Source organism: Silurus meridionalis, chromosome 10, assembly GCF_014805685.1.
Source record: "Silurus meridionalis isolate SWU-2019-XX chromosome 10, ASM1480568v1, whole genome shotgun sequence".
Taxonomy (NCBI): Eukaryota; Metazoa; Chordata; class Actinopteri; order Siluriformes; family Siluridae; genus Silurus; species Silurus meridionalis.
Genome location: NC_060893.1, coordinates 13,423,473 through 13,567,651, shown reverse-complemented (window position 1 = coordinate 13,567,651; position 144,179 = coordinate 13,423,473). Strand labels below are relative to the sequence as shown.

The following is a 144,179-nucleotide window of genomic DNA, read 5'->3' as shown; positions in this document are numbered from 1 at the left end:
GCAAATGTGCAGGAACTGTGGAAATTAATCAGATCATAAAATAGGTAATAAGGTCAGTTATTTTTTTCTTCAAACATCCTCTCTCTCTCTCTCTCTCTCTCTCTCTCTCTCTCCCTTTTGTTTTTCTCTCTCATTGCATAGACAATAAATTGCTAGTTTGTACTGCAAAAGTACTAACTATATATTTTTAGTTATTCACACACCGAAAAACAGCAAACAGCAGCAAATGGATATTGGCTAACTTAGAATATCATAACCACAGTGTAATTATCCTCCAACTACCTTAATTACTTTTCATTATAACTGCAAAACCATACAGGGAGACACCATGATCGGCTTCATAAAATAAAAAATATTATAAAAATAAAAAAATTATAAAAATCAAAAAAAAAAAAAAAAAGAAAAATATTATATATATATATATATATATATATATATATATATATATATATATATAAAGGTTTAAATTGGAATAAAAGGATAGTTTCTTTTCTGTTCTAAAAAAAAAAAAAAAAATATATATATATATATATATATATATATATATATATATATATATATATATAGGCTTTTTATGTGAAAGCTACATTTAACTGTCAGCTGCAGAAAGCCGAACCAACTGTAAAAAAAAAAAAAAAAAAAAAAATCAATCTGCTCATCTACACAGTTCAGCCCCAACTAAGCATTTGGAACACTGAGTACAGAAGATAATCAGGTGTCCTGATGGCAGTAATTGTTACGGAGCTGTCAAAGTATAAAAAAAAGCTTGAAATCATTTATTTGCAAAAGGTTTACTCATAACTGAGATTTCTAGGACGTTGCGAGTTTTGTTCGGTGCATTTCAAATAAAGCCCCATCGATTGTTTTACGGCACAAAACACTAACTTATTAAATGAACATTATATTGAAGTCACTCAGTAGATCTGAGCTGGTGATTCCATATTCGAAAATTAGGCAAGTACATAAATGTCGAACTTAAACGAGATTCTAAGGCGCAAGAAATATTCCTCAGTGCAGTCAAGCAGCAGAGGAATGCGCAAGTCTTCTCTGCCATACTTCAATCTGCCATAACTTGACTGGTATCATAAAAACAGAGAGACTTTCCTTATTGGCACAATGACACGCAGCATTTTATGCTTAGTAGTTGTTTATTAAGTGCACAGACCATATAGTCACGTGCAAAAATGTTATTGACGCATAAAAGAAATTAATGATCTGCACGGGTGTATATAACTTGTTTACTTATAACTGTGGCAATTTCTTTTAATAACTTGGAGAATTATTTTGCTTAACATTTGGTATGTTATTGGTGTTGTGCAGCCTATAGTTGTGTTTTTATAAATGCTGGTTGTAACATTACGAATTCCAAGTGTGTATCATCAATTGTGTTTAGTTTAGAATGACTAAATTGTTCCTACAGAGTAAAGTCATAATCTAATCAAACACTCTTCACGACTGCAGTCTTTGTGTGTGCCATTAAAAAAACCTACTAACAAACATCAGTATAAGGGAGAAGTTTAGAAGTTGGTGAATTTTTTTATTAATATTTATTTGACGCTCATTACTAACCATGAAGTCAGGACCAAATCTATATTGTCCCCATGTCCTAATAGCAGCATAATTTTACTTTCTGTATGTACATACTGACAGTGATTCCAATTCAGTGCTGGATGTTATGTGCCACGTCTCTCTGTCATACATGGTTGGGTCTGGGATGTCATCATTTTTTTTCTCAATGTGTAATAAGTACAGAGAGCAAAGGACAGCCTGACAGTGACACTAGTGCACTGATTCTTCTGGGGAGGGTGAGAAAAGTAATTATCCTTGCTTAATAACTTCATGTCAGACAACACTACATAGACCTAATGACCTACACTCACTTTGTCAGTTTAAGACCTGTGGAGCATGGAGACTAGAGCTATACATACTGAGGCACTGTGATATAACAGTATAATACAAAATGTTCAAGTATATCGTAGAATGCTTTGCTAGAAATATTTTAGTAATATCGATTTTTTTTCCTTTTCTAAATTAATCCTGGTTGGTTTCTCATTAGAAATGAGAACAAATACAAACTCTGTGCATTAAAAAGCCTTAAAATCTCCAAATTTCTAATAGACAGTGCATTCCCTTAGTCCATTAGCATTAGTACTGCATTGCAAGCTGACATAATTCCATCTTTTACAGGTGGCGCCAAGTGATTTTATTTGCATGTTATCAATGGCCCTTATTCATCCATGTTGCATAAAAATGAGCGCAGATTTAAGTGCATGAAAAACTGTCATGAAACTGCCAAATCAATACAAGTGGTGAATGCAATTAATAACTCCACTTTAGCTGTGCAGACATTTGCTCTTGCCCACTGGTTCCTTATTTGTCATATGAATGTGGCACACCACAATTTACCCCAAACCCCTAAGCTAATTTACATGAATTGCTATACATTATGCAAGCATTGCAACAGTGAGCCAATAAAAGAGCCGCTTTCAGCAAGCATTTTAGTGAAGCAGAGTTAGACGTGATTGTGTGTGAGAGTACTTGAAATAAAATGCTGAAAGCCACAAAAAATAATAAAAATTTAAACTATAAAGCATGTCAAGAGAGGAAAGAGGTCTGCTTTTGCAATCTTGTTTTTGCTTAAATTAACGTAATCATAAAGGCTTATAGATAGTTAAGAAAATGTGCCTTGTTTTCCATCCTAACCTACACTTGTAGATCTGTAAAACCTGGAAATTTAATTTAAGCTTTATTTATACATTTATAAAAGTGAGCAATGTTTCCATACTGAACCACAGCTGGTGCAGTTTTAAGGTGTTAGAAAGTCATGCTGTGTCAAGCCTTGTAAAGCAAATGTTCTGACAGAGGAAGGTCTGGTAGAAATATGGTGAATTGAACAGCAGATGACTGATATCAACAGATCATGTGTTGAAAAACAGGGGAAATCAGGTATCTATATCTAAGTCAATACATCCTCAGGTTCTCAGCCTAATGCAGCACCACAAATGTGCTATTAATCAAATGCGCTAATAAGGATCAAATGTCTGTGCGTCTGAATCGCATTAACAAATTACAAGCTGACATTATTCAAACTGCATTCAATATAATATAGTAGGTTCCTGTGATATTAATTATAATTAATGAGATGTATTTTACACGATAGTTATTGCTGCTACTGGTTTTGATTTTGATTATCAGCAAATCAAACATATTGCAAGCTGTTAAAATATTATTACTCAAATTCCTACGACCAGGTTTAAATGTACATAGCTAAATGAATAAATCCCATTGCCTGTGTCTTTCTTCCTGGGAAACCTTCAGCCTTAATTACCTACTGATTTTCTATTACCACCACAGTGCTGTGATGAGTTTAGTCTAATCCAGGCCCTGGTTTTTAGTCTCTCTCTCCGCACATGTTGCCTCTGAGAGAAAAAAAAGTTGGGTGATAAGATTACTGTCTTTATGCCTGAACTGTACTCCTATACCTGCAACTGTCTCTTAAAAACAGGCATTAAAATCATTGACCACAGGTTTCTTTAACAGAAAAACATTTATAATAATAATAATAATAATAATAATAATAATAATAATAATAATAATAACAGTCACTAAACTAGATATCAGCAATACCTCACAGTATCTTTGTTACTTTACTGCATTTACTGCAAATGATTAACTAAAATGGAAGACTCAAAAATAAAATAAAATAAAATAAAGAGAGAAATCATGAGCTATTACTTACTTCTGCCTTCCAAAGAGTAGTCAGATGTTTTTGGTGAAATTGTTGCTTAGGGTAAAATGTCTAAGGTTGGTGTTAAGTTCAGCCAAAAGTAGAACAATGAGCTTAAATCTAATTTACTGCAGCTTGCGGAGAGCTTTTTTTTTTTTCTTTTTTTTTTCTTGCAAGTATTACATTTATTCTGCATAATAACTGTCAACCAAGTAATAGGCTTTGTGGCTCAGCGATTGTCTTTACAGAATTTGAATAGCTTTCTAGTTACATAGTTGAATACTTGATTTACAGTGCTAAATAAGACAGAGCAGACTTTGGCCATGGTGCTGTACATCTCATCTAAGTTTTTCTTCACAACCCTTTGTTTTCTGGAGCTAGATCTGCCCGGTACACATTTACATGAATGGAATTTGAATGGAATTCAGGGCATCAAATTCATCTCATTTTGAGGGCTCAGCAGCAGCAGCTTGGAGCTGCTGGGATTTGAACTCATGACCTTGTTAGACTTTTTTTTTTTTTCACCAGAAGCAACCTTTATGCCATCATTGTATAAGCATCAGTGATCATCACTAACAGTTTCTAACACTAATAGATATAAACATTGACTATGATGAGGGGATATATATATGGTGATATATCATTACAGCATTTGCTCTAAATATCATTTGATTTCATACTCTTTTCAGAGAAATAGACTTTGGCTTGATTTGTCCTTATTAGAAAGTCCACAGCAGTTACAGAGATATTATATATAGAGCTGTATTTTTCAAAGTCTGAAGGAGCTTTCTTTAGACTAACAAGGAAGGGAACTCGCTGGGCAGAGCAATGAAAAATACTATACGGTTAACTACAGTTTGCTCTGTTTTATGGCTGATGGATGGATGGATCATCCTTTATAAGGTCTTTGGGTGGAATTGACCTGAGAGTAATAAAGGGTTGGGAAAAAAACGGTGTGTGTGTGTGGATGTGAAGATTTAAGTACACTAACACACTTTCCCACATTTCTAGCAGTAAAGGTCATTATTCGAGTTTGTCTAATATAGGGTGGTGTGAACAAGTGTTTGCCCCCTTCCACATTTCTTATTTTTGTGCATGTTTGTCACACTTTAAAGTTTCAGATCATCAAACTAATTTAAATATTAGTAAAAGATAACACAAGTGAACACAATATGCAGTTTTTAGATGAAGGTTTTTATTACTGAGGGAAAACAAAATCCAAAACTACTTGGCCACGTGTGAAAAAGTGTTTGCCCCCCTGTTAAAACTGTGGTTTATCACACCTGAGTTCAATTTCTCTAGCCACACCCAGGCCTGATTACTGACACACCTGTTCACAATCAAGAAATCTCTTAAATAGGACCTGCCTGACAAAGTGAAGTAGACCAAAAGATCATCAAAAGCTAGACATCATGCCGAGGTCCAAAGAAATTTAGAGACAAATGAGAAAGAAAGTAATTGAGATATCTTAGTCTGGAAAGGGTTATAAAGCCATTTCTACAGCTTTGGGACTCCAGTGAACCACAGTGAGAGCCATTATTCACAAATGCAAAACCATGGAACATTTAAGAACCTTCCCAGGAGTGGCTGGCCGACCAAAATTACCCCAAGAGCACAGCGACCACTCATCCAAGAGGCCAAAAAACATCCAAAGAACTGCAGGCTTTACTTGCCTCAGTGAAGGTCAGTGTTCATGACTCCACCATAAGAAAGAGACTGGGCAATAATAGTCCAGGACGAAAACCACTGCTGAGCAAAAAGAACATAAAGGCTCTTCTCGGTTTTGCCAGAAAACATCTTGATAATCCCCAAGACATTTGGAAAAATACTCCGTGGACTGACGAGACAAAAGTTGAACTTTTTGGAAGGTGTGTGTCCCATTACGTCTAGCATAAAAGTAACATCGCATATCGGAAAAAGAGCATCATACCAACAGTAAAATATGGTGGTGGTGGTAGTGTGATGGTCTGGGGCTGTTTTGCTTCTTCCAGGTCCTGCTGGTCCTGCCATGATCCAAAACACACCAGAAAGTCCACCTCTGAATGGCTGAAGAAAAACAAAATGAAGACTTTGGAGTGGCCTAGTCAAAGTCCTGACCTGAATCCTATTAAGATGCTGTGGCATGACCTTAAAAAGGCGGTTCATGCTCAAAAAAAACTCTAATGTGAATTACAACAATTCTGCATAGATGAGTGGACCAACATTCCTCCACAGTGCTGTAACAGTCTCAATGCAAGTTATCACAAACACGTTTTCACACAGGGCCAAGCAGTTTTGGATTTTGTTTCCCCCTCAATAATAAAAACCTTCATTTAAAAAACTACATGTTGAGTTCACTTGTGTTATCTTTTACTAATATTTAAATTAGTTTGATGATCTGAAACATTAAAGTGTGACAAACATAAAAACAAATAAGAAATCAGGACACTTTTTCACACCACTGTAGACTGATCACATACTGTACAGTTTTTCTGTTATTTCTGAAAGATGTGACAAGAAAACCTTTTTGGTTTTGAGTAATAGATAAACACAATTATTACCAATTATCATGAAAACCTGGTTTAATTTATGTTTTATGCAAAGTATTGATTATGTTTATTTGATGCTTATATCAAACAGAGAGAAATGGATTGCAAAGTTCTTAAAAATCCTATATACACACTAAAATCAAAAAAATGTTTAATGTCTATGGTGTTTTGGCCCCTCAGTCAGTCCCAGATCAATTTGACCCACTGAATACCCTATTGAACCAAAAAGTGAGAGCTGCACAGGAGCTGATAAGCTAACAGGCCATTCACAGACCAGTAGTTTTGCATTGTGATGAAAAACAAAAAAAAAGTGTTTTAAACACATATTTGTTTGTTTCTTTTAAGTATTTTTATTTATTTTAGAATAATCAGACATAGTTACAGCAGATAAGTTTCTATTTTTTCAATCCTATATTTTTATTTATAATATAATCTTTCCTGCCAGCAGGAAATAATAAATATTACAGAATAGTGTTTAATATGGCTGTTGCAATGGGCTGGTCCACTAACTGTAATTACCAAAACAATTATCCCACAAACTGATCCAATCAGGTTCAGCACATATAATAAAAAAACTTTCTTTCGGCTTCTCCCATTAGGGGTCGCCACAGCAGATCATCCACATGTTTGATTTGGCACGTTTTTATGCAGTATGCCCTTCCTAACGCAACCCTCCCCATTTATCCGGGCTTGGGACCGGCACTAAGAGTGGCTGGGGGTGGTTCCCTGAACGGGTTCAGCACATATAATGAGTAACCTAATATTCCAACATACCACAATAACATGACTTAGTATATTAGAATATTTTCAACAAAATATTCATTTCACAGTAGCTCCATGAAATCAAATTGCTGTTCTGCCAAACTTATACAAAATGTACAGTTAATATTGTACCTCAACAAGATATAGTATGTAGTGTACAAACAGAGTTGACTACAGAATGCAAGGTTTTCAACTTTTCCTTTGTAAGCTTTTTGTGGAAAAATATGAATAACTTGTGCTGATCTACACTCAACATTTTTTCCTCAGGCTGAGTCCCATATCATATACCACACTAACTAGAGTGCCTAAACAGTAATGATACCAATGGTGTCATGAAATAATATTTGGTACAGTATTAGGCAAGTAGTTGTGATTGTTCTTAATTAGAGAGAGTAACTTTATTGTGCACATCAGTGTGACTGTAACAGTGAATGAGCACCAGATGGGAGAATAAGAGCTTGTTTCTTATCTAATACCAGCTGGTTAATGCTTCCTGTGGCTTGCCTGATCAAACAGCAGGGCCTATGCATCACTGATGCTGCACTGTAACTGTATCATAAACTACGCATAACCAGCCAAACAAACAAGTCACACTTGGGCCCAGATGACTGAGTGTTTATGTTTTGCCAGTAACATTAAACTATGATTTGTTATTTAAATTTTTTACTCCATGTATTTTCTTAGATATAATTGACTTTAAATACAAATAAACTCCCCAACACTGCCATGTAGTATCATGATGGGCTTCTAGCACCTAGCTGGGTAACAAAACAGACTCTACAACAAAATAAAATCAGCATCGATATATGAACGCCTTACCTATAATAAATGACAATTGAATTCCTTACTTTTAATTTTAAAAAGTACCTTATCTGTTCTCCAAGGAAAACACAAACTTTTTCATCTAAAAATCTTTTACTCTTACTCCCATTTGATATGTTTGCGCTCTCTCTCTCTCTCTCTCTCTCTCTCTCTCTCTCTCTCTTTTATTTTATTTTAACCACTGTATGGGTGCAGGCTCTTCATTTACAGCCAGTTCCGACCCTGACATCCTTGACACAGCACTGATTGTAAATTTCTATTACAGGATTGACAGCTCTGGAACATCATTTTGTAAAGTATTCTTTCGCTCCTGCCTCAGTAATCATGTTTTTTTTTTCCCCCCAGACAAAAAAAAAAAAAAAATCAGCTGATTGTTGTCAATAACGAACACTAAATGTTAATGAAAAAGTGATGCTTGTGTTCTTTGTTCTCTTGCACCAGCCACAGCACTGTTTTACTGCAGTACAATACACTTCAAATGCTCGGCGTTTGCCAAGTATAAGGCACTTACACACATCTGTTTTGTGCAATGGCCAAATATTACTCATGTATTATAAATGTGTAAAATATGTATGTGATTTTATTTCACCTATAAGGACTGACTTCTTTGTTCATGAGCAGTAACATGACAGCAAAAATAAATGTACCAGCATCAACAACATTAACAACAACTGATGCATTAACAACATTCAGCAATAACATAATAATAATAATAAAAAACTCCTTCCTAATTTTGTTTATGTCCCTCTTGTGCCACCAAAACAGCTCTGAGGCATAGAGTCCTAAAGACTTCTGAAGGTGTGCTGTGGTATCTGGCACCAAGATGTTAGCAGCAGGTCCTTTAAGTCCTGTAAATCGTGAGGAGGGGCCCTAACGGATTGGACTTGTTTGTCCGGTAAATTCCACAGATGCTTGATTGGATTGAGCTTGGAGACTTTGAAGGCCAAGTCAACACCTCAAACTCAGTGTGAAACCATTCCTCTGTGATTTTTTGCAAGTGTGGCTGATGCATAATCCTGCTGAAAGAGGCTATTGCCCCTTTGGGAATGCTTTTGCCATGAAGTAGTGGAATGGGTCTGCAACAATGTTTAGGTTGATGGTATTATGACTCAAGCTTTCCCAGCTGAACACTGCCCATAGCATCTCACAAACTCTGCCCAACCAAGCCGCCATCTTCCATTGTCATTTCTGATGCTCACACAATCACTGAACACAGTGGCTTTCTATCAGAGCCAGCACTAATAATAATATTAATAAACAGCAATGATAAAATGTACTTTAGTGTAAATAATGCAGGTGATGTCTTACTAGTAAGTTTGCCAGAAATCATCTCCGCAATAACACTTTATCAAATATTATGCTTTAACACTATAGTTAGTAGTGCTTATGTTTTTCTAAAATTCACACATTTTCAGACAGAATTGTAAAAAAAAAAAAAAAGTTTTTTGTGGGTATGTAAAGCTTTTGAGGTGACAGCTGCTATTATGTGCTTTGATTAGAGCGAGAAGATGAGGGTCACTGAAGCGAAATCCCAGGGCAGCATAGTGACACAGTACATAATAATCAAAATGATGATGCAGTAAATTCAGTCTCCAGAATACACGATGTGACTAGAGATGGAGAACAACACATACTGCCAGAATTGCTGGAAAATGAAAAAAAGCTTTCTCTGTACATTTTAACACAATTGTCAAAAATGCTGAAGTTTTTGTTAATTAATGGAGATTTGTATCATTAGCGTTAAACCTTTTGCGCTCATTAGGGAATGTTGCGACAGTAGCATTCCTGACTGAGCCATTCTTCTGCTGTAAAATTGTTTACAATCAATTTATGGTATATTGGGTGTATTGCATCCCTCATGCCCAGTGTTATAGGGTAAGCACCGGATCCAGTGTGACCCTGACCAGGAAAAATGAAATGAAAGAGTGAACTGACACTGAAGTATGCCCTACTCAAATTCACAACCAAAAACAGAAGCAAAACTTTAGAAAAATGGTTTTCATGCTTGTGACCTTTGACATTGATTTAAATATTCTCAATGATATTGTGATGTGAGATTCACGTTTCCATTCCACTCGTATTTCCACATGGATGTCCTGTGCAGTCCAACAGGATGCAGTTCCAAACTGTTAAAAAAAAGCTTAAACGATTCCAATTCATAATATGCTCAAATTGAACATATCTCACCATCAGGTTTAACAATTTTTTTTCCCCAACCTCTTAATGTTTCTTCTTTCCACTATCTCCCTTCTCTACTCTGTTCATTTTAATAATCAGAGATCGAGCTCTAGGAGTGGATTTCTGTAAAGCTCCACTGTGCAACATCTATTATTAGAAGTGTCTGGATTAATTGCATGTTTCCCTCGAAGGAATAATGGTGGTCATTAAGATCCAATTTGTACCTTAATTATTTTCCTCTAAACATATCTTCGAGGGTACCACTTTAGAGACATGCATTTGTACCTTAAAATCCTAGTCTTGTACCTTTTTTCCTTCTGAGAATACATTTAAAGTAAATGCATTGAAGTCTCCGAACCATGTCTGACAGTTCACATTAACTGCAAGCTGAACACAATTAAAATTATGTTAATGCAGTAAATGGACCAGAGCTGCCTAATAAGAATCCGATGCACACTGCAGGGTTTATTTTTTTAAAGGTGTAAATAAACCCTCTGCTTTTCGGACTTCTAGAGTTGTTGCTTTGAAACCTGCCATTATGCCTTTAACACAGCTCGCTTATTAGTGGTACAGTTGTACTAAGGATGATCATTATCTTTTGCCCTCGAGCGTTTCCTGAATGCACTGTAGGAGCGAGCTGGGCTTTTAACTATTGTTGTCCCCCTGTTCTCTGTGTTCTGTAAACAAAAAAAAGATTATACAGCAACATAAGCACTCTCATCATCAAACACCTGTCACATTTAATGCCCAGGAGGTCCAGTGACAGCTATATACAATATCTAGGGTTTTTATATGCGAAAAAAAGGTGTTAAAAATAATGTTTTCATGGGGACCAGGTGCTACAAACAAACAAATCTGATTTCATTTGGGGTACATGCTGATTAGGTGCATTAATAATTATGTCAAGGAAAAGTCTTTCACAAGGAGGAATGTAATACAAATGTGTGTGTGTGTGTGTGTGTGTGTGTGTGTGGTTGACAGTTTAAACTACAGTAGCAAAACAAACACAGGGTGTGTGTTAAGAATAGAACAAGAAGGATCGTGGCTACAAACTCACCCGTTGCGTCTCCCATATAAGTCAAAAACATGTCCGAGTCCAATTTCCCCCTGTTTAACAAAAAAAATGTCAAAATAAATGAAGAAACTGAGAAAGTCAGTGAGCCAGTGCAGCGTGCATTCTGAGCTTCAATCTCTGGTGGAAGAACAATGCCGTTATCGGAACAACAGTATAACAAAGTAACCCGGGGCGTGTTGATCAACCCACACCGACCAACTTCTTCTACACCAGCGGTCGCACATTCCCTGGCACGCGCCGCGTTACATTACTCACTGGCGTGTGTCCACGCGCCTCAAAGAAACGCTGCTCCTCCTACAGACGCGTCCGGCATAATGAAGCTGTCATCCCGCTTTCCGCCGTGGAAATGTCCTGCTCTCACAACTCGTAATTCTCCCGATTCCGTGCACGCGCTGCTCCGCCGGAGCATCCTCATTGTGACACGTCAAACCGAAGCGCGCTCGTGAATCTCAAGCGGAACCGGGGGAAACCTCCACGCACGCACGCACACACACGCGCGCGCTTTACGAGCCGTCCACGCGAGCCCGAACCCAGCATCGCGTTCCATTAAAATAATAATACATATTAAATAACCCACAAGCCCCGAAGACCAAAGTTTCACTACTGCTTTGTTCCCTCTAGTCCTCTGGAGCAGCTCCTTGGTTTGGATCACGCCACGCCATGCCCCTCATGATGCTTCATTTTCATAAGTGTATCAGGGATGCTCACGTTACAGATGTCAGTGTGAACGCTACCAGTGCAGGATCAGCGACCAATCCACACATTCTTTTGTCACTAGACCTGGCCTACAAATCTCAGGAAATACGTCATGGAGCGAATGTGGGTGTAACTTGCTGGCTTTTACCGCCATCTACCGGCAGACTAAAGAAAGCAGATCAACGCGTTCGGCTGCTGTTACTCTAGTGATTAGTTTTGCGATGCGACTCACAAATAGTTGTTTGTGTTTTCGTGCACATGAAAAGAATCTAGTTAATACGCTTTTTTTTCATTATATGTGGTGGTGTGTGTGGTGTGAGGGGGTATTTGGTCACATGACAAGAGCCATGATTTGAGCTGATGTCTGTTGAACTCTATATGAAGTTAATTATTACTATACTCCAGCATGTTCCTTACATATGATCATAAATAAGGATTTAAATAAAATTCTGAAATAATAAATAATAATGCTGTAGGGTACTTGCACATTTTGGCTACATCCATCCAGTACACGTAAAAATGTGATATCAATAGCTGTTGGTCACCCTAGCTGTCTACTGTACACACACGCACACACACACGCAGTATATATATACACACACACACACGCAGTATACACAGTATATATATATATATATATATATATATATACTTTACATTAATTTTAAGTTCATATCTCTAGCATTGTATTCCTAACAAGCAATCCAGAGGAGCATGATTATAAATGATGTCCTTCTTTATATGTCCTTCTTCATAATCCTATATAATGAATAAAGTGCAATTGTGTAACTGAGAAATTAATTAAACATATTATTTATATTAAACATAAAGTCTAATATAAAGATATCAAGTGTCACTAATGAAGACTTGTTTGTGGCCTATCCAAGCCTATCCATTTCAGGCCTAAGCCATTTTCATGGTTTCCAAGAAACACTATTCACAGTAATCTCGTGTATTTTGGGCTGTTCAGATTTGCACATGCTCAGCAGGAGTAAGTGGTTTCCAATTGAAGAGAACTCCAGCAAGAAGTATGGCTCAGGCAGGACCAGAAGGGTGCAGAAGAGGTCAGGATGTCAAGATTACTGTCCAGATTGTTTTAATACAATATTATCTTACATCTTACAAAAAATAATACACAGTGTGATAAAAAAAGAAAGAAACAGTGGTCTCAAAGCTCCAGTGTCCTCAAAAGCTCAGGGTCGTTTATTTTTGTTGAAGGCACATTAAGATTTCAATATTGTTTGACTTATTTGAGATTAATATAGAACATAAGGCTTATACCTCAGACATTTCCTAGTATTTATTCATTCTCCGTGTATTCCCTGTTCATAACTGGTGAACCATGAAATTCTTGCAATCAACATATATATGATGATGATTGACAGATCCTAACAGAAATGCTTTCTACTGATGAAATTCTGATATACATGTCATTTACATCACCAGCTGAAAACATTTCAGCATCATATCTTTCCATTTAGCAGATAGGCTCAGTACAGTGCATGAATCTAATGAAAAACAGAAGCTGTGCTATTTTTGATTAAAATGGCAGCACACACATTATAGGCTACTAGTAGGCTATGTACACCTCTGGAAATACCTACATGAACGCAATCTTCCTCTACAGGACTTTGCAGATGCCCTTATAAGATATTTCCATTGCACATTGCGCACATTATACATGCACATACTTCTGTTCTTGCATTTGCACTATAACTGCATCATAACTGCACATGCATATTTATATCTTGTGTCTTTTTTTGTTTCCCTTATGTCCCTCATTTATGTCAGGCTACTTGGAGGATTCACAAAGTATGAATTTCATTAAATGGGGTAACAGACTATTTCTTCTACAAATGACAAATCATTCTTGGATCTCTAAGTGACAAATATAGAGTTTAATAGGACAATAACACAGTGACACCTAGACTACACAATATATTTCCATTTATAGTTGCATAGCATCTCATAAAAACTTTCAGTGCAGCAATTACCATCATTTAGCCTCAGTTGATTTGAAGTTCATTATTCAGCAGTGACAAAAAAAAAGAATCAGATGTAGAAAACCTCACTTCAGCCACGCCTCAGGCAGTTGAGCAATAGAGGGTGCTATCGGGTCAAAACCCCCAAACTGTGGCTAAATCTTAATGGCCTTTCAACTGACCACTTTGTTCACTACATAGGGTATACGGCAATGACTGTGATGCCCTTTGTAGTGCACTACGTAGGGAAGTATCGTGTATTACGGACCCGTCCTTTATATCTGGCTTCAGGTCTGCTACTGAATAGCTCTGTTCTGTTTTAGCACGGGCCAAAGTTATCCCGGAATAAAGGCAGCACGCATGTGCCGTAAACCCGGATGTAAAATTTTCTAAAGCACTAGCTGATAAACAACAAATGGGTTAGCTGGAACACGCTATTTATATCTATTCAGTGCTCCTTTAAAATACACACAATGTGGGTTAAGAAAATGGTCCAGACTGGAGATTAACTGCTGTGTGTATAATAATATTGATGTTTAATCAAACAGGTGCAAAAAAACCCATATTAGAATGTTTTGTATTTAATCGTGTTTATTAGACAGTGGGAATTGAAATGGATTTTCCAACTAAAAAGTATGAACGGGGGAGCAATTGGTCCGAGCCCGAGGTGGTGGAGCTTCTGCAGCTCTGGTCGGATGAAGAGGTCCAACTGGAGCTTGAGAGCTGCCTCCGCAACCAGCACGTCTTTAACCGCCTGGCCGTGGCGCTGCATGACCGGGGCATCTACCGCACCGCGGACCAGTGCCGGGAGAAGATCAAGAAGCTGAAAATCGATTACCGGCGCATGAAGGAGAACCAGCAGACGCCGCGGGGTGCGAGAGCGCGCAGGTTTTACGACGTGATAGACCGCGTGCTGAGCAGCCGCCCCGCCGCTTCCTCCTCCTCTTCCTCATACACTTCTCTGTGGGGGAATGCTGGCGGCCACCACCAGGCGGGCCCGGGATCCTCCAGCTCCGCCTTCACGTTCAGCTGTCCGCCCAAAGCGGGAGAGCTCATGGAGATAAAGCTCGAGGAGCTGAACGCGGACGATGAGGAGGAGCTGCTGAGTGCTGAGGAGCCGCTGTGCTCGGAGGAAGAGGCAGAGGCGGACTGTAAGTCAGCTGGAGAGGACACAGAGGAACCCGGAGAGCGGAGAGGAGAGTGTGCTGCTCCCGCATTCTGGTCTCCTTCAGGTACATTACAGCAGTGCAGAACAACAAGCGTACGGGTTTCAACCAGTCAACTCAAAGCCACGTCCAAGTCTACACATTTCTCCTCTTCTTTTAACCCCAAAGTCTTCTTCTTCTTCTTCTTCTTCTTCTTCTTCTTCTACCACCCAACTCCTTCTCCTCCTTCTTCTCTTCATCTTCTTCTTCTTCTTCATTTTTTATTTCTTTTACTCCCTCTTCTTCTTCTTCTTCTTCATTTTTATTTCTTTTACTCCCAACTGATCCTCCTCTACTTCCTCCTCTTTCTTCTTTTTTTCCCCCTTTCTACTTCTTCTTCTTCTTCTTCTTCTTCTTCTTCTTCTTCTTCTTATTGCTATTCTACTTGCAACTCCCTTTCCTGCTTTTACTTTCATTTTTTTAGGAAATCACTCTTAAACAACAACAACAATAATAAATACCTTTATATAATATAAACATTATTATTATTATTATGATTATTATGATTATTATTACTATTATTATTATTATTATTATTGTTATTATGAGTAGCAGTATTGCTGTTATTGATTGTTAGACTTATTAAGTAGGTCACTAGATATAAGAGTTTGAAACGATGCCAGGCCATGTTTCTTATTTTATATGAAGTTTTTCGTTAACAAACCTGAAGCTTAACTTAATACAAAACCAGTGTCAAAATAAACCTAACTGCAGTTTTAATACAAATAGGTCATAAGTGCTGCAGTTGTGATTTTATTTAATACACTGTGGATCACAGTGCAGTGTGTTTCGTGAGAGAAACAGTCAGGAAGGAAAAAGGCTTCAATAAATAGAAACGTTGTTAGAACTGTGCCTAATATTTGAATAGTGGGTTTACGGTCCTAAAATAAATATATGATTTAATCATAAGTGGGTTTATGAAAGATTTTCTTTCAAACTAAAACAAGTCTCTTACATTGACCACAGTTGTAATATAACAGATCTGTCCAGTGGTGAATGAATAACCAAAGATAAACACCCAGTCTCAAAATATATCACTTATGTAGTTACACATTTATATTTCACATATAGTGAACATTGACCATTAATCAAAACACGTGTCTTAAACACAATATAATCATACATTCAATAGCAGGTTATTATCAAACTGTCAAGAGCTTTGATGGTTCCCCAAGCAGTATCATTATCCCTTTTTAAACACGAACTCAGCATTATGTCTCAGCTGAAATATCAATCTAAATGTACAAAATTATAATATTCTAAATGATATTATAAATACTCAGATACCATGTACTATATGGACAAACATACTGGGACACCTAGATAACTGACTCCAGCCATATTTGGTTCTTCCCCAAACTGTTACCACAAAGTTGGAAGCACACAATTGTATAGAATTTCTCTGGATGCAGTAGAATAACATTTACTAGAAGACCCAGACTCATTCCAGCATGACAATGCTTTTGTGCAGTAATTGAGATCCATGAAGATGCATTTTACATAGAGTGGAAGAGAGTGGGTTATAGAGTATAAAGTACATAGAGGAATAGATTGGGTTAGAGTGGAAGATCTTGAGTGGCCTGTTATAGAGCTCTGACCTCAACCACAATGAACACATTTGGGATGAATTGGGATGCTGACTGCACCCCAGGCCTCATCATGCAGGTTATTATAACAGCAATGGGGGACTAAATGTGGAATGGGATGTTCAAAAAGCACACACGAAACTTATGATAAGAAGATCACAAATGTTTGTCCTTATAGTGTATTTCAGCTAAAATGAAAACTGCATCACATGATTCTCTCAGATTGAACCAGAACTAAAATGATCACTTTAGATGTAGTTAAACGTTCAGAGCCAGAAAAGAATTTTTCCACACTGTTTTCTTGCAAAAAAAACCCGTGAGAAATACGACAGCCACATACTTTAAACCACTCAGGGTACGAGAACCTCTTTTTTTTTATCAAGGAATGAAACTCAGGGCAAACCGATCAAAGGTTCAGTGTTTGAGTGAATTCCAGGTAACTGGAATAGTGTACTTTTGAGGAAAACATGAAATGAAACGTATAACACATTTTCATAATGTGACATGTTTTCAAGCAATCTTAGTTGTTTTGCTTGATGATGCCTGTGAGTAATATTTTTGAAGGTGAAACATATGTTTAGAACTGCAGTATACATAAACTTGGAATTATGTGTGAAATACAAATATGTATAACAATATAAAATGTGTAGTTTGAGACTGGGTATTTATCTCTTGATATTTTTTCTCTTTCACCTCTGATCTGCTCAGATCTGCTCTATTAGCAGTATGTTCTCAGGTCCTGCAGGGTCAGCATCTTCTAAAAGTGTTCTGTGTTCCCTGCTAACACTGTCAAGTATCTTCTAATACACTACTATGTACAGGTTAATAACTCTCTCAGAGCTCCATAGAGTTGTTGTATGAGTGTTGGGCGTTAAGGTACTTACCTTTTATTTTCTGAGTGCCTGTGGCACTTCAGCTGACTTAGAGTTCTTGAAGCATTTTTAATAGTTTTTAAAGGCATGCTCATTTCATTAGTCTCTACTAGTTTAGTGAATGTAGCTGAATCAAAGCCAGAGATATTTTCTTTATTTCTTTAAAAGGTATTACTCATATATTCTATTTAAACTCTTAAACGTAAAAGACGCAAAAGGCATTGACTTTTCGAGCTGTTGTTGTAGAAAAGCAGCAATAAATACGTTCTTTAATTTTCTCCAGACTACAAAGACAGTCTTAATAGTCACTGCTTGCAGTGCTAGAATCTAGCGTAGAAGGTATATAACATCAGCAGGCAAACATTGCTAATAGCATAGTTTTTGATCCTGGTCTTAGGTAATATCTTGACAGACAATATGATAATATTGCGCTATTCAATTTTCTATTTTTCATTAACCAAAAACAGTAAATGAAAAGACAGAACAGCTCGATTAGCTAGTGTGATGCACCAGAGCTGAGATTATATTAACATAAGGTAACAACTCGCTATTTTCCGCCCATTTTTGAGGTAATCGGAAACTACAACCAATAAATAAGCAGAAACTTATGGTTTCTTGTAATGCTACTAATTTCTTGTGATACACTGAAATCGACCATTCGCGAAACAAAATAGTTATGTGCCACATTGAAAATCGCGATAAAGTGGGACCGCGAGATTCGAACCGCGATAAATTGAGGGACGTCTGTTTTTAGGAGACAGGGACCTCTAGTGGAGAGCAGTGAAATTTCTGCGTATACTACTGTGAAATCAGCCTCGCCATTTTAAAAGGTGCAGCTTTGGGCACAGGCTATGAAGTCATTACTGTTAAGTATTAGGGATTTCACCTTCTAGGACATGTACAATGTATAATAGCAGAAGTAACCTTTGTATGTCACATATACAGTACAGTGCAGTACAGTGAAATTATTTTCTTCACATATTCCAGTTTGTTAGGAAGGCAGGGTCAGAGTGCAGGGTCAGTTGTGATTCGGCTCTCCACAGGGAGGAATAAGGGCCTCAAATCTGTCAGCATGGTGGGGTTTGAACCCTGGACCCTACGCTCTGACCTCAACTTCGATGAGATATGCGAAGAAAGAATGTAAATTTGCATGACCAGTATAAAGCACGCTTTACACAATCAGTAAAAAGGACCTTTGACCTCAGAAACAGTATACAAGTGATTTCAACTTGGACTCCTTTTCTACTTAAAAAAAAAACTGGATAATCTTTAACCACTCTGATCTGAAACCGTTGCATTAGTGTGCCATGTGCCATGACATAGCCTGTGTAATGGTCCTCAATCATAATTCTTTTTTTTTTATAGGCTTTAGTGATCATAACGTGGCTGGATCATCAGGTGCTTGTGTTTCACCAGTGTCAGATCCTGTGGCCAGTGTGGATAGATGCACCCAGGCAGACCTTAAAGAGCCTAAATATCCCAGCAGGTTCCGTCAGAGGAAGCGGCGAAGGGCAGTACGTGCAGGCGGTGGTGGAAGGTTGCTAGAGAAGGCTTTGGCAAGTTTCATGAACTGGCAGCGAGTTATGGAGGAGAGATACGTGTCATTGGAGGAAATGAGGTTGCATCAGGAGGCCCGGGCCGAGAGGCAGAGGGAGCAGCAGGAAGAGAGACGGGTTCAACAGGAAAGGGAGCATGAGCTGCGTCTTGTTTCCTTACTCGCAGGGGCCTTCAGTGCAGCCAGTGGAGCAGCACAGCGAGGAAGCAGCAACACAGAAACATCTGACCCCAGTGCAACAGTGTCAGAGCTGACATTGCTCTCTGGGCCTCCTGCTTTTCCACCTGACCCTACCACCCTCCCCACTGTACCCAGAATGCAACAGGAAGATCACACTGTTTATCAGGGAAGAAGCAATTCCAGGCTCCTTGAGCCTTTCCAATCCTCATTTGTACCCAGAATCCTAAATGAGAATCAGAAAGCTGATGAGGGAAAGACCAATACCACAACAATGTCTATCTGCAGTATGACAACATCTGATCAAAAAACTCTCTCTGTGCCTCTCAGCTCTTCAGGTCCAGACCCAGGTCCTAGTCTTTCCACACTTCCTTACATACCAAAAAAGTTACGGGGGGATCAGACACCCCAGCACAGTCATTTTTTGTCCCGCAGGGGTAACAGGATCCGGCAGCACCAGGGAATTCTGCAAGAAGGCTACGTTCAGTACTATGCCAACAAGTATGATGAGAACAGTAACCCTGAAGTTAGTAACATACAATTTACACAGATTCATGCACTTTACTTACCCATTTGTAAAGTTGATTAAGGACTATTTTTGTAAAAGCTCACTTGTAAATATATAATTAATCAAAAAATATAAAACAATAATATATAATTATACTTTTTGTATAGAATTATTATATAGAATTTAGGGCTGAAACGATTCATTAAGTAAAAATCACAGCGGTATAAATACTGGCGCATCACCCGCTAAACTCTCGAACGCTCTGGACAGGTAAAGACAGAAGATGAAAAAAATGGAGGAACAGGGGAAAAAAAAGAGCGAGGGGCGAGGAGAAGATTTATATGGAAGTTTTTTTCCTCACATCTCCGAGTTTATTTCTCACAATTCCAACTTTATTTCTCGCAAATCTGACTTTGTCACCCCCTCTGTAGTGCCAGAAAGCTTTACACATTGAAAAATAAATGGGCTACAATCAGTAGAATCGCATGGTATCAAACTACGCCTCTGATCCCTGGAGAGAACTATGTCTAACAATCAGCTCTGGAGGAGAGTGACAAGACAAAAGAAGCAAAGGAGCCTCATTCACACACCAACAGCTTCAAACTTCAATCTGACAACATGGTTACAGGTGGATGCCACTGAAATGTTGGATGAGAAAAAAGTCAGAATTGTGAGGAATGAAGTCGGAATTTGGACAACTTTATGTGATGTAAAGGGGCTGCCATAGGATTCAGGCCAAAGAAAATGACAGAAAGATTCCAAAAATTGGGATAATTTCAAATTAAAACATAAAGAAAACACCGTACAGTGCGTTTACATTTATTGTTATATTTTTATTTATATATTAAAAGTTTCATTTTGATGTAATAAGGCAGTTTAATGCACTGAATGGGTTTAGTTTTCACAGATTGCAATTTCAGCAGTAAAAATGTAAATTTTTCCAAAAAGAAAACAAATTATTGTCTTATTTTCTCTTGTATATTTATTATCGCTCTTTAAGGAAAAAAAAAAGAACGTCTTATTGTGGAGTGGAATAATTGGTATGCAGCCCTAATAGAATGATTATAGAATTTAAATCTATCTAATGTAATTTAACTACATTTAATAAACTGTAACGATTGATTTAAGATTACAGTATAGTCATATACAGTAAAACTATACAACTAGAAAAACAACTGAATCAAACAAACAAATTCTTTATTGTCTTTCTTTTCTCTCTTTTAGGGAATTTTAAATTTGGGAACAAGCGAGAACAAGCTATGCTCTGACCTTCTGCAGAAACGTGTAAGGCATTTCTGACTACAACTCACCAAGACAATAATGTTACCTCCATTAAAAGCTATGTTACATATTAATGCTAACAAATTGAAACTTGGTTAAAACATACTGATGGGTGACAAATGAAGGGGAAAGTGTAGGACTTTTAGTAAGGTGTTAAACCACCACAAGATACCAAAGACACGTCAAGGCATCAGAGGTTCTGTAATGGAGGAATGAACATCATTATTCGACACAATATTGTCCAAAAATTGATGTTATGATGATGATAATGATTATTATAAAGATGATAATGATGGAAAGCACTGTCTAACACATTCCAAAATTCTCAATACATTTTTTAATGATTTTGAGATCGGATGACTGTGAAGGCCATAACACAATATTTTTTTCATCCTCATCAAACCATTCATTGAACCCTCATGCACTTTGGAAGGGGACAGAATCTATAAAGATAAAAATGTCACCTGAGCAGTGTGAAAAACTTTGTATTGATAACATACCAAAAAATATTGCAAATAGTAATAACAGCATAGTAACATTCCTGTCTTTATGTTCACCACTCACCAGAATCTTTACATGATGCACTGATGTTTTAGTGATTTTTTTGCCACAGTATGTCAACAGTTCTAATCCGTTTTCTGGTCTTTCCTTTAGCTGATACAGCCTGACATGCACTATATAGATTCCTGTTTGCTGCAGTACCCAGACTGGAAAGGCCATCGCTTGTATGAATCCTATCAGTCTTTCTAGTTAAAATGTGTATTAAATTAAACACAATCAACCACATGGTTTTGCTGATTGAATGAAAAGCATGAATAGTTAAACTACCTTATCAGCAAAGAGCTATCATCCCTTTCATTTCATCAGATCATCATTTAGTAGACTGAACAAATTCTCATTTCCACAGCTTAAGAGAAGAAGTAGCGACGTTCCTGTCAGTACATTGTCAAGCTCCGAGGCCTCTGAAAGCCGACAATGTGAGTTTATTTTTATGATTTTAGCAGCATCAGCAAACTGTGCTGTAATGGATATACTTTCCCAGAAAAAATTATAGAATGCTGTGTGTGTGTGTGTGTGTGTGTGTGTGTGTGTGTGTGTGTCCTACTAGGTGGTTGTAATAAATGGCTGTGGCTCGCTTTTTTCTGCTATAGCTGCTGTGCTTTGCGATCCTGGTGGTGAGTCCATATGGGCAGTGTTTTTTCTCAGTATACATTCCCTAAATATATACAGGCACATCGCATACACACAAGCATGTTCTTATTGAGTTGATTCAGTCTTAGTAAGTCTTAGTGAGCCTGCCATTTGAATGCTTGTGTTTTTTAGTTTTAACATCCTATAGAATACTGAGTGGCAGGTGTTCATTCTTTTTACATATATTTGTGACATTTGTAGGCTTGATCAGCAACTTATCATTGTGAATAAGTGAACATGTTTGAAGAGCACACAGTGTGGGTGAAACTGGAAGGGATTTAGTGCTCAAGAACCCTGATGAAAGTTCTGGCCTTACATCATCTTGAATGTGGCAGTGAAAATCTCCTCTGCCTACTGTGATTGTGAGAGGGCTGATCCTTAGGCAAAAACTAAAAAGCATGAACTGCCAGTTTCATTATAGTTTGCACTGAATTTCAATTTCGGTAGAAACATTCCATTTAATATCCATTAGTTGCTCATAAAACTCGACCTCCCTGCAAGCCCCAGTGACAGAATGATGAATCTGATCCCTAAACTCGATGTTTAAATAGACTTATATAAACAGACATTAACTTACTTCTGTTCAATAATGTTTCCATTTGCTTTCCTTCAACAATTTCTCACTCACAACCATTTCCCTCATTATCTTATACAAATGAATAACCATTATGTTGCAATTGAACATTTTAATTATTCAAAAGCGAATTATTATATAGTCATGTAATAATAGTATAAGTGTATTATACTAATACCATTCAGTTATGATTTAAAAAGTGTCCAAAGACAGTGTAATACTCGCTGGTGTCCCAGTCTGCTTAATAATGAGCAATATACTACAACGTGGTGTGATTATCTTCTTATATAACCACATTCTGACGTGATTTACTCCACGTATACTCCCATTCCTAGTATGTTTCTTTATTATAATTTTGCCCATTCCAAATTATATTTAAGGTTTTGAAACCTCTGCAATAGAAATGGTAGTTCCTATTTTCATTTTATAAATGGTTGTTCCCTCACTATGGTTTCTTTATTGTTTCTCTTAAAGTTTCTAAGAAAAAAACATGCATGAAACAAAGCCGTCTGTCATAAAGTCTTTCTCATATCAACTTAACCAAATTACCTTCAACTCGTATGAAGTGATACCAAAAAAGATCAAGAATGCGTTTAAAAATGCAAATGCAAACTTGAAAAAATGTCATCAAATGATACATTTCTATCCCATTTTGTAAGTGTTTTCATATATGAGAATGGGTTCCCCTTTTGTGTCTGGTTCCTCTTAAGGTTTCTTACTCATAACATCTAAGGGAGTTTTTCCTTGCCACAGTCGCCATGGCGATGCTTATCAGGAATAAATACACATCGTTCACCTTAACTCTTAAATTCTGTAAAGCTGCTTTGAGACAATGTCTTTTGTGAAAAGCGCTATAGAAATAAACTTGACATGACTATGTCAGAAAATAAATCAAAAGATTCTGAAAATTCAGAATCAAGCGCTTGTATAAATTCTGATATTAGGACACATTCTTTGTTTGGTTTTCCCTTTGTGTCAGGACAGAAGCATGCAGGCTTTTAAACATTACACTATCATTAACTTGCATATTTAAATATTTGTACACACTGAACATCATACTCCTTCTTGTATGACATGGAAATAGTCATAGCATAATGTTTAATCTTTACCTGTGATAATTCCTGTGTCTTGCAGACGCAATCCTCATCCCAACCCCTTTTTATGGTGTGATCACAGAAGATGTTGATTTATACAGCAGTGTGAAACTGTACTGTGTTCCTCTTGACAGTGAGGTAATTGTGCCGAAACTTTTTATTTTTGTCTGTATTTCTGTTATTGTTTTTAGAGTGTTCAAGGTTTATGTTGCATCTTTCCCCCTTCAGCCTGGCCAAAATGATGACAGACCATTTCACCTGACTGCTGAAAAACTGGAGCATGCTCTCCAGAAAGCAAAGAAGGAGGTGATTCATAGATCTCAAGTTTTCACCCACATAAATATACATGCAAACTCACATTCAGCAGGAATGATCTCTCTCTCTGTCTTTTTTATTTAGGGAGTGAATATAAGAGCTATCATCCTGGTAAACCCCCACAATCCTTTAGGGGAAATCTACACCAGTGAAGAGATGCTCAGCTTTCTAAACTGTGCCAAGAGGTCATTTTACTAAATGCTCATCCAAAACTGTAAATAAGCATGCCTATTGTTTCCTGTTTACAACAAGTAAATTAAGTAAACACCCAATCTTCTAAATGGAGTACTAAAATTACTCTCTAAACATTCTCTGTGGTGTGCAGTGGGACATTATTGCTATGAGCCCACATTAATTTTTAGTGCAATTAAGCTTTTCATTGCTCAAAGGGGGATTCTGGTGCATTGAGAACTTTCATTAAGACTGTCATTTATCCTGTAATGCATTCTTAAACACTCCATGATGCCTCGCTTTCACGTTACATTTAAATTTTTTCCTTTTTTATTGCTTTGGGGGACACAGGCATGAACTACATGCTATTGTGGACGAGGTCTACATGCTGTCTGTGTTTGACGGCTCTTTTAACAGCGTCCTCAGTCTACAAAGGTAACATACAATGACAATTTACTTCAGAGTTTCAAGGACACACATCCACCAGAGTGTGTATTAATGGCATCACCTCTCATCAGGTTACCGGACCCTCAGAGGACTCATGTGATGTGGGGCGTTAGCAAGGTGAGAGAAAATGAAACTGAGAAGAATGGAGCACTGAACTGCATAAATGATTTCGATGAATATTTGGAACAAAACTTCTTATAAAGATTATGACAATATTTTCAGCTTTGATTATATTATAATGTTTCCATAGTCAGTTGTCTTTTTTTATTCTATTTATTTTTCTTCTTTTTTTTGGTCTAAAAGAGAACACATTGGAAAAGAACTTATCTTGTGATCTGACTGCGTTTTTGCTTGTTCAGGACTTTGCAATGGCTGGCGTTCGTGTGGGTACAGTATACTCTGAGAACAGGGATTTAATTGAGGCCATCGATCAGCTGGGCTATTTTCATGGAGTACCAGGACCAACACAACACCAGGTGTCTCAGCTACTGAAAGATGGAGGTACTAGTGTCTTACTTTCATTTGTGCTAGATATTTAATCAATCGCATGGACTCATCATTAGTGTTTAGAGTACATACAATATTTATCAAGGCTTTGTGTACATTTCGGCAGGCAATATTTAATGTGCTAATGTTTATTGTATAAACTGTACTGAACCTCATTAACCAGAAATACAGCTTTGCCTTTGGATCAATTGATATTTTTAGGTGTCTGATGGAACAGTAATAGCCAAGACATTTGTTGATGTTTTCAGATTGGATAAACAAGGTGTTTCTACCAGAGAACAGACGCCGGCTCCAGGAGGCCCACCAATATATCTCCCATCAGCTAATGAAGTTGAGAATTCCCTACCTGCATAGGGGTGCAGGCTTCTTTATCTGGGCTAACTTTAGCAAGGTGTGGAGCCTGTAGTAGTATTGTACTGTCTATTATGTTGTACACTATAAAAATGCATGATGAAGCTAAAAGATATCAAATTGAACCATAAAAATCAGGATCTTAATGCTAAAGTGTTTCAGAGTGTTTATATATATACAGTACAGACCAAAAGTTTGGACACACCTTCTCATTCAAAGAGTTTTCTTTATGTTCATGACTATGAAAATTGTAGATTCACACTGAAGGCATCAAAACTATGAATTAACACATGTGGAATTATATATGGAATTATATACATAACAAAAAAGTGTGAAACAACTGAAAATATGTCATTCTAGGTTCTTCAAAGTAGCCACCTTTTGCTTTGATTACTGCTTTGCACACTCTTGGAATTCTCTTGATGAGCTTCAAGAGGTAGTCACCTGAAATGGTCTTCCAACAGTCTTTTAGTCTGGTCCTTTTGCCTTTACTCTGTGGTCCAGCTCACCCCTAAACCATCTCGATTGGGTTCAGGTCCGGTGACTGTGGAGGCCAGGTCATCTGGCGCAGCACCCCATCACTCTCCTTCTTGGTCAAATAGCCCTTTATGCCTTCAGTGTGACTCTACAATTTTCATAGTCATGAAAATAAAGAAAACTCTTTGAATGAGAAGGTGTGTCCAAACTTTTGGTCTGTACTGTATATATATATATATATATATATATATATATATATATATATATATATATATATATATATATATATATATAATGTGTGTGGGTGTGGGTGTGTGTGGGTGCTTTATCTGTGCATATAAAAAAAACAAAATTTTTTATAGGAAGTGCACAGCAACAACCTGCAGCGCATCTAAATGTTTGTCTAGCACTGTAAATGAAATGTTATAATCATATAAACATAAAAAAATATGGATAGATGGAATGGATGGTTAAATGGATGGATGAAATGGAATGGATTGGAAGAATGGATGGACGGTTAATTGGTTGGTTGCGTGGATGGAATTGTTGGTTGGTTGGATGGTTGGTTGTTCTTTTATGATTTCCTAATCTACATGCTGTCCTTATCCACAGTCTTACTGAATTTGAAGTGTACTACATAATCTATGCCTCTTGTCATAAGATCATACAATCATCCTGCCTCAAGGCATCAAGGCAAAGTGGCCATTTTTTAAATTCAAAACTTTAATCCTCCCAGCTCTTCTGTGTGTATTCTCAGTCCTCTGGCCTTTCCCTTTTCTTTAAAGCATAAGAAAGCTAATCCTAATAACTATTCAAAGCTAATACTATAATACTAAATGAGGTGAAACACAGTCTGTACGATGAGAAACAAATCTGAAAATTCTTATCTTGTTCTCCTTTGTGTGCATGTACTGTATATGTCTCTGTGTATGTCTTTGATAGTATCTAAAGGAGCGTACCTTTGCAGAGGAGCTGCATTTATGGAGGTGTTTTCTGAAACACCGGGTGTTGTTGAGCTGTGGTCAGGCCTTTAACTGTTCTTCACCAGGGTGGTTCCGTATCGTCTTCTCTGACCAGCACCAGCGCCTCCAACTTGGTCTGTTCTAAACTCTCTGTCATACCATATCAAATATCTCAGTGGATTTTTAACTTCACTGTGCTCTATATTAGCTGATGCTTTGTGTGTTTGTTTGTGATGAGGCTGTACTGATCTTACCACAGGCCTAGAAAGGATCAGAGAGACTTTAGAGGAACTTCAGTGTTCCAACATCCTGACTGACTGTGAGAACACAAAAGCAGACAAACAAGACAATGACATAAGAGTGGAAGTACAGTGGGGTGGAAAGACCGAGGACCAAAACAACAAGGACGGTTCCAAAGATGCAACAATTGAGGCCTTTACTACAATAACAAAAGGGCTTTTGGAAAGCAGTGATGCTGGGGGCGAAAGCCTGTTATTGGCTGTTGAGGACATCCAGGGTAGCAACTACCAAACTAACTCGGAGAGTCTGGACTCATTAATCGGAGCACTGAGACAACAGATCCACTCCTCTGATTGGTTAGAGAAGAACCGGCCGAAACTGGCTGATGAAGAAGATCCGACACAAGCTGAGGTGTTTAAAGATCTCTTGGACAGAGCCAGGATGTAACAACTGTTAAAGACTGTGTTATTCCCAATCCGAAGGCAAGCATGTATATTTTTTCTTCATATAAGTAAAGAGTAAAATAAGAGTTTATGCAATTTGCGTATATTAAACTTTTCATAGAACAGTTCATAGAACTGACAGTTTTGTTTTCTTTTTATGCATATTAAAATCAGATGATTTTTAGGCTTTAAAGGAAAAACTCATTTTCCTTAATTACAGGTTACAGCATTGCATTACCTGTTGCTGATGTGTTTTTCTGATGAGTTTTTCTGAAGAGATGAGTGAGCTGTCTAAAGTCTAAATGACTGAAATGTTGCTGCATCACTCTTTCGTTAGAGAGAACTAACAACAGCTGTTACTCTGAACAGCATTGCTCTTGGCCGTTGGAGATCACAAATGAATTATACTGCGTATACAAATTATATCAAATCATTCAGGGTGGATTTTTCCTTGTTGTATGTTTTGTACATTTAAAGCCAGTATTTGCAACACACTAATCAATGTAACCTAAACAACTGCTTTAAATAAAGGTAAATATTCTTTAAAAGTGTCTTATGTATTTGCTTGTTTATTTGTTTGTTTGTTTGTTTGTTTGTTTGTTTTAAAGTCAAATGCTTATTTATGGATTATTTACTTCTCCTGAATCCTGAGCAAAATTCTGAATTATTATATAAAAAAGAGTAATGCTTTCTAGTCGAGTGGGAAGGAGAAGCATGGAGGAGGGTTTATTGGTCTTTATGTGAACTTGGTGTGGAGACAGAGAGCAGTGGGCTCTACTTTCCTCTGTAGGTTGCACCATGACATCAGAGCAGCCCCTCTTCTGCCTCTGCACCTAAAAAAAAAGAGAGAGAGAGAGAGACTGATCAGAGATTGATGTGTGAGAAGAATGTAGGTCAAATTACTGGGTGTATCTTTACTCAGTAATGCAACACCCACTTTATATTTACCTTTTTCTCAAACTTAATATTACTTATTTCACTTTACATACAGCAGTTCGGGGTTAGATGGGCTTTTGGGGGAATTTAAACAAAGTTTTTGTTCCCTTGTGTTTTTATGTGTGTTTTGTGGCAGGGGAAGTTTCCACCAGAGGCTGGGTCTCCACTGTAGGCAAAGGGAAATCTCTCGTGTCACTTTACAGTTGTCTAAAACGGAAGTTAGTGGGTGTGTGATGTGTGTGTGATGAATATTCTCTGTTTCACTCTCAGCCTCTTCAGTATTTAGGCTTGAGCTTTCACGAGGGTGACATCTCTCGCTCTAGTATTTGCTCTCTAGTCATTTCACTACAACTCGTTTCACCTGAAGGTAGGACTATTTCTTAAATGTATATTTTGCACATTAAAATGTATTTGTTGAAAGAAGTATCTTTACACTTAGCTGTTATGATTACATTATTGTAAATGCTAGATTAAAAAATCTCATTTTATCTGAATAGTATAAAATATTTATGTAGCAGTATATATGTTGATAAGTGTTCATTACTGATATAGTTTAACATATCATTATTGTTTTCACTTAATAATTTTTGATTTCTTTGTAATACAAAGAATGAAAGGACCGGAGTTAGTAGATTCGACGAGTCGCTTTCGTTTTGCCGAGTCATGCCTGGGTTTAATGGGCTGCTTATGCATCAGTTATGCTGTTTGGACCCCTGAATGGATGGACGGAAAGGGACTGTGGTCCACGGGAAACGAGTCCAATTCACTTGGCAGCTGGACACAAGAGCATGCAATTCAAGGTGAAAGTCGTTTAGTCTCGTCTCATTTCAGAGATCAAGAGTTAAATTGAACAGGATTGTGTTGACATAGAGTTCCATCTTTGATTAGATGTTGCAGTTTGTTGTTCTGCTAGCCTTTAATCACAATGCAGTCTTTAATTGCATTATCAGGTGTGAGTATATGGTGCGAGTAGTTAAGAACGGACTTGTAGGAGAAAATTCCACACGCTCTGTCAGTACAATTTCAGGTTGACATGCGCGGGTGTAGGCTTGTTTACTAGGAATTTACAGAAAAACCATTCTAAGGCTGCAGATTGGTGGTATGTTATTAAAGCAAACTTTAATGCTGTGAAAAAAAACAAGAGAATGTCGACTTTTGGTTTGCCACCACTGTGGCTGATCATCAAATCAATTTAAACTTTAAATCATGTATAGTTGTTTTAACATAAGCTCTAACTGTCATGTTTAGACTTGCACTTTCAGCATTACTGACATTTTTTTTTTACATGTACACCTCGCCTTAGGGATGTCAGGGATGAGTCAAGCTGAAAGACCACTTTTGTTCTGGGATTATTTTAGACATATCCAGGGGGTGTCACTTGCAAAATCATTTCCCAATCTCTTTCTATGGAATTCCCCAGAAAAATTCTACTACCTCTTTCATTTTACATCAAGATCTATGCAAATTTGTTTTGTTTTATGATTTGAGTTACATTGTTAAGATGCCTATGTTTGTCATTGTATCCTAAGAGATTACCTCTGTTACATAGCCTTCTTACAGTGCTTATAGCTATTTTGAAAATCGTACATACATCTTTCATGGTTTTTAAAATATATGAACAAAATGAACTGGTATATTGGGGGAAACTCTGAATAGCAAGTGCAGTCTCTATAATAACAATCAAGGAAATTTGACACAGCTTACATGATTTCTATAACATTGTAAATTGGATGTTTGTCTTATTATTCTTCATGCTAAGAACATATTTAGTAGAACCAACCTGTTATTTTATTAGATTTTTTTATTTATTTCTTTTTACTTTTAACTGAACATTTTGACCCAAAATAATACATGGTCATACCTGAATCTATCATCATTTTTGTAATTTAACAGCTTTTCAGGCAATAACACGTCCTCTGTTGCTGTGAACAGGTCTAGGGCCTGACAGGGTGTTTGCTGCCCTTTCTTTCCTCATGGCTGTAAGCTCGGGAATTCTCTGTCTCCTGTTTGCATTCTGTTGGACGTCAAAGACTGTGCTGTCTTACTCCAACACACGCTCGCTGCTGATGGCAGGCCAGGCACTTTACCCCACCACCCTGCTGCTCATCACACTGCTACCGACAGGTCAGTATTAACATGTCATACTGACAAGCTGGTTTTAATGAATTACCCACTGAAAGTAAAAGTAAGAATTCAACATTATTTAAATCAGCAGTTTTTGTTTACATATAACCTTAAGGGCAGTAAACATAGTGCTGTATATCACCTACATATTCCCCTTTTGACAAGTGATTTAAAGCTACGTTAACATTTATAAAGACTTGTTTTAACAAGCTGATGTCAAGTTGGTAAGTAAACATGAGTCAAGTGATGCGGTTGTGTTTTGACCCTTTTGTAATATAGTGTATGTCTGGTTATGATGTGACATTTCTAACCTGAAAACTACACTTGCCCTAATTTATTATCAAAATAATTTTGTCCTATCTATCTATCTATCTATCTATCTATCTATCTATCTATCTATCTATCTATCTATCTATCTATCTATCTATCTATCTATCTGTCTGTCTGTCTGTCTGTCTGTCTGTCTGTCTGTCTGTCTGTCTGTCTGTCTGTCTGTCTGTCTGTCTGTCTAATTACTGTTTCATGACATTATAAGTTTTGCTTAAGAAAAAATCTTGGTATGATGTATCATGGACATAGCTATTCATCAAATGTTTTCATCTTATAAATAGGATAAATTAGATAAATAGTTCATGAATAGTTCTGCACCTATGCACCTATTACTACACACCCTAACAGTGTAACTACAATGAACATACATTATGTGCCAGATGCTGAGATAGATAGATAGATAGATAGATAGATAGATAGATAGATAGATAGATAGATAGATAGATAGATAGATAGATAGATAGATAGATAGTGTTGACTGTGTTTTAGAGCAGATGTAAATATACAGGAGACAATGCAGGCGCTGCTCTTTGCACTGAGCTATAAAGTCAGTTGTCAGGATATTCTGACATAAATCAGCCCACAATGTGTCTTAACACCAACGCCACTATAACAACACACCAGCATCTTATGGTGACATAAATCTGCATCAGGTCCACCATAATCACACCAGTCTAGCACACTCAGGTGTTACATCAGCATAACCACAAATATATATTTTTTTATTTTTTGACAGTTTATACCTGTGTGAATAAGCCTTTATGTATGGAATAAAACATGTTAATAAGTTGCATTTACAGAAAAATAATCAACAATAGGGTGGTATTATATTTTCCATTAATGGTTTTCATATTTTATTTTCTTATATTTGCAATATGTTGTACAAAATTCAGATTGTAGAACTCACTATCATTTTGGTATGAATATGTTTATGTAGGTGGATGTCAGTTTTCAGTGTGGGTTTATGTAAGTGCCTCATAACCCTATGTGCACTGCCCTCTCCATATAGATTTCTATAGCTTCTATAATTCCTAAATTTATATATATATATATATATATATATATATATATATATATATATATATGTGTGTGTGTATGTGTATATATATATATATATATATATATATATATATATATATATATATATATATATATATGTATATATATATATATATATATATATATATATATATATATATATATATATATGTATATATGTATATATATATATATATATATATATATATATATATATATATATATATATATATATATATATATATATATATATATATATATATATATATATATATATATATATATATATATATATATATATATATATATATATATATATAAATAATCACTTTTGAAAAACAGATTACTGGAATTGTAGCACTGCAATGAATTAAGCAATATTAATTATAGATACAGTGTGCCAACAATCATTTTACACACATCTCCTTCTTTAGGATTTTTCTTTCTCCTAAGCTGGGCGCTCTTCACCAGCAATCATATTGCTGAGATGCGAAATGACCTGACCCGTATGGGCTCCTCTTTTTGGCTGGGTGCTGTGGGCTGGGCTCTGCTGTTGGTTGTTCTCCCAGTGGTGTTCCTGGTGGAGCAGTGTATCGTACCTGACATACTCCCTGAGCTGAAGAAGAAGACTGGGCTCTTGTGGAGGGGATTCGAGGTGCCACACAAACGATCATACAGTGAAAGCTACCAGCACAGGCCAGAACACTATAACCATGAGTACAGGAGATACTTGTCTATGCCCTGAGGGAGACAGCAGCATCAGATATCATTGCTGTTTAAATATCCTCGCTGTCCAGCCACTGAAAGCTTGAGTGTATTTCCAGAACCAGGTAAATAAGAATCTTGTGTCCTTTGCACACAGAAAGCCGCCTAAGGGTTCACTCGGCTTAAAGATACATGGATTATTTTCCAGTCTGGAAGCTTAGAAGGCTGTGGCTGAGTTATTGCACTTTACAGAGGAACTGTCTGATGGAATAGTCTAAATAACACAAAGATTTTGATTCAGTTGGAATCAGTCATTACAAGTTTGTTTGTTTTTAGAGAATTTACTTTCAAATGTAATTGTGTATTTACGTTCAGTGATTACTACATTTTACATACACTACATTAGGAAACCCACCTAACACATTGAGTATGTGTAGATTGAACCATGGTATGTGCTTAGTGTTTTAGCTGAAACCAAAAAACACACTTTTCTCACTGACCATTTCCCACTGGTGATAAATCTAGTGTAGCAGAGACAGAAAACATTGGTCTCTCAGGTCGAGAATACAAGGCAGATAATGATCCTGTTGCACCGAGTTACAGCAGAGACTTTACTTGGTTAGTTAGTGAGCTTTGAGATGACGAGCACTGACTGCAGTATTATCATGAACATCCTTATACTGTTTGTGGAATGAAGGAGGAGCTAAATCCCACCTTTACCACTCACTAGGATGAGAATCAACTGAAAAATTTAAAGTCAACCCTGAGGTAAATTGTTAAATAAAAACATAAATAATATTGCTTAATATCATGGTTGGGAAATGCCATACCAGTGCCAAATTATTTGTGGCTCTAGCCCCCTCACATGGTTTGTCTTTGCTACAACACACAAAATTTCTGGGGGAATGGAAATGTGAACTGTTGTACAGTGCAGTAATCAACTGTTTTATTCATTATTACGATACCATACGATTTTATTGGAATTTATTCTTCTTTAATGGTAATACAGTTTTTTTGTGATTATATAAACACAATAAATAACAAATAAATAGACCCAGTTTGCCCTTGCTTTTATTAAGCTTAATTATAGAAAATGGTGTGTTTAATTGTTGTTTTTTGGGGCGTTTCTTTTTTTTTTTTTGCATTTATTTTTCAGTCATGTTTGATGTACATGCAGGGATTTACAAGACGTTTGAAAATTTTTTTGAGAAATCTCTATGTATTTATTACTTATATTTACTCATACTGAGCTTATTTAAACTGTAACTGGATGTATTTATCTACTGATAATAAAATGCAAAAGCATTGATGAGCTCAACAATTCCCAGTGTATGTGAGATATGAGTAAACAAGTTTTCTTGTGTGTTTTTTTCCAGTACAAATTAATGTGTTGATGGTATTCGCCCACACACTACAGGTGCAGCTGATTATGCTTAAAATGCTGGAATATTTCTGACATACTGCAAGCTTTCCAACAGCCACAGGCAACATGCTGAAGAATGTTGGAACACATTTATTTTTGCAAGTAATTTTCAGATTAGTATTTACTTTCTATGAGGAATATGAATGCAGTGCTGTGGATAGTTTGCCCGAGACTGATATTTGGCCAGATGGAGGGAGGAGGAGTGATACTGTGAGAGACTAAGCCTATGGAGAGAAAGTTGCTGAGCTCTTGTTTACTTTCTGATCCCACTGAAGTAGAGAAGAATAAGCTAAATCTGGGACTGGCTCTGTATATTTGTGCCTTACTCAGGTACAGCACTAATTAAAAGATGGTTCCACCTTGTTAACAATGGCTAATGAGTTTGGTATTCGATTCACAGTCAACACATTTCAATTTAACAACACTAAAACACATAATTGGCATTTGAATGGGAAGTGAATGTCCTTGAAGGTCATGCAACAAGGTACCTTATGTGCACTAATTGGCAAAACAAACCCATTCCAAGTGAGCATTAAACCCACAAACCTTCTCAGCACTGAAACCTCTTTTAATTCTCATGGATTGAGCCTAAATGTTTCCTCTGTAGTTTGTAGCCAAGGATCAGCTGCAGTGAAAACCTTAAATTCCCCAGACACTGTTACAATTAAAGGTGGAGGGGCAAAGGAGGGGATTGTGGGTGGGTTATATACATACGCAGTCAACAAATGTCTGCTTTTGACTGGTATTCTTTCCAAATTCATTCATTTGTATATTTATTATTATTAACTGCTTTATCTTAGTCATGATCTGGAGCCTGGGTGTTCTCATGAAAACTAGGCATGGGGTTCTGATGCACCTTGGATCAGATGCCTGTCGGTGACAGAGCTCCATACTCACACACATCCACAAACTCATTCACATCTAGGGGCAATTAGATTTAAGTGGGAACTGTGGAACCCTGGAGCTGTGACATGCTGGCATGCTATAACCATTTAATTAAAATGAATTATAATAAGTCAAATAACTATGAAAAGCCTTACTGATTTGACAGTAGTAGGGCCCACTTTATAAACCTTAGCACTATGCTCTCAATGGATGCTAAATCCTTTTTGTAGATGTAGGACAGGTTTATGTGCTGGAACTTGGGTTCAATGTGCTTAGTCAAACACAACTTTGATTTACACAGTCAGGATTTCAGGCAATGTAGCGCATTGATTTTCAATCACAGTCTTAGGGATTCATGCAATGCATAATGATGTGCTTTTTCCTGGTCTAAAAACTTAATTGAACTCACAAAGGCTTGATAGTTAGCTGATGAGCTATAGAACAGGAATAATCTTTTCTACAGTGATTACAGCCATTGAGAGTGAATCTAAGACACACTAGCAGATGCACATAACAAGATCCCTTGATTAAAAAAAAACATAAATACATACTAACTTACTTATTTAACTACTTATTAACTTACATAATGATTCATGAGGTGTAATTGACTGACAGCTGGTCCACATCCACTAACCTTGCCTGCCCAGTCAAGCAGGTGTTTCTATGCAGATCTTGGGTCCTGCCACGTTTCTCATTAATTAAAGCCTAATGATGAAGCAGTATAATGTTAATAAACCACTGTTCCCCCCAAAATTAAGCGAACATCTGTTACAGTGGTTATTAAGATAAATAATATTTACATTGACATTTGTTGCCAGGGTGGTGTGAAGCTTCTTTTCTAGTGACTCAAGCTAATAATGTGAATTTTATGTTTTCACCATGTGGTGGTGCTGGAGTAGCTTGGAAGTGAAGATTACTTAAAAAAAGAAACCATCCAGATTTCTTTTTATTTGGCAGATAATGAAATCAGAGTGGATGCTCCATACTAAAGCTGAACGTGTGGTCGTATGCATGCACATGCGTGAATCAGTTCTTCTGTTCAAACATGAACTCAAAATACATTGTAATAAGCAGGATAGAGCAGCATTCAGGAATAAAATTAATTATGCAACTTCCATCATTACCCAAATGTAATTTGACTAAAAATTCTTCTTAGAGTTGCTTGTTATCCCTGGGTGGGTACAATTTTATAGAAATTTAATGACACTTGGGTTTGTGTCCTCCATGTTGCAACAAATGTCTTAGGCAGAGCAAATGTGTTGGAGGACCTTAATTAAAAAATACTATAGCAGAATACAGTCCAAGGTCAGAATGCAGGCAAATAAGCTTTCAAAACCAGAGGGAACACTGCGAATGATAGATATTGGCATTGGTTTTTATACAGTACCTACATTAATTTCACGTGTAATAAAACCTTCTTAGAAACTCCCCAGGAAAATAAAAAACCTCTGGGCATCCAGCAGCAGGTATGACCTACAATGTCATATGATGACGATTCCATTTTGTGCATGATCACATTATCACTATATTTCCCTTTGTTACTGTTTTAGCCCTGCTACTTCTGCTTTTGTGCCATCAGAAATGAATAGTCATGTTTGAATACAATCTTAAGCAGAAAATAGCAAAGTCTAGCTGCCATTTTTTCAGCACAGCTGCTATGATATGCTAGCTAACGCTTTCATGATGGGATAACAACTGAGCTAGGTAATCACTTTTGTTTTCAGAAATCTGAACTAAAAAGATTGACTGAAAATGTCTAAATAAAGCATAGATTATTTATTTATTAGCATAGTTAAACATACCTTATTTGTGAAATCAGTATAATTACAGTATATCATAACATGACAAATCCTTAATGGGCACCAAGGGAAATAAGCATAATTGTAGCAGCGGTGATCAGAAAAAAACAGAGCTACTTAGAAAGTCGATAACGAGGATTAAACTTTTTGCATTAAACAATACCATGTAATGATTTCATTGGAAGGATGTAATTACAGGCCGTACATTTTACAGACTTGGTTGAGGGATTAAGATAAGCGCTGTATTTTTGGCTATACCAACAGGGGTCTCTGGAGTGCTTTTATAAAAGCAGCATGAGCAAAATATATATATATATATATATATATATATATATATATATATATATATATATATATATATATATATATATATATATATATTTGTAAAAATCCTGGAACGTTAATACATAACTTATACAATCAGGTAATGTTTTTTCCCCTTTAATGAAACAAAAGCGTAGGGGTGTGTCTTATGTTTTCCTACGAAAGAACAGCATAATCAAAAAGAAATACACATATACACAATGCTTGGTAACCTTTCTGACACATCTAAGTTGTTGCTACACTCTCTGGCCATTTTATCAAGTAAATCTACCATGTAGATGCACTTCATAGGGTATACAGTTACAGACTGCAGCCCATCTGTTGCTATGCACAATTTGTCAGCCCCCTTCTACCCCATTTATCAGTCGAAAGGGACCGTGCTAGGACCATTACTGACTATATTCGCATGGTTGATTTCAATGTCACTGCTGAGTTGAGAACAGACTGCCAATCAAAAATATTCAGCTAAGAGAAGTGCTGTAGTCAGAGCCTGGCCACTAATGGAGTGCTAGAGGACAATTAACATACTGCACATAGAAAAAAAAAGAAGCAATAAACCTATAAGGTATCTGTAAACCCATATGGCCAAATGTGGGCAGCACGTGTACAGAGTGCTTAAATACCCAAAGTTAGAGTATACATATTCATTAAATTAATTGCATCAAGATGTTGTTTTTAAAGCAAGTGCAATTTGTTTACTTTTAAATCATTTTAAATAAATAGATTCTAATATATTTATATGTAGATTTATGTCATTTCGATAAAAAAAACCCAATACAAATATTTCTGGTACATTTGAATTTAATGTACAATAAAAATGTTTCAATATACCTTCTTTTTTGTTTTAGGATATGTCTGTTTAACAGGAAACATGGAGACAGACTGAGAATCTGACTGAGATTCTGTAGATAGAATGAGAGAACGAGATAGAGAGATGGAGAAAATGTGAGCTGGCACAGAAGAAGGGTGTAAAATAGGATTAAATTCATTCAGGCATGTTATCGGTTTGGTTTGTATGTGACTGGTCCGTGTCATATGCCCTTCAGCCCTCTCTTTTCTTACTGTGCTTTGCTTACACACTTCCTACTCTCAGGCACATTGTATTATTTAACTCTTTCCTCCATTCCCAAATAATTTATCAGTTGATTACCAGAAACTAGGGTTGAGTCGGTGTACTGTTTCTTCCCTTTTAACAATTTCTCTGAAATGAAAAATATAATAACCGTTATTTGTCACATATACATTACAGCACAGTGAAATTCTTTTCAGTGAACTTAGTGCAGAGTAAGCCATGTTATAGTGCCCCTGAATCACAGAGGGTTAAGGGCCTTGCTCAAGGGCCCAAGAGTGGCAGTTTGGTGATACCGGAATGTGAACCCCCAAATCTTCCGATCAGTAACCCAGCACCTTAACTGCTGAGCTACCACTTCCCCAAATGTAGGCCTTCTTAACCAGCTCAGATGTATGTTTTATATGTAAATTGCTTTGGAAAATTCGTGCATGTATAATTTTGTAATTATTATTGTTAATATCAAATTAATATATAAATAGGCCAAAACACATACAGTCTGTAAAATGTATACACTATGCAAATTTTATTTTTCAAAAATAAAATAAGGGATTAGTTTGAACCACCTTAATAAAAGGAAATAAATAAAAAACATTCTATTAATTCTATGTATAAAGTCACTAGGTACCCATTCATTCACAGGTTTTAATATTTTACAGACATTATGCTCAGTAACTAAGAAGAGAAGCCAAATTTCGTCCACATGTACTTGCAATTTACTATTTTTATACACTACATACAGCATGTGACTGATGAGGAAAGGGATACACACCAGAAAAGTTTGACTGCAATAAACCACAAGGTGTTCAAGTGCATTTCAGAGTTCTAGTTTGGGATGTTGCCAAAAGAACCAGATCATCTTCAGTACAAATACCTGGGATGTGTTTTCAAGCCCCATACTAAACTTCTCTCCAGCCTTGGTGTGAAACCAAATTGAATGAAATAGCAAACAAGATACCACATACTCCTGTGGTATCTGCGACAACAAATGTTGAGGCACACAATCACAAAAAATCCTCTAAACACGTGTTGACTGGATTAGTGTACTCCCATGACCTGTCACAAAGCTGTGCAAGAGTGCTTTCTCTCATTCCAATTTCCATTGATGTTTAATGTATTGCAGCTACAATTGGGTCCCAAAATCTGAGATTACTGTTGAAAATGCTTCCATTTTGCATTATTTTCTAATCCATTAGAACAACTTTTCTTACAACTTGTGTTATTAAAACAACTGATTCACATAAAATGACTGACAACTTCTTCTTCTTCTTCTTCTTCTTCTTCTTCTTCTTCTTCTTCTCGTTCTTCTTCTTCTTCTTCTTCTTCTTCTTCTTCTTCTTCTTCTTCTTCTTCTTCTTCTTCTTCTTTCAGTTGCATTAGGGGTCACCACAGTGGATCATTCTTCTCCATACCCCCCCCTGTCCTCTACATCTGCCTCTTTCAAACCAACTACTGCATGTCTTCCCTCACCACATCCATAAACCTCCTCCTTGGTCTTCCTTTTTTCCTTCTTCCTGGTATCTCCATTCTCAGCATTCTCCTTCCGATATACGCCATGTCCCTCTTCTGCATATGTCCAAACCATCTCAATAAACTGACTGTCAACTGAGTTGTGAAAAGTAGAATCCTTAAAACATTAATATGAATTTAAGTTACTTCGTATCTGGTATGTTCTTCTTTCTGTTAATAACAGTCTGTGCTCCAGCTGGCATGAACTCCACAAATTGCAAAACCTTATGATCTATTTGAGATTAAATCCATCTGTCACCTAAACACATGCTTCAAGAAAAATCTGACCTTTTGTACAAAACAGTTAACATTAATATTTCAAATTCAATTATATTTAAATAGGAACCTAAAAATATTGCAAAATATTAAATGAATATTGAACATTAACTTACTTTGTTTTTAATTGATCAAACTTCTTAAACCTCCTGCTTATTTTTCAGTTTTAAGTTTGGTCTCAGATTTTCAGACCCTCATGTATATGATACAGTTATTCAGAGTTATAGTAATGATTTGGCTGAATAAGGTAATAAGTTCACTAATTAAAGGTGATCGATGAGATGCATTCAGAATGCATTCTAAGTCTTTGAAGATAACGTAAATTAAGGCAAGATAAATAGGCAAGTTGTTCAGGATGGATTTTTCCTTTAAGAGAAATCTCTCTGTACTCTGTTCTTACCACTGTAGCACAGCTACATTTTGCAAATATAAATGCAATGCAAATGATGGTTAAATATCCAGAATATATATTTAATCAATGTTTCACAAAGCAGCATCTTCCAAGTAATCGATCAGACTCACAAACATCAATTATTTTCATTTCATTCATTGATTACATGAACTTGTGAACTTTCTGAATAGAAATGTATTCTCAGTATGTCACAAAAAATATATTAACACCTCAGATGTTATATGATACATATAAGAATATCTAACTGTACTATCTGGACAAATTATAGTTACTCTATTTACCTCAGTTGAAGAAGATTCTGAGATAAATGTCTTGTGTTTCACATTAATGGTTTTAAGGATTTTTTACATCTACTCATACTGATTACTCCCTGACTAATACATTTATATAAATGTTTCATTAAAACTGAGACATAGCTTAATTGTTAATAAGCCTGATTCATTCACAGCAAATTTAATATATAAGGCAACTTGCAAATTTTTAGGCAGAGCAGACATACATACACACATACATACATGCATATAAAGTGTTATGTGAACATGATTGTGCTAAGACATAGAATTTTGATTTTGTGTCAGTGACTTTCCCTTTATAGACACAGTCTGTGTTTAAACTACCGTAATTAAATGAAGTCTTTGGCCAATATTTGCTGTTTTAATGATTATACCATAGCACTGTTGTATTATCTGTCCTGCACATTATGATTCAATGATGATTTAAATCACAGATGTTTATTAATGGAATTATTCCCTTATATTATGGTTTGGTTATTGGTATTATGGTTAAAGTAACAGCTGAACCACAGAGTCTTGTATGGAGAATGTAATTCACATAATTGTTGCCTACTAATATTTATTATTTTAAATTTGTTTTTTAAAGGGAATTAAAAGCATATAATTTTTGATATATTATAGCGCAAGTAATACCAGGAACTAACTTTCTGTGGATATTCTACAACATTAAATAAAACAAAAACAAGGTTCTTTAATCATTTTTGGTGTAAAAGGAATAAAATATGTTGAAACTGTTGGAAAATAATTAAGCAGTATTGACATTTCAAGTTTCATGTTTCATGCCTTACATAAACCTCAACATTATATACAGTATATACAGTATATATATATATATATATATATACACACAGTGTATATAAAACTGTATATGACTTTAGTTAGGAATATGATTCAGTTAAACTTTTCCACATGGTTTGTTAAAAAGAAAGTAATACAGCCAGAAGCACACTTTTTGTCCTTCACTATCTCCATTTTATTCGTGGGCTTGGTGCAGCTCTGTGTGCTCTCCTTTGAAATCTTAAATGCGTCTTTGCTCTTTAAAATAGGCTACAGCACTCAGTTCAGACTCCCCCGCTGATTACCTTTTTTTGTCAAGACACACAAAAGCGAGAAAATAACAATGTCTCAAATGATTCAGAATCATGGGTCAGTGTGAGATCTGTGGTCTATAATCAGCCTATACTTATCATTATGAATCATTTTGACATTTCATTTACATAACCGGCTTTAATAAATGATATCTTGTGTTACAAGCATGTCTGTATTTTTGTTGAGGTCCAATTTAATTTGTATGTATTAACTGTGTATAGTCATAAGCTTTAATACACTTATGTGTGCATGTTGTCAGGCATTCTGTCTGTACCCCCCGCCATCCGTTACAGGTTTCTGTCCCTTTCAATAAAGCTATGTGTATCTCATTTTTGCTTCTCTATTCATGCTTGGACACAGACAACCACAGCTGGTCCTCTCTCTTATCTCTCCCTCTTGCGACCAGCAAAATTAAATTACAAATATAATCACTGCAGGCCAGGCTCCATTTTCATCACTAGTTTGCATATAGAGTAGCGTGTCTTTAGAGACGTGCAGTTGTATTGGTAGATAGCTCTGCTCATATGTCCAGCGTGCACAAAAGAGCCGGTTTTACCTGAAGCAAAGGCACTGTGGGTTTTACTGTGACGATGAATAGCAGCAAAAGGGAATGATTGTCGGGGGAGGTGGAGTAGAGACAAAAATACATTAGTGCCAACTCGGTCACAGAGAAACTCAAACTGCATCTAGCCTGTGAATGTGTGTATGTGTGTGTATGCGTGTGCGTGTGTGTGTCAGACTTTACATCTTGTATAGGCTTCCGTGTGGGATTCAGAAATGTGATCAAACTTGATATTTTCTAACCCTCTCTTTATCAATATTATTCTCCATGACTCATAGGGCGAGATGCAGGTGCTGTTTACCTTCTCAAACACACACAGCACATAAACATCTCTCTTTCTTTCTTTCTTTCTTTCTTTCTTTCTTTCTTTCTTTCTTTCTTTCTTTCTTTCTTTCTCTATTCATGTTATAGGATAAAATGTTTGAACCTGTATTAATATTGCTAATGAAGGTGAGCCGGAGACTAAATAATACCTTATTAGTACCTCATGTCAGTACATTTTAATACTTATGCATGCACATAATGTGAAAAATCCAGTGCAGTTGAAATGACTGCAAAAATCACCATTAGGACAGTTACCTTTCTGCATGTTACTGATTATTTTAAATCCACACCTGCTGCACTTTGTAGGGAGGGAGAATGAAAGGCCTAGGTGTGGAATTGGAATGGGCCATTAAGAGGATGCAACATAATTTTACTTTTGTAAGCATTAAATCATTTCTTAATAAACTGTTTTGTGAAAAGAACCAAAAATCTTTATATGAAGACCTTTCTGATATACCATAGAGTTACATTTGTGGCATTTGTCAGACGTCCTTATTTGGGCAAATTATTTTATTTACAGGACTGAGCAAATAAGGGTTAAGGACCTTTTTCTAGAGCCCAGACGATGCAGCTTGGCTTGGATTGGTGGTACAACATCTGAACCACTGAGCTATCACTTCCCATAGTTTTTCCCATTGTCCCTATAGTCTTCATTTAAAATAGGCTGTGCTACACATTCCGATTCATAGGCAATAATGTACTTTCATCTTAAGCATTTTTAATTCAGTAAATTAACAACTTCTGTTTGATTCTGCACAGAATTGAATTGTTTGTTTCAGCATTTTGTACACGTGTATACAGAAGCAATGACAATAAAAATCGACATGACCACTATGCCAGAGTTCTGCTAAAGTCATTGCAGGTGGCCTTTTGTGTTGACCTCCTACCAACTCTCCTTATTTAGATCATTTCTTCTGCCTCAGCCAGTGCTCTGACCGGTGGCCTATTGTATTTGCTGTCCCTGCTCATTGGCTGGTTTTACAGATGCTCCTGAACCCGACAACAATTGCTGTTCTTGTCAGTGGCTGTACATTCAGAACCCAGTTGTGGGAGATCACTGCTCAGCCCTTTCCCCTCCCTCCATTATAATTACAAGATGAACTGATTTAAAGATCAGTCTGCCTAAGCCCAGCCAGAGTCCATATTAGTGTCAGGACTTCTATTGTCCTTGTGGCAGAGGTATGACACATTCACTATTGAAAAGGCCATAACTGCTCTGGCATTTCATATAATGGACTTTTTTAGTCAAAGGACAGAAAAATAATAAGCAGATCTATGCCAGAGACGGGCTACCAATTGTTTCGCAAGGCTACACTGACCATTGGACAATCAAGCCTGTCTATGACAGACATTGCTGCTGCTCTTTTCACCAACAGACAAACAGGGGCATTTTTTTTGTCATCTGTGAAACCACCCACATAGCACCCATACAAAAATATGCAGAAACTGGTGGATGTGGGTGTGATCATGTCTTTTTGATTCTCTCTTTTTCATGCTTTTATTTCTACTTTCTCTGCAACAGATGTCTAAACTAAGACCAATGTACAAAAAATCCCATGATAGAGAAATACAAACCTGATGATTAAACACAACACAAATCCAATGAGGGAACGTTGCAGTGTGCTGTATCTCCTGGCTCTAGCAAGCCTGAGACTCGCTGGGGGGAAACGTCAATTTAATTACTGCAGAATTAAAGTGCATTGTTATTTTGATTAAAGACACACAGCTCCGTTTCCCCTGGATCTGGCATACACTTTTCATTTTGTACAGTTTACTCAGAGTGCATAAGACCCATCTGGAGATCATTTCCCTTCTTTACACACACTTCTTAATGTCTGTTTATTCCAGGAAAGACAAACAAAGCCATTAGGAAGGCTTTTTTTGCAATAAAGACGCCTCTTCTTCTTTGCAGATGCTACATGGGTAATCTATATTGCATATACTGTACATACCATACAATTACATACATGCTTTATCATTTAAATCTACATATAATATGTCAGTCAGTCACATTGGTGTTCAATGGTGTTGAGGTTTGTGCTCTGTTCAGGCCACTCCAAGGTCTTCTAGTCCAAACCTGGCACATCATGTTCTTATGGACCTTGCTTTGTGCATTGCCATAGGCATTGTAATGCTGTAACATATTTGGGATTCTTAGGCCATTTCCACACTAATACATTGTTATTTGAAAACGCATATATTTCACCCCATTTTGGCCTTCCATCAACACTGAGACGGCATTTTCAGTAAGTGAAAATGAAGCTTTTTGAAAGTGCTTTCCAAAGTGGGTAAATAAAAAAAAGCTGTTTTCGCAGTATTGACTATAAAAAATATGATGACACATTTTTGATCTTTGCCGCAACATTTCAATGAGCCGGAAAGTAAATAAACGACAGGCGGAAATGATGCAGGTCGAACTGTCTTACAATTTGCTCATGCACAGTACAGGGACATAAGCGTTTTCTAATGTTTCAGTGTGGAAGAGCAACTTTTGGTAATTAATCAAAAACAAAAGTGTGGACGCGGAGCGTTTTAAGATGAAAACACTTTTTAAATTGATCCAGATTACTGTAAATGTAGCCTTAGTTCCAGTGAAGGGAAATCCTAATGCTACAAAATACAAATACATTCTATACAATTGTGGCAGCAGTTTGGGGAAAACCACATTTGTGCTGGTAATGGTCAGGTGTCCAGAGTCATTCACACTAATCATTTTATTCTGTGAAAAAAATTTTCTATCCTGATGAGAATGGTATTCCAAGATGATCCTATTTGCAAGACATAAGGACTCATTGATTGGTTTGATTAAAACAATGTAAATCACATGTTATTTCAACACAAAAAAAACAGATATCATGTTTGGCTAGTGATTGTGTATTGTGTGTCTTGTGTATTCCTGTATAATGCCAAGTGGTCTGGGGATAAGCTCTGAATCCACTATTACCTGATCAGTATAAAGAAAGATTGGATGGATGGATGGATGGATGGATGGATGGATGGATGGCTAATTAATTTTAACAGTGGTAATTGAATACAATTGGCTAGCTAAATCTTCCCCAGAGTGATTTTCTTGGATGGAAGCAGACAAGACACAAAATAAGAAAATAAGGACATATACAAAGCAGACTTTCTGGCATGTAGCACAAAGGTAATTGAATGTCTGCTGGAAAGGAGGAAGTACAGAATGGAGAAAGTACCTCAGGGCAGAGAGAAGCATAAGCAATAGAGGTAAAAGTACTGTAACATCATGCATCTGTTCTATGGCATTCCCCATCTGTCGAAGACTAGGCAGATCAGCCCCGGACCACATGAGCTAACGCTTCACATTACATCAGTCAGCAGAGCTGTCCTGCAAGAGCAAGAGAGAAACAGAGGAAGCGAGTCAGAGGGAGGATGAAAAACTAGCAGATTATCTCAGGAGAGAAACATGCAGCAGCTGTTGCTGCAAAGTTTCTTACAGTGTGTCATAGCCCGAGGGATGGCAATGTTCTCTTACCTACAATTTTCTTTATAATATTGTGTAAATACCGTGAGTGCCTATTCCCAGTGCAGGTACTCTTAAAAATGTGAATGAAATTCGAAAATAATGATTTTGTAAAGAATAGTTTATTTGCTATTATTTGGTTGTATATTTGTTACCCTTCTCATAATGAAACGCATAAAAATGTAACATCAAAATTCCAATTAAGTGTAAATTAAATAATTAATTCAGGATAAACGCCAGAGAGAAACAGGTTTTTGAATTGTAAATCTGAGTTTTAATTAATCAGGTAGAGTATAATCAGGTCAGGAAGGAGGCTTTTGCATTCACACCAATCGTTCTAGAAAGGCAATCATAGGAAGATATGCACACAGAGAGAGAGAGAGAGAGAGAGAGAGAGAGAGAGAGAGAGAGAGAGAGAGAGAGAGAGATACTGATACAGACAGACAGCGGGTAATGAATCTCCTGCATCCTGATAATGGCATTAATGATTATTAGGCAGGGCCAAAGGGAGGGTGATGTGAGGTAAAGGAAAGTGGGAGTGAGAAAGATAGATGAGCAACCTAAAAGTGGATAGGACAGGCGAAAGAGGCATTCCTGCAGCTACCTTTGACAAATAGCATGGCACAGGGGGCCACAGTTTTGAATGGTAATTTACAAAATAAACTTTGAGTGGAAAGGAAGACCAGAGAGAAAAAATGAGTAAGACAGAGAAAGACAGAGAGAGAGAAAGAGAGAGAGAGAGTGAGTGAGAGAGGCAAGAGACAAGAGCATGCAAAGAATAATGAGGAGCTGAACGTGTTTAACCTGCTAGAGTCTGCCATTCTTTTCCCCAGTAGTACAATTACTCATGATTTAAAATGATGAAAGCTTCATCGATATGCTGTAGCATCATGGGAGATGTGATCCTGTTCCAAACCTACTGATAGGATAAAAGGTACATATGTTAAAACAAGATAGACTACAAGCTATGAGAATAGTTATTAAAAATGCAGAAAAGAGGCAGCAGGCCTATCAATAGTTGAGTTCTTTTGCATAAAAAAAGGTCCTACATTTTTTTTTTTTTAATCATTAGTTTTAATTTTACTCTTTCTAACTGAGAATGATGTAGGATCTTAGATAGATCAATTTAAGGGATCTCCCAGAATGACAACCAAACAACCATTAACAATGCTAGATTTTGCCAATTTTCTAGCACAGTAGTTCTTATGAAAAATGGCTAAATTTTATATTCTGATTGGAGAAGATGTTTAATTATCTGTAACTGCAGTTCTGACAGTTGTTTGAACAGTCATATCTTGTTCTGACTTATAGCTGACACTCAACCTAAACAAATACAAAAGTATATAATTGTTAACATGGTGAAATATTCCAGTCTCTACTGTTTTGTTACTGTTGGATGACTGCCACTTTATTGGTTGATTTCTGTAAAGCTGCTTTAAGTCAATGTCTGTTGTGAAAAGCGCTATAGAAATAAACTTGACTTGACTTGACTTATAACAAGATATTCAATTTTTGTTGTGAGCATCTTATTACAGTTGCTGTAACATAAGTGAATAAGAGCCTTATTGCTTTGGGGTTATACAAGAAACTCTTCTTTTATTGCATGTTCTTGCCCTGGATGAATATATATTCAGTTTTTCTGCAAATACATTTTCTACACGACATTACTATTATGCTATCACGGCAAATGTTCTTTACTATCTCTACCAGTGTTCCCTATTATCTATATACTTTATGTAAGCGAGAAAGAAAAAATGTTTAAGGCAATAGCTTACATCTGATATATCAGATTTTTCTTTCTAGCAGCACTATATTCGTAAAAACAGCATTGAATATCTTGACAAAGCTCATACCATGTGGAAGGCTTATCTCTTAAGACTACCATGTTGATTTACTCAAGATCCCTTTCAATTTCTAGGGAAAATTTACTGCTCTCTGTGCCTGACTCGGGGACACTTGAGTGTAGTTTTGCTCCCAGAAGGTATCAAGTATCATCGCTCATGTCTGTAGATGTCTTTTCCTTTTTGCTTATCTGTGCCTTGGCTGAATCAATTACAAGGAATAAAACACAACCCTGGCCCCAGATCAGTGAAAGAGGGCAATGTCGAGGAGCACTGCTATCATTCAGCAGGTGTGCTGTTCAGTTGGTGATAACTGTAAGAAAGCCACCTAAACAACCGCCCTTCCCACCCTCCCCTCACATCTACATAGAAATTCAACCACTACACAATAACACTGTGCCAGGTGGCTGTCAACACCAGACATGTTTCTTTAAATCAAACTGGCACAGCAGTTATCAATAACAGGCTAATTAGAGAATAGGAATGAGATGAGCAAGTCTCTGGTGGTCACTGCCAATTTGTTTCTGACATCCAAAGCTTTATCCTGTTCAGTACAACATGAAACTTCTCTTTAACTTAAATACTATTTGCTACTGTATCAGTGTTAAAATAATAATGTAATCTATAGGACCAACCATTTCAAACAATGACAAATACATCTCTTAGAAATTCATTAAGTTGTCATTACAGTCTTTCTTTAGATCTTTTAATTATTTACAAGATAAATTGAGATTTAGGATGTGTGGGGAACAAAAATCATAGATACCAAGAATGTGGGAAAAGTTCCCTGTGTTGTACCTCACTTCTACTATACAGTATAGAATTGTGATTAAAACCGACACCCCATAGTATATCCAATACTATTTATATTAATAGTCAATTAGAAGAGTGACAGTAGTGTTAGTTGTGTATGATTAGATAATAACCAGACAACATGTACTGCATATTAGGTGGAAATAGCTAAGATCAAGACATATGATGATTATTGTGTTTTTCTATTAAAGGTTTCCCTTAATCCTTAATATTTTTTAGTACATTTTATAAAAAAATACAAAACACTACAATAGTTGACAATGTTCTAGAAACTAAAACAATTTAAACAAAAAATTTCTAGCTAGGATCTGATGCATATGTTGCGATTTTTGATCTGTTATATTCATCCTCTCAATTTCTCAAAAAAAAATTCTCCTGAGACTCATTTTTATTGGATTTAACATCCATCTCACTCTACAAATATCTCTGAGTCATCTTTTAGATCTCTGACTTGTCATTAATCCTGGCTCCTCACGTACTATAGTAATCATGTGTGGCAGAGGCTGACACTAAAGGAACAAACTGTAGCCACCGACTGTGCATTTAATAAGAGGACTGACAGATCTAGTGCAGCAGAGCATGGTCCTGCAGAGAGAAGACCAGATTAATCCGCTGCTCAAATTCAAACAAGGCTGATTCTTACGCAAATACACTGTCGATCTACAGAGACAAACTATCAAGCCATTCTCATTAGTGCTCATCCCTGCCTCTCACAACACAGACTATTCCACAAGGGGCTGAAACAGAGCCTCTCACGAATGAAATTCTAGTTCAAGAAGCCGATAACAAAAAGCGGACTACGCCAGCTCAATGAGTGCTAAGAGACACTCAAATAATCTGTCAGATGAAAAAAAACAGGTTATTAGAGTGGTGACAGTCTTTTGGGACATAACCCGTCCTTTGTGAACAGTCCTAGAAACCTGACTGCTGTATGTAGGGCAAAGCTGTGTAAATGTAACGGTTGTAATTCAAGCAGTTCTTTCTAGGGCTTGTCTCGCTTGTAGTGCAGCAGTTCTGTTGTTGGTTCTAGATCACGTGCATCAGGTTGGTGCAGTATTGTGCCTCCACATGACAAATAGTACAGAATTAATTTACCAAAAGGTCAAGGCTGCTTAAATGCACTTATGCTCCTGTATATATTTCAGGACCAGACAAATACATGGAAAAGTATTCAGAAAATCAGCACAGTATAATAAGATATATGACATGCACAAATAAATACAGTATAAGGCTAAACATGTTTTTTTTTTATTCCAGGGCTTCTCAAAATTTTATAAAAATTAAACAGTTATTATAACAATTGTTTAATTTTAGGATATAAAGACCTTACTGAAATTCTTTAAAATTATTTTTTTCTTTTAATTTTAGTCAGAGATTATAATTTTTTTTTTATTCCACCAATGACGGATTTAGATTTAGAAAAATATTACAGATCCCCTGGAAATGCATCATGAACTTTTGGAAGTCACCAGGCGCATGGGTATAAAGCATACTTTTTGTTAGTTTGTTCATTAATTAATTAATTAATCAATCAATTCATTAATTCATTTATTCATTCATTCATCTATGGCAAGTGCCTTATACTTACTTCTGGTTTATGGTGGCCCATAAATGATTTAATGTTAGATATAGAAGTCCACCTAAAGGCATGTTTTGTGTTATGTGAGTTAGAGAACCTGAATGAGAACATCAAAATTCTTCCTTAACAATAATCTAAATTCTGAATTGACCCAGGGATTCTGGATCTGTGAAGCAGCATTTTTCCAGTATATTACAAGATAATTTGACATCTGTGAGTGTATAGAAATATGTGCCACGGGTGAAGGGATGTGTGTCTGTGTGTTTGTGTGTTTGTGTGTGTGTGTGTGTGTGTGTGTGTGTGTGTGTGTGTCTGTGTGTGTGTGTGTGTGTGTGTGTGGTTAGCACCATCACTCCTCCCCACAATTCACTCCATATCATTCAGGTGGCAAGGGGTGTCAGTTATGGACTCCCCAGTGTGGTATAAATAGGAGTCTCTCCCTCCTATGGAGAGACACAATCCTCAAAAGGAACACTGAAATCCATACAAACACAGTGAGAGAAGAGACACTCAAAGATCCAAACACACACATACACACTCATCTCTGCATCTGTGCTCCCATGCAGAAAAGACCCCAGGGATACAACGCCAGCTGAGCCTCAAAAACAAGGTAGGAGAACCCAGCTGACTGCAGAGTGAGTCTGTCCAGCTGTTTGCGTGTCTGCCTGTTTTTGTGAGCCAACGTGTGTTAGTGAGAGCTTTAAAGGATACTGACAGTTAAAGAGACACAGGACGCAGACAAAGTCTTTTTAAAGGGGCCAGATTTAATGCCAATATGTGGCCACAGGATTACTATGGTAAGCCCTAGTTAAGTTATTGTTAGATAATTTGATTGATAGTTTTATAATATGTGATAAAAACTTTATGTCAAAGCTGATTTGGAAGACTGCCAGTGTTTGACACCTGTTGGGATTTCTGTGGTTTAATATGGTTGTGGTACTTGATAATTACTATCATTCTGTTTTTGTTTACAAATCCAATATTTACAACTCCAGTCACTTTTCTTAGACTTTTCATCTATACCAGTATGCCTTAAAAACTTTTTTGGTAAACTTCAATCAATAACTATCATAGTTTCACTATTCTCCTGTTTGCTCCTCTTAAAATGCCAGTGTAATGCCCTTAAGGCCCTGAATCCAGTTCCACTTGAAAAAAATGTCTAATATGAGAGATTGATGGATCTTAAAGGATAAAAGTGCCCATTTAGCAAACTTGCCATGCCCAATAAAAAGAGACATGCGAGAAAAAAGACACGCTTATTTTCAGAGCAGAAAGAAGGGATGAGATGAAGTTTTCAGCAGCCAATCGATTTCTGAATGCTTGTCTCATGAATTTTACAGAGAAGCTAAATGCCACTTACAGAATAATGCAGCACTGAGGGTCAGAGCTTAACACCCCACTGTGTGATGGGATTTCAGGACACTCAGTACAAAACATTCTCAAAAACCAAAAAAAGATGCGTAATTTTGAAAGTGTGGGTTGGTTATGGGTGTGAAACATTTTAATAATATGTGAAAGAAAAATCCACAGGAGCCAAGCTGCAGAAAAGCATCCCCACGTAGTTCAAAAAATGAACCTTTTGCATCTACTCCTTCACAGATTCTGAGACTTTGCTGACACTATGGATACCATGGAGACAGAGCTGTATGTTCCACCAGATTCGCCAAGAGCCTCCATGCCAGATGAGTTGTGTCATCCTTATTCCAACTTCTCCAACTGGAAGTTTAAGCTCTTTCGAGTCCGTTCTTTGGAGAAGGCCCCTCTGCCTAATGAACCTCCTCTGGAGAAGGAGGCTGAGCTAAAGGTTAGTGAACAGGCGGATGGCCTGACTGTTCCTAGCAGCATTATGAAGCTCTGTCTTGGGGGCAAAAATAAGGAGAATGTGGAGGGTGCTGGCAGACAAGTGGATCTCAAGCTTCAGGAGATTGACACGCATATGGATCATCTCAGGTAATAATACTAAAGATATTGGAATTATTATTTGACAAATGTATTTTAAGCGTTGAAACCGTTTTAGTAGGGTCTCAAATTAAATCTAGAATATTCATATCAGATAGCATTCAAGAAAAATGTCCCTTACAAAATTATAAATAACCCTCAAAAATTCTTCTTGAATTCTTTTCAGGGCCTTATGCCGCTTATGTGGCATACTTCTGAGAAAATCTAAAGGCCCAGAGCATGAAGTCCAGGGAGACCTGGATGATCACAATAAATATGCTTTGCGGAGGATGGGTTGCAAAGCTTCCAAATGGCCTGATGTCATTCTAAAGGTATTTAAGGTAGATGTAAGTGGAGACATGGAATCTATCCACCCGCCAATGTTCTGCCATCGTTGCTGGAATGTAGCTATGAGAGGAGGGGGAATATGCAGCTTCTCCAGGATCAGGGTCCCTATATGGAAGCCCCACAACTCACAGTGCCCTCACTGCTACCCCAAGAGGCACATACTTCAGCGAAGAGGAAGGAAGAGAAGAAACCACTACAGAGCATTCCCAAAAGAACAAAGAAAGATACCTCTACAGGGGGCAATAGAGTGTGGAGGCAGACCACAGACAACCCACCATCAATGTGCTTGAGAGCATGGGTAAAGCCAGCTGCTCAGAGGAGCCTTTGGGTAAAGAATATAACTCACTGCCAGAAAGACCACCTAACGTCCAACTTACTTCCAGGTGAATTCCCAAAAGACTTTGTGAATGCTCTTGTGTGCCAAGTGTGTGATCACCTCTTGTCTGACCCGGTCCAGTCCCCATGTCAGCACCTCTTCTGCCGCACCTGCATCCAAAAGTACAGTCACATCTTAGGTCCCCAGTGTCCAGCCTGTGGCCTCCAATTTAAACCATGTGACCTAAATAGTCCTGCTGAAGCTTTTCTGTCTATTCTCCACTCTCTTCCTCTGCTCTGCCCAAGAGAAGGTTGTGGCGAGTTGGTCAGATTAGACTCCTTTGCAGACCACTGTTTAAGTCACTGTTTTGAGAAAGATGGCAGGAAGGAAGAGAATATTCCTGAGCAGAACATGGATGGCTACTTACCTGTCAACAAAGGTGGTCGTCCTCGCCAGCACCTGCTCTCACTCACACGAAGGGCGCAGAAGCACAGGCTGAGAGAGCTGAAGAATCAGGTGAAGATGTTTGCTGATAAGGAGGAGGGTGGAGATGTGAAGTCTGTGTGTTTGACACTGTTCCTGCTGGCACTGAGGGCAGGAAATGAACACAAACAGGCTGATGAGCTGGAAGCCATGATGCAAGGTAGGGCCAAGAGGCATATCATCGGTGCTAACGTCACTTTTAATGTCAAGTTTTTTTAAATTAAATATCTGATTGACAATAAGAGAAATGGTATAGCTATTCTTAGTATAGACCGTTTGTATCCAGGAAACCAGACTGTTGAAATAATATGGTAAAAAAAAAGTTGTAAAAAGTTTTTAATAGGGGGAAAATGTATTACTCAATTAAAGTAATATGCATGTACGTTTTGCTAGAAAATCATATAGGGAGGACTAATGAGGTCGTAGAGCAACCCAAGTTCTGAATGTTCAGATTTGTATGGAATTCTCACCATCTAGGGCATGTCTGTCTCTTAGTTACACAGCTTTTTTTGGATGGCATAGCTGGTGTCTGTTTTCGTCACTAACCAATAGATCTTTTTAGTCAACCCAACCCAAATTACCTCTTATCATGATCATTTCAAATATACTTTGGGGATAAGCTTTGCTGTCAAATAACTGACAGCACCTGCAATCTACCTTTAAATCTCTAGTATTACTCCTTTTCTAGCCAAAACTTCTTTATAAATTCATTATTTTGTACCTGCATAAGGTTCACAGTGGGTTAATTTTTTCTTTGTCTACTCTTCTAGGCAGGGGTCTTGGCTTGCACCCAGCTGTGTGTTTGGCAATACGAGTCAATACCTTTCTCAGCTGTAGTCAGTACCACAAGATGTACCGCACTGTCAAAGCTACTAGTGGACGGCAGATCTTCCAGCCTTTGCATGCTCTCCGTAATGCTGAAAAGGAGCTTCTTCCTGGCTTTCATCAATTTGAGTGGCAACCAGCTCTGAAAAACGTTTCCAACTCTTGTAATATTGGGATCATTGATGGGCTTTCTGGATGGACTGCCTCTGTAGAGGATGTTCCCGCAGACACAATTTCTAGAAGATTCCGCTATGATGTCGCATTAGTATCAGCTTTAAAAGACTTAGAAGAAGACATTATGGAGGGACTTAGAGAAAGAGGATTGGATGACAGCACCTGCACCTCAGGTTTTACTGTAGTGATTAAGGAGTCATGTGATGGCATGGGAGATGTCAGTGAGAAGCATGGAGGAGGGCCAGCAATCCCAGAAAAGGCAGTGAGATTTTCTATTACAGTGATGTCTATCACTATTCAACCGGAAGGTGAAGAAGAAGCAGTCACTATTTTCCAGGAGCAAAAGCCTAACTCAGAGCTTTCCTGCAGACCGCTGTGCCTCATGTTTGTGGATGAATCTGATCATGAGATGCTGACAGCCATCTTGGGTCCTGTGGTGGCAGAGCGTAAAGCTATGAAGGAGAGTCGCCTCATTCTCACTGTAGGTGGGCTCCAACGTTCCTTCCGCTTTTATTTTAGGAGCACAGGCTATGATGAAAAGATGGTAAGAGAAATGGAGGGTTTGGAGGCTTCGGGCTCGACTTACATCTGCACCCTGTGTGACTCCACACGAGCTGAAGCCTCTCAGAACATGGTGCTTCACTCCATCACTAGAAGCCATGATGAAAACCTTGAACGTTATGAGATATGGAGAACTAATCCTTTTTCTGAGTCTGCAGAGGAGCTGCGGGATCGAGTAAAAGGGGTCTCAGCCAAACCTTTCATTGAAACACAACCCACGTTAGATGCCTTGCACTGTGACATAGGTAATGCCACAGAATTCTACAAGATTTTCCAGGATGAGATTGCTGAAGTGTACTTAAAAAACAACCCATCTCGAGAAGAGCGGCGACGCTGGAGATCGGCCCTTGACAAGCAGCTGAGGAAGAAACTGAAGTTGAAACCAGTGATGAGAATGAATGGGAACTATGCCCGGCGACTTATGACCCGTGAATCTGTGGAAGTGGTGTGTGAGTTGGTTCCTTCAGAAGAGCGCCGTGAGGCGCTGAAAGAACTAATGGAGCTATACCTCCAGATGAAACCTGTTTGGCGTTCTACTTGTCCAGCTAGAGATTGTCCCGATCAGCTTTGCCGCTACAGCTTCAACTCCCAACGTTTTGCAGAGCTCCTTTCCACAACATTTAAATATCGCTATGATGGCAAAATTACTAACTACCTCCATAAGACTCTAGCCCATGTACCTGAAATTGTTGAGAGAGATGGCTCAATTGGTGCATGGGCCAGCGAAGGGAATGAATCAGGGAACAAACTTTTCAGACGCTTCCGTAAAATGAATGCCAGGCAATCCAAGTCATTTGAGTTAGAAGACATATTAAAACACCACTGGTTGTACACTTCGAAGTATCTGCAGAAGTTCATGGAGGCTCACAAGAACTCAGTAAAAGCACTGCAAGCCACCATAAACCCAGAGGAATGCCCAGATGACACTGATTTATCTCTTGACATAACAGACTTTTAAAAATGGTTTAAATTGAGTAAATTTACTTGAATATACTTGGACATTTGTTTGAAATAACTTTTTTTTAGCATGCTAAATTAGTTTATGGTTAACCATTTTTATATTTTTGATATCTGTCTGCAACTTTAACTTTATGACAGATGAAATTGCGAGGGAATGGCTATACGATTTTCTCTTAGGCTTTTTCTCCTTTTTGCCTGCTGGTGAAATATGGGAGAGTTTATTGTAGGTTTAATTGATAACAGAGTGGAGTTAGCATGTTAGCCAGCTTAGCTACATAACAAACCGACAAGAAAGCCTCCTGTTTTTGTTGGAGTAAATACAGTCTACCGGCGACGCTAGTCTAACTAGACTTTTGTCTAACTTTAATAGGATTTATAAAATATATATTATCCAAATAGTTCGAGAAATGTGTCTAAATGTAAGCTATTGGTCACATTTCCTACAAACGTCCAATAATACATTTGAATCTATGCGCTGAGGCTGGAATTTACTACAGGTCATGTGTTCCTACCTCTGACTGTAATCCTCAAGATCTTTGGGAGAAAGAAATGAGACAAATGGAAATGAAATCTCCACAATATGCCTGTAGCAGTAGTTCGTAAAGTATGCAGTGTATCTATTTCTATGTATCTCAATTGGTGCATGGGCCAGCGAAGTTCATGGAGGCTCACAAGAACTCTAAAAACACTGCAAGCCACCATCAATCCAGAGGAATGCCCAGATGACACTGATTTATCTCTTGACATAACAGACTTTTAAAAATGGTTTGGATTGAGTAAATTTACTTGAATATACTTGGACATTTGTTTGAAATAATTTTTTTAGCATGCTAAATTAGTTTATGGTTAACCTTTTTTTATATTTTTGATATCTGTCTGCAACTTTAACTTTATGACAGATGAAATTGCGAGGGAATGGCTATACGATTTTCTCTTAGGCTTTTTTTTTCCTTTTTGCCTGCTGGTGAAATATGGGAGAGTTTATTGTGTTGCCAGGTTATGACACATTCATGAATTTATACAGAAGGATTATTTATGGAATCAAATGAAAGCACTGTAAGTCACAGAGGGGGAATTACTTTAAAAGAAACCACTTTTATGATCTTTGTATCAATTTATCACGGACAGAGGGCAGAGACAAAATGGAATTAGGGAAACACAAACTGCTTCAGTTTTAGAAGAAATAGCAAAAAAAAAAAAGACTGCTGCTACACACCAGGGACTTCTCTAGAAAATAGCAACAGAAGCACACACGTTTGCACATTTCCAGAAAAAAAAAAAAACGCTATTAACCTTCAATTTTACATCTCAAAACTTTGCACGATGCTACACACTTCACATATGTTTTTGCACCAGACCATACACCTCATTATTTTATTATTATTATTATTTTTTTTTTTACAAAACTTAACAATCTAATCTTGATTTTACAGATCTGTTGTCATATTAATATGACAAGGTTCATTAAATTGTTTGTGTTACCTGTGTCAGAAGGGTCTTATTTCTAAAGATTAATCATTTTGTTTCTGTACTTTTTTATTTGATTGATTGATTGGCTAATTGTTTTTTTGTTCACTGTTTATTTTTCTACTTTAATAGTTTACTTGATTAATAGATTAATTGCATTGTTATGTACTGGAGTCTTTAATTGATTGATTGATACATTAATTATAATATTCTTACAATGTTATTGTCAATTGAAACCAAAAGTAAATAGGTGATACTTTGTACCCTGTTTATTGTTTATTTTTTATGGTATGCTATTGACATTTTACATTATTTGTGTTTTTGTGAAAATGTGAAGATGTAAGGTACCACAAGGCTGATTGCCCATATGGATGCAGAAACTTTCTACCTCCACAAACAGAACTTTGCTGAGTGTTTATAAATAGTTTGTTTCATTTGTGCCTTTGTTTATCTGTACCTAACGTCTCTAATCAATTAAAACTGCAATTATTCATTTGAATAAACACTGATGTAAATTAAGTACAGTGTCAAATTCTTCACTCATGTTAAAGGATAAAATGTTAACTGTTATAACAAAATGACGTCTGCCTCAAACCACATATTGTTTTTCATTGCTGGCAAATTAGTGCCCTTTTACCAAACGAACCATTAACTATAGGAAAATATTTGATTAAAGCTAATTAACATCAATTTAAAACCAATATTCCTAATAATAATATAATAACTAGCTGAATGCTAATAGCAAGCTCTCAAATACAACCTGCCGAGATAAACACGAATCGTACACAGCAGCAGATAAATTGAGTACTAGCCTAAACAATATTTTACTGCTTCTAAATGCTGGATATTGTTACATAAAATCTATTTAGGGTTTAAATAATTCTACCTTTTGTTTGTAATAAAATAAAACAATTTTGTCCACAATTTATACTCATTAAATTCCTAATGGTCCTTAAGATGTAAAAAAAAAAAGCACTTTGAGATATAATTCTCCTATCTTAAACTTGACCAGACTACAAAACATTCAACATGATCTTTTTTTTTATTACAAACAACTTAAGAAACAAATGTTTACATTTGAAATGAAATACATTTATGAAATACATTTAAACTTTTAAAAATGGTGTATCATAATAATATGCTCCAAACAAATCTTTATTCTTATACATTACCAAAGTAGATAAAGTTTTAAAGAAAACGTATTAAGCATCTAGCATAGCTTTCATATAACCAATTAAGTATCAACAGTTCAGTCAAACAGCCTTCTGAAGAAGCTTTTCTTAACAGGAGACATTTTCAGGGTTATGGGGGCTTTGCGGTGCATTGTCTTCATTGGGACTCTTTTCAGAGGATTTATCTTGCGTGGGGGAGTAATTTCCTGCCTGGCAAGGCCTCCATGATCTAGACAAAAATACTTGCTGTTATCTTGAGAAAGACGTAGTAGTAGGCTCTCTGAGAGCTCCATACACTGAGCATGGACCCAGTGTCCACCTTCACCTCTGGAACAGAAGATCATGGCTGGTCTGGTGAGCTCAGTGGAATAGAAGGGCTCCCAGGTGTTGATGTCTACCTGACATGTAAGGCAGCACTTAATCCAGTAACTGGTCTGAGATTCATCCTCTTCATCTTCCTCATTGTAGGTGTCTCCCTCTCCATCACTGCTGTATTCCATCTCATGGGGTTCACGCCCAAAGTACAGTTCTTCTGAATCTTCTAGAGGCGCAGAATCCTCAAAATCAGTGGACTCTTGGCTGCATGTCTGGGTTGGATCCTCTCCATTTCCTTCCTGCTGCAAGCTTAACTGGTAAAAGTAATAAGCATCTGCAGGTGTGGGATTTGTCCCTGACGGTATAACAACTAATGCGCTCCCCTTTTCTAGAGTTCCGCCAAACCAGGTGCGGCTTTGGCTGATTTCATTGCTCCACTCAGGAGTCTCTCTAGGCTCTATGCGTATCCCGACATCATCTAGTCCTATGTAGGTGCACAGCATTCTCTTCTGGGAATCTGACTGGTAACCACCAAGAATAATGTATTCATGAGCAACGCCTATGGGAGTTGCAATGGCACTTGTGATGGAGAGTCCATCATTAAGGATCTCACAAGAGAGTAATGGACTTCCTAAAAGAAGCTCTACACGCAGCCGAAACAGGCGAGGTGGTCGGCAGTCAGTAGAGGCAATGTGTCCACCCAAGAAATAGACACAATCCTCTCGTGCCAGTGCCAGGTGAAATGACTGGCCATCAGTGAGCTCTGGGAGGGTGTGTGATGAACAGCAGCCATACTCGAGATCAATGAGATAAATCTGCGGTGGACAGTCCACCATGCAGTTCCAGGTCTCTGTGGTTCTCTCAGCAGCAGGCATGTAGGATCTGCCACCAAAAAGAACACAGGCAGTTTTTCCTCTGCTGTGGACAACACTAAGGGTGTGGCCATACCGCGCCTCCGGAAGCTCGCCGACCAACTCTTTCTCCTGGCATCTCAATGTGACCTTACGATTACATCCACGATTGTCAACACTAAGTACATACAGGCTCGAGGATAGCTCATTGTTGGGTGTTCGGCCTCCATGAATAAGGTAGCACTCAGGCTTTTCATTGTAAGGCTCTACGTGAACAACTGCTGGGTAACGCAGAGGTGGGAGGTAGCAAGAATTGTTGGAGAATGAGATGGCACGCAACTTGATTTCCCCGCGTTTGATGTGTATACCAAACATGCCTGTGGGGCAGGAACGTTTGGGCCATCCTTTCTGACCAAAAAGATAAGCATCGCCTTCTAGATGCAGTATGGAGCAGCCAGGCTGCAGAAGACTTGCACAGTTTATGGCAGTCAAGTGCTGCAAGGACATTTTTCCTCCAAAAGCTGTAGGATTGAATTAGAATTGAAATGTACAAAGCATTAGTTAATATGTTAAAAGTGTTGGAATAAAAAACAATTAAAATCAAATAAACAATTCGTTAAAATATATAGGAACCTTTGTTTTAACCTGTTTTCCGGGACACTAAAATCGGATGCACCCCCCGCCCCTCAAATGTTGTAGTGCTTTCTACTACTTTTTTACTCGACGCTGCAGTTAGACGCATCACTACCCAGAATGCATTGTGAAACGCGGTTGCTGAGGAACGTGTGGCTGTTGGTAGGTTGTTCTCTCAGCTGCGAAGCGCTTAGTGTTGCGCGAATCCGTTTATTTATGTATCTAGCAATTTTGAAATAATAAAAGAAAAAAACAAACATTTAACACTGATGTAGAATCGAAGGTTTAATTGATAACAGAGTGGAGTTAGCATGTTAGCGAGCGTAGCTACATAACAAACCGACAAGAAAGCCTCCTGTTTTTGTTGGAGTAAATACAGTCTACCGGCGACGCTGGTCTAACTAGCCTTTTGTCTAACTTTAATAGCATTGATAAAATATATATTATCCAAATAGCTCGTTGTATTCCAAGTATTGTGTCTAAATGTAAGCTATTAGTCACATTTTCCTACAAACGTCCAATAATACATTAGAATCTATGCGCTGAGGCTGGAGTTCACTACAGGTCACGTGTTCTTACCTCTGACTGTAATCCTCAAGATCTTTGGGAGAAAGAAATGAGACAAATGGAAATGAAATCTCCACAATATGCCTGTAGCAGTAGTTCGTAAAGTATGCAGTGTATCTATTTGCCTAATTGTTAGTTTTGAGTGATGAAGAGCTGTGCAGCGTGTGAAGCCTGACTGATTCTGATCACAGTTTAATATTGAGGTCAACCGCCTGTGACTGTCAGCTCCTGCAGGTGGCTGCGCAAAACATCATCACATCAGGAGCACGTTTAAATGAAAACAAGCTTGAAAACCCAGTTACACCCATAGAAATGCAAGAGTGCAAATATACTGTAGCTGTGGAGACGGAAACTTATTTCACGGTTAGCCCATGAGTGTATCTTCCGTGAGTTTCAGGATAATCTACACTAAAGCCTGTGATTGAAATGTTCACACACATCAAATCAGATTTGATCTGGTGTGAGACTGGGAAAAGAGTGCTTATTTAATAAATGATTCCGTTTAGCAAAAAAACAACTATTATAGATCCCTCATGGGGAAAGCACAGTGTTAGAGCAGCACGATGATAAATATAACATGCAATATAACAATATAAAGGCTAATAAGCATGCAGAAGGAGTGTCTGAGTGTTTTATGGCAAAAACCCCAAAAACCAGTATGACATGCAAGTATAAAATTGTGTAACAATAGAAAAGTGCTGGTGCAGTTTATCAGAGTGACTGTATGATGAAATAGACCTATAATTATGGATAATAAAAGTACACAACTTAGGGCAGTATATTACACTTTATCACTTATTTTCTGTACGTTTTAAAAGGTAAAATACTAGCAAGGGTGGAGTATTCAATCTGTGTAGAAGGAATTTCCACGAAAAAAGGAAGGTGAGGGTTGAGATCTGGCAACCTTTTTTGCGTTTTGTGTAGCAGCTATTCATTTTAACATAATAGTACGCTGGAATCCACAAAGAGATGTCTTGGGCAGATGAGACAGTTGACGGTTGCGTCTGTAATGATTGACGGTTGTGAAGGCGTTTTCAATTCTCCAATATTCTGCATTCAGAGAATGATTCCACTTTTGACTTGTGTGCATCCAGGCTGCAAAATGGGGAAGAAACATGGACACCTCTGTGTTTATCTTTTGTTGAGCCAGCAGGCTAACTATGATGAGTGAAATCTTTTCAAAACTTGTCAACTGTGGTATAAATGCTATAGATTTAACCAGCAAGGATGTCTACTCAAACCTTTGGATTATTTACGACAGAAAAACTTTTCTTCTGAGCTGATTCCATTTTAAACAAACCACAATCAAGCCAAACAAACAATGTTTTCAAGACAAAACTGGTCCGAGGTTGCCAAAGAATTGGAGACTCACTGATACTTACTGATCTATATGACTTAATAAAACAAGTATACAGTTAACATGCTTATTAGGCATGCTAGTGAAAAAGATTTCAAAAATGGTGCAAATAAAAAAAAAAAATAGGATTCACAAAAAAAGTAATATATTTAAAGCTATAGTGTGACAAAAGCCTACTACTGACTGTACAGTTTTAATATTGAATAAATGCAGAATTGCACACTTTTCATTCCTGAACAAGCAGAAAAGTGGTGAGAGCTTTAAATGATGGCACGATAAAGAGAGATTGAGAAACAGCTGTTTTGAGTTAATTAGCATAATGTTTTTGTGTTTAGGGGCTGTGCGTGCGTGCGTGCGTTTTCGGGAATGATCATGTGCAAAACAAAGTGCTGTAACCACTAGTGCCTGGAAAAGCGTTAGTGCTCAAAAAACACAAACACTTGAGCACCTGCGTCTCGAAGCTGCTGCTGACTCGCAGGGCAAAGAAAAAGAGTGGCTTAATTGACTCCTCAGCGCGAGGCTTTGAAAAACATGATGCCTCTGGCTTCCTAATCAGCTGTGGCAATGGATTTGAAATGAGTTTAATATTCATATACCATCATAACCCAGTCTTGCTGTGTAGTGTGGACCTTCCTTCATCTGTCCTCAAAGCCGGATGGCACACGCTAACCCTGAAGGTGACGAACTCTCAGCGAGTGGGATGTAGAACAGGACGGCGCAGGCCCGAGGCCATGCTGCTGAATTGTATTTATTAATTGATAGCACAAGTTAATTAGAATGTAGTGTGCCACCTGTTTCTGTCCCTTGGAAGGGTACACTAGTCTCCACTGAAAGGACGAGTTTGATAAACGACAGGGTGACAGCTCAGATGTTCCGGTGATCATTTTGCGTGGTCATTCATTACACTTTAACGTCACTGTAATCATCACTTCTTTGTGCTAATTGTAATTGAACTGAACTTCGAAATAATAAGTTCACCTTAATCAGGGCTAATGTGGCTATAATGTGTATTATTATGTGATTAAGTGACCCAACAAGTAGCTCAGTGTAACTCTGATCATCTGTCTCACTTCTTTATTATCTCTGCACTCACATCTGTCTCCCTTCATATAAATTGCATCTGGGTTGGTTTATTGCATGCGGTTTTAAAGATAAGGATTTTTAAGGATTGCGTTCTCATTGGTGTTGTAATTTCCCCTCTCTGTCTGATGTGCTTGTAGGTTTGGTGAGATGCCTGATGATCCAGGTGTCATTCCTCAGTCCATGATGGAAGCTCTTGAGCTGTTCTGCAACTTACCGGAGCAGTCCTACGAGCAGTTCCTGTCCACTTTCACGCACCTGAGCACAGGTTTGTCATTACAGATACCGTCTGTAGGAAAACAACAAACATACGCTACACAAAAAGACATTTTGCACTGATGATTTAGTAGTTTTCTTTTATCTGTTTTTGTTCTCTGTTGTAGAGAAGGTGACTGCTGATTGTCCGATGGTCCCTGAAGAAGAAAATAAAACCTGTCTTGTAAAGTTGAACAACAGAGACGGTGTGAACATGGACAGAAAGGTGAAACGTGAAAACAGCATGCAGAAATCAGGACACTTTCCTAATAAACAATTACATTCATTTAAAAACAGTAAACAATGTTGTCAGACCAGCTACCAGCCTGTAGTTGAGTACCGTAATTTACGGTACCAAGAAAGTCATAGTTCACTGTCTTCCTCCTTCCTTTCACAACTATTTCTCTCAAGAGTTTATTTTTTGTCATCGTCGTGTGTTTAAAAATCACCATCGGTGGAAGCTTTTCTTCCGATGCCGTGCAGCTCAGAACACAGGTGAAGTGCGGTTGTTTTCAGCGTGACGAATGATTAGCATTTCCTGTTGCCAGTCCGAGAGAGCGGCAGGTCAAAGCGTGGGAAAAAAGTAGCGGCTTATAGTCTGGAAAACATGGTACATTCCACAATATACTGAAGTTATTTAGCTTTTCTTTTTTTCTCTTTTTAAAGAATGTCACTTTTTACCCATTTATAGTTACATTTAATGTTGTTGGACATCTGTGAAGCATTTTAGTTTTGTGAGCACTAATGTCATAGCAGCACCAGCCTCTTTGTAACATGTCATAAAGCACTGTGGAGATTATGTACAAAAATTCTAAATACGAAAGAGACACAGAACATGCCGCAGAATTACAAGAATGACATGATAAAAATGATGTTGAGAGTCTGCAGATATATTCTTTTTTATAAAAACAGTACCCTACTCGAACAAGTGCATTAATAGAACCTGCAATAATCAGCTATTGTCAGAGCCTTGTTCCTTTAGAAAATGAATAAGCACCCTCTGACTAATCAGAGTGGAGAATTCAGGTCAGCCTCATCAGATGTTCACTTAGGATGTAGCTAAAAATATGGTAAGTCATGAGGTTAGATGAAAAAGCATTGTGCAAGACTGATATGAAAGCAAATTGTTTACCTTCCCAGAGAACACGAATAACTTTGTGCATGTAATGGGTGCAGTATTGCTTAGCTAGTCTCAGTCTGTAACAGACTTAAACCAGACTGCATACACACTGGTTTAAAGTAATCAAATCCACGTTTATTCATTTGTAAGCATCTAATGGTTGGACATGCATTTAAATGAAGTTATTGGCTGCAGAGTGACTCTTGTGGGTTCACTGATCCCACTGTGTGTAGAACAGAACTAAAGTTGAAGTACCTCAGTGTACAGAGTTAGAAGGGTAATAGACAGTAATTAAACACCATCACACAAAACAGAATGGTGACAAGCAATAGACAGACAGTAGTATGAATCACTTTGAAGTTAAACATTATTTATTTATTTATTTATTTATTTATTTATTCATTAACCTTCATCATATAAACCGGGGGAATGCGCAAAAGGCACGCAGTACACAGACAGTAACCTGAGCTGAGAACTGAACCAGGAACCCTGGAGCTATGAGGTGTAACTATTCATGGTACCTATTAAATATTGAACAGTGCAAATGGCTTGTTGGTTATGTAGAGTGGAGGAGGATTTGTGGTTAGGAAAACTGTCTTGCTGAGCTGATACCATGTGAAGAACCTTCTGATATTCCAGCATTGACACTGTGTGTCTTTTACTGCCATACTAAGGACAATTTCTACTGTAGCTGTAGAAGCGGTGGAAGGTTCAGGAAGACAGATTAGTTTATTGAATCTTTCTAGGGAGTAGTGTATATGGACAAGGTGAGGTGCTTTGAGATATAAATCTGATACTTGAAGTTGGCAGTCCTCTCAGTGGCAGACCTGCAAAAGCAGAGAATAGTCTGTCTGCTTTCTGTGAAAGTCAACAACAAACGAATTGGTTTTCCTGAACATTTAAGGAGAGTCCGTTGTCTGCCTGCCAGAAGGTCAAGTTTGTCCTTGTAAGCTGAATATCAGCACCATGACAGCAGTGTCCTGAGAGAACCTCAGGAATAATGGTAACTCTGTAACAAATTTGAAGTGAGTGACTAGAAAGTACCCGGGAGGTCATGCGGGACAATACAATTGGACATTTGCAGTAGGAGGACTTTGGATCTGATTTGGAGTTTAATAAATTGATAGCTGAATGGACAAAGGAGCAAAGAAAAAGCAAGAGCAAAACCCGGAGAGAACAGTAAGGACTGCAGGACTACACTGGCAGACTGTCAGTCAAATCATCTCCAAAGTCTCATTTTTTCCTGCCCACTCTGTCTTCATGCATACTTGCGCAAACGCACTCCAACACTTTCGAGCAAATGGATCACAAGGCAATTAATGACTTCCCCCTGATGTGTGTGTGGTTTGCCATGTGTCTGAAAGGTACTTAAGACCCCTTGGTGTGTTGTATATTGATCTCTTCAGGGTTCTGGTTAGCAGGACATCAATTGATGTCATTACCCTCCGGTACTTACAGTGCTAGACAAGTCAGTGCAGAGGAGGCCATATTTAGCTGTTAGAACCAAGAAAAAATAAACATGTTTAATGAGACCAACAATCCCAGTGCTGCAGTGCTGTTGAGCTATTTAAACACACAAATAGAGTAAAGAAACGCCATTGGTTGCATGTGGATGTTTAGCTCAAGTCACATTTACTGAGATTTGGATCACAGATGGCTGCATGTAAAGGTGTAATGCGATATTTGAATCGTGCAATGCTGCTGAGTCAACTGTCAATAGCTTCTTTGTTGTGTTTCTATTGGTGTTTTTTTTTCTTGTCAGATTGAATGAATCAAAAGCTTTTCAAAATGCAGCATTTAGATGATATGGTATCTGTCTGCATGCATTTTCATCACTAAATGTTAAATATTTGGCAGTGCCTTCTTAAACTGCAAATCGTTCTTATCTCCTCTAACACACTTTCCACTCCTACAAAACAGGATATGATTTTAATAAAAAAGTTGTTCTTATCTAATCATTTTCACGCACAGCTGACTTGATCTATTCGTAAGTGATTAAAGCAGATATGACTTTCCAAATCCAGTAGGATTTTTAATGGTAAGCTAGCCTGTACACAAAACACTTACACCCTCAATTCGGAGTGTTACTGTGCACAAAATCCACGGTTCTGTACGTACTTCGGTTTTTAAGTTACGGTTCGGTTTAAGTTCGGTGCGGTTAAGGGGAAGAAATGCACAACGTAAAATTGCTTGTTGTTTTTTATTAATGCAGTTTATTATTATTAACATTTGGACAGTTTACATTTTTAAAACCATTTTGAATAGAAGGCCAGTTAAAGAATATATAAAATGTATAAAAATAAAATAAAATACATCAAATTAATGCAATACACTTTTTTAAAATTTTTTGATTAAATTGAGTAATCAATAAAATTGGCACAAATTAAATTGATTGAGTAGCCACAGTGACACTTTGCTAAACTTGAATACATTATGTTTTCAAGTTAAATAATAATAAAAAAAAATTCTCAAAGTGTGAGGTGGACACTAAACATTTACATTTACATTTGTGGCATTTAGCAGACCACGAACTTGTGGAAACTAAGGAAAAAAGCCCCCGTGCCCTTAGAGAAACATGCTCAACAAGAAGCTCTGTATGATATGTTGAATACTCTTTTATATTGCTTTATTTTATGTAACACTGTAGTTCTTACAGTTGGTCTGGCTGCAAGTCCTGTACAGCATATTTAAGCTTCCACAGATTTCAGCCTTAGACTGATCTTGGTTAGCAATGCAAAAGTTGCGACCGTTTAACTATTTTCACTCACACAAAAGGTCATAGCAGAAATCTCACAGCAGATCAACTACATGAAATTAAGCAACAGTAGGTTAGAGAAGACCAGCAAAAGGTGCAGCACTTTTGTGCTTGGAAGGAACAGATATATTAGTACATACTGATAGCATGCTATTTCATTAGAAACAAACTGGACAATTAGCAATGTTTTCATTTCCAAGTTAAGAACAGTTAAGAATGTGTAACGAAATAAATGTTTTAAAAACGTTGTCTTCCTTTCACCAGACAGAGGCAGAGCTAGCGACTGAAGGATTACATAACACGGAAGGTAAATTGTTATTTTTTTTATCACAATCATAAGTTGTTTGCGATACATCACAATATTTTGTATTAAAGAGTATTTATTCAGATGCAACAAATGTGTACATCTTGATGTTTTACTTAGGGCGGGATATCATTAGGTTGTCTAGAGAAAAACACGAGTTTTAATTCGAATATGCTCTTGTATCATTTATTTTTAGTCAAGAAATGTGATTTGTATATTTACAGATATACTGCTTAGCATTGCAATAATTGCATAGGCACTATAGTGTAATTGCATACGCATTAATGTGCACATTAAAAAAAAAAACATTGATACGTTTTACCTTAAATTTAATGTTTTTTTTGAGACTCATACTTTTTTTTTGTTATTAGGACCTCCAGCTATCCAATTTCAATATATTACTATTTATTATGCATATTCAGTCCCTGCATATAACGAGCGACTGGCCTGTTTTTAGGGAAGTGGGTAGCAGCTTTACTGGCATACTTTAGTATGCTCACCATGCAGGTCTATAATGAGAGACAACATGCATCAGCCCTGCTATTCATCTCCATGAGCCTCTACTTTAGTGCTAATGATCTCTAATTAAAGAAAGCTGGGCCACAGAAACTCCATAGAAACCATGCATGTAAAGAGCAAGCTCATAGTGAGGATGATGCTCAGTGCACACTGTTTTAGGTTTCTCTAGGACGTTATGGGAAAAGATACAGATAAGAGTCAGTGAATATTAAAAGATGATATCAATCTGTGTGAGAACCACACAGTGTGGCATTTTGGATGTCAGTCAAAGACAGTGAATGTCATAAAGAATTTGTCTGAACTCCGCACTAATTAGTGTGAGTAATTATGTAGCTACTGTGATATGTAAAATATGAGGGAGAGAGAGAGAGTGAATGCAGAGCTTAGCCTGACACGGAACACTCTGTAATTATCCTTATGGCAGGGTTCAGTGACGCATGGCTGGCATACAGATTCTAAACCAGGTTTGGGAAATAGGTGCCCTGACAAGCTTTTGGGGCAACTGTAGCAATACTCACAGGAGTGCATACGCTACATTTGTTTCCTCCAGCTGTTTATGCGGAAATGAGGACTTACGATACGACCTAACAGCAGCTTTTCTGATTCATTAGTAAAATGAAGATTCCTACTCTGGTGCTTTATTGTGGTTGTTAATATGCAGCATCACAGAAGCAAAGGCATCATCAATACAAGCAGCCCAGAAAAGGGCAGTGTGGATAAAACTGATGTTTAGGTACCCAAGGGTCTCTCTCTCTCTCTCTCTCTCTCTCTCTCTCTCTCTCTCTCTCTCTCTCTCTCTCTCACTCACACAGATGCTTGCTTCTCTCTCAGCAAAATATGACATTCACTGGATGAGTAATTAGCTTTAATTACGCTTTCATTAAGAGCTGCATTGCTTACACTTCTGTCAAGCGTTTTCACACAGCAGTCCACACATACTGTATATACACACACACACACACATATATATATAGATGTGCTAAAAGGGAGTGCAACAAGATGATGGTGACTTGTGCATGATGTGTCGGGGTGAAATTTGTGTTTACAAAGTGTTCATTTAATATTATATATATATATATATATATATATATATATATATATATATATATATAATATTCAATGGGAAAAATAATCATGCCGGATATCTATACTGATATGGACTGGGTAATGTGTTAGGAACAAAAAGATGCCTTATGGTTTGATGGAAATGAAAATGATCAACCTACAGAGGGCTGAATTCAAAGACACCCCGAAAAGCGAAAGAAATTGCTAGACCATTTTGCTAAAATTTTGCAGCAACTCAAAATGGTACTCAGTAAATTGTATGGCTCCCACATGCTCGTATGCATGCCTTAAAACGTCATGCTTGAAAAGCTTTCATTTCTTAACATTTACATTAAGATGTGTTAAGTTAGGTCAATTGGTATGGAGGAACAAAAGTACTGGAATAGATAGACCATTATTCAATAAATAACAGTAATTATTTGTTTGCATTTCCCTTACAATAACTGCATTAACCTGGCAACCCACTGATGTCACCAAACTGTTGCATTCGTCGCTTGCAATGCTTTTCCAAGTTGCTGTTTGCTTTGGAGGTTTTCTTCCTTCAGTCTCCTATTTAGGAGGAGAGCTCCATGCTCAGTGAAATCTAGTGATTGACTTGGCCATTCGGAAACCTTCAGTTGTTTCCTTTGATGAAGTCAGTTAGTAAATGGCTGCAGCAGTTGCTATTTCATAATCGTCTATTAATTACAGGTTTATGTCTATGAATTAGATAAGTTGAACTGGTAGACTAAAAAAATGATGGGGTGCATCTGTTATGACTCTGATACAGCAAGCTCTTCCAATCCATTTTTTTTGTAAATATTTGTTGGTGTTCAAGTTTATTTCTACAGCGCTTTTCACAATAGACATTATCTTCGAACAACTTTACAGAATGTAAGAATAATAGAACTAAAAATCCAATATACAGTTGTGTTCAAAATTATTCAACCCCCACTGAAATTGATTGTTTTGGTCGGTTTGACATTGATTATGATCATTCAGTCATCCTGCTTACAATTAAATCGAAGAGGCACGTGTAGGTCAGACAAATATAACATAACATTTATAATGAAATAACCACAAATGTCTTTTCTGAGCTCACATCATTATCAGTTTTATTCAACCCCCCAAGTGACATTCAATCTTAGTACTTAGTACAACATCCTTTTACAGTTATAACAGCTTTTAAACGTGAAGCATAGCTTGACACAAGTGTCTTGCAGCGATCTACGGGTATCTTCGCCCATTCATCATGGGCAAAAGCCTCCAGTTCAGTCACATTCTTAGGCTTGCGCACTGCAACTGCTTTCTTTAAGTCCCACCAGAGGTTCTCAATCGGATTTAAGTCTGGTGACTGCGATGGCCACTTCAAAATGTTCCAGCCTTTAATCTGCAACCATGCTTTAGTGGACTTGGAGGTATGCTTGGGATCATTGTCCTGTTGAAAGGTCCAACGTCTTCCAAGCCTCAGGTTTGTGACGGACTGCATCACATTGTCATCCAATATCTCCTGGTACTGAAGATAATTCATGGTACCTTGCACACGCTGAAGCTTCCCAGTACCTGCAGAAGCAAAACAGCCCCAAAGCATGATTGACCCCCCGCCATGCTTCACAGTAGGCAAGGTGTTCTTTTCTTCATAGGCCTTGTTCTTCCTCCTCCAAACATAGCGTTGATCCATGGGCCCAAACAGTTCTAATTTTGTTTCATCAGTCCACAGAACACTATCCCAAAACTTCTGTGGTTTGTCCACATGACTTTTGGCATACTGCAGTCGACTCTTCTTATTCTTTGGGGACAGCAAGGTGCGCCTGGGAGTTCTGGCATGGAGGCCTTCATTACGCAGGGTGCGCCGTATTGTCTGAGCAGAAACTTCAGTACCCACATCTGACAAATCTTTTCTCAGTTCCTCAGCAGTCACACGGGACTTTTCTCCACTCTACGCTTCAGGTAGCGCACAGAAGTCAAGTCAGCATCTTCTTTCTGCCACGACCAGGTAGCGTTTCAACAGTGCCCTTTGCCTTGAATTTGCGAATGATGCTTCCTATGGTGTCTCTTGGTATGTTTAACATCTTTGCAATCTTCTTATAGCCATTGCCCTTCCTGTGAAGAGTAATCACCTGTTCTCTTGTCTTCCTGGACCATTCTCTTGACCTCACCATGTTTGTAACCACACCAGTAAATGTCTAGAAGGAGCTGAGTAGCACAGTCATTTTAAAGCTGCCTAATTGGTGCTTATTAGGCTTTATTGCTGCTCCCTGATATCCACAGGTGTTTTCAATACCTGATTGAAAACACTTCATTGAACCTCTGTTCTTCAGAGTGGTAGTCTTTAAGGGGTTGAATAATTATGTCAATGAAGAATTCACAAAAGAAACATTTACTACTGTATTACGAAACTAATTGATGTCATTTTAGTTGCATATGGTTCTTTAAGAAGTCCTTGTAGGATTTCATTCTGAATACAATTACAAATGTACACTAAATTCCCTAAAACCATTTACAGCATTGGGGGTTGAATAATTTTGAACACAACTGTAAGTAAATTGTGTATTTACACTGTGACTGTGGCAAGGAAAAACTCCCTTAGATGGTATGAGGAGGAAACCTTGAGAGGAATCAGACATTAAAGGGGAACCCATCCTTCTTTTGGGTGATATCAAGAGTGTGATAATAAAACATAAACAAAAACGAAAGCCTGAAAAGAGAGAAAAACCATGAGCACCAGAGTTTGATTAGTAGTAATTACTAAAGTCCTTAAAGTAAAGACCTTTCTACTGTTTTATACAGTCAGTGGAAGTTGTGGAAGTTGTGGCGTTGATATTTTTATGGCAAGACGTACTTGATTGCTAATCAGACTAGGATTAAAATAAAGAAATCTGTGGAAGTCTTCACTTTATGATGCCTATCACTCAGTATAACCTCACTGTAGCTAAGTATAGCCAGTCTACAGTACACTGAGCTTCAGCTAAATCATTTGCACAAAGTATGTCAGATAAATTATCAGATAACCTACAGCAGAGAATCTGCCAGAATCCTAAACTAACACCTTTATCATATGTTTATTGACTAATTGTTACATTTCTTCATTTTTATCCACATGGCTTCTTTAACTGAGATACTCTTCATCTGGAACTGTTCAAACTAATGCTAATTGTAGTCTTTTTCAACTTTTCCTAAAAAGACGCATGCCTATGGACATGCGGGTTATTCGTGTTATCTTTTTCCTGTTAGATGTACATGTGCTTCCTGGAGAGGTTGAGGAAGATTTGCCTGCCTACACTCCTGCTTATTGTCACCGCACACAGCTTGAGCTTTCTTCTACTGATATGGACCATTGGACACACACTCCACCAAGCAATACAGAGAGCCAGGTATACACACAATTTATCACTCTTGACTCTCCACTCTCTAAATTCACGTGTTCCTTTAGAGTTGCTAACTTTTGTAAGAGTTACACACACATTTTAGATCAATCCAATAATCATCAGATAGTAAATAGCACTGAAGTGAAATGGCAATTAAACTAAATTGATTCAAACAGCTTGAACTGGGTTCAAGCAATGTAATTTGGTTAATTGCATAAACATGCAGCGAAATTGGAGCAAAGCTTGTGTTTCATGTTCAGATATGCCGAGCTACAACATCATTTACTCTCCCCAGAGCGAAAGCGAGGACGCTGTGCCTTTCAGTCTGGATGACACCTTTGATTATGACAATGTCGCACTGTCTCACAAGTATCCTGTCAAATCCAGCACCGGTGGATCATCATGACCTGTAAGTGCCCACACTTGGACAGAGTTTGGATCGGATGTAACAGCTCTATAGCCGCCAAGCAAATGATTGAAAATGTGCCCGGTGTTGAGATAGGTACCATGCATATTAAAGGAGAACATGCTCTGCCGTGTTTTTGAACACACTAAACTGTGCCCAGACTTTCCTGGATGCCCTTTTTAAAAAAGACCTTCACCAACAACCATTCAGCCCATTAATGGACGCAATGGCGGTTTCACGTGTTGCTGCACTAATCGCGTGTATTAGCACATTTTCAACAAAAACCCATCTGTGCATGAAAGGCCCAGGGCACTGCAAACAACCAGAGTATCACGGCAACGTCACATTTCTGTATGCTGGAAACTGTAGCTGCTTCTTTGGGCGACCCACAGAGTACACTCTTGGGAGAGCAATTAAGTACATGCCGTTACAGGATGCCTCATACTGTGCTTTATTCACTGGAACAAAACGCTTATATTTTTCCTCCTGTTTCCCCTTTGTAAGCATTTGAAAACCAGATTAAAAGCCATGTATTTCAGTCAGTACTCAAAGGTGCCCTTTTATTCCTGGTTTTGCTTTTTGTGACATTTTAAAGAAATTATAAAAATGTCTGTTATTGAGTAGCTTATGTTATTTCCTGCTGTGTTCTGTAATTTATCCAGCCTTACATACGTGGCTTTTCTTTTTTTTCCCCCTCCTTTTAACCTTTTAGAGTGTTTGAGAGGTGTCAGGAATTAAAGTACGGTAGCTGAACTAGGATTGTTCATTTACTTCTCGAAAACATTAAGAAGATTGTGTGAATATTTCAGTTGCCTGCTCTGTCTGTGGCAGTGCATTTTGAATGCCCTTTGCCTTCATCTCGCATTTAATTGGTGGGTGGAAGTGTTGGAACATGCCGGAAAGGAACAAGACCTTTTCAGCACACAGACACTTTTTTTTTTTTTTTTACACAGTTTGAAATCAGTCATGTTAGTAGAAAAATAGCAGAGATGATTCACTAAAACTATGCAATATTATGCTTGTGCAGAAAACTGCTATCATCCCTTAATTTTAAATGACCAATTTGTAAGAATAACATGGTGACCAAAAGTCTTTGCTCATCAGTGTACTGTACACCAACTGCTTTTAAGGCTATACAGTATGAGGTGAAAGCAGTTGATATTCAATATGATGTAGTAGCTGTTGTCAAAACAGGACATTCATTCTATAGATTTCCAACATTCTCTTAATTCATTGCTCATAATTCTTTGTTCACTGCCGCTAAACAAAGAATTAGTCTCTCCAGAGAAATCGTTCATTCTGATCGCAGAAATGCGCTTGACAAAATGACCAGCCACTCTTGGTTTTTCCAAACTGATTGCATCTCTAACAGAGGAGATTATAAACAACTCCACAGTGAAGGATGAAGAGTGCTGGGTCATTGGCCAGCCATTTCATTACAAATAACGTGATCTTAGTGGTCGCTGATCTGCTGGCATTCTCAGTCACACGATCACATTGTTCGATGTGAAAATAAATTGATGCACTGACCTGTTTCTTCATGAATTTCTGCATTGCACTGCTGCTAAATGATAGACTGATAATAATTGAGTTTCCATGTATAAATGCATGAATAAGAAGGCGTAAAGTTGACACATCTTGAACCTTGAGGCAGATGGACTTCACTAGCAGAACAATGCATTGGCTTCGACTGTTATCAAGCAAGAACAGGAACCCGAGGCTACAGTGGGCATAGACTCACCCAATCCGGACAGATGAAGACCAGAAAATGATTGCGTGGTCTGCTTTCTGCCTTGCCTCGCAGGCGGCGGGGTCAGAAATTGCATCACGGCGTATCTGATTATGCTGATCGTGTGCATCCACATCGAGCATAATAAAATACCATTGCATAATGATAATGAGTTATGAGTTCAGTGTACTTCACTGGCCTTCCCAGTCACCACATCTAAATTCAGTAGAACACCTTTTGAGATGTGATCGAAAACGCTTCAATTTTTCATTCATTTCTAATTTGTCAATTTTCCTTACAAATTCTATTATTGACCACCACTTGGGTAAAAAGTTGAATCTTTATAGTATTTACATGAAATTTTTGTTTCCTAGTGTTTGTTATTTCTTTCTTTGCAGTCAGCACTCGAGCTGGCATGGACCGCATAAGTTTGTTGAAAACCTTTTGATTCATTTTTAGATCAAATCCGTCTCGTTTGAACACACCTTTTTTTTTTGTTTTTTTTTTTTTAAACGTTTTGAAGAAAATCTGAACTTTTGTACAAAGCAGTCCATTTTCAAGTTCACTTTACAAGTTTATTTGTCATGTGTACAAAATGTGAGGCTCAAATGCTCAACTTGTGAAACTTAGTTTTGCAATACAAAATGCATACATAAGATAAAGGGGAAGAAGATGAAGAAACTCAGGGAAAGAGATTATCTTCAAATACCACATGTATACAAAATATGTAGAATATATTAAGGAACTGATATGTAGCTGTGTGAAGTACAATGCAGATGACGCAACAGTACGAAAAAAAAAATATGCAGTGTGGATTATATCTATGATCAATATATTGCAGAGATTGGTCTGGGACTTTAGTGGTAGTAAAGTGGTAACAGTGCCCTGTGAAATATTGCCGGCTGCCCAAAAGTGACAGAAACATGTGAAGAGCTTGTCCATGAATGTCTGTGAGCTGACAGTGAGACGACCAGTGAGTGGGAGTAAGGGTGTGGGTGGGCGGCAGTGGAGGCATTGAGTGGTGTGTAAGTGCACTACAAGGAGTAAGGGCTTGATTATAGTTTATTCTTGCAGGTAAAAACCTGATCAATGTTACAAATTTTGCTTACATATAAATAGGGACCTAAAAGTAATGCCTAGAAAATTGAGTTTTCTTATAAAACTTTCTTTTAAATGGAAAGATTAAAAATGAGGGATTTACTTTAATGTAACGAGCAAGCTGTTGTGTGTGTGTGTGTGTGTGTGTGTGTGTGTGTGTGTGTGTGTGTGTGTGTGTGTGTGTGTGTGTGTGTGTGTGTGTGTGTGTGTGTGTGTGTGTGTGTGCACATTTACATTTGACATTTCTTGTGTGTACTAGGGGTGTCCCAGCAGGTGGAGGTAGTTGCTGTTTGCCATGTGGGCAACCTCACTGTTCTTCTGTTAGCCCAGGTGTTCCATAACCACAGCCTTTCAGTTAGAGCGACTCCTTAGAAAGAGATGTAGAGCGAGATAACCAGGGCAACCCTTCTTTCCCTGTATTTAAACACTATGTATGAGAGACATGTTTCCCTGGTTGTGAGCCTTGAAAGATCTTTCTAAAAAAAACATAAAACGTGTCAAATTTTCAGTAAAAAATAATTCTACAACGATTTACTTCTACTAGAGTTCTCAAGTCCTCAATGGTTCTCATGCATTTTCTGACTTTATAGATTCATTGTACCTGAAATTACACAGCAATTCCAGAGTGAGATATAGAGTTAATAGGTGTGACCCCCTTTTTTTTTTTTACTTTTTCTTTTTTTCTCTGCATTCAGAAACAGGTGTGCCCATGTGTATGCCCATGTTCAGGTGCAATACTAACTGTATTTCCCTGCAGATAAAGACGATAGAGCTGGGAAATGTACTACAAATGAAGCATCTATTAATTTGGGCCACTTACACTGCTGATGACAAGGCATATTTAAATAGCTCCCATATGTATTCTGATAGTTTCAGATCTCCATTCTCATCATGCTTGATGGATCCTCAGGCAGCAGTTTCATTTTTGTGAGCATGTCTGGGAGGATTTTTAAACGTGAATGTTCGCTGATAAGCAATTTAAATACTTTTTTAGTTCACCTGCATCTGTATTCACTTTCGAGGTGCAATCTGCCGTATGGTTCTCTTGCCTAATGATTATTCATGGCGTTTGTGTCATCTGTTATGTCTCAGGAAGAGTTGCATTATATTTAACAGGGTGTTTTTTTTTTGTTTCCTGAGGGGGGCACTGTTGCATTGGTGGTCGGATCTCTGGCTTTGTTCATGAACTAAGTGCTTTTATCTGCTGTACCTTGCACACTGTAAGGACAAAAGTATTGGGACACCTGACTTTGCCAGCCATATATGGTACTTCTCGGGGGAAGAATTGTTTTTTCATTAAGTTGGAGGCACACAAGTATATAGGATTTCTTCAAGAATGGTGTCATTACATTTTCATTTTACTTGGGTCTCTACAAACAGACCAAAACCTGTTCCAGGATGACAGTGCCCCTGTGCACAAAGCCAGCTTTAGCAAGATAAAGGTTTACATCGGTTGGAGTGGAAGATCTTGCTATAGACACCTGCTATAGATCTCTGGCCTCAACCCCCTGTTTAAACACCTGTGGGATGAATTGGAACACTGACTGCACCTCAGGCCTCCATCCTATAATATTACCTGACTGCACTAACAGCCTTGTGGCTGAACGAGCACAAATCTCCACAACCATACACTGAAATTGAGTTGAACATTCCCAGTAGAGAAGAGGTTTTTATAGCAGCAAATGGGAACTGGGATGTTCAAAAAATGTGTAATGTGAAAAGCACATATACATTTTATGGTCAGGGGTCCACCAGCTTTTGTCTGTCTGTAAGTGCTTTATTTTTCTGCTTAGTTACTTAAATAGTTACTTAAATAGCTCAAACATGATGGGTCTGATTGACCACAAAAGTAGCACTTGTATCTAGTTGATTGGCAGGTGGTTAGCTTTTTAAAAAATGCCCTTAAATAAGAATTAGTTCCTTGGGTAGCCTTACCATCGAGAAAATCCTTCATTATTCACTACATGTTTAGAAAAACACACATATAACACTAGACATCTGTGCCAGGAAGTTCCCTCAATAGGAACGATTTTGCTGGAAATTCACAGAAAATATCACTTACAGTGGCAATTTTGTACACAAAGAAAATTTGATCATAAAGTTGTCTTCCGCTTGGTATTTTTGTACTTTTTTTTTTATATACAGAACTGAATGGAGTCACTAATAATGAATGACGCTGATGCGAACACATGTGCGAACAATACCGGATTGTAGCATTTTGAAAAGGCTCCATTTTGAATGTTCTGGCATAGAATGTCAGAATGCTGTTCCGAAGTTATGACTTTCAAACTTTAGCTGGTTAACAGCTGCGAACAAATACTCTGATGAGCGACGGTATAAACAAAGCAGGCTTAATCCAAGGTTGTGAGCTGTTTAGCCAAGAGGGCTGAGGACTGTGCATGAGATGTGAATTAACCTTCCCGTTTTGTGTGTGTGTGTGTGTGTGTGTGTGTGTGTGTGTGTGTGTGTCTGTGTTGTGTAACCAGCTCTGTACGGTGTTATTCCAGTAATGGATCTTTATTCCTTAGCCCTTGAAGGATTTCAGAAGGGAGCATGGATTAATGGACTCGTGGTGGATATATTTACATGCACATGCTCTCTGTGTTGTGGAAAACAAGACTTAACAGTGTCTCTGCCTTATTTGATTATAACTCCTTACTTTGCACACGTTTGCATCCCTGTGGACGACACAGAGGTTTCATTGATTTACAAGACAAAATGATGCCGCAATAAAAGTGTGTGATAATAAAGCCTCATGCTGCAGAGAAAGAGGAAGGTACCGAGGGAGAGAGAGAGAGAGAGAGAGAGAGAGAGAGAGAGAGAAAGAGAAAGAGAGGGCTGTTGATCTCTTGTTTATGCAAATACCCCTTTATTCTCCTAAGGGCTTGTCTTCACATTGCCAAAGCTGAGGTCTATAGTGGTACTGCTGCTTCCACTGAGAGAGAGAGGAAGAAAGGAAGGAGAGAGGGTGAAAGATAGAAGGACATACAGTAACAAGCAAACAGAAACAGGCACAGAGAGCATACAGACAGTTCTGGATGAAGTGTATTTATTTATTTATAAAAAAATTTTTTTTGATTGATCAAATGGATCAAGTCAGAGAATCAGTCATGCTGCATATATCTAAATACCAGGACCTGCAATATTGCAGCTCTGTCTTTGTCAAACTCTTCTGAAAAACGTTTTCATGTCTAGTAGAAACGCATCCTCTTCTCTAAAACCCAGACATTGAAATAATGATCATGTACAAAAAAAAAAAAACCCTAGACTGTCACGGAGAGAAAAACTTGGTTTTATTTTGGATTCAGCAGTCCACAAAAAGGTCAAAACCTGTTTTACGAAGTTTCATTTCGTTTTTTCGTTTAATTATCATGGTTAATTATTCAGGATCCAGGAGGCATCATTTGAACTATTTTACAATGGTTTTAGGTTTAAAGACAAAGCTCCATGTAAAGTGTTTAATCTTTTAAAAGAAGAGCTTGGTTAGAGCCTTTAAGCCTCTCAAATGTTCTACTTAAAGTACTCTTTGACAGTAAAAAAAAAAAAAATAATTAAAAAAGCTTTTGGTGTAAAGTCAGCCATAGATCTTTAAGGAATTTAAAAGGACTAAGCAAAAGAACCCGTAATATGGAAAGTGTTTGCCCCTTTCTTTCGGTAATAGTGTAGTGAGATGTTTGTGTGCACTGGCGATATGCTTCATGCTTGCATCAGCTACCCAGAAAATTTGACAGCACCCACCATTTATGTCAGTTTTTTTTTTTTTTTTTTTTTACATTTTCATTTGATTCATTATAAATCAATTTCCTTGCAAATCTCTGTTATTAGTACATGTCTGATGTTGGTTGCCTCATCAAATGAAAGGAAGTGAGCAATTTTTCTAAGTTTCCCTGAAATACTGTATTGAAATTTCAGGAATTTGGAAGTTTTAGGGATAAGTACATTTGTACCTAACAAAATAAGAAGCCTCGACTCATGTAACGTATAATACATAAAGAGAATATCAGAGAGTGCAGAAATCCCAGGCATTACATTATATTTTAGTATACTAGCTAGGGTTGCTTAGCTAAAAGCTAGTGTGCTTGTAATGCTAAGATGTGACCTACGTGATTTTTACCATTTCTTTAACTGAACCCTTCCTCATGATACTGACACAACCATGTCATACACTTGTAATGTCTGATGGCATATGCAGTAAGAAGAAAAATAATGTATTGTATCAGGAATTGTTCTAATGTTGGCTGTAATGTTCATTTTTGATCTAGTTAACATACAGCTAATAACAGATGCTAATAAACATACGTACAACTTTAGCATGTTGGTGATACAACCTTCAATATTCATGTGAAAATACCTTGTCATCATGGCATGTATTTCTTACTAGCTATTGCTTAGAACATGACTTTAAGCACGGCTCCTTAATGTTTATTCAGTCATTCATCCTTCTCCGATATGCGCTTCTTTTTTTGTCAGGGTCATGGCGGATCCAGAACCTATCCCGGGGAGCGAGATGGGATATTACACCCTAGATGCTGCACCGCTTTTCTATTTTTATCTGTCCTGCTCTCATCCTTGTTCCCTCACACATTTATTATCTTTCTCATATGCAATCACTTAGGAAGGAATTTATTTAAACTGCCTGCTGCCTTTGTTAATTTATTGGAAGGCAACGCCAATCACATTTATAATTCACAATTATAAAGGAGGAAAAGCTAGGCCACTCTAAAAAATTTCCCCTTTGCAAAAAAAGGAAAATGTCTGATGTTTGAGTATAATACCCCTATTTAAAAATAAAATCTAAAATAATACCTCTCTATATCCATATTTGTTCCCTTAATGGATTAACACCGATTGTGTTATCACAGATATTATCTCATCATCCAGTCCTATTAACTGCAGAGATGTAGACATTATTCTCTCACTTGTATTATGGCCTCATGTATCTGCTATAGAGGGTCAAGTTCATGGGTAAAGGACGTCTTAATACTAAAATAGAATTACTAAGTTGTCATAGTGTTAAAGGGTTAAGAGTCAAACATTAAGAATAAGGTATTTCGTGGAGAGTTAAAGATAATATTAATTGGAATTTTTAATACAAAGATATTCAGCTTCAAGATTTAGAAACTGTACAGAACAGTGAATCAGCAACATGTCACTGTGTATCGTTAAAGCACTAGAATGTATAGTATTTTGAGGCAGTTAATGATAAGGTGAATATGGTATCAGGATATTGTTGTTAGAACATGCGTATACCATGCACAACCAACAATGTTTAGAATAACTTTCTTTCGGCTTCTCCCGTTAGGGGTCGCCACAGCGGATCATCCGCATGTTTGATTTGGCACATGTTTTTACGCTAGATGCCCTTCCTAACGCAACCCTGCCCAATTTATCCGGGCTTGGGACCGGCACTGACAGTGGCTGGGGTTGGTTTCCTGACCAGGGGTTCGAACCCGGGCCGCAGCGGTGAGAGCGCCGCATCCTAACCACTAGACCACCAGGGAACCTAACAATGTTTAGAATACATTTTCCAAACAAAAAGTGATTACATAAGATGTGAAAAATGTCATTGTTATGACCGTTCTAAGAAAAGATACCTATTAATATATTTTCTAAGCCACTTGCTGACTAGCACATGCTCAGCAAAAAATTTATCATATTAACATTACATTGGTCTAGACAGCCGTGACAGCTTATGACCTTGTACATGACCAGGTTTCAGGTAAATCATTTTACCACATTTATAAAGAAAGGAAAGAAATTTTGTTTAGTTTTAGTTTAGATCGTGAAATGACACGTTGCACAGAAAAGTGAAAATCCATATTACTTTTAGTAAATCAGATATCTGAATCTCTACATTGTGTGCAGTTTTAGTTTAGAAATTGCATGGCAAATATTAGCTGCAGTCACACTCTTATACTCAGTATATGAAAACAAAATTCCATAGATCTTATTTCCTGATTTTGAGGGCAAAGCAACGAACAAAACATTGTCTGGCACATAATGTTTGATGTTTGAGTGCAATTTTGACTCATGCTTGACAGTGTTTAGTGCCTGTTCTGAATGATATGCATCTTTGTGGAACAGCATCCAAGCATCACAGCCACCTGCTCGCTGTACCATGCAGGAAATTAGACTGCTGGCTTTTTCATTTCCCTTTTTGCAGTCTCATCTCCTGCAAAGCAAATATGAGCATCCTATCTGACCAGTTGCCTTTTAGATGTCTCCTCTGTAGTCTCGGTGGTAAAGCAAGACTAGCACCATAGTCGCACTTTTAATCTGAACCATATATTTTATATATGTAGGCAATATCTTTCGGTAAATGTCACATTCTCAGACTTGCTGATTGAGTGGCCTGCAGTGAGGCCGGTGCCGTGATTGATCTCTATTCTCGCCACGGCAGCCGAATGATTGGGGAACATAATAACATCTGTGGGGAAGTTGGGGGGGGAGAAGGGGTTTAAATGAAGCCATGCTGAATTATTTGAAGGGAAGCAGTGATGAAATCGAGGAAATGTGTGGTACAGAGAAAATCACTACTTATACATGTTATGCTGCATGCTTTCATATATAACCATCTCTTTAAGTTTCACATTTAAATATACACGTATGAAGATAAAATGAAATGTCATCATTTTTTTGTAATATATCTTTAAACAGGCAAAAGGAATTGTGTCTATCATTGTTTATTCAATGAATAATAGTAATCAGACTTTGCTTTTTGGTTTAACAGGTTTTAGGGAAGTGGTAGCTCAGTGGTTAAATGCAGATCATCTGATCTGGTGATCGTAAGATCAAATTTTAGCACTGCTAAGCTGTCATACCTGGGCCCTTATACGAGACCCTCACCTAATCTGGTGTGTAGTATAAATAAAAGTGGATAAGGATGTCTACCAAATGCTGTAAATGTTAAATAAAAATAAAACAAATAAAAATTGCATGAACAAAAATGATGGTCTGTTGCACAACCTTTAGAGGCTGTCACTGCAATCAAACAATTTCTGTAGTTCTCAGTGAGACTTCTGCACCTGTCAACAGGTAGTTTACTCCATTCCTTGTCAGCAACTAGTTTAAGCTATCTCAGGTTTGAGGGATGCCTTCTCCAGACTGCATTTTTTATAATGTGCATGTGTGTGTGGATACCTGACCATAAGATTTGTATATATTTGCTTTTTGGACATCCCATTTTACATTTACTTACCATTTGCTGTTATAATAACAACCCCTTTGTAAAGATGATGTACCACTAGACTTTGCAGTGTGTTCATTCAGCCACAAAGTTGTGGTGTAAAGTATTAGTAAAGTCAGGAACTGGTGTAGGGTGAGGAGGCCTGGGGTGTGTTACAATTAATCCCAAATATGTTCCATGAAGTTCAGGCCAGAGCTCTGTAGAAGGTCACTCAATCTTCCACTTCAACAAATGTAAACCATATCTTTGTGGAGCTCACTGTGTGCACATGGACATCCAGAGACATCCTATACACTTGTGTGCCTCCAAGTTTGTGGAAACATTTTGAGGAAGAACCACATATGGCTGGAAAAGGCAGATGTCTAAATAATATTGTCCATATATGGTACTTCAGATTACTTTAAATACTTAAAAACTAAAATATCCCAGTGACGTAAGTAATCAAGCCCTTCACAATGACACTTGTTTAGCTCAGGTGCGTCTCATATCACTTGATCATCTTTGAGATGTCTAAACGCTTTGATTGCAGTCCATCTGTGGCCAATGTAATTGATTGGACTTGGAAAGGCACACGCTTGTTTAATAAGGTCTGACATGAAAATTCCAAGCAGGTTTTCATCTGGCCACTCCGCCATAAAACCTAGGTCAATGGAATGAATCTTTTTTTGGTAGATCTGTGCCGCTACACAAACTGGAGTTTGCCGGGCAGTTCCTCTGACACTTTCTTTTTGCTTTTTTTTCCTTATTTTTGGTGTTTACTTTTACAAATCTTGTCTAGTCAGTTCAATTTATTACAGGTGGATTCCAGTCATTTCAGAGATGATCTAAAGGTTTGGGATGCACTTGAGCTAAACTTAATACTTAAGTCAATCTGATATTTCAGTATTCTTTTCCATGTAATGTTTATCCTAATACTGAATGCACTGTATTTGCCTTATATTCATACTACGCATAAACCATTAAGCATACTTTGTTTCTGTCTTCCATTTACTCCCCAGTTATGATTTGTCTGTGTAAAGCACATCAATCAGATATGGGAATTGAAATCAGTCATTTCCCAATTTTAATCATATACTGTATAATTCAGATGATGAGTCAATGTTTTTGTTGTCATAAAGCAGAAATACAGCTCTCAGCTGCAGAGAGACCGTAATACTAAAGTGTCTGTATTCCTATTAACCTTTTATTAAACCCCTGTGTTTTTGAAGTGCTTTGTCCAGTTCACTGTCTCTGTGTATTGCCTCCTGCACCACTATTAAATTCCACAGTTGAGTTGGATGCACATAATTTGACATTTTTGCCCCTGCAAAAATTAAATCGAATGGACGTGGCAGCAGTCCAGCACAATGGACTGGAGAAGTTTTGCCATGTTTACTCCTCTGTTCAGTGCAGTGCACATATAAATCATTGGGAAAATATCTTGCAATGTGTACTGAATGAGAGCCATCAATAGAGTGTGAGAATAGATGTGAGTGTGCACTGAAGCATGTGTAAGTGAATTTTACACTAGAATGAAGAAGAATGTCCTGTAAGTTGACCTGTATTGTGGTAGATTTGCTGCACTTTCTGTCTTTAAATGAGGTCAGAGAGCTGCTGTTGATTCCGCTTGCTGCTTATTAACCTTTGTGCAAGGATTGAAAAGGTTACTGTGTCATATGTTCCTTTTCTCTATGTGCTTTCCTTTTTAATATTTAATTTCTTCCCCAAAATTCAATTTCTATATGAACTCTCTGTTTGACCGTCACAGTTGCTTGACGCTATCACTTAATACCTCGCTTGTCTCCATATTGTCCCTTTTATTTTGATCCATTATTAGCATGTCCTTAAATGTAGTGTTTTATATACCCTTGCAATTTCTTTAATGATTACAATTTTCATTTAGGTCGAAGAAAAAAAATGTGGAATGTCTACTAGACAGGTTTAAAACTACAAACATAGCAAGATATAAACTTTGCCTCACCAGTTTCTTGCTTGAAGTTATTAAGAAAAAAATGCAACTTGTTTTTTAAGAAAAAAATAATAATAATCACAAGTTTCGGTGTAGCAAACTTTTAAAATTGACTTTCATTAAAGTGCATTTCTAATCCTTAAGCAGAGATTGTCCTGTTTTTCAATTCAGTCTATTGATTAATAAGTGGCTGAGGACATGATGATATTTGGGTTCAGGTGTGTGTGTCTATTTGTGTGTGTGTGTGTGTGTGTGTGTGTGTGTGTGTTATGAGAGAGAGAGAGAGAGAGAGAGACTGACAGGCAGATTTGGTAAGAAAGGTGCAGTCTTTTATTGATAGCAGATGAAAATCAATCAGCACAGCTTTTCTGATTGACAGGCTGGTGAGATGTTTTTTTGTGGAGGTGTCAAACACTGCACAATTGCGATTTCTCCCACATTCCTCTTCCCCTCTCTCCCTCCACCTCTCTCTTGTCCATCATTCTATTATTCACCCATCATTATTTAGGCCATCTCGTCCAAATTTCACTCAGGTCTTCCTTCGGTATTCCTCTATCCAAACTAGTGATGCTCTGTCTGTCTGTCTGTCTGGATTCACTTTGTCTCTCTCCATCACACTTTCTACCCCCCTTTTTATATTTTCTGTTCACCTTTTTTTGCCTAGTATTTTTTTGGAGAAGAAATAGTTCTGCTCTTAGTGTTGGCCATTTAAAGCTGCTGGCTGACAGTACTTTAATCTTCCTCCTCTGTAACCTTCACTGCAGAGAAAGAGATGTAGAGGTTGGATGCTCTACCTACACACAGCACCCTAATAGCCCTCTGTGCTCCTCTGATGTCTGAAGAAACATGTTTGCAATCATTTGTTTTCATTAACATCAATGCATACAAATGTGCATTCCTGCATGGAGAAAAAAAGGCAGGAGAAATGGCGTCGTTCCACTCTACTATCCGTGGCCCCAACTTTTGAAATGTTACTCAGGGACAGTAACCATCTTCACATGGCTTTTACACAAATTGGAATAAAGGCTTTCATCTTGGTAGGCCATTCTCAGAAGGCAATATACTTTATGAAGCAACACTTTTCCTCAGATACCATAAAAGTTAAATTTCAGAAGTGAAATTAACATCTACTTTGTTTGTGATCATTTTCATATATTGTTGAGTTTCGACAATCAGTATATTTTATAAATTAATTGCTAAACTTTTTCTTCATTTGTGCTTTTCACTGGTTTCAATTATAAGATTATTTCTGTGTGCATCTCAATCGAATTAAAATATTTAATCACAATTAATCGCACGGTTGTCACAAGTTATCTTGTGATTAATCGCAACTTATTTGCAAATATTTATTTGTTCAAAATGATCCTTAAATTAATACTTTTCAAGTTCTTAATACTCTAATCAACATCAATTATGGAATGATTAAATATATTTGGAAAGAGGACTAAATGTAGAATGATATACTTTAAAAAAAATGCATACTGTAGCTATGGCTATATGTGATACCCCCAGCTATATGTTTTTACTGGCTGAGATATAATTTATTGCGTGCATGATAAAAATAGGATTTCGGGAAGTAAGTAGGAACCAAAACCTGATGCAGATATAAACTTTTTTTTTGCATCACCTTTTCAATTTGTCCCTCTCTCTCATTCCTGAATATAATAAGACACAGTGACCTGTCTTACTAATCTTAATTTTTTTTAATCAGTTGTTTGGCTTTCATTATGTAAATATATCTGTAAATGAGTTGTTGCTAAAAAACATTAACAAATCAGAATGTGTTCAAAAAACCTATGAATTACAGTGTTACACTGTTACAGCTGCTGTTCTAGAAAATAACTTAACACCTTTGAGTGTTCAGCATAGCTGTAGTATAATGTAGCTCAAATAAACACAAAACCTCAGTAGTAAATTTCCAGGATAACAGTTTTCCATTATGTTAAAATACATGGAGAATAGTTTAACCCTTGTGTTTGTAAACAATGTGGCGCATTTCATATTCTTTTACTATTTTAAATTTGTATATACATTTCTAATGTCTCTTGTGTAATGGTGTGCTCGAATGCATTAGGTTTTTCTCTGTGTTCCAATGTGATGCCTTTGTTTTCAGCCCCATGGATACAGACCCCATGACTCCTACTGTGGGAACTATTGGCAGCTGTTCTGTCTCTGCTGTTTGCATGAGAAACCTCTGTGGCTGGCGTACAGGGACACAATCTGTCACTCAACCTTAGCTTTAAGACAAAGAGAAAATTAGAGTGTGCCCTTGCTATTTAGTCTTGAGACAGAGTGAAAGAACCTTGGAGTGCTAATTGTGATGGGAAGTCAACATCTTCCCAGTGCAAGAGGAGGAAAAAGTGAGGCATATTATATCCCAATGCCTGACAAGAAGGATATATTTTAAAAAATGCAACATTTATCTTTCCCTAGGCTTTTGGGGACTTCTAAAGTAAGTAGTCAATTTGACAGGTGGGTAGGAAACAGCATTGTTTAAAGCAGTACAACCTTGTCAAACACTCTTCAGTGCTTTTCCTCAAGACATTTGACAAGTGTCTTCTTTATTGTGGGAGAGCATGGAAACATCACTCCATTGAGATTTGAAACCTCTGGATTTTGAAACGTACAGTTTTTAAGTCTGTGTACAAAATAAAATAACTAGGCCACTGAAGTTGCCATGCCACTAAGTACAGTTTAAATCAAACACGAAAAGGTTCTGTGGAAATGATATTTGTTTTCTGTAATCCTTGAGGCACAAGCGACATTTGACAAAGCTTTGATCAATAATGAGAGTCACGATCAGGGGCTCATGATGTTCTGCACTGCTTATCAAAACAGATAACAGTGAATAAATCGGTTTTACAAAGTAGGTTACCCACTCTCTGCTTCAATCCTATATAAACATTTTAAAAGTCTGAAATAGAACAAAGGAAATGAACACTCACATAATTAAATTTTAGTGCTTTTTTTTTCTTTTTTCTTTTTTTTTTTTTTACACCAATCTTATGAAAACTGTTATAGATTTTTGTCCTATTGAGTGGCACTATGCTTAATATCCCTTAATTTGAAAACTGTGGTTATTGTAGTGAGAGTGATTAGGAGAGAACGCTGCCTTGACAGAAATGATGTATAGTTAGCTCAGTGCTTAGAGATGTGCTCTAGTAACTGGAGAATTGCTTTTCATCCCTGCTTGGAATTGTGGGATTGGGCCCTTTTGACACAGAGTTTTTCAGGACTGCAGGCCGTTGAGCAAAACACTTAACCCCAGTCTGTTTCAAAGCTCCATAGCAGTCTATCCTAGTACCTTTAGGTTGTGCATTTCAATAAGGAAAGCTAGAGATCTAAAATGTTTCAGTGCACTACCTAAAATATTTTGCTACAGGTCAGGGAAAATGGCAGAAATATACATTGTATTTGTCAAATTCTTCAATTCAATGAGGTAAATAGGGCTGTCCCAATCGATTAGAGAAATAGCAGTTGCCATTGCAAGTGTGTGAAGGAATTGAGCAAATTCCATTGGCCTTGTAACAGTATATTTGCAGAGAATGTAATGTTTTTTATGGTTTCTTTGCCACCAAAATGAAAACCATCTTAACATGACATGAATTTATTTACAGGGAATAAACTACCTTTTGTTTAATATTAGTTTAAATTCACTATAGTCGCATCTGAGCCAATATGTTTTAGTCATACATTTTGGACAGTCTTTTTGCCATTGATAATAATGACTTGGTATTCACGTCTTTCGTCTAATTTAAACCCTCCTGACATCACATGCACTCATCTGCAACTGTGGGTGAGCCAAATGTCACCGCAGGAGAGAAAGAGTTGTAATTTTAGATGCTGTAGCTCCTTTTGCCACCTCTGCAGATTAAAGGCAATGATAAAAGGTTAGCTGACATCCGTGCCTAGCCCAGCAGAGAGATGCACAAATTATTAACATTCTACCATTTTTATTCCCCTGAATTCCTTTTTTTAACGTAGAGTGCACTCTTTGGAATGTAAAAGTTATTGGATGTAAAACAGTTGAAAACAGAGGTGATTTTTATAAAACCACTCAGTGTTGGCATGATTTAGAATCATTTTTACTTATTATTTGCAAATGGATATGACTGTATCTAGTTAAATATGAGCTCACACCAGCTCTCTTTTTACATTGTGCTTTCTCTTAGAAAGGTTTGAAACAGGAGAAAGAAAATCATTGTATCATAGCTATAAGCCCTGCTTTCACAATTTTTGAGGCATAACCTGTTGTAAAACCTTAAAATCTCATTGTATTATTAATCTTAAAGCATATTATTCAGTAATTAGTTTCAATTATTCAGGAGCTGCAGAACATAATGGAAAATGCATGTCTAAAGACTTTCTAAAGGGGTTAAAAATGATTTATAAATCTATCTTTTAAAACAGAATGGTAGTGTAGATTCTTACCAGCATAACTATTTTTTAGATTTCCTTGGTATGCTACTGTATTTTGTCCTACTAGTATCATCAAACACAGAAATCTGGAAGATGTTAAAATGTTTACTGCTTTTAGCAGTCCAGCATGTTAAGTGACCTACTACTTTTTTTTTTTTTTTTTTATAAATAAAATACTATTTTGAGGGGGAAAAAAAAGTTAATACTAAACAGTACACTAGTTAATGTATTCTCCTTCTTCTTCTTCTTTCGGCTTCTCCCATTAGGGGTCACCACAACGTATCATCTATCTCCATACCCCCTTGTCCTGTACATCTGCCTCTTTCACCCCAACCACCTGCATGTCTTCTCTCACCACATCCATAAACCTCCTTCTTGGTCTTCCAAGAGCCACCAACTCCAAGACTTGTGCAGATAGACATGAGAGTCTTGTGATTGACAATTTGAAGGATGTTCTGAAAAGTCATTTAGGATTAGGACCAGCGGCAGCTCTCCTGATCTTTCAGTGTAAAGCTTTTCAGTAACAGCCACAATGGCTGTGTCTAGGGCTTTTTCTTGCTGTGATCCCAGACTACTTAGGATCTTGGTGATCGTAAGAAAGACAACTGATAGCACACATTCAAGGATTTTAGAAACAAAGACAAAAGCGATATCTGTCAGTAACTGTTGAGGTGTAATGTATCTAGTGTGGACGTTTTAAGAATCCTCTCTCGAAGGCAGTTTTTACATGACGAGATGTTATGGGGTAATTTACAATGGAAGTGATGAAAGGAGGCAGGTCTTGTGCTTAGGGAAAGGATGGGATTCAGCTAGCATGTGAGGACAAGAAAATCTTCAGAATCTGTTCTGTAGAAAAAAAAGAGATAATCATGTCGAAGTAATAGGAGGGCAGGAGGGATTTGCAGTACAAGAACAGGGGCGGGATGCAAGATTGGCAGATTTAGTTAATCTTCTCACTAATGTAGGTGTCAAACTCATCACCAGGCATGGAAAGGGAGATGGAGAAAGGGTGGATGATGTTTACGTGCTGTATGAAGTGCTCTCTGTGCCTTTATTTACACATCTCTGATAGGCCTCCTATAATGATATGTTTGTGTGAATAAATCTGGGAATTATAAAGATCTAATTGTAAAACTAATTGTAATACACAACTAAATGGAAATATAGTATAATTATATCAACGTACAGTGGTCCCCTGCAAATTTTGGACGCACCCCCGCAGCCCCTATGTTATCTAAGTGAATTCATCTAGATATTATGTCACTTTAATACAATAATGTGTTTTAAGAATTTGATGAAATTTGTTAGTAAAAAAAACATAGTTTAAAATGTTTTTTCTATCGTTTTTTAAACATTCGGTCCCGCTGCCAGATTCCTGCGAAATTTAAGATAATCCGCAACTTGCTGTTAGTTACGTTCCAAATGAGAACCCGCAAATTTTCCCGAACCGCGAGTTCCGGACCGCAAATTATTGGGGGTTTGACTGAATGTGTATGACTTGGGTGTAAATGTGCTCCTTGTCATTTGCAAGTGTATACTGTCAAATGTGTTTTTTTTCACAGGCTGCCAACTAATTATATGATATGTGACAATAGTTTTGAATACTGCCAAAGTTTTGCCAGTGGGTGAAAACAAGTTTGTTTTTTTCCCTTGAGCAATTCCTTCCACAAATTCTTAAAAAAAATAATTCTCTAGCATAAATGTGAGCTGCCCTCTATACCATCACATGGGTGAACTTCAGATATGAAGACTGAAAAACGTAAATCTGGATTAGCTAACAAACAAATAAAACTCTGGTTCAAATAAATCTAATTTTGACTATCTGAGCAGCCATTGCCTTTCAGTAACAAAATGTATTGGGTATTAAAAATAACGGTTACAAATATTTACTCCATTGATAATCATTCTGTGTTTAATGAGTAGGTAAAACAAAGTAGATTTTATATCATATTCTGCAATGTGCGCATATGCAGTTGCCTAAAAATGTTATTTTGTATGATCACATTCTCTTGGGTAATAGATTAATTTGCCAATGTTTTATATTAATAATGATTTTGTTTCAATATTCTTACCTTAGCATATCCAGGAAACATTAATTGATGTTGGTGTAAGTTGTGTGGGCTGAAATGTTCTCTGCTTGCTTTTCTCTCTCACTTCCTTTGAGTGGGCTTCCTGGCCTTGAAGCTGATAGGCAGACACTAATTGCCTTTCATGGCTCTTAAAGCTAAAATCACACAGTCTGTCTGCTGCAAAATCTCTGGCACCACACTGTTATTTAGGGTGTGCTGAATGTTAGGATGAAAGTAGCCTTTTATAGAGAGACTCTGTGGATATCACTTTAAAGGCAATTATTTGTTAGACCTTGTATTGCTGCCTCTTTTGGGGAGAAAGCTGTACATTTTTAACCAAGGGTCTTAATTTACATCCTTTTTCATTTTTTTTTCTATCAGGAACATCATGTTCACAAACAGAGCTGAAACAGAAGTGCAATGGGTTAAGGGTGATCTAACACCTGAAGGAGTAAGAACCCTAATGAAATTTACTCTTCTCATCAACTAATGCAGCACAAATCCATTTTCGGCCAAGAGGGATGGGCCACATACATTATCTTGATGGTGAGCCTGAGTCAAGAGGCCAACAAATGATAGGAAATGCAATTACAGGCCACCTCTTCCAGTGATACCTCTTTACCCTGGACAACAAAAAATTTATCCGTGTGAGCATGAAAACCGTGTATACAGTTTTTACTGTTTGTGGTGAACTTCTAAATATTTGACACAATCCCTCAATTAGCTCCCATTTTCTCTGTCTTGAAAGGTATAATAATAAGCATTTTAGTTGCTTAATATTTTAAGCTACATGTAATTAAGACCAGCCTTATCTCACATTGCTGTATCCAGTATCCTGTATCAGTGTGGTCCCTTATCTGCCACAGCACTGCAATAATCAACTCATTGTATTAAGTAAGGGAAGTTAGAAATCATCATAATAATCATCCATCAGATCTTATTGGGTGTGTAAGGCTAACTGAAGCATCTGTGTCTATATTAGAAGGGGTCACTGCATATAAATTGCCTTAACCATATATATATATATATATATATATATATATATATATATATATATATATATATATATATATATATATATATATACACTCCTTATTAGAGATCTTCCAGATTATACCTGACAGGATTTGACCCCAGAGAACTTGATGAATTAATACATTACATAGTCAACATTTTGCTTCATACTAATGCTACCAGAACAATTTAATTTAATTTTTTTTTTTATCAATAACTTCCACCCTTAGTGTTAGTTATGTTATCTTTTAGATTAACAATCGATTGATTCAAACATGACATAGGTCATATCACAGCGGCTATACTTTGGTTGGAATAAGTGCATTAACCAGTGCTGCCTCAGTACTGTGATGAGGCCTATATTCTGACCGAGATTTAAAGTAGTAAATGACCTACTGTTGGACTGCAGTCAGATTTTTGCCTCTTTAAATGTATTGCTTGAACTCAGTTATGTTTTTGATGTCATAGATCATAATATACTTGTAGAGCGAGTAGACACAGCAGTATAAGAAGATAGCTAATCCGGTTTCTCAGTGTCAAGCTGTATGTGCCCTCCTGTTTCCTGATGTGATTCCAGTGCAAGACCCTGACACACTTCTAATGCTGTGGTTCCTCCAGCTCTCTTGACCTGCCTGATTTATTCAGATGCACCACTTCTTTGGAGCTTCTTTGGAACTTCTGCACTTGTGACTTGTCTTTATTCTCGTACAACCATGATGATGTATAATCAGGATTTCTGTAAATCTAGTCACAATGTTTACTGTTATAAATAAATAAAAAGTTACAGCCTGGAAAATACAGACTAAAAACTTTTTTTTTTAATTAAAAGAAATACACACACCCACAAACCTTAAAGTTTTCTTTTGCCGATTGTGTAGTGTTTTTATCCTATTTCTTTCACTGCTCGACTTAATATTTATACAATCAAAGATTTATGTGTTTTTTAAAGAAACAGAACCAGGAACCAGAGTGGGTGACTGAACACACAAATAATCACACACAAATGGATGACTAAACCGATTTGCACCAAACCTGATCACAAGCATAAAGACACCCTTTAAGCATAAGAAATGCCCAGTGTTCAGGGTAAGAAGTGAAGGAATAGTTATCCTTAAAGTTGGAGGTATGAAGTAGGGCAACTTCAAATTACTTCACTATCATGCACACATTTGAAATGTAACTTTTATAGTCAAATATTCCCCATAGGCTTCTGCATAGTAAACACTCATTTTCAACATTACAATTCATAATGCAATTCCAACAAATTGTGCACAGCATAGTCCATTATTTGACCTATTTCCAACCTTTTTAACAATTTATCCTTAACAGAGCTAGTGTATAACAAGAAAACAAGAACAAACACATAATTGTTGTTTTTTTTCTTCTCCGTACAAAGTGTTGTTATAATTCAGTCCAATGTCTGTCACCTTTTTGGGAGTGACGAGCTGAACAGGGTGACTGTAATAAGAGGCAAGGCATTCAGAAAAACAAACTCAAACGACTACCAGTGTCCAAAAAAAGTGCAGAAGAATTCCTCAGATTTTAAATGGGTCAAATTATTTAGCAGTTTTGCAAAACTTTATTGCGTTGCTTTGATTAAATTTACAGCCTGATCTTTTGGGATATCTGTACAAATTCGAAATGGTGAGGGGGATAAGATTGGATTTTATGGGATTTCATGCAAATGTAATAATCGGAAAACGTACAACTTGTCCCTGGTCGTAATCTTAATGCTTGTGGCTTGGAATAATAGCTTTTGCATCTGTTACACTGCAATTAGTGTATTATCAGGTACAGAGCAATTTTAGATTAACCATATCAGGTGAAAAACATTTACATAACAATTGTGACACCAGGGACCTGAACCTAATACTTTTTATTTAAGGGTTTTTTTTATTTATTTATGCAACTTCATTGTATATATTTTAGACCCGATCAAAATGTAAGCAGTTACCTGCTGAAAGCGGCATTGCTTCATTAGCAGCAGCATTGCCTGAGACAATGGAGACACATAAGCATAATTAATACAATTTATCAGTTATATTTAGTTTTAAATGCTTTAAACATTTGGATAACTATCTGCAGTTTATATGCGCTAAAAACCTCTGGATATATTGACATTTCACAGCACAACATCCAACCTTGGAAAAACATACAAAGTGCAAAATCATTTTATATTTTACTGTATGAAAGCTCTTTATTCAATCAAGGATGACACTGATTTCTTTAGTGATTACCTGCCATGTTATACTGTACATGGCTAAGTACTACTACAACATTTAAACAATACTCAAGATTATATGTAATGATTAGCTTTGCTTTGATTATTTAAAAAAGAAACTTGAATGAATAAATCTGGACCCAACAAGCCACTGAAATTCCAAGAGCTAAGATAGCTAGCCAGCTAATGTTCCCATTCTTTATGTACTGCTGATAATAAGGTGGTATTTATTTCACCATAACGTCACATAATTGTTAAAAGAAATTCCACAGATATATAATATTTTACATCTTAAAATGTAGTGTGTAAAGCACTAACTAAAATAATTTCCACCAAATGATAATTAATTATTTCCTGAGTAATTTCCCTGATGACTGCCTACGAGAATTATTACGGGAATAGCATTTTTTTTTTACACTTTCCACCATTGATTATGTTGAACTTAACTTCAATCTTGGAATGACGCATAAACACATACTTGAGTCACTGCTAAGTGTTTTCTCCAATAGTGTTTTCATAATATGTATGATACAACGTTCCTGCCCACAAACTGGAGCTCAAGTAACAAAATTTGTGGCGATGACTTTGGTATCTCCTGACCACATCATAAATCATGGACACAAGCTGCTCAGCTTGTGACCTCTAAAAATTAACCAGTGGCTTCGGGTGTATTAAATTATGGTGACACCTTATTAAAAATAACCAACATGTCACTTCGGAGGCATTTAAAAATGTTTATAAATCCATTTTAATTTAGTTTTTTTTCCGCCCAACAAAATGAACGCTGCCTTACTTCCCCTCTCAATTGCTCATTTACATAGTTTCTTTCCTCATTTGCACAGTGAGGGGGATTTGGTGCACAGTGTGGGAACAATGTTGTCAGTAAGGCAGGAGTATTGTTGAGCTCTTCCAGAGGAGATGACAAGCGGAGGCATTCATGCCGGGGAAATCTGCACTTTTTTAACAGGAACACTGCATTCACCTTTTCAAGTCACAATACTTAAAATCGTAAGAAATCATTTGGAAATGTTGAAGTTGTTTTATAAAAAAAAGATGTGAGCATTTACATTTGAACATTCACATAATTTGAACGGAACCCTAACACTAACCCTTAACGTCTGATTCGTTTTTGCACAACTTGGTATTATTGTAATATCCCTAAATATCCCTTTTCTTCCTTTTCTTTTCGAGTCTCTCTCAGCTTTATGCAGTTGCTCTGTTATTGTTGTCAGTATTGTTTCTAAATGGAAGAAGTAAATGCTATCATAACAGAAATTATTAATTCTGTGAAGTCAAAATGAAATGCTGGACCCCCCTCCACCACCACCACCAAAAAAATAAAAAAAATAAAATGTTTGACTTCTGATGAAAAGGTTGTGAGTTAAAATATTAAAATACCAGCACCAGCTGGCAAGGCTGTTAACCCTCAACTGTTCAGTTGTACATCTTCTTCTTTTGGCTGCTCCCATCAGGGGTCACCACAGCAGATCATCCCTCTCCATACCCTGTTGTTCTCACATCTGCCTTTCAACCAACTACCTGCATGTCTTCCCTCACCACATCAATAAACCTCCTCCTTGGCCTTCCTCTTTTCCTTCTTACTGGTGGCTCCATCCTCAGCATTTCCTAGCGATATACCCCATGTCTGCACATGTCCATCTCAATTGGGCTTCTCTCACTTTGTCCCCAAAACGTCCTACATGCGCGTCTCTCTAATAAACTTGTTTCTACTCCTGTCCATCCTCATCACTCCCAAAGAAAATCTCAACTGCTCAGTTGTATATAAATGACTTAAATATAAGTCACTCTGAATAAAGGCATCTTCCAAATGCCATAATAGTAAATAGTTGTCAGGGTAAATAAAAATTATTTATTGTCAGCAGGTTAGTTAGAAAAACCTGAAGAAACCAGCAAACAATAAATAAACCTTGTATGTTTGAGGCATGATGCATAATAATTTGTGTCCTTCTGTAGTGAAGAATTCTTAAATTAGGACAATTGACCCAATACAACCTTCTATTGTGTATGTAAAAATCTACATGATAATTAAAAAACATTTCTACATGTATTATATTTATGTGTTTGTTTTTTTACCACCAGGGACACTTTTTACAAATGGGCCACAAACCTGGAAACAGTGATGAACTGTATAGACTTTTTTATATCTACTTTATATGTATGCAACAGGAGACTGTGTTGGTAGATCACATTGATTAGGTTTCATATCAAAAATATATATCCTCCTCTTCTTCTTCGCCTCCAAAACCATCCTACAGACCACCATCCGATGCTGTCTAGCTACACTGTTCCCTGCCAACACCTTACAGTCTCCAATCTCCTTCAGGTTGCATCTGCTGCATAGAACATAATCCACCTGTGTGCACCTTCCCCCACTCTTATACGTCACCCTATGATCCTCCTTCTTCTTAAAATAAGTGTTCACCACTGCCATTTCCATCCTTTTAGCAAAATCTACCACCATCTACCCTTCCTCATTCCTCTCCTTAAAACCATACCTACCCATCACCTCCTCATCACCTCTGTTCCCTTCACCTACATGCCCATTAAAGTCTGCCCCAATCACCAATCGTTCTTTCCTAGGTACACCATCCACCACGTCATCTAATTCACTCCAGAATCTTTCCTTCTCCTCCATCTCACTTGTGGAGCATGGGCACTGATGACATTTATCATCATCCCTTCAACTTCCAGCTTCATGTTCATCACCCTATTAGAAACTATTTTCACCTCCACTACACTCTTACTGTACTCTTCCTTCAGAATCACCCCTACACCATTTCTCTTTCCATCCACACCATGATAAAACAGTTTAAACCCACCTCCAATGTTCCTGGCCTTACTCCCTTTCCACTTGGTCTCCTGAACACACAACATATCTACCTTTCTCCTCTCCATTATATCAGCTATCTCTCTCCCTTTACCAGTCATAGTACCAACATTTAACGTACCAACCCGAACCTCCACTCTCCTACACTGCTCCTTTTCCTGCCGTCTCTGTAGACGTCTTCCTCCTCTCCTTCTCCTCCTTCGGCCAACAGTAGCCCAATTTCCACTGATACCCTGTCGGCTAACGATACCTGTGTTGGTCGTTGTTAACCCGGGCCTCGACCGATCCGGTATGAAATTCTCATTTGTGATCCGCATATTTGATTTGGCACATGTTTTACGCTGGATGCCCTTCCTAACGCAACCCTCCCCATTTACCCGGGCTTGGGACCGGCACTAAGAGTGCACTGGCTTGTGAATCCATAATGGCTGGGTAACAGGTCTGTGGTGCTTATTATAATGATATTACTTCCATTGTAAAATCTTATACAGGGTCTTATAAAGCAGACACTCTACATGAACAGATTAAGTCAGCTGTGTAACATGGTGAAGCTTATGCAACACTTTAAAAAAATCTGCAGTGTCAGTGATTTGCAATAACTAGGCTGTTCCTTTCAGCTTTTAGGCATGAGAAAGCATTCAGTGCAGACAGTTATGTGATTTCATTGTCACGTGCCCAGCAAAATTTTCTTTTTAACTTTAGCATAAAATGTAACTGCAAGTGTATAAAATGCACTTATGAAATATGTTGTTTGTTACTAACAAAAGGTTTTACTCATTTGCAAATGACTGTGGTGTAAGAAAAATTTAATTCTTGCTGTAAATGAAAATCCATCAACTTTGGGATCAGCAATATGTCAATCATTAATGTTACATTGATGAAAATAAGTAAGATAATAAGTAATAATAAGGTATAAGTCTTTTTCTAAAATCTTCTATTTATTGAGATTTTTAATGAATTATTAATCCTAAATAAACCATGTTATTATATACAGTACAATACAGTACAGTTCAGTTTATGAAAAGAATATTAATTGGCTCTAATACTCCTTATTTTTGTGTAAATGCGTTACCAGGTTTTTACAGGCGCGATGCTGCTAATGGTAAAAGTGACTAAGCACAGCTAGTCATCAAACTCTGTTGTAGCCCAACATTTTTTTTTTTTGCAAAGTCTGAGAGACTGAACAGAAAATAATACTTTGCACACAAAATGTAAGAGTTACACACTGTTTTATTTATCACACCACTTATAACAGCATGCCTCGCATGGTTTTATTTTGAACAATAAATCCAGAAAGCTGATGAAGTTAAGAAAAACAGAACAATATTTACTGTAGATTTTTAAAAACCTGAATGACAGGAAGTAAGAGCGATTTAATTTCATACAGCGATAAATGAGCATTTTTATGGGTTTTGGGAGTAATTTTTGGAAACTTAAATGTCTATTATATTTCATTTAGAATGTCATTAGAGCAGGCAGCATCACGCTTGTACATTCATTAAAATGAAGATGTTTTAGCTGCACCTTGTGTGCTTTTTCTGGTTATATGGTTGGACAAGAGAGCTAAGTTTGTCACGTTGGAGTCACTGAAAGAAATCAGTCGAAGATTTTAAAGTAAACATTTGATTCCTTTTTTTAATCCTTTTTCATAAACACTGTTTGAAACCGTACCCCGGACTAATTATCTCAACTTCAACAGAGAACTAAAGTGGTGCATGCTTTGACGTGGACACGAATATGCACACTAGACTTGCAATACACACCAGATTTTTTTTTTCATTATGGAAATAGCTTTTTTTGCAATTAGTAAAGGGCATTCTTTCTCTCTCTCTCTCTCTCTCTCTCTCTCTCTCTCTCTCTCTCTCTCTCTCTCTCTCTCTCTCTCTCTCTTTCATCCTTTCTCTCTGTTTCTTTCACATATGCACAACCATGTTTTCCTTTACACAAATTTCTTTTTCACATTTTACTTTTCCAACTAACTTAATTAACTGTCGGCGTGTTAGTGAGCTACCACAGTGAAAAGAGAGGGAGAAGGGCAGCCATGTGCAGTTTGCTGAGGCATGATTGAGGGCCTGTCACTTCTTGGTAGGAGCTATGTAATAATGAAAAGTACACCCAAGAGCAGTGAGGCGGGACATGGCTGCTCTGAGGCCAGACATACTTTTGCTCTGGCATTTCGTTGGCACTGCTTTTCAAACTCTGGTATTTTGTTGGCACTGCTTTGGTATTGTTTTGGCATTGCTCCAGCATGGCTCCTGCACTGACACTGTCCTGAATGCCAAAACCACCTTTAATCAAGCCTGGTATTCTGTTTCGGCACAAACTCCAAATGGGTCTTGCTTTGATCAGACCTTTCCTTGCTCCTCATCAGCAGCTGACATTTAGTGAGTGTAATGTGTCGTTATGTGTCACCCGTTATACTGTTCTCTGAACAAGCCATGCTGCCACTGCCTTTTAACTGTGCAGTTGTAAATGGATAAATTCCAACCTGGTTGTTTTAATAAGTAATAAGTACAGAAAATTCAGACAGAATAGAGCTGGTAATTTTTAAACACATCCTAAAGGGTTTATTTCTCAATCTGCTGACAATGACTAGTTTTACCCCTCTTTGTACATTTACACAGTTACATTTATTTTTCATCTTAGGACTTTGTTGTGGCAAAAAACCCAAATAATTGAGACTGTCCATACATGTTAAATAAAGTCTCCTTTCGAACATCTATTTTAACTACAGGGCTGCTTTTTTTGACATTAAGTCTCTTATTTTTAGCAAGTCATTTGCTTTGCCGAAACACTATTAGAAAAGCTGCTGTTGTAGACAATGAAGCAACACATTCTGCTTAGAGATTTGAGAATTCAGCAGTGTTGTGGTATAAAAATGTTTAAACACATTTCAATGTCAAAGGTAATTTTATACTCGATATTTCCATGTAATGGTCTGTTGTGATGAATGAGCACAAAGATGAATCTGGCATAGTTGAAAAAATAGTTATATCATTCTTAATCTATCATAAAGGTGCTTGTGCATTGCTGTCGTGTGTCTTCAGAGATGGCGTACTCATCAGCGAGCGATGGCACTAGTTAAACTGCAGATGAACCACACACTGTTGTATTGATCGGCTACATCAGGGTCGGCCCACAGGCGAGTGACAAAACCACCTTTAATCAAGCATCACTTCTGCCATGAAAGTCAATTACACACAGGGCTGAGAATCCCTGCTTGTCGCTGCATTGCTGGTGTGATGTGTTTTCCAAAGTACTACCTAACTCTCAGCATTTGTTCTTGACTTCATTTGCTCGATATATACTTGTATTGCGAGCTTCTAACATTCCACCAAACTGTTTATATTTGCAATCAGTTTGTTCTAGGACACAAATCATGCTGCCTCCCTGCAGTCTTGGTTCACACCATCTATGTGTGATTAAACTCTCCTGTTGTCACAAATAAAAATGTGTGGCTGATAATGTGCTGTGAGTAATTGTTCATGGCCTGTGTTGGTGCACGCTCAGACCTTGTTTTCTATGCTGTAATGACGTGTGAATGTTAGCGGAGGCTTGTGTTTAACATGGCTATCAAAGTTTATTGCAGGGATCTTCAAAAGTGCCACTTACCTACTGCTTCGGATTGGTTGCACTATGAAGGTGAGATATTAGCATTGCATAAAGGCTCCCCAACCTCTCCTTCCATTTCTTATGCTTTCACCCCCGCACTCTCCTTTCTCCCTCCTGCTCTGCACCCCTTTGTCTTTATCCTGAAATGTTTTACACAATGTGCATCATTTAAATGCCCTTTTCCTTCAAACAATGCTAAAAGAAAAAAGCTTTTAAAAGTTCAAAGTCTTTTGGTCTCTGGCTCTCTCGCACTTTCTGTTTTTTCTCTCTCGTTTCCTCCAGAGTTAACCGATGAGGACGTGTGTGATTCATGTTTGTTATGTGTGTAAGCAATCACTTTTGGCTTCCTGCTCTGGGACTGACAGCAGTATTCCAGTAATTGCTGTGACAATGAATTGCTGTTTATGAAGATGATTCTAAACAGGAGCTGCTTCAGTGATGACACTACATTAATAGTCTCAAAGTGCTTTCATGAACGTGAGCTATACGGTTCCTCACAGTTGCATTAGTTCAACAAAATGCAAGCTCTTACTTCATTTGGCAATATACAGCCAGCAAATTCTTATTCTTAACATGCAGTAGTTATAAAAAAAGGTTATTTAAAAAAAATTAAAATTAGCAAGACACTTTGAAACACTTTCTCCTCAATGGAACACGAATCAGCATGGCTTCATTATATCAACAAGCTAATATGCTAGTTGAATCCTGCTACTATGAATATTCAATCAAAGAGCAAACTAGCTAGAGCCTGCACAATACCCTTGATACACATCTAATTAAAGTAGATTTTATAGATATGAAACATGTGCAACTGTGGAGCTTGTTGAAATTAATTCGAATGAGGGCTTATGACAGGCCCTTGGAAATGTAGTTTTTTATAAAGAAGGCTGATTTTTACTTCATTAGTAAAGACTGCTAGCTAAAAGACATGGTGCAAACTATGCTGGCTTAGTACCGGGCAACAGTAAATGAAAAAACATGAAAAAGGACGGGATGGAGGGAAGACTGAGTGAGCGGAATGACACAATGGTGTTCAAAGACATTTATTTTTCCATATACAGTGAGCTAATGACACTACAACTCACTGATATTCTTTAGTTAAGAAATGTGTATTTCATACCCAAAGGTTTCTTCTTTCCCCTCACACTCCCCCCAACCTTTTAGTAAGCTATAACAGTGCTGTAATGTGTATGTCTCAGTTCTCTTTGTATTATTGGCTTGCTTTCCACCTTAATAAGATGACTCTCTTTCCATGAACCTTTTTTTGAATTGGCACAAACATAGATGAGAAACAGAGTGGCCTGCATTCACTTCTTTCTGCTGCTTCCTTCCTTTTTCCCCCCTTTCTGCTTCACTCGGCTGAGAAAAAAGTACTATTTGTGCTGTGAGAGAAAAAAGGCTTCATAATGACTCTCCATCAACTGTTGGTGGAACAGTGAAACACTTCACAGATAATGTGAGACTGTTAGACTTGCTGGGTAACAAGAAAAATGCTTGTCACCCAGTTGGGTTTGCACAATATGAAATACGAGAACCGTTTTGCTGATTCACAGAAAAATTACTAAAAAAGGTTTTGGCAAGTTTAATACTGAAGTTTGTCCAATCGCCAGAAAAGTCGATGTGTCTGTGGAGCCGAATTATCCACTTGATGCATATCATGTGCTACAATTGATCCACTCTAAAGGCTTTAGTGTAATGACATTCACCCAGGGAGAAGAAAGACAAACAACACGAAAGGCTCCAATTTACTCACACTGGCAAACAGCGATGCCGGGACATTGTCTGCTCTTTCTCCAAAGACAATGGACTGAATCTCTGCTTATCCATGACATTAACACAGTTTTTAAAAAAATGATAAAGGTGGTCCTGTGATCCAGTGCATGTTCTACAACCTTCGCTTTTATTGTGCTTTTTTTTGATAGCAGCTCTCATTTGCTATTCATGGTCAGTATGTCGTATAAAACATATTGAACAATATACTGCAAAAGTCAGCAGAATGGTATGGGGGGGGGGAGTATTTTAAATAAAATGTTCAATTTTGATACAGATGGTATGTTCTCCCGGCCATAAAACTGTTTTAGTGCTCAATAAACTGATGTTGTTTTAGATTTGAGACTAGTAATGACTTTTGCAATGACTTTCATTGGTTAACAATTTCTCTAGGTGCTCTAATTTCCTCTCACCTCTTAAAGCACGCCAGTAGGTGAATTAAATATGTTAATTGCCCTTAGGTGTGAATGAGAGTGTGAATGTGTGTGTGTGTGTGTGTGTGTGTGTGTGTGTGTGTGTGTGTGTGTGTGTGTGTGTGTGTGTGCGTGCGTGCTGCCTTGCACAGGGTTTATTCTAGCCTCAAACCCAGTGTTTCCAGGATGAGTTCTGGATGCACAGTGACCCTGAACATGGTACTTCTTGATATATTGTGCATATTGTGGCTCCTTGTTAAATTACATCTAAATGTCTGCATTTTACATTTAAGGCATCTGGAAGACACCCTAATCCAGAGTGACTTACAAAATGCTAAAATGTTTTAAACTGTGCTACTGTGTATTATTTACCAAACAGTATGAATAAAAAGACAGTCCTGTTTGGAATATATTCATGTACACTGTTCTCATTCTTACTGAACAGACATTTTTTTTTATTTTAGCCAGAGAAAACTATCCTTTCTTGCTCAGCACCCATTGCATAAAGTATTGATTGGGCTCACCCTTACTGTTTTCGCTTGAACACTCAATAAGAAGGGCAGCAGCATGGCGGCAGCACTTGGCATTGTAAAATGAGGCTTTGGCTCCCCTCGTTCATCAATGTGATTGCACAGATCAATTCACATTTGTTCTGTACCTGGCTCCAAGTTGAGCACATTTCGCATGTGCACTAAAAGAAATAGTACATGTTTATCACCTCTGCAGGCCCGATCTGCAATCTATGTGATGTGACTCGCTATCTGCATTGGTATCTTCCAAACAGATCATAGCTGCTCAATGCATTTACAAGGAACAGGGACACATGATACAGCTGACTGCATTAGTCCCTGGTTTTAGCAGTTGAACTGCAGTACTCACCAGACCTGATAGGGGGCAGCACAGCTCTTTAAAACACATGAGCTCTTTCAAATTCAATAAGAAAATCTCTCCATCAAGATTCAAATTCCCTTTCATATTAGCCACCATATTCAGCTAATATATGTGCCCTTTCTCTATAATAATCTCACTTTAAGTGCAGGTGTTGGTCTCTTTAAGCTTGTCCTTCAAAATGTAAGAATGTGGAAAAGCTTTTACACCAGTATTCTCAATTGGGTGTCTCCTTTTCACCATCTCACTTAGTATACGAGGGGAGTCTGTTCACAAGATATTTTTGAGAAGGTCAGCTCTACTTCATGATGGCCGTTTAAGATGTCTGTTTAGTTTTGTAATTTTTTAAATTAATTTTCATTGGGGTGTGGGCACTGCTACAGGGGTGTAATATCCCCTAAAGTCCTGTCCTTCCTGATACAGCTCAGGGTTGTTAGTTAATCATAGGCAATGGGCCATAATTCATAAGACAACAGGCAAATAGCTTACTGATCTTCCTGTTTGAACCAAGCAATTTAACCCTGTTTATATTGTGTTCTAAAACCAGACAGAACCATTTACTTCTGTTATCTTCTGACAAGCAGTCATATCATGATTACATAATAGTTTGATGGCACAGGGAAAGAAGAAATGAATATATTTTGGCATGAAGTTCTAAAAGATGATACACAGGCTAGTTCATTCAAAGCAAACATTAATTACTAATTGTTATAAACACTGTCAGATGTTTCCTATTTAAAGTGATCCTCAATCTATACTATTTCTGTTGGCTGCCACCACAAGCTTAACTAACCCTGATACACTGGGACTTTAATTGCAGAAAGTAGCTTTGAGCAGCAGCATGATTCAACAATGGAGACAAAGGCTCTGTCTGGACGCTGTCCCTTTCCATTTTCCAGAGAGCTGCTAATCAATGAGAGGGTCGGACTGGCAGCTATGGAGCGTGCAGGATAGATGAATTTAGAGTTCCCCAGAGGAGCAGTATAAGGACTTAAATTCTGATCTAAACTGAACTAGTGCTGGTGATCCCAGCTGACCTTTCTCTCTCTATCTTTCTTTATCTCAGCCATTATCTTCCAATCTTCCACTAGAGAGTTATGTATCTGTCTGTACTTATGAGAAATGTACGCTTGACACATAAGAATATGCACGTCATCACCAAGCTTTCATCATGCTAAAACACTACATCGAAAATCCTGGATAAGCACAATGAGCCATAGCCTAGAATTAAATCTTCCTTTCTGATATGCTTAATTGTCCCTTACTCATCTGAAGAAATATTTAGCAGCCTAGTAAAGTCATTTTGAAAACGCTTGTGCATGTAAGCATACTAAGATATAGATGAGCATGAGTGCATCTTATTTGGTGCATATGCGTGTAACTGGCTTCCTGCTGGCTGGGATACTCTGTTCTATGCAATCGAGTGCAGTAAAGGATCGTAAATACCTCAATAAGTCTGAGGCTGACAGACACACCTGCTTGTCAGTTCATTATTCTTGGTAAACAAACAAAGCTACCTACAGACCCAGTAATCCAACAATATTACATATTAATAAGGCAGTTCCTGCTTGGATTAAGGAACTGAAGGGCAGCTCAGTTGTATGCATGGCTGTGTATGAGATTTGTGCTTCAAAAGTAGTAGGAGGAAGTGCATCTGTCTTTAAAAACATTGTGTACTACAAACCTCCAGTTTTCTGTAACTAAAACTCTTTTCATAGAGAGCAATACTAAAAAGCACAAACCAGGTCAAAAACAATAACTCTGACAGAAACCAAAATCACAAAAAGTATGGCAAAAATATATATAAAACAAAAATGATTTGTTATTGAACAATAATGACGACAAAAGCGGAATCAAATTGGAACTTCATCGGGGTGACAGGGAGGAATTACACCACACTCTTATTACAAATTGTCCTTAGTTTGATCCATTAATAGTTGCAAAACTATATTAGAAAGGTTAGCAAGTACAAAACTTGTTCTTGGAAACTAATAACCTAAACCCTTAAAGATGGGTTCATAATTTTTTTTTTAAGTGTAGGTTGCTTTGAGAAAATGTTTCCTTAACCCATAAGATGAATCTGTAACGCCTTCCAGCCATAACACAACAGCACTAATAAATCAGACCACAGAGTGCAGAAGAATTATGAGGCACCGCAGTTTACAGAAACTATTCTGTTCTGTTTATGCTAGGATAGAAATTATACAGAAAAGCTAATATAATGTAGTGCAAGCATGCTTTTAAAACACAAGCCAACCTACACCATAGTAAATATCAGTTAGATCAGATTAGATCATTTCAGATTAATTGTAAGTGCAAATTATTAAACAATTCTGTTGCCTCAACCCGTTACCTCATGCATTTGGCCTGTACTTCTGAAAATGTCAAAACCCCTGGGCTGTAATTGTGCACTTTGGCATAGTGACCAACAAAAATTTTAATATGTTGTATTTTAGTATTTCACTTATAAAACTCATGATGCAAGCAAAATTAGATAGTAATTGTGTTATATTATTATTTTAAATAATTTATTTGCATGTGGTTGACACATAAAAAAAAAGATTATTAGCTAATATTGAGTATATCTTGTGTCTAAACTCTGTGTAGTTCTACACAATTATTCAAGGTGGTTCACCTAAGTCAAAGGAAGATATAAACATAAAGATGTGTTGAAAATACAAAAGCAGTAATTACATTAAAATGAACTACGTTTAAAAAAAAATATTATTTACCTTTTGATGTTGACAATGGAATTTTGCAGTTATCTAGAAACACTGATGAAACCTTGCTATTTTTGGCATCTTGTCAGCCAGCTTCACAAAGCAGGCTTTTTTAATGCCCACAGAGCCTGAGTTCTAAATAAAAACAATTCAGATAAATCCTTTAATTGCAGGTAAAAAAAAAAAAATTATAACAAACCCATTAACATTGCTTACATGTGCTTTTAAACGACTTTCAATTACACATATTCATCAAATTTAAGTTTTTTTTTATTTATTATATTTTTTATGAAAATGAAAAATAGATGTGTTCAATCCTGACTGTCCTGACTGAAAACTTTTGACTGGTAGTATAGGGTTTTTTCATGTGCTGGGAGGATATGCCGCATAACTACAGTGACTGAGTACCATCTGCTGATGGATTTTGACTCTAGGGTTTTGCTGCAGGAATACATCAACATGAAACGGGTGTAGCGAGCTCAGTTTTTCATGTGTATTGTGCAGCTGTAGTAAAGGATCACAAACTGTTAACTGAGCACTATTAATAATAAGGGGGTTTGTGTTTTCTTGCACAGAAACATACGACTTTGACCCAGTTTGTCAAAATTATTTGTTATATATATTTGTTAGTTATATTTTTTCGACACTTGCTGTATTTGTCATTTGGAACTCCTTTGGATATTCGCCAGTGCGCTAGTGGTACATTGATTGATTTGTGGTAATCATGTAGCTAAATGCTACTGCTTGAGCGCTGGTTTTATACTCCTTGTTCATGCTTCTCATTATAAATAAACGCTATCCAACAAACATTTAAAATTTTCATCAAAATCAGCAGGCATATTTACTCGTCAGTCGTGATTACATGCATGATTGGTGTCTTTAGGAGAATGTTTTAGCTAATTGCCATCCTTAGCTGTTTGCCACCAGTGAGGTGTCTTATTGCTGTCTAATTTTAATGGTCCCCTTACTTAACATGAATTTAAATGTCTTCATCTCTGTGGATTTGCACCCGAGCTATAAAACTTTTCTGCATGTTTGTGGATTCAGATGGTGTAATCCAATTCTGCACCAGAATCTGCATCATTAGGTGACTTATTCACTTGGCTGAGTTATACCCACCAGGGGCTGATAGCGGGAAGGAGTTGTTTTTGATTTGCGAACAGTTCTAAACGTATTTGGTGTGGTTTACATTGCACAGTTCAACCCTTGCCTTCCATCATGCATACACTTATTACTTTTGGGCCCTATTTAAAATGTGCACAATTGCTTGTAAGAATTGGTGTTGATAGAAGAGAAGAGCAGACCTGAGCACACACTCGCCTGATTCACTTTGTGCATTTGGTGGAGTGTGTTAGTTGTGCTTAGATTTCAGAATTGCAAAGATAATTGCATTTGGTGGTAAGGCGTCATGACTCTGTGCCCTGTTCAGTCGAGTGAGGAACAAAAAAAAGATTTGTCTTTGTTTAGTTTTTTCCTTTGGTGGTTCTTATTGCATTGTTCGTTGGGGAATCTTGTTAAAGCAGCCTCCTGACAGTTCCCTCAGTGCTGAGAGAGATGTCGCTCGCGCTGTCTCACCCACATCACTATGCAAAGTAAACATATGTAAATGCAATTGTAAGCTCGATTTCCTGGAACTTTGGCATTGTACAAAACAACAAGTGTTACCTGGCATTGTTTTCAGATCAATTTCTTGATATATGTGCAGCTGTTAAAACTACCTAGAAGGTTTGTTTTAAAATCAAGTAAATTTAGACAAACTGTTAACTTACAGTAGTGTTGAGCTAAAACGCAGTGGCAAAATATTTCATCATTGATTCATGCCTATACAAGTGAGCTGTACAAAGTGCCTTCTGTAAAGTGCATGGAGCAAGGAGCCAATTGGCAAACAGGATGTGACTTTGCACGTGTGATTAGTAAGCTAGTGATATGTTTTAGTACAGTAAATAACTTTTTTTCACACATGCAAAAATAGTAATTTCATGTCATAACCTATAGCACAAAAATGACACATTTAATAACATGTATCTCTGAATCTGTTCTCACCTGAAAAAAGTGTGAAAAAAGATATATGGCGCTGTATCAGATACTGTAGGTAAGCATTACATTAATTAATTTCGGTACAGAAGTTTAAGACGGTAGGACAGATGTTCAGAAGTGGCCAGACAAGACCCTGAAAATGTAGTTCAACACCACTTAATCTTTTATTTTGTTCTATTGTAGTGACCAGAAGATGAACATGTGAGGGAATTGGGCAACTGAACAACTCCTACTATCTCTTGGAATGGTCATGATTAATTCTGTAAATGATAATTGTAGATTATCAATTCACACATTAGACTTATTATTTCAATGTGTACATTAATATTTAGCTAATTTTAGAGCCATATGCTGTAACCTCTTGCTTACATGTAAATATAGGGTATATCAAATGATATGTTGTGGTTGCTATTAGATATTGATAAACTGCAAATAGTGTAGTGTAAAACCCATAATGGTAATAAAAAATGGATACATTGATTAGGAGGCACTTCATCCTACTTATTATCAGTCATATCAGCATAACTGAAAATATAATTATTGATTTTGGTTTTAACAAGATGCAGAGCAGTGAGACAGATGAAATATTACCAAAAGTGTATTAAAGATTGACACGTAGTCATTCTGATTAATTGAAAGTTTGCTGGCAGACATTTGCACAAAGAGGAATGTAGTTTTTAAGAAGTGCAGGAACCTTTTTTTTTGTTGAGATTGATGATTGGCTCATCAGTCAATTTCTTTTGCAAGTTTAGTTAATCTCTGCTTTAAGATTTTTAGCCACAGGCACATTTCAGTGAGAAATTGGAGACAGGTCTGGCAATTCCCGATGCTCTACAGTGTGAATAATGACATGTCGTAGGCCGCCTACAGATGATCAGGATTTTCCTCTTTGCTCACTGCAAAAGTGGGTGCAACATAATGATCAGTGTTTTCACCGTGAAGTTGGAGAAGTGCTATGTCATCAAGATGCATTTGAAAATGTAGCTCTACTCCTTCCTGTATGTTTCAACATAAAACCTTTTGGCTTTGGTCATTTTTTTTTTTTTTTTTTTTTTGTTGTTGAAAAAAATAGTAATTGCTGCATCACACATATAAGCTTGTTTTAATTTGTTAAATAAAAGTTTAGCATAAAATGTGGTCTAAGTTGGCTTTGAGTGTTACATCTTCTAAATGTCTTTGAGTGCTTTTGGGGCAAATCTACAGGCAAGTATGTACTCCCCTGGAAACAATTTGACAATTTGACAATTTTTCCTCTGATCGTTTGTAGGCAGCCTTATGTGCTTTCACATCGTTCGACATTTTTGCTGATTTTCATTGTTGGTGAGGATAAACATCTCAGAAATTTTGACACGCTCCATGTCCAACACAAGCAGTGCCACGAGCACTATAATTTTTAAAAAGAAGTCATCTACCATGTATGGTTATTTGGTGTTGTTCTTTATAAAAAGGAGCATAGTCATGCATGGACAGAGCAATTAGATTTTCGCAATTAATGTGAGGTTTACTACATACATTGTACATCGCTGTGTTTATGCATGGTGATAAATACCAGTTTCCCTATGCGTACTGCCAGTTTCTACATATGCAATTAGAACTTGTTGTACTTACTCAATGATAAATGAGGCCCTTGGTGTTAGTGAATGATGTCTTGATCATATGAAGATGAAGTTACTCATATGTGCATCTTGCTCCTGGGAGTGAAAAGCTCCTTGGCTGGCATTAGTTGTGTGCAGTGGTGTTAAGCGAATGCATGTATCACCTCCCCCTCCAAGTTCCAGCTGAGGGTCACAAGCCTGCTGCTGACCAGGCACTTTCTGCTACCTAGGTGATTTCATCAGGGGGGTTCTGGGAGGAAGGGAGTCATAGCCTTGCTGGTCTCCAACTGTTATTCCCTTCCCAATTTTCTGCTTCTGCCCTAACATTAGCATTATAATTAGGTTGTTTGGGGGATGCAGAGGCAAAAAGTAAATGAATTACTCTGTGCTGTGTGCATTTTGAAGAGTAGAATGAAATTGGGACCGGAGTTGAAATTGGTATGTGTGCATGCTGGCAAGATGTGTGGTGTCCCCAGCCATCCTAATGAAGCTGAATTTTTGCTGAAGATGGGCTTCCATTAATGGAATTTGGTCCTAATTATAAGATTGCATTACAAACATAAGGGACCTTTTCATAGCCGGCTTCCTGCCATTATGTTCTTGGTTTGTTTGTCCTTGTTGTTAGCGCTGAACCATACAGTTCTCTCTCTTTCTCTCTCTCTCTCTGTTTATGTCTTTCTCTATCCTATACTTTATCAAAATTATTTCCACGTCATAGCACAGACGGATCATGTTTTAGGCAATCAATACAGAGCAATGGGGTGTGTTGATGGTAATAAGGATGGAGCTGACGATAATCATTATCAACGCTTGCCCTCTGACAGACACACTTAGACAAATGATATGAGCAGTGAGAGCAGGTTGGATTTATGTACCATATGCCAGTATTAACCAAATGCACAGCCGTGAGTTACAGTTCCTTAATTTTAATGTCTTCATTGCATGATTATGCTTAACACATCTTGGAAAACACTGTTCTTGAGCCTTCTGACATGAACGTGTGATGACAGGGTGCTCATCATTCCAAATTCTGTTACAGATTGTGTCAGTATTGTAGTGCTAGTAACACATTTAATGCCACAATGATGTCTGTGTTTTTATTTCAGATGGATTCTGACAGCTCTTATTTAGCAGCTTTTAGACAACTTTGAAATGAGCTAATGATAATTGTGTCTTGGAGTCAAAACTGATACTTCAAAAAATATTATATTTAATATGTTCATCACTGTGTGTACTGTTTGTGCACGCACAACTATCTAACTGTATTTACAGACAATGTTCTAAGCAGCACATATTTATTGGATTTTTTTTCTCTTGTTCTGTTTTTGGCTGTAGCTCAGCTTTGGAGAGAAGTGTGAGTGATGTCATTTTTCTTTACTCCCTCAACTTATGTGTGGCGAACTGATTTTATCTGAAGTAACTGCAAACACAATGGCTCTTTTATCTTAATTGATTCTCAATGCTGAAAGCAACTTAATAGTGTATTTTTCAGCCATGAAGTGTGTGCATTTGGTATACTGTCATTAATGCTGTAAACAGACACCAACATGAACTCATGTTGAGTGACAGAAACTTTGCGATACTTGATCTGTCCTTCAATTACACTTTTACCTTGAAGGCATTTTTCTATATAATACATTATAAGAAAACTGGGTTGAAATTCAATTGAATAGTTGTGAACTCTCTTTAAATATTGTACCACAGTGCTAACGATTTCTCAAATCCGATGGGTTCGGAAGCATAGGGAAATTGAATAGGTTGCTGCATAAACAAATATCACCTGACTCTCCAGTGACTATTATCTCACATGTCTCACACCTAAACCTGTGCACATCCATGGCAGTAGTGAGAAATCTCTCTCTGGAGATTGTTCCTCAGCCAGGAGCAGTGCAAGTTGAGGAAAGCAGGTGAACAGACATATGAAGCAGACAACAAGAGAGCATGTTTCACTTCATGCCAAACCACAGCGGGTGCAAGAGGCAATTTCCATTTATTTCTGCATGGCATCTCCTACAGCAGGGTCACCACAGTGTCTAAGTTGATGCCAATGAGAGGAGCTGCCAGGGAGCCACTTACACAGAAACACACACACATGTCAGCAGGCGAGATTAATGAGCCCCAAACAGATCAGCCCATTTCGGAGCGTTACAAAGATATGGTACCGATCAATATGCCTTGGCATATCTCCATCTTATTCGCAAATCCAATAACTCGCCCAAAATACATACAGATGCGCATAGATTAGATATAGCTAATCTTTCATTTTTCCTCTAGAATGAATGGATAAAGGATAGGGCAGTTATGTTCATTTGCATTTCTTTTCCACAATTTCTTTTTCAAAATTTAAAATGTCCAATTTATGTTAGTATTATAAACAAATGTGGAAGTTAATTCGAATTTTTTATTTTTTATTTTATTAAAATAAGGTTCGTTAACAGTGTTCAAGGTTTTCCACTCTCCCCATAAGTCTTCTGCTTGCTTTCTCATCACAACTCCTGGCAGAAATTCTGCCACCTACACAAGTCCATGTGGGAAAATGCCTTTGAAATGCCTGATGGAATGTTTCATTGAAGATGACAACGTTTAAAAATTGTTTGGAAATGTGTGTTTAATATGCATGATCCAAGCTTTCAAAGGTGGGCACAGACAGGGGAATCCATCATCCCTTTTGAAAATGCAGCACTGGTATTGGGAGATAAATATTTATTACAGCCTCCTGTACAACACAGTGCCGCAGTGATACCAAGGTTGTGTGTCACATGGTGAAAATACGCTGATTCAAATGCTGTTTTATTAAATAGTTGCTAAGCATTTCTTTCAACTACTTATTAATGAACTCTCTACCTGGTTATATGAAGACAATCAAGTATTTACATTAACTAAACAAAGATCCATTCAAATTTAAATGAAGGCAAATGGAAATTGGTTTTGCTGTTTTCAAAATATTATTCTCTTTGTGTTAAATGCAGAATTGTCCCATTGTGTTTACTTGTCAGATTAACATGCGCTCCATCTCTTATCTATTTGGACCTCATTACATTGAAAAAAGAAGCCTGCTTTGAAGAAGGGCTCATTTTGCATTAGACTTCATGTTTAGGCAGTTTGTGAGAGTAAAATAAGGCTTTTTCTGTGCAGTAGCCAGTTGAGTTAATGCTTTGCCTGAAAGTACAGTAGCCAGCAGGGCGAGTTCACTCCTGCTGACATACCGCACATCTCCTGTGTGTCTGTGATGGAAGCTGGTGCATAGAGAATGGAGCGGGAGCAGTGTGTGAGGGAGCCAGCCATTACCAAGAAGCTGTCAACTCCAAATGAGAAATTTCATCCTCCCAGAAAGTCTGTTCAGGTAAGTGGAAATGTTTTCTGCTTCATCTCAGGTGGGTAGTGCTGCTGCAGCTTTTTTATGTGGTAAAGTTGGAACTTTAGTTGCCTGACCTTCAGAAAAGCCACATAGTTTTTTTCCAACAAATTTCACTGAATCCGATCGATTGATTAGCTTTAGTATTCAGGATAAAATAAATAATCATGGTGGCCTTTTAAGGTGAAATGCATACAAACTAAATACCTTGCTTGTTTAAAGTGATATACTTTTTTTATATACTGTAGAGTAATCTCTTTACATCTTTATAATTTTTCTGAATGGGACCAGAGTTAATATTCAGGATGATGTAGCACATTTTGCATGATCAGGATTAGGGAAAATAGAGGTTTTTGTTATCTGATCTCAAATGAAATATAAGAGAGAAGGACCATATAAACATGCACAGTAAAGAAAAATCTTTTACTTTGCATATCTCTGTTTATGGGAAAGCTGGGGTGAGGTTTAGAGCCTTACACTGGGACCTGACAGTGGCAGCTTTTTATTGACAAAGCTTTAACTCATGAGCTACTGGTCAGTAGTCCAGGCTCTCCCTCGCCCTACTAATTGTTAAGATAATTACATTCAAATGAAAACAAGGTATCCTGATGATTATTTGTTTGAATGATTTCTTTAATGACTCTAGCTCACGTTTTATAATATGTATAAATATGACATATGGTTTTGTCAATGCGCGGATTCCAATCTTACCCTGTTTGCTGCAATCAGGAGTACACAATATATATCTAATGTCAAGCTTCCTTATCCTGATAAAAGTGATTAACATCTAGTCACACACAAAACAAATTTTGTATCACATTTCACATAGATAAGGGTCAAATAAACCTGTCATTTAAGCAGATAGTGTGAACCAATACTAACTGTATGAAAAAAAATTCTGTAGATATTGGGCATTGATACTGACTTTAACAGTACACCATATTTTTTTTCTGTTTTCTTTTTCAGAATCAAGATAACAATTTTTTTACATTAACCAAAATGTCTATTTTATATGTTACATATTTCCCTTCACACATTTCCCTTTTCAGAACAATTTTAAGGTTATTAATGATCAGTTCAGGTTGTATAGTTCATTAACACACAGTTAAGTGAGTGTGTGTGTGAATTTTGTACAGTTGAGTTCTGTGTGTTGAGGATCGTGTGGTGTAAATGTCTGTGATAGAGGAAAGAGAGACTCCAATGACCTTCTCAGCCGTCCTCACTCTTCTCTGTAGGGTCTTGTGCCCAAAACAGGCAGTAATGCAGCTACTCAGATGCTCTCGATAGCCCCTCTGTAGAACGTGGTTAGGATGGGGGGAGGGAGAAGGGCTTTTTCTCAGCCTTCTCAGGAAGTAGAGATACTACTAGGCTTTTTTGCCGATTGAGCTGGTAAAGCTGGTAAAGTTCTCCACAGGAATTTGGTGCTCCTGACGATCTCCACAGAGGATCCATCGATGATCAGTGGAGAATGGCCGCTCTCTGCTCTTTTAAAGTCAACAACCATCTCTTTAGTTTTGTCAACGTTCAGAGACAGGTTGTTGGCTCTACACTGGGCTGTTAACTGTTGCACCTCCTCTCTGTATTCTGACTCGTCATTTTTGCTGATGAGTCCCACCACAGGTTTCTTAATTTTCAGTTGTTTCTTAGTTTTCACCTAATTAGTTTGCATCAAAAGTCTTTTCTAAGTTCAATTCAATTCAATTTAATTCAATTCAATTCGATTCTATTCCATTCGATTCGATTCAGCTTTATTTGCATAGTGCTTTTAACAATGGACACTGTCCCAAAGCAGCTTTACAGAGATGAAGGTTTTAAAGCTGTGATGTAGAAGTTTATTGCCTATTAGTTTGTCCCTAATAAGGAAGTCAATGGTGACAGTGGCAAGAAAACACTTACTGAGACCTTGCGAGGAGCCATAAACAAGGGAACCCATTCTCAACTGGGTGGCACTGGATGACATTTCATCCTCGCCTCTGGGCGGAACTCCATATGAGTGGTTAAATTACTGCAATGAAATGCAACTGCAATTGTTAAGTTTATAAAATTGTAAAATTATTAAATTTCACAGAGATCGAGGAATAATATAGACACATTCGTTAAAATTTCTCAGCCACATTTCAATAAAAATGTTTGAGGTGCCTAGCATCCTGTTTGTTCTTAAGTCATATGAAATATACTGCTACCCCAGAATTAGGGGCAAGCAATATTGTATTATGAATATTGTATAAGTCATTAATTAATATGCAAAATAAAATCTAATTTCTTTTAGAAATCCATTAAACACTTTTTTACTGGGAATTATTCCCAGTAACTATTCTGAAATACACACACCAAGAGACACACAGCTTCACCCACACTGTTAAAGTCTAAATATTATTGCTCTATAATAAGACTCAAAGCCTGAATGTAGGCCAGCCAAGAAATTGCATCCTACTGGTTTCCTTCTTTTGCAATCTAAACAGTGCCATTTTTGGATCACTTGAACCTACAGATCAAAATTTAATCCTTAAGGGCACTTTTACACCTAGGAGTCTGTTTGCTGAGTTTAAATCAGAGCAAAATTGATACTTTTGGCTCATTCACTATTTGGCTTGGTTTAGTTTTACTCTGCACATATTTCAAGGACAAAAAAATCGGTTTGGAGTGAAATCATACTTTTTAGCTATATAAACACATAGGTCAGAACTGTTGAGACAAAAAAACCCCAAACCATGGTGAACAATGTTTTGGTAATAAATAAATGATTAGATAATGAACCCCTTGTTTAAAACACTGAGTCTTATTGTTCTACATATTTGTACAAATCTTAACATTTTGAGGGGAAAAAAATGATATCCCATTTGTGCTTTTGAGATTAAATAAATGTAAGAATTATATTGTCGAGTTTAAATATCTTGTGCAGTTTTAGTCACACATAAATGTAATGAACCCTATGTGAATGCTCTTGTTTGAATTTAATGACATTAACTAAAGAAACATTAAATATTAAAGCCAGACAACATCAATCCATAAATTAAGACAAATTAGACCAGCAATTTAATTAAGAACAATGCTGTGTAAAAGGAGGACAGGTCGTATACTCCTTAGTGTGCTGTGACCGTTCACTTCTTGAGGACACATGCTGCGTTCGCTTCCTGCTATTATAACATGGCATTGTTAGAAGTGCCCATAGCAATTTTGACTGAGAGTAACCAGGACACTTTCAAAATTAAACCCTGCAGTTTTCCTATCTAACATCCTTGATGTCCTAGGTTAGCTTGGTTATCACTGAACTATTTTTTGACATCTAATTTACCTTTTCTTTAATTGTCCTCCAGATTTTGGCTTCCAGGTGCTGTTACACCTTTTAATTAAGCCTAAGTCAAAATAACTTTTACTTCTACCTGAAACTTTTTTTCAGCACTGTAAGTGTTATGTCTGTCACCATATTCCACTCGTCTGCAATGCATCACGCACTTCTATTATTCTTGGCCATCAGTCCAAATATTCAAGTCAAGTCAAGTCAAGTTTATTTGTATAGCGCTTTTCACAACAGACATTGTCTCAAAGCAGCTTTACACAAATCAACAGTGATGGTGAATGGTGTGCATTTGTCCCTGATGAGCAAGCCGTGGCGACTGTGGCAAGGAAAAACTCCCTTAGATGTTATGAGGAAGAAACCTTGAGAGGAACCAGACTCAAAAGGGGAACCCATCCTCATCTGGGTGACATCAAGAGTTTGATCATAAATCTTTCAACAATACAGAACACTGGAGAGTGGGAACTAACATGATTACTGGAGTATAAGATTATAAGTAATGTTCTTTCTGCAGTCTTAAACAGTCTATATGGTTAGTAGCTCCGAGTTTTATAAGCTCAGCATTTGTGATCACCACAGATCCAGCATCAGCTTCTCCATGCCAGAGCCTTTAAACACTCCAGGAGGTCCAATGTCAAAACTCCACACATGTAGCGGGATCCAAATGGCACTGGTACGTCTCTAGATGGTTCAGGATGTTTGTGAGTTCGGCATCTACTTCTTAAAGGTCCGTAATCATCACGAGGTGGGAGGTGACTGGAGCTGGAGCAACCTCAGGATGCCTCGGGATGGGGAGAGAAAGAGAAGCAGTGGAGAGGAATTAGCGTAGCTGCTGTTCATGATATTAACAGCACAAGTTGATAATGTGCATGTGATCAGATGTTCTGGAGCACAAGGTTATGATGTGATGTGTGTTATGTGTAGGCTTTGCTAAAAGATACGTTTTAATCTACACTTAAATTGGGTGAGTGTGTCTGAGCCCGAACACCGTCAGGAAGACTATTCCAGAGTTTAGGAGCTAAATGTGAAAATGCTCTACCACCTTTAGTGGACTTTGCTATTCTAGGAACTACTAGAAGCCCAGAGTTTTGAGATCTCAGGGGCGTGGCGGATTGTAGCGTGTTAAAAGACTGGATAGATACACGGAGCCAAACCATTTAGTGCTTTATAAGTGAGAAGTAATAGTTTGTAGTCTATTCGAAACTTAACAGGAAGCCAATGTAGGGACGATAAGATCGGGGTTATGTGATCATATTTTTTTGACCTTGTAAGAACTCTGGCTGCTGCATTCTGGACTAACTGAAGCTTGTTTATTAATGAAGCAGGACATCCACCTAGTAACGCATTACAGTAGTCTATTCTGGAGGTCATAAACGCATGGACGAGCTTCTCTGCATCGGATATAGACAACATATTTCTTAGCTTAGAAATATTTCTAAGGTGAAAGAAGGCTGTTTTGTAACCTGATTGATGTGATTTTTGAAAGACAAGTCGCTGTCTAAAATAACACCCAGGTCTTTTACCGTTGAACTAGTGGTTACAGAACATCCGTCTAAATGCAGGTTGAGATGCTGGAGCATCTGTATACCAGTTTTGGGCCGATGAGCAAAATCTCAGTCTTATCAGAATTTAAAAGTAGAAAGTTATGGGTCATCCAATCTCTTAGTTCCTTAACACACTCAGTCATCCGGGTTAATTGAGCTGTATCGCCTGGTTTAGATGAAATATATAGCTGAGTATCATCAGCATAACAATGGAAGCTAATTCCATGCCTTCTAATAATATTTCCTAACGGAAGCATGTATATTGTGAAGAGCAGGGGTCCTAGAACTGAACCTTGCGGCACGCCATAATTTACTTGCATTAGCCTGGATAGCTCTCCATTCAAATCTACGAAATGGTAACGATCGGACAGGTAGGATTTAAACCAGCTTAATGCCTGTCCCTGAATGCCGATGTAATTTTGTAAGCGATCTAGGAGGAGATCATGGTCTATAGTGTCGAATGCAGCACTAAGATCTAGTAAAACCAACAGCGAGATGAAGCCTTGGTCTGAAGCTAAAAACAGGTCATTAGTTATTTTAACTAGAGCAGTTTCTGTGCTATGATGGGGCCTAAAACCTGACTGAAATTCTTCAAAGATATTGTTCTCTTGCAGGTAGGAACATAACTGTGCAGCGACAATCTTTTCTAAAATCTTAGACATAAATGGGAGATTTGAAATTGGTCTGTAATTTGATAACGTGTTTGGATCCAGATTAGGTTTTTAATGAGGGGCTTAATAACTGCTAACTTGAGGGATTTAGGGACGTGACCTAAAGATAGTGAGGAGTTAATAATATTTAGAAGAGGCTCACCAGTTGTATATAACACTTCCTTCAGTAATTTAGTAGGAATTGGATCTAACTGACATGTTGTCGATTTAGCTTTGGCAATAACATTATACAGCTCTTCCTGTCCTATACATGTAAAACAGTGGAGTTGTGGAGTTGAAGGTAACACTGTCTCAGGAGATGCTGTAAGAGGTTGAACTGCCACAATTGTTTTTCTAATGTTATCTATTTTTCAGTGAAGAAAATCATAAAGTCCTCACTACTAAACTGTGATGGAACACAATTTTCAGAGCCCTGATTTGTAGTTAGTTTAGCTACTGTACTGAAAAGGAACCTGGGATTGTTTTTGTTGTTTTCTATAAGTTTGCTCAGGTGTTCAGCTCTAGCAGCTTTTAGCGCCCGTCTGTAGCTGAGCATACTGTCTTTATACGCGATTCTAAATACCTCCAATTTAGTTTTCCTCCATTTTCTCTCCAGATTACGTGCTGTTCTCTTGAGGGCATGTGTATGACTATTATACCAAGATGCAGGTGCTTGGTCTCTAACCTTTTTAACCGGATAGGGCAACGGTGTCTAATGTGCTAGTGAGGATAAGGTCTATGTTCTTAGTTATCTCATCAAGATTAATAGTAGTTATGGGTTTAGTGAGAAATTGAGATAAATCAGGCAGGTTATTTACGAATCTGTCCTTAGTGGTTGGAACAATAGTCCTACCAGGTCGATAACGTGGTGCAACACGGCTAATCTGCTCTACCGGTAGTGTGTACAGTATGAGGTAATGGTCTGTGATGTCATCACTCTGAGGTAAAATATCTATATCAGTGACGTCTGCTCCGTGGGATATTATTAAGTCTAGTGTGTGGTTAAAGCGATGAGTTGGTCTGGTGACGTTTTGTTTAACCCCAAAAGAGTTTAATAAGTCAACAAATGATAATCCTAGAGCATCGTTTACATCATCTACATGAATATTAAAATCTCCTACAAGCAGCACTTTATCAAAATTGATCAAGAGATCTGATAGAAAACAAGCAAACTCTTGAAGAAAATCAGCGAGGGTCCTGGGGGTCTGTACACGGTGACCAGAGCGAGTTTACTATGTATGTCCGAAAGTACAACTTTAAGAACGAGCACTTCAAATGATTTAAAGCTGAATCCTAACATCTGACTAACATTAAGAGAAGCAGTATAAATGGTTCCTACACCCCCACGACCAGTCTGACGGGCTCATGCTTATAAACATATCCTGACGGTGTCGACTGCTTAGACCCATATAATCACCTGGTTTAATCCAGGTCTCAGTGAGACAGAGTGCATCGAGATTATTCTCTGTGATCATCTCATTTATAATCAGTGCTTTGGGTGCAAGTGATCTAATGTTTAAAAGACCAAACTTTAAAACTTTTTGGTGTTTGTTTATCTGGCATTTTTCAGTTTTAACTTCAATGAGATTGTTTCTGGATCTTGTGTATTTACTTCTTGGTTTTGCTACGAGGATAGATACGGTTTCTATAAACTGGGCTGTGTGTGAACTTGTAACTATTTGGTCTGTTGTATGCGTGTTCTCATTGTCGAAGATTTCCTGATGTCTTACCAGTCAGATGGTGTGAAGTATCCTAAATATTCAGAACAAACTGCATTTCTGAAGTGCTGGATCTATCATTTAGATCATGTTGTACCTTGGAACGCAGTTTAATAGCATGTATCTACAGAAAAATTGGTGCCCACAACCCACAATACACAGCATGTTCAGAGGGTTAAATTGGGCTAATTCAGGGTTGAATGTCTTTAATATTTCAATCAATCTGCACTAGAGTTCACCTGGATCTGGACTGGAACCATCTCACTCAGACACTCTCTAGTGTCCTACACTGGTACAATGACGCTATATACACCTGCTAATAAGCTGCACCAATGAAGAAATACACAGCAAGTTTTGATTCAAAACGGTACATGTATGTGAAAGCACATTAAAGGATTAACTAGACTAATATATATAAATAAATAAATAAATAAATAAATAAATAAATATATATATATATATATATATATATATATATATATATATATATATATATATATATATATATATATATATATATATATATTCATATATCTCATTATGAAATGTTTTTAAGAGGTCAGCATTGGTGGTGCAATATTTAGTCCAGTGTAGAAAGGACTATTTTATTTTAATAAATCAGGTTTAGATCATTAAAGCAGGGACATATTCACTGTTGCACATAAAGCTATATGTTTTATACAATACATAATGGACTATTTGCTATGGTAGATAAAATTCTAGCCTAATAAATTGTTGAGTTGAGTAATGTTTCCCAGTTCAGAGAAAGCACTGATTCTGCTGTCAGATCTTAAAGTGCTGATCCTGCTCCTCTTCCAGTTTGCTAGTTTTCTCAGCCTTTAAGCAATCTATAGAATTTGAAAGATTGCGACCACAGCCCATCACTGCCACCACATACACACCACAACAGATCAATTCACAGCCACCCTGAAACGTATTTCTGATCTATGGAAGAGGTTGCTTTTCAGAGAGAATCAGAAAGGGAAGCTTAAGTCTGGTCTGGCATTGTAAAGTTTCATTTTCACTCTGTTGCCTGCTGTCCTTCGCAGACTGTGGAAAGGACATTCATCACTATTGACTGTGTTGGTCGGTGGGTGGCAGAGTGGGTATACTGTAATGGTTACTGTGCAACACTGTATCAGTGTGCAGTGTGACTTTACACAAAATAAGCCATTTCATACCAGCTTTCCCAAACCACCATTAAACCACATAACTGTCAACAAATGTGGCAATGCAGCAGATGTAATTTGAGATCAAAGAAGAAGCCATTAAAATATAGTTTGTCTATTGGTAAAATATAAAAAAAAACCTCTCATACAAAATTTTATAGATAAACAAAATAAATCACTATTGACTTCCTTCTGTGCCCAGTTTTGTAATGCGTAATGTGTTGCAAACAAAATGTTGACAGTTCTCCAGAACAAGCCCCAACAGGGTGATAAAGACCCTGGCACAAAGTGAGAGCTACGTTTCCTGCAGTGTGATTAGGTGTGAAACAGCTGTCATTAATCAGTAGCCATTATACAAAAATAATGACTGCCCATTGACCACAGCACTGTGTCATAAAATAAAAGATAATAAGTCAAAGCAGTGCATAGCATTATTCTTGCATTCCGCTGTTCTTTGTTTGTCTTTGCCAGTCTTTGCCACCCACACACACACACACACACACACACACACACACACACACACACACACACACACACACACACACACACACACACACACACACACACACACACACACACATATATATATATATATATATATATATATATATATATATATATATATATATATATATATATATATATATATATATACAGTACAGACCAAAAGTTTGGACACACCTTCTCATTCAAAGAGTTTTCTTTATTTTCATGACTTTGAAAATTGTAGAGTCACACTGAAGGCATCTAAACTATGAATTAACACATGTGGAATTATATACATAACAAAAAGTGTGAAACAACTGAAAATATTTCATATTGTAGGTTCTTCAAAGTAGCCACCTTTGCTTAGATTACTGCTTTGCACACTCTTGGCATTCTCTTGATGCCTACTTTGAAGAACCTACAATATGACATATTTTCAGTTCACTTTTTGGTATGTATATAATTCCACATGTTAATTTATAGTTTTGATGCCTTCAGTGTGACTCTACAATTTTCATAGTCATGAAAATAAAGAAAACTCTTTGAATGAGTATATATATATATATATATATATATATATATATATATATATATATATATATATATATATATACAGTACAGACCAAAAGTTTGAACTGACACTCCCCCAAAAATGCTATTTTATAACATTATATGTCATTTTATAATTAATAATTACATTTTTATTAATACATTTCCTTATTCCAACTTTAAACTCCATGGAAAATATAAATACCCTAAAAGTTTTTTTGGCCATCCATGAAAGGGTTGACATGGTTTGCAACAATGCCTGGGTAGGTGATACATGTTAAAGTAACATCCACATGGATGGCCGGACCCAAGGTTTCCCTGCGGGCTTGCCTTCTTCCCATAGTGCATCCTGGTGCAATGTGTTCCACAGGTAAGCGATGCACACGCACCCGGCCATCTACGTGATGTAAAAGAAAACGTGATTTATTAGACCAGGCCATTCTTCCATTGCTCTAGAGTTCTGATGTTCACATGCCCATTGTTGAAACTTTTGGTGGAGGACAGGGGTCAGCATGGGCACCCTGACTGGTTTTTGGCTACACAGCCCCATAAGCAACAAAATGCATTGCATTAGGTTAGAGGAGGGGGTTACATATAGAACAGTGACAATTCAAAGAAATATTTACATGGTTTTTAGCATCTCTAAGAATCTATGCTATTCAAATGATAATGGTTAGTCATCATTGCTTCCAAAATGTCAGTAAAGTGGTTAAATTCTCTTTCTGTATAACCCTGTTATGTACAATGGATAAAAAGTAATAAATCCTCCTACTTTAGAACTGACAAAATGACTAATCAGCAAAGTTTTTTACTATAATGTGATGAGTGGGTGGCATTGCTGCTTCACAGCTCCAGAGTTCCTTTCTGTGTGGAGTTTCACGTGTGCTTGCAATATTTTTATGGGTTTCTACTGGGTTCTCCCGAAAGCATCATTGTAGATACAGTAGTATTAAACACAGTATTCTAAAGATTCCAACATGATCATGAACAGGAGACGGTCATTAAAGTATGAATGAATGAGTGACTCAACAAGAATGTGATGTATAAAAAAGGAAAAATCCATTCAGAACAAGAAAACAAAAAAATCATTTTGGAAGTTAAGATAATGTGGTTGTTTATAGCACTTTAAATGTTCTACATAAAACCGGTTTAAAGAAAAAGGTTTTGTATATAACTGCTAAAATGTTTCATATGGCAGTGCTCTATATTGATGTGGTACTATACAGTAACTTTACACTCTCGAGTATGCAGAAGTCTTGTATGTGGTGTATTTACCAAGCAAGGTGATACATGACACAAATCCTATTCTGATCATTTGATGCTGCTGATGGCTGTTAGACTGCGAATCAGGCAGTCTTGTAGTGGCATTGGTAAATTAATTCTTCCCAAAGTGGTACAAAAATCATCCTTGAGATGTGCCCTCTGGGAGAAAGGGTATACTTTAACACAGACTTGCACTAATGCAATCCTAGTCCTCATGTGCAGTTATTTCCCCATTGTGTCTGTATATGCTCAGATAGATTAGAATCCATGCAATGAATTGCACCATAACATTAAGCCCCCATCCTCACTCCTCCCTGGCTGCCATGTAGAATTTGAAGAAGGCAGAGGCGAAAAGGAGGTAGAAAAGCAAGACTGAGTAGGCCATTATGGAGCTAGGTGTGTATCCTCATGAGGAGGCGGCAGGGCTGAGATGGCCTAAACGAGGGAACCGCCGTAGCCATTCCCGGTGCCTCATTACCTTAATGTGGAGCCATCCGTCCTCTCAAGGTTTCCAGAAAATTTCTTCTGACACGATTGCCTTCCCTTCTCCTCCCTCCTCAGCTGTTGGATGAAGGGCAGAAAAGAAGAATTGGTGATAGCAAGTGTGAAAGAGAGAGACAGATACAGCATAAGAGAAAATGAGAAACAATTGCTGCCTGAGTGGTTGGGTGAATTGCTGAAGAAGATCTGTGCATTTGGTACAATAATAAGGTCTTGATTAGGACTGGAATCGGCTGTCAGACTCCATGAAGTTCCCTCAGACAGACAGTGCAGTGGCCTTCGACTTAAGCTACGCACAAGCCCTGTTTAGGATACTAAAAAAGGTACTAGAAAGCTATATACTATAGCAACAACCATTTGAGATTGAGTAGAGTTATATTGGAGTGATGAAATACTCTTTGACAAATGTTGAGACAGCTAAGACCACTGGCATCAATATTGTTCAAAGCAAGTGTATTTACAGTATGTTAACCAGAAAACGTTTCAAACCATTCGAGTTTGTTTGCCATGGGCAGTAGTTTTTACTGGAGGCTTGTGAAGGAGTGCACATTTTATCTGAAAATACTAATCAGCTTGTTTTTTTTTTTTTACTGTGCAAATTCATTGTGATGAAATGACAGTCTGACTTGATGCAATTTCAGATTTCTCTAACCATGCATGCATTGTTGCACACAAGTATGAAGCTACTCTATGATTCATATTACACCAGTATATTTACTTGTTATCTCCCATGCATATACATGCAGCAATGATTCTCACATGATTCCACAGTTTTATATTTATTTATGTTTTTAATTTAGACAACAAAGCCAAAAAACCACAATGGTGTAAGGAGTACTTAACTCCTATGTTAAGAATGTTCTACATTAATCATGGTCTGTTCGAGCTCTTCTATATAACCAGCCCTAGACAAGATTATTTTATTTGGGCCTAACTCAGTAATGCTCTTGCATTACATCACCAAAACCAGTTGAAAACAAATAGCACTATTTATACAGCATCATGGGCTGCATTACTTAATCTTATCACAGTCTTTTTTTAAACTCAACACTGTATCATTTTATTGCTTAGGTCACAGCTGTTTTGTCTCTTGAGGAAAAGAATGTTCAGGGCAATAAAATTATGATGCCTTCAGATGGTAAGCGTTTCGTGCTTTCCTCAAGAGAGAGAGAGTGAGTTTGGAACATTGCTAGTATAGCTTAAAAACAAGTTGGAGGAGAAAAACCTTTATACCATTTAATTAAATGCTGTTGCACAATTGTCATTTTAAAGTAAAAGAAAAAAAGCATTGCCAGCTTTTCATGGCTACCTACAGTACATTCAAACCTGCTTCTGGCTTGACTGTGGTATGTTTTGTTCCTAAATTCATAATAAATGTTAAAACTTGTGTTGCATAATCAGGTTAGATATGAAATAGTAAGAAGCCGTCATTTTCTTCCTCATATCTGCACAAATTCACTGGTCTCTTCTTGCCATATTACCTGCAGTGGTTTATTACATTATATGGCGCTAATAGGAAGGTCAGTAGGGGAATGGATTTCCTTGAATGTGACTGAACAAAGCTTAATATACAATTATCTGTTGCCAGAAAATTGTCTCTTGGTAAAATCATCATGTGTATGCAGCATAAGAATATTAATGCTCATTTACTTTTCCAGTAATATCTGATCTTGAGGTGGAGGCCTTTGTCTATGCATTGAATGCATGAATCGAATGGACTCAATTAATAATATAGCTTTAAATGTATCTGTTTAGTGTATTACTTTTCCAAATTTCACAAATCAGTAAAAAAGCATACACATGGCCTGGGGTGTGTATGATGCTATGCATATTTTTACATCAAATTGACTTATTCCGGACTAATCCAGATGGCATTCATTTATTCAGTTCCTGTTCAGGGTCACAGTGGGTTCACGGAACACACCCTGGCTGTAAAATCAGTCCATCACAAAACATCATATGCGCACTAAATCCAAACGTGCAATTAAAAAGTGTCAAATGCACCTTTTAAGATCTTTTTTTCCTGGCTACAAAACATTAAATGTATATCTTATGCCCTGGTTCTTTGAATCATTTGCTCATAATCCCAGATTGCTAAATCTAGAAGCAATAAAACGAGACAAGCTGTGCATCCTGCTATGCTTTTTTTCACGGACAAAATATAATTTTCTCTTCTGTCCGGTTGTGCTGATTTTTGTGTAATATCTTATAAAGGCATTCGTGTGCTTGACAGTGTATCAGAAGCTTTTTCTCTGTCTGTGCAGACTGCACATTTCTTTACACTCTTCTATTTCTTTCTTATCTTTTTTTCCTAGCTGTTCACTGACTATCTGACACTAAAGCTTGTTTATATTTTCAGTCATACAGTTGGTTGTGAGACCTCTGATCAGTCTGGGGCGAAGATGTAAGGCTTTAGAGTAGTGTATTTACCCCTTACACACCACCAGATCATCCTGACACAGTTCTGACCTGGAAAAACACTTCCGATTTTGAAAAAATCCTGCATTTGTACACCATACTGTTTTTTTTGTTCACATCACATCCTTGAAGAAGAATTGTGACTATGGAATTCATTTTTGTGCATATGTGGAACCAAACTGCAGCTGTAATATGCAATCGCAATATAATTTCATGTGACAGAGCTTTAAGCGGATGAGACACAAACCGTAGTTGCTTCTCTGTCACAGAACTCCATTAGTCAAGGTCATCTGTTGTATTTTGATACAGCTAATAGAATGTAACATATTTATCAGTGGATTTCACCAGCACACATTTTCCCCTTCAGCTGTTCGCCTGAGCTGCATCTCACCAAAGCAAAGGAACACAGCTATGGGGGAGGAAGAGAATGTTTATAGTTCGGCGAAGACCTTGAAAGCCATTCAGCCGTTTTTCTTTGCTGATACTATCCCATCTCTTCATCACCAACAGCTCTCTCTATCAAATTCTCATAGAGAAAAAAGAGACGTGAAAATGCCATGGAAAAGGACGCCGCAGTAACGTAATGGAAAAGTGTATGTACTATCAAATGTACTTTTCAGAGGTGTTTATTCGTTGTATATGTGGCTGTGCTACTAGTTTAAATGCTTCAATTTAAAAGGCTATGGATAAAATAAGTCATTTTTACTATATATTTTTTAAACAAACAGCTGTAGAGTTTTTTCCTTTAAGACCGCCCACTACTAATGAATATTTATAAAAAGCCCTCAATAATTTAAAAAAATCTTCACCATTACTCAGTCATAAGGCATAAATATGTACTAATAGTCTCCTTATAATACACGATAGGTTTAATAATAACAACTAATTCACAGAGACATGCTTGTTATTTTTCTATTGCCTTTTGGTTGTCATGTTTTATTTCTTTCATAGTTAGCACAAAATATGGCTGGTCTGCCAGAAGCAAATAAATTTTGTCATATTAACTTTAAGAGATACAAAAAAAAGAGAAGCTGCTCACTGGTTAAGGCTGCTACAGTATAAATGAAAACATTATTAAAATTATCATTTGGAAAAATGTGTAATTAACTGTAATCCGTTCATCTGTTTTGTAATAAAATTATGTTTACTCCATATGCATTCAAGATAAATAAGTATATTAGTAGCCCATTACCTAAAATAAGTTTCATTAATTCAGCTTTATCTTTAGTTGATCATGAAGCCAATCATGGTGCATGTGGAAAAAGCTGGGTGATGTTAATGAAGTCTGATTTTGAACAGCATGTAGAAAGTGACATGATCAGTGAATGGAGGACACTATATCTGGCACAGGTTTCTCCCTTTTGTTTGTTAGTGAAATGGGTTGGGCATTCAGTATTTTTCAAGCAATCACATACACTATATGAGGATGAGGATGGGTTCCCCTTTTGAGTCTGGTTCCTCTCAAGGTTTCTTCCTCATAATATCTAAGGGAGTTTTTCCTTGCTACAGTCGCCATGGCTGCTCATCAGGGATAAATACACACCATTCACCTTGACTCTTAAATTCTATAAAGCTGCTTTGAGACAACGTCTGTTGTGAAAAGCGCTATAGAAATAAACTTGACATGGCTTGACTATTTAGATAGAAATCAAAATGTTTTTTGTTTTTTTTATGATTTTCCTCAAAAATGTTATGACATTTGACTCAATAAAATAAGTCATAGAATACACAGACAGTATATTTATTGACTTCAAGAGATGTCTTGAGATTTAGGTTTCAGCAGACTGGCCATAATCTCTGCATCTGAACATTTCAATGGTGCATTCTCTCTCTCCTTACAGTGTGCTGCCGTCATCAATAGTCATTTAGAACACAGACGCTTTCCACAGCAGTGGATGCAATGAAGATTCATAGCTGCCATTTGAAAGAAGGGGGAGTGGGGGAAGAGAATGAGAATTGCACAGATAATCCATGGCTTTTCTTCTAAGCAGTGTGGCCTTGTCTCACCATGGAGGCGAAAGAAAGAGAGAGCCTGGGGGAGGAGGGAGGGAGCTGATGACAAATCTAAGCTAGAGTAAATGGGTGTGAGCTAGAGTATGGAGGTGACACATGAGCCAATCCAAGGCCGCCTCACCATTCTGGACGATATATAGAGCCAGCCAAACCCAAAGGCTTTATGTGAATCCATAGCTTTCCTAATTGTGCTCTGGGTGGCTGTTTCCATTTTATACTCACCTACACAAATCCCACCTCTGTTCTTTACAAGAAAAGACTGATCTGACTCAGTGTGGAGGAACATACACTACTAACACTTTAAGCAATTTCGATTTTTTTTTTCCTATTTAAATTCTGTATCTAATATTTAGTTTAGTTTAGCATTGTTGATGAATGGGCTGTGATGGATAGAAAACTTGATTAGAGTACTAAAATCTATGTTTCTACAGTGATTGTATATAAACAGTCGTTTTGTTTATATGTCATATATAATATCTAATGCTCACACTAGCAAATCTCACTATTATTTACACCAGGAATGTGACATTGTGATTTAAGATTAGGTGAATATTTGTGAAAAATGTCTTCCTGTTATCTGTGTGTGTTATCAATAAATATAGTCCCCCCCCCCTCTCTCTCGGTGTGTGTGTGTGTATATATATATATATATATATATATATATATATATATATATATATATATATATACATATATATCGTATTTTATTGATAATTTAATAGTGTGTGTGTGTGTGTGTGTGTGTGTGTGTGTATGTATGTGTGTGTGCTTGAGCTTGAGTTGAGTTATGTTTGACTTTCAGCAGGTGGTTTATGGTTTGTACGGTGTAAGTGCACCGGACTGTCAGAGTGCTTTATCGTGCAGCCTTTTCCGTAAATGCAAATGCTGCGCCAGAAACTTCCTCATCACCAATCTCCATCATTCGCTCTGAGGCTCAAGGTGAGAGAGGGGAAAGACAGGCAGGCAAAGGCAACTTCAGAAACTATTCATCATCATACTGATTAACCAGTTAGAATCTATCAACAACCACTACAGATAGGCTGTCATGAGAAATGAGTTCTTACATTCTGTTTTGCTTCACTTTGATGCTGGGGGGATACTCTGTATTATTCTGCCATCCTCAGCAATCACTGTCTAAGTGTAAATCAAGTCTAAAAATCAACTGTATCCACCACTATTATATTATTATTATTATTATTATTATTATTATTATTATTATTATTATAATTACTTACTAATAATAATAATTTATTTTAATAACACAGGAAAAGTGCCATGTATATCATTTTAAATTATATTTATTCCCAAAAGATGCCAGATAAAATAAACTATTTATATTATTTGTGGACAGAATCAGTTTCAAAATTCTAGCTTTGGGAACAGATTATTTCTAGGACAAATGATGCCCCCCTGGTAACATGCCGGTTTGTAGTGAACCCAGAATGCAGCTGATGGCTTCCCTAGCTTGATAGTATGTTGTAAATGACTGTGTTACTGTGAAGAAGCCACACTATACCAGATGGTAATGGCTGATATGGAGATGTTTTCTAAAGTGGAAGTGTAGATTAGAAGTGTAGGCAGTATAACCTTGCTAACTGATGACAGAAGCACGTCATTGCTGGGCTTTATTGATGGAAGGATGTGCGCATGTCCCACTTGAGACTGTAAATCACTGTTGTGTGCAGAGACTCTGATGATGTAATAATGTTTAATGTTGGATTATTAAGAAGAAGTAGTTTGACAGTGCAGAACATTGAGCTTGATGTTGCATTACATTTAATCACTTTTTAAAAAAAAAATCATTTTAAGTGCTCAAATGTTTTATTCCCTATATTAATACATTTTGATATTTAAATGTATTATAACAATTCAATTGTAATTCTACTTGTTTTTGTAATTATGAATTTTATTAAAAAAAATGCTAAACCTTCCACATTCAATTGTCAATGAGACAAATATTAGATTGCACAAAGATCCTTTTTTATGCACTTTATGACACTCTTATAAATCTCTGTGCATAATAGTACATAATCTCCACTTACTGTGTCTAATGGCAGGTCTGGGCTTGTGAATCACACTGCATCTAATCAAAGTCAGGTGAAATAGATGAAAGCATTTTCGGGATGTTACATCAAACCCAATAATGCCAGGAGTTTTAAATTCATCTGAATTTATTTATTTATGTTTTAATTGGATTTGTTATTTTTGTGCTTCTTGTATCGGTTTAGCGAATCTCATATATCGATAGCTATATTGACCAGCAGAGTATTAGATTAAAAAGGAAACATTTATATATGTTATATTTATCTGTTTATAAAAAGTTTGCTAGTATTGGATAAACCTTTATTCGTCCCACAGTGGGGAAATTTCTCAAGTGAGCTGCTGCAACAGGCTGCCACTTGGGCGGCGCCTAACCCGAAGACTAGAACTAAAACTATTATATATTAATAGTTAGTTGAACTATTCACAAATGTGTGTTGTGTGACTAGTACTAGTCAAGCTAACAACAGCCATAGCTAGCTACCATCTCTCTGCATAAATGCACATAAATCTCACAAATGCACACACTTGGTAGAACAAAGTAATGCCATCCTTCTTACCAAGAGAGCATGGCCAGTTTTACTCTCTTGGACTCTTGGCTATGGATGGCTAAAAGACCAGTCGTATATTTTCAGATTATTGGTGATCCACATGGGGGTACCAGGTACCGAGGAATACTTGGCTTGTAAAGTTTCTCTTTTGGATCAAATTACAGAGATGGTTGAACACAAAACTAGCACATTTGTTTCCAGCATAGAATATAACTGTTATTTTCAGATTCAGCTATTCTGCTGGATGCTAACCAGAAGGAAAAAAAACTGCTATGATCTTACAACATAAAAATTATAAACTATAAAAAACATAAAAGGTCAAATTTGTTTGACAGAAACACTTTAGAAATTAAAAAGCACACCAGACGTCATACTTTTGTGCACACAAGTGTGCTAGGATATTCAGTATCATCCAAGTATCACCCCACAAAATGCTTAAATTATGAATAGAAACTTCCCTTTGAATTTCACGCTTTGTCTTTCTCTTCTTCTTCTTCTTCTGATATAGAATACAAACTATTATGCTGATGATACTCAGCTGTCCGTGCCCTCATGCCTCATTTCTAACACACACTTCAGCTTGACTTACAGAGAGCTCAGTCTGAGTGATAGATTACCATCTCCAACTCAATCTTTCGAAGACAGAGTTTCTAGTCCTTTAATCCGACACAACAACATTGTCAAGCTTGGTTCATTGTTGCTATTACTATCAAGACCTTTCAGGAGCCTTAGGGTATCAATCAATGAGCAACTAGCCTTTACAGACCATGCTGATTTGCTGAGTTTGCAGGTTTGCATTATGTATTATGAGGAGATCCTGACCAGACCACAAAGCCTCCACGAGGCAGTAGTGCACCATCCTTCACACCTCTGTAGACATTCCAAAACCTGGGAACTTCATTCACACCATGGCCTAAAACATTACCACACTGTGCCCTTCTTCACCTCATTACATTGGCTCCCTGTATCTGCTCACATGTGATGTGATGTGACATGAATTGGCTTATTTGTTTCCTTTGAAAATGTCCTTACTGCCTTTGCAGCACCTGAATACTGATACACTATAAACTCGTTTCTTCTATGTGTGAACACTGATGTAAAACTTTCAAGACATTTGTTTTACATGAATGGAGACATGTGTCATGTAATTACCTTTTAGTACAGACATTTAACTCAATTCTCAAGTTTGTTGCTCTGGAATGACATTAAAATCTTTTATTCTATCTATGTGTCATGGTAGCTCTATAAAGGCTATTTTATTTTTGGTTGCAGGAACATTGTAATTTAATTTTATACTTTTTTTTTTTTTTTAATAGACTGAAATAAATTATTGTTGTCATCCTAGAGTTAATTTTATATACAGTCTGAAATAATCAACACCTATGATGTATTATTACATACTTTAAATTGCTAGAGTATATTGTGTGCTAAACAGGTGTTCCTATTTCACAATATACAATATTGTTTATGGGTAAATTCATGAGGAATATCCAATTTACTAGTTTCTAATGGGAAAGCATTGGCAGCACAGCTGGCTGTTATTGAAGCATATACATATTTCTGTGTGTGTTCCATTTCATTTAAACTAAACATTTATTTGATAAATTATCCTTAATTTTCAACCAAGAGAAATCTTTTGAGATATGCAACAAAAAAACTCACCCGTGAAGAACTTATTGAGTCCCACCGTATCTGTGTGTCAGTGTAGTTCTTTCAGCACTATGTCTACTAGCTTCTGTGAACATTTTCACGCAGGCTGCACTGCCGACTGAAAACTGTTTGAAGTAAATGAGGAACAGCAAGACACTGCAGTGAGATATTTGATGATCATCTGAATTTCACCAAGAACTATGAATATATAGAAACAAACATTTAGTCATAAAAGCAATTGCTTGTGACATACAAGCAAGTATTCTGCCCTTCTCCTTGTAAAAAATAAAACGTTATTATGTTTTTTTAAAACAGGACATACAACATGTACCTTAAAATCCCTTACAAAGATGGCTGAAAAAATATCTTCTGATTTGTAAGAAGTATTTTTGATTATTGGTTATTGCACTATGTAGGTTTTTAGTAAAAGAAACAATTCATTTCGTTCTTTCATTTTAAAACATACAGAAACATTTTGAAATAGGTTGCTTTTTTCCTGTTACTACTCCATGTGGGCTTAGTCTCTCATTATATTTGATTAATAAACGAATTACACACTGAATTCCATCCCAATCATGCCATTAAATGGATTGTTCTGGATTGCTCCAAAATGGCCACTCTCGCTGTCATCTAATCAGCTAACTCTCCCTTTTCTTTCTGTTGGAAGAAGTCCATTTTTCAATCTACCAGCAATGATTTTTTTTTTCAGTCCAGCTGTCTGGCAGCTGTTACTTTCTACCAGCAGGGTATTTTGGAGGTAAAGACCTCTGTCAATCGAACAGAGAGCAAATTAATGTGCATATTGGAAAATATAAATGTTTAGATGATAAGGCTCTACAGTAAAATTGTGCCTGTCTTTATCCTTCATGGGAGTCTATCAAATGTGCTCCCTTATAGCTACAGCGCTTTAAAGACACAGCTAATGTAGTGCTAATCAAGGAGATTTAATGGTTTTAATCAAGCATAAATGGAGTCATTAGAAGCCATTTGAGAATGGCAGAGACAATATGACAGTGTTGGAGAGATAAGCAGGAGAGAGTTGAATACTTAAAATGGTTGGAATGATATTGGATGATGCTACATTTTTACACTATTTCTCAGTGTTATTCTTGCTTCTATAATATATTGAATCTTCAGTACCATTAGGTTTATTCTATCAGAGATTATCCTCAGATCAATGTAGTCTGGTAATCAGTTTAAATGTTCTACTGGGTTGATTTCTTTCCTCAGCAGTGCCAATAATCTATTTTGTTGGTCAGCAGCTAAACTGTTCCCTCAGGCAATGGAAAGTTCCACCTTTGACCGATCTGATTTAATTGTGGAGAATGTGTTCAGTGGCCCTAAGCAAGACCCTGTGTGTCTCTTTCCGTTTTCATCAATTCTCACCCTTCCTTGAGTGAGTGAGAATGATGGAATAAGAATGATAAGAAGTGTGTGTGTGTGTGTGTGTGTGTGTGTGTGTGTGTGTGTGTGCGTGTGTGTGTGTGTGTGTGTGTGTGTGTTCAAGTGCATAAACAAAGCATAAATTCAGTTGTCTGTCGAAATTTTTTTTTTCTTACATTTGGCATCTCAATATGTTAGCCTGACATCTCTCTCTCTCTCTCTCTCTCTCTCTCTCTCTCTCTCTCTCTCTCTCTCTCTCTCTCTCTCTCTCTCTCGGTACATAAAATTAGAATGTAATTAAAAAATTAAAAACAACAATTTGAGAACATAGTGTTGACCTGCCATACAGCAGTGTGTATGCATTTACCAGATAAGATTAATTTCTGCATTCTACATTCACGATACCTAACACAGTATTCCAGATGGCTATATGAAACAGTATATACCTCATTATACAGTGCTTGTCCCTTCTTAGCACCGTCAGCATGTCAGTCTGTTAACCCTGCCACGGTATGTGCTTCAGGCACAGCCGCCTCCAGCGGGTGTCTCCCTCCACCTCCGCCGGAGCCTGTAGTGGATGAAGGAGACCCGCTGCCTCTCAGGAGGCCACAACAGCTGTGGGGCACTGCTCTAGCCGCTCTGGATGGACCAGAGGCCAGTCTCAAGAGACTGGTTTCCTTAAGAGACTTCCTGGCAGCCTGGGAAAGCCAGCCAGTCTCAGTGGGTCCTGGGCACTGTAGAGAAGGGCTACTTGATTCAGTTTGGGTCCTCTCCTCCCCGCTTTGACTGGGTGTATCCCACTCTGGTGGGACCTGAGTAGGCTCTTGTCCTGGAGCAAGAAGTACTTACTCTCTTAAGGAAGGAGGCCATTGAGGTGGTCCTCCTGGTGGCCATGGCCGGGCAGACCATGGTTTGCGGACCTGGGGCTCTCCTCGAAGAACCTCCTTGGGAAATTCCTCCCAGGAGGGATCTTCTCTTCCAGACAGAGGGCACCTTGAATTACCCCTCCCCAGAGTTATGGAGGCTGTGGCTGTGGCCCCTAAGGGTGCACAGTTCTTAGCAGCTGGTCTCGCTACCGAGGTAGTGGAGACCATCCTCCAATCCAGAGCTCCCTCTACTAGGAGGTCATATCCTGCTAAATGGCCTCTGTTCTCTGCAATTGGACCCAGTTAACTGCCTGGTTGGTACAGTGCTGGAGTTCCTGCAGGAGCAGTTTGCCTTAGGTTTGTGTCCATCGGCCCTGAAAGGTTACGTGTCTGCTATCGGAATTCAGAGCATGGACAAAGCAGAAGCGTTGCATACGTCAAGTAAAGTCAAGTCAAGTCAAGTCTATAACTAGCTATAGCTATAACTATAGCTGTAGCGCTTTTCACAACAGACATTGTCTCAAAGCAGCTTAACAGAATTTAAGAGTTAAGGTGAACGATGTGTATTTATTCCTGATGAGCAGTCATGGCAACTGTGGCAAGGAAAAACTCCCTTAGATACATCGCTGCTTCATGTGTCTACTAATCACCAACATACAGTTCAGCATCATCAACACCATGCATAACATTTTGAGAGGAATAAATGATGGAAAAACTCCTAACCTAACTTGCCACAACACCTGTGGCCTTTCTTGCACAATTTCTTTTTAAATAGTTATAAAAAGAAGGTTTCAGGCTCACGATAATTTTAATAGATATCAATTAGTGTTTGTCTCATTAATATCATTCTATTAATAGATTGGTGTGCTAAGAGTAACGTTTGAGTCTTTTTACAAAAAGTGAGTTGATTAAGCAACAGTCTTGTGACAAAAATTATAATAGAGACATTATAGCCATAATAAATCATAATACCTTGGATACATAAGTACATTTGAGGGCAAATACTTTTGTACTTCTACTGGAGTAATATTTTACAAACTGTACTACTCTACTACTTTAACTCAAGTACAATGTTTGTGCACTTCGTCCGCCACTGGCACACACATAGGAATAAACTGTGTTTTTTGTTGTCATATACACCTTTGTCAGACCACTCACATTCTCCCTCCATTTCTCTCTCTCTATTTCTCTATCATTTATTCTCTCCTTGTATGTTTGTCTCCTTCATTTTGTTGTTTTAATTCAGGCACTGCAGAGTGTAGCACTGTAACTCATCTAACTCACTTGAATTATCTAATCTGCTCATTACAGAAATCCTCAAAGGGTGAATCTAGCCCATCAGACAGGGTGAACACAAATCTTTTATTAAGATTTAAACTTCCATGATCTGAGTTTAACCTCCTGTTTTAATGTCATGCTAATTGGGTTGTAAAACAATATACAGTGCAACCGCAATAATCCCAGGGGTTACGTTCTATGACCCCTCACGAGTAATATAGAATAGCGAGGTTTTGATTCTCTTTTTTGATGGTTTATTTTTCAAGGGGAATTGTACATGTACTGTACTGTAAACTGAACAAAGATTGTGAATTACTTGTCATTAATGTTTTATTCATATGTTATATGTTTTTTCAAATATTTCTATGTCATTTATTAGTACAAACTCTGTTAGGAAATGCTGCTCTGAACTTACGAGCCACTCGCGGCGGTGAGTTAATCTTAGTCCAATTCCAAATGAAAAGTTGTAAACTAACGAGGTTGTGAGTGTCAAGGTCGCGAGTATCGAGGTTCCACTGTATTGGTATATGAGAATAGGTTTTTACATAGATTTTATTCATATATATTATGTACATATTTTAACAAACAAACAAAAAGTTTTTACAAATGGACAATGACAAATGGAGAAGTGGAGAATGACTTTTCAAATGACCCACTTTAGTCATGACTTACAGAACTTACTTATTTCTCAGCTGTAACCACTACAGCTTTTTTTACTAGGGTAAAAACACATGCACAGTTTTTATGTCTTGACTTATCTCTTGTAACTCTGCCAGAGGGCCACCTCTGCCTTGTTTAGATCAGATTTAAAGACCAATTGGGTCATTATGGCAGAAGTTTTGGCCAGATTTTGAATTTTAAAACCTGTTGATTTTTGCCTTCTGTTGCATGTTACACCCACATTTCATTAGACCTTTATTTTTTCACACAAGTCTAAAATCTAGAGTTTTTTAAAGCCAAAAACCCATAGAGTCTCACGTGTGTAGTGAATTTTTAATCACGAAATTGCACACATTAATATTTAGACCAAGGTCTTATGGTCTTTTTGGACTCTTGTGTGAAGATATGAATCCCATTAAGTAAAGTGAAGGTAACACGTTATATTAAGGAACACAATACAGGTTAATTACTGGTTTTTGTTCAGTAAATCCTAAATACAAATGAAAACGGTTTATTCATTCATGTTATTACGAATTAGACGTTATTAATCAGGTCATTAAATATATAACCAGGTCAATAAATGCATTATTCTCTGTGGTAAAATGCAATAAATGCTTTGTTAAAGCTGTCTTTACTGGTGACATGTTACACCTGTAAATTCCTGCAGTTGTTACATACAGTACTCTATTATTCTACAAGGATTCTAAAATAAAAAATAGGTAAATTTAGCCTTACCTAAACAGCATTTAATTTTTATTAAAAAAAAATATATATTGAAAAGTTTATACAGCTAAAATAAGGTAAACATAGTATTCATATATAGTATTAGTGCATAGACCTTGGCAAATTATGCACTAATATCATGTGAATTTATATGATTAATTCATGTTTACTCATTTGCATAGCATGAGCATTTAATAATTGATCATAATTTATAATACATTTATTAGTCATTAAAAAGCACAATCCAATTATGAAGTGTTGATGAATAAAGTGAAATAAGTCACTGTGAATTAAATTTTTTAATTTGGGCTTTATTGATTAAATAACCTTAATAAAAGTCATTTTATACCTATAAAATACTTTTAACCTTAAAATAACTTTAATTAAAGACCTCAATAACCCTCTGTTATGTGTTTATTTATTGTTTTGTTGTTTTCTAACAGGGGTTTGTCTCTGTCATGTTTCGTTTTAACCCTGTTTTTCTTTTTTCTTTTTCTTGCTTTGGACTGGTTTAAATGAAGTGCCACAGTCTGGATCTTTGTTGTAAGCACAATATGCCACTTTCATGTTGTGAAAGTTGCATCTCCCATTCAGTGCCACTATTAACTGCATAAATATGACATTTTTTTATTAAATAATAATAATATCACCTGTTTTCAAGGACCAAGAAAATGATGAACACTTGGCTTAAAATAAGTTCTAAGTGTAGCTCAGTGAGCATATCAAATATATTGTGGCCATATTTTCTGTAAAGTAGAGTGCAACAAATTAACCAGAACACAGATTTTTATATATTTATATAAAATATTGAATCAACAACATTTTTTTTTTACTTTTCTGTGCACTTGGTGATTTAATTTACATGAATTAAAAAACCCAATAAAACAACCTACTACATCCCACACACACCATGAGATTAATTAGTTTTTCTGCACAGTTTCACAGAAATGCTGCATATCATTGGCTCTGTACATTTACTTTGCACAATGATAATAAAGTTTAATCTAATCTAATCTAATCTAATCTAATCTAATCAATTAAATAAATAAATAAAGTGCAAAATAGTAGGATATATTAGATAAGAATGAAAGATTGTTAACTTTAAAGCAGAATTATTAAAGTAAAACAAATATGTTAAAATGTTTCTGATTATTACAAACAGGACTAATCATACAGCAATATTTTGTCAATATATTATATATTTATATAATGATTTTATTTATATTATATATAATATTGTGATTTTATGTGTATTATAGGTCTTGCAATGTTCTCTTTGATACATAATGTTTATTTATTTATTTTTTTTAGCAAATGCTTTTATATTAGATTGTCCTACATTTTTGTCTTAAAAAAAAAAAAAAAAAAAACACCAAAAAAAAGATTTATCTGATGCCTACTGTAGGTCAGCATTTTGTATCCCCCCCACCTATACTTTAACCAGCAACTTCAACCTTGTAACTGTGAACTATAAATGCATTATTTTGTATTAATTTTACAAGTTGCATGATCCATCACTAAGTGCTATTAGCTCTACCAGTGTAATTAAACTTCAGTCACCAATTCAGTTGCCCCTTTTGAACACCAATAATACCACACATCTGGACAAAAAAAAAAAAAAGGTGGAAACAAGATTTGTTATGGAACACCTGCACACACACACATGCACAATGGGATGGCTCTTTGATTCTTTTTTAAAAATTTGGTTTAAAGTCATTAAAACGCTGCAGATTTTTTGAACCATTTATTGACACCGCCTTTTTCAGTAATGAGCTTTTGATGCTGCAAAGAAGAAAAACTCATGAATATAGCTCTTGCTAGGTTTTATAATTTAGCTTTGCCTGAATGCTTTTCTAGAAAGGTGGATTTACAGTTCTGTTGCCTTAATTAGGAAATTTATTGAATGCTCCCAGGCATTTGCATAAGATGTTACATTGTCTATAATTGTGGTATGGCTCCAGCAAAGAAATTATGAGCCTCATCCCCTATACTCATATAAATCTAAACTATGGTCTCTGACCATAATGGTGCTCTAAGCATAGACAGGTGAAGTGATTACCTGTCAGGCCTAGAAACACAGCACAACATACTATTAGTAGTTATACCCAACTGTGCTCATATGAAGCTCGTGTCCATGGCAAACATTCATTAATCGGCATGTGAAATATGAGTGAAGCAGCTTCATATAGCCTCTTAAGCTGTGGATGACTGATTTATTGATTGTGTGTGGTAGATATCCACTCTGACACATCCATGCACGTTGTAATGTTATTGCTAGTCATTAATCAGAGGTGACAGAAACAAACTGCACCCAAGCACCGTTTACACACAGCCAAGCCAGCGATAGAGAAACAGCAAATGACAGAAATAGATGGAAAAGAATGAAGGAGGAAAGCAGAAGACACGGTCAGACAGAAAAGGAAGTGCATTCGTAGGGCAGTGGTCTGGCTATGATGAAGTGCTTCTGTCTGGAAACTGAAAGGAAAATCAAAGCCTGGAAATGGAACAACTTTTTCTTTGTGCTCCGCTTAGAAGGATAGCTTTGCAGACGTAGCGTACAAAGAGGTTTTTACTCCCTTTCACTGTAAGAGACTATGTAGGATGAGATGATGAGGCAAGTGCATTGATCTTTGTTCTATGCTGTGAGAAGAAGGTTCTTTGATTCCAGACAAGATTTCCTTCAGATTCAGGAATTGCTCATAATTCATGCACAGCAGCTTAAGACATTGGAGATCTAACTGCCCTCCTTCCCACAGTTGTTTATTGCATAAGATCAAACCCATGTAAAATAGATTTGAACTAGTTCCCATTTGTCTATAGCTACAGATTTTTAAATGTTGCATCCCAGGAAGTGCTGCAGTTTCAAAAAAGAGAAGAAAACATACTTTACATATTTATGTGACCAAGAAAAGGGCAACTCTGCATTTATCACATTTGTCTACCCTCCTAAATTTTCTTTTTCTTTTTTTTTTTAAAGCATGTGATAAATGTTAAGAAAGAAGATTTTTCCAGGAGCAAATGCTGCTGCAGTTTTGCCAGAATGTACATTTTCATGATATCTCACCTAATCATCCTTTTCTGTATGTCAGCTTTCATCTTTTTAGTCATTCGGCTCCGGTGGTGTGTGTGGGTGGGAACATGGGGGTGTTTGCTCCATCTCATGTTTACATAACTACTCGAATTTAATGAAATATACATTATTTATCTGGAGCATTAAGGGAGATAAGTTTTTCACACACCGAATTTACATTTGAATGTTTAACACTTCATGTCTTAGTCGATAAAATTTTATTCAGTGTGAGAAAAAAAGTGGAATTGGCTGATTTTTTATAACACAGTGCTATACACTGAATGATTTTGTATGTACTGTGAAGCCATGTCAAACCTCTTAATGCTAGGAGCATTTAATTATTGCAAATTTAAGGTTGTTTGCTACAGATAGATATTTCATGTTTACATATAGTTACTGTTGGTGTTGAGATTGGTACTGCAGTCCAGAAGCAGAAGAATAGAGGGGGAAGGAAGAAGACTAGGAGGTCTTGAAGGATGTGTAATTAATTTAATGACATGCTGACTGAGCATTGCGTGTTCTGACCTGAGTTCAAGTTGTTCTTGATCTCCTTGGCTGAAGCATAAATGCACTTGTCAATCAGTGTCCAACACTGTGACCTGAGAAGTGGCCTCATCATGTCATTCAGAGATCCTGTGCACCGGGCAGAGCCTAGCACAGCTATTCAACAACTAGTGAGGTAGAAGAGGCTAAGAAAAAAATGCACGTCTAGCACAACAGATCACAGGAGAGGGTGCAGGTGTGCACTATATAGAACACTAGCTTCTGCTACTTTGGTGAAAATGAAACCTTTGTAAAATTATGTTACTCTAGCACTTCATCAAAATAGAAAGCTTAAATGCTGTCCTGGAACACGTACAATTACCAGCAACTCCCATACTCAGCAAAGTGAGGTATATATATATATATATATATATATATATATATATATATATATATATATATATATATATATATATACGTAGGTTTATATATGTTCTTTTTTTTCAAAACTGCTTTTACAAGTATGGTTTAGAATGCATATTGTTGTTATTATTGCTATTATTATTATTATTGTTATTATTATAATTATTATTTAATTCTATTAATTAGTATCCTATCCTAGGAACACTAGGAAGTGCAAGGTGGGAAAGTACAATAAATGGGACCGTAGATTTTAGAGATCAGCATACACACACTCATTTAGTTGCCCGTCTTTTTATGTTCTGTGGGAGAAAACTATTGAACTCAGAGGAGAGCCAGAGAGACATAGGTTAAAATAACAACAATAACAAAAAAAATTAAAAACATGAAACGCCACAAAGATATGATCTCAGGATTGAATCAGGGACCCTGAAGCTATGAGGTGACAATGAATGAGCTGCACATGAGAACAATAATATGAAGAAGCATATTATAGAAGGGGGGTGATAAAAGAGCGGACATTTGTGCCATTTTTGTGAATAATATTAGTACCTAAACCAAGGGCAAGTGGATGAATTGTAGTGGACTTCAGAAATAACCTTGCGCTAGACAACTTTATTCACATTCTATATGCATAGTGTAAGTCACTGTTTTCTTGAATACACACTGTTTCAGGAAACATGTCAAAGCTTTTGTGTAGAATCGTCTTTGTAGAATCAATTTATCAAAACGTTATATACTATATGAATCATCACTAGAGTGATTCGTCACATCCTCTTCATGAAACGAGGAGTTCAAGCCTTTACAGCAGCGGATCTGAAGAGATGTCATTTCAGGAAAAAAAACACCCAGAGTGAGCACTCCCCTACTGTTATAAAGTATAGTTACTAAAAAAAGCCTTTGTTCAGCCATTACTGATCTCCTTTGTGGCAACCAGAAGCAAGCTGTAATCACCAATGAAAATCTCAAGCTTCACTTTTCCTCCTGACATTGTTATGGCAGCTGTACCACCTCCAGTTATACCGCAGCACATAAATGATCTTATGTTAGTACAAAAGATCTGCCAATGGCCTTGTTGGACAATGAGGGCCGATGGAAGTTAGACAGAATATAACATAATTTAAGTTCAAATTGTCAGAAAGAAACTGAATAGTATAAAATACAC

At 37.2% G+C, this 144,179-nt stretch overlaps 5 protein-coding genes across 13 annotated transcripts in view; 3 read left to right on the top strand and 2 right to left on the bottom strand.

Moving 5' to 3' along the window:
- Positions 1–11,857, bottom strand: part of furinb (furin (paired basic amino acid cleaving enzyme) b) — an 87,145-nt gene extending 75,288 nt beyond the window's left edge. The window contains 1 exon segment of the mRNA XM_046860019.1: positions 11,075–11,857. The gene's annotated coding sequence lies outside the window, so the exon portion shown is untranslated.
- A 2,233-nt stretch (positions 11,858–14,090) lies between these two features.
- accs (1-aminocyclopropane-1-carboxylate synthase homolog (Arabidopsis)(non-functional)) lies at positions 14,091–34,291 on the top strand. Of its 3 annotated transcripts, XR_006927162.1 has the most exons (19): positions 14,091–15,002; positions 18,799–19,691; positions 20,898–20,957; positions 21,609–21,679; positions 21,862–21,931; positions 22,063–22,129; positions 23,854–23,951; positions 24,042–24,119; positions 24,213–24,313; positions 24,651–24,734; positions 24,818–24,863; positions 25,106–25,247; positions 25,502–25,644; positions 27,024–27,177; positions 27,303–27,765; positions 28,933–29,029; positions 29,272–29,462; positions 30,595–30,786; positions 32,589–34,291. XR_006927162.1 is itself a non-coding variant. In XM_046859553.1 (16 exons), exons 1-15 carry the CDS (start codon positions 14,384–14,386, stop codon positions 27,728–27,730), a joined length of 3,054 nt encoding a protein of 1,017 aa, XP_046715509.1. In that variant the 5' UTR covers positions 14,091–14,383; the 3' UTR covers positions 27,731–27,765; positions 27,947–28,274. The 3 variants fall into 3 exon arrangements, 2 of the variants coding, with proteins under 2 accessions (XP_046715509.1, XP_046715508.1); XM_046859553.1 differs by lacking the exons at positions 28,933–29,029; positions 29,272–29,462; positions 30,595–30,786; positions 32,589–34,291 and adding an exon at positions 27,947–28,274; XM_046859552.1 differs by lacking the exons at positions 28,933–29,029; positions 29,272–29,462; positions 30,595–30,786; positions 32,589–34,291 and having other exon boundaries at positions 14,092–15,002; positions 27,303–28,274.
- Positions 34,292–51,174: 16,883 nt separating this feature from the next.
- On the top strand, positions 51,175–56,763 carry rag1 (recombination activating 1). The gene is given in 5 exon segments (XM_046859357.1): positions 51,175–51,338; positions 52,141–52,491; positions 52,667–53,010; positions 53,013–53,786; positions 54,397–56,763. Coding segments are annotated over 4 exon segments (3,195 nt in total). The 5' UTR covers positions 51,175–51,338; positions 52,141–52,162; the 3' UTR covers positions 56,145–56,763.
- A 1,953-nt stretch (positions 56,764–58,716) lies between these two features.
- rag2 (recombination activating gene 2) lies at positions 58,717–61,508 on the bottom strand. Its single transcript, XM_046859358.1, has 2 exons — positions 61,164–61,508; positions 58,717–60,472 (listed from the first exon to the last, which is right to left on the bottom strand). Exon 2 carries the CDS (start codon positions 60,456–60,458, stop codon positions 58,863–58,865), a length of 1,596 nt encoding a protein of 531 aa, XP_046715314.1. The 5' UTR covers positions 60,459–60,472; positions 61,164–61,508; the 3' UTR covers positions 58,717–58,862.
- On the top strand, positions 60,647–93,604 carry LOC124392386 (intraflagellar transport associated protein). 7 transcript variants are annotated; one of them, XM_046859363.1, is made up of 7 exons: positions 60,647–60,746; positions 63,729–63,856; positions 63,972–64,069; positions 67,983–68,025; positions 72,820–72,959; positions 73,214–73,362; positions 93,400–93,604. In XM_046859363.1, exons 2-7 carry the CDS (start codon positions 63,739–63,741, stop codon positions 93,410–93,412), a joined length of 561 nt encoding a protein of 186 aa, XP_046715319.1. In that variant the 5' UTR covers positions 60,647–60,746; positions 63,729–63,738; the 3' UTR covers positions 93,413–93,604. The 7 variants fall into 7 exon arrangements, with proteins under 7 accessions (XP_046715319.1, XP_046715316.1, XP_046715315.1 ...); XM_046859360.1 differs by lacking the exon at positions 93,400–93,604 and adding an exon at positions 92,190–92,769; XM_046859359.1 differs by lacking the exon at positions 93,400–93,604 and adding an exon at positions 80,657–80,991.
- The last annotated feature ends 50,575 nt before the right edge of the window (positions 93,605–144,179 follow it).

Excerpts from the sequence above, each read along its gene's own strand:
- rag2 (XM_046859358.1), bottom strand. The coding sequence starts at position 60,458 with ATGTCCTTGCAGCACTTGACTGCCATAAACTGTGCAAGTCTTCTGCAG.
- accs (XM_046859553.1), top strand. The coding sequence starts at position 14,384 with ATGGATTTTCCAACTAAAAAGTATGAACGGGGGAGCAATTGGTCCGAG. Across the intron at positions 22,130-23,853 it reads TGTGCTTTGCGATCCTGGTG|ACGCAATCCTCATCCCAACC; the intron begins GTGAGTCCATAT and ends TGTGTCTTGCAG. Across the intron at positions 25,248-25,501 it reads TCAGCTACTGAAAGATGGAG|ATTGGATAAACAAGGTGTTT; the intron begins GTACTAGTGTCT and ends TGATGTTTTCAG.
- LOC124392386 (XM_046859359.1), top strand. The coding sequence starts at position 63,739 with ATGCCTGATGATCCAGGTGTCATTCCTCAGTCCATGATGGAAGCTCTT. Across the intron at positions 63,857-63,971 it reads TTTCACGCACCTGAGCACAG|AGAAGGTGACTGCTGATTGT; the intron begins GTTTGTCATTAC and ends TCTCTGTTGTAG. Across the intron at positions 64,070-67,982 it reads GTGTGAACATGGACAGAAAG|ACAGAGGCAGAGCTAGCGAC; the intron begins GTGAAACGTGAA and ends TCCTTTCACCAG.